General features: G+C 44.0%; 2 protein-coding genes and 1 long non-coding RNA gene across 4 annotated transcripts; 1 reads left to right on the top strand and 2 right to left on the bottom strand.

Moving 5' to 3' along the window:
• Positions 1-6,534: 6,534 nt before the first annotated feature.
• Positions 6,535-21,293, bottom strand: LOC139563690 (sec1 family domain-containing protein 1-like). Its single transcript, XM_071382550.1, has 24 exons — positions 21,130-21,293; positions 20,201-20,360; positions 19,752-19,842; positions 19,417-19,539; positions 19,110-19,197; positions 18,861-18,950; positions 18,393-18,448; positions 17,839-17,924; positions 17,343-17,442; positions 16,464-16,603; positions 13,645-13,735; positions 13,444-13,523; positions 13,252-13,333; positions 12,915-13,011; positions 12,709-12,779; positions 11,431-11,510; positions 11,262-11,324; positions 10,998-11,073; positions 8,090-8,143; positions 7,599-7,651; positions 7,451-7,484; positions 7,166-7,231; positions 6,994-7,062; positions 6,535-6,763 (listed from the first exon to the last, which is right to left on the bottom strand). The coding sequence occupies exons 1-24, from the start codon at positions 21,158-21,160 to the stop codon at positions 6,740-6,742; spliced, it is 1,905 nt and encodes a 634-aa protein (XP_071238651.1). The 5' UTR covers positions 21,161-21,293; the 3' UTR covers positions 6,535-6,739.
• Positions 21,294-22,153: 860 nt separating this feature from the next.
• Positions 22,154-80,793, bottom strand: LOC139563689 (G2/M phase-specific E3 ubiquitin-protein ligase-like). The gene is made up of 15 exons (XM_071382549.1): positions 80,672-80,793; positions 79,479-79,566; positions 79,205-79,302; positions 78,742-78,843; positions 68,977-69,101; positions 67,167-67,335; positions 66,814-66,920; positions 29,193-29,309; positions 28,902-29,026; positions 28,643-28,754; positions 27,524-27,837; positions 25,840-26,021; positions 24,979-25,151; positions 24,582-24,793; positions 22,154-22,955 (listed from the first exon to the last, which is right to left on the bottom strand). Exons 2-15 carry the CDS (start codon positions 79,522-79,524, stop codon positions 22,708-22,710), a joined length of 2,130 nt encoding a protein of 709 aa, XP_071238650.1. The 5' UTR covers positions 79,525-79,566; positions 80,672-80,793; the 3' UTR covers positions 22,154-22,707.
• LOC139563692 (uncharacterized) lies at positions 80,092-99,202 on the top strand. Of its 2 annotated transcripts, none has more exons than XR_011672619.1 (3): positions 80,092-80,286; positions 85,351-85,536; positions 98,997-99,202. It is a non-coding gene; the product is annotated as an uncharacterized lncRNA (long non-coding RNA). The 2 variants fall into 2 exon arrangements; XR_011672620.1 differs by having other exon boundaries at positions 85,351-85,532.
• Positions 99,203-144,179: the final 44,977 nt, after the last annotated feature.

The following is a 144,179-nucleotide window of genomic DNA, read 5'->3' on the forward strand; positions in this document are numbered from 1 at the left end:
GTGAAGAAAACCACAATCTAATCATGGCATGGGGTTGTTCAATGATAGATTTTAAACAAATATATCTATCACTAAATGGTTTCATTTCAGAGAGACAAAACATCTGCCTCACTCAGAGAAATAAGTAATACTGCTTGGTTTTACACAGGCAAACGTTACAAAGAACTACATTTGACATTTTAGTAATTTAGCTGATGCTCCTATCCAGAGAGAATTAGTTAGTACATTCATCTTAAGACCGCTTGTGAGACAACCACATATCACAGTCAAATATACAGGAAACAAACATTCCATTCCAACTAAACAATGGATATTTAGCATTATATACTATTTAGACAACAGATATGATTTCATTCAGACTCTAAATAGATAGTGCCGCCACATACTGTAAATCCTGCAATTCAATATCAGTGATTCCAAACAATTTAGATGAGGCCGAAACCAAGGTCCGCTCTTGATTTAAGTTTTTCTTTGGTCCAGGGGGTTGCTGTACTCTGAGTAAAAAATACATGTGTATGGGCCATCAGAGAGCTGGGGAGGTGAATTGTTAACAGTAAAGCTGAGCTCCACTGTAGCTCAGTAAGTAGGATGAGAGAGAGAGAGAGCAGACAGAGAGAGACACACACACACAGAGGTACACAGAGAGACAGACAGACAAAGATAGAGAGAACAGACACAGAGAGAGAGAGAGAAAGACAGACAGAGACAGAGACACAGAGAGAACAGACACAGAGAGAAAGACAGAGACAGAGAAACAGACACAAAGAGAGAGCGAGACAGACACAAAGAGAGAGAGAGACACAAAGAGAGAGAGAGACACAAAGAGAGAGAGAGACACAAAGAGAGAGAGAGACAGACACAAAGATAGAGAGAGACACAAAGAGAGAGAGAGACAGACACAAAGATAGAGAGAACAGACACAGAGAGCGAGAGAGACACAGAGAGAAAGACAGACAGAGACAGAGAGACAGACACAAAGAGAGAGCGAGACAGACACAAAGAGAGAGCGAGACACAAAGAGAGAGCGAGACACAAAGAGAGAGAGAGACACAAAGAGAGAGAGAGACACAAAGAGAGAGAGACACAAAGAGAGAGAGAGACACAAAGATAGAGAGAACAGACACAGAGAGAGAGAGAGAGAGAGAGAGAGAGAGACAGACACAGAGAGAGAGAGAGAGAGACAGACAAAGAGAGAGAGAGAGAGAGAGAGAGAGAGAGAGAGACAGACAAAGAGAGAGAGAGAGAGAGAGAGAGACAGACAAAGAGAGAAAGATGGGTAAACCACTTCTCCAATCTTAACAAAGAACAAAGAGCAAAAACATATACAGGATCAAATACAAATCTTAGAATCAACTATTAAAGACTACCAGAACCCACTGGATTCTCCAATTACCTTGAATGAGCTACAGGACAAAATAAAAACGCTCCAACCCAAAAAGGCATGTGGTGTTGATTGTATCCTTAATGAAATGATCAAATATACAGACAACAAATTCCAATTGGCTATACTAAAACTCTTTAACATCATCCTTAGCTCTGGCATCTTCCCCAATATTTGGAACCAAGGACTGATCACCCCAATCCACAAAAGTGGAGACAAATTTGACCCCAATAACTACTGTGGGATATGCGTCAACAGCAACCTTGGGAAAATCCTCTGCATTATCATTAACAGCAGACTCGTACATTTCCTCAATTAAAACAATGTACTGAGCAAATGTCAAATTGGCTTATTACCAAATTACCGTTCAACAGACCATGTATTCACCCTGCACACCCTAATTGACAACCAAACAAACCAAAACAAAGGCAAAGTCTTCTCATGCTTTGTTGATTTCAAAAAAGCCTTCGACTCAATTTGGCATGAGGGTCTGCTATACAAATTGATGGAAAGTGGTGTTGGGGGTAAAACATACGACATTATAAAATCCATGTACACAAACAACAAGTGTGCGGTTAAAATAGGCAAAAAACACACACATTTCTTCCCACAGGGCCGTGGGGTGAGACAGGGATGCAGCTTAAGCCCCACCCTCTTCAACATATATATCAACGAATTGGCGCGGGCACTAGAAAAGTCTGCAGCACCCAGCCTCACCCTACTAGAATCTGAAGTCAAATGTCTACTGTTTGCTGATGATCTGGTGCTTCTGTCACCAACCAAGGAGGGCCTACAGCAGCACCTAGATATTCTGCACAGATTCTGCCAGACCTGGGCCCTGACAGTAAATCTCTTTAAGACCAAAATAATGGTGTTCCAAAAAAGGTCCAGTCGCCAGGACCACAAATACAAATTCCATCTAGACACCATTGCCCTAGAGCACACAAAAAACTATACATACTTTGGCCTAAACATCAGTGCCACAGGTAACTTCCACAAAGCTGTGAACGATCTAAGAGGCAAGGAGGGCATTCTATGCCATCAAAAGGAACATAAAATTCAACATACCAATTAGGATCTGGCTAAAAATACTTGAATCAGTCATAGAACCCATTGCCCTTTATGGTTGTGAGGTCTGGGGTCCGCTCACCAACCAAGATTTCACAAAATGGGACAAACACCAAATTGAGACTCTGCATGCAGAATTCTGCAAAAATATCCTCTGTGTACAACATAGAACACCAAATAATGCATGCAGAGCAGAATTAGGCCGATACCCACAAATGATCAAAATCCAGAAAAGAGCCGTTAAATTCTACAACCACCTAAAAGGGAGCGATTCCCAAACCTTCCATAACAAAGCCATCACCTACAGAGAGATTAACCTGGAGAAGAGTCTCCTAAGCAAGCTGGTCCTCTGTTCATAAACACAAACACACCCCACAGAGCCCCAGGACAGCAGCACAATTAGACCCAAGCAAATCATGAGAAAAAGATAATTACTTGACACATTGGAAAGAATTAACAAAAAAACAGAGCAAACTAGAATGCTATTTGGCCCTAAACAGAGAGTACACAGTGGCAGAATACCTGACCACTGTGACTGACCCAAACTTAAGGAAAGCTTTGACTATGTACAGACTCAGTGAGCATAGCCTTGCTATTGAGAAAAGCCACCTATGTGCACACTGCCCACAAAATGAGGTGGAAACTGAGCTGCACTTCCTAACCTCCTTCCCAATGTATGACCATATTAGAGACACATATTTCCCTCAGATTACAGAGATCCACAAAGAATTCGAAAACAAACCCAATTTTGATAAACTCCCATATCTACTGGGTGAAATTCCACAGTGTGCCATCACAGCAGAAAGATTTGTGACCTGTTGCCACAAGAAAAGGGCAACCAGTGAAGAACAAACACCATTGTAAATACAACCCATATTTATGCTTATTTATTTTCCCTTCTGTACTTTAGCCATTTGTACATTGTTACAACACTGTATATATATACATAATGACATTTGTAATGTCTTTATTGTTTTGAAACTTCTGTATGTGTAATGTTTACTGTTAATTTTGATTGTTTATTTCACTTTTGTATATTATCTACCTCACTTGCTTTGGCAATGTTAACACGTTTCCCATGCCAATAAAGCCCCTTGAATTGAATTAAAATAGACAGACAGAGACAGAGAGAGAGAGAGAGACAGAGACAGAGAGAGACACAGAGAGACATACACAAAGAGAGAGAAACAGACACACACAGAGAGAGAGGAGATCAGACACAGAGAGAGAGAACAGACAGAGAGATCAGACAGAGAGATCAGACAGAGAACAGACACAGAGAGAGAGAGCAGACACACAGAGAGAGAGAGAGAGAGAGAGCAGACACAGAGAGAGAGAGAGAGCAGACACAGAGAGAGAGAGAACAGACAGAGAGAGAGAGAACAGACACAGAGAGATAGAGAACAGAGAGAGCAGACAGAGAGAGATAGAGAACAGACACAGAGAGAGAGAGAGAGAGAGCGAGAGAGAGAACAGACAGAGTCCATAAACAACTTCTAGGAAAATTGAAAAAAAAAAAATCTAAACAAGAGGAATTAGCGTGACATATGGACAACCCATTTTAAAACACTCTACAACACCGTTCAAATTGACACAAACGCAGAACAACGCCAAATTCATGAGAAGTTGAATGGATTAGAAAAAGCTATAAAAGGACAATCAAAATCCATTGGACTCCCCAATTACTGACCAGGAGCTCTATAAGAAACTTCAGGCCCTCAATCTTTAAGAACGGAGACAAATTTTACCCTAACAATTACAGAGGCATTTGTGTGAACAGTAACCTGGGGAAGTTGCCAGTTGCCGTACCAGGCGGTGACACAGCCCGATAAGATGCTCTCGATTGTGCATCTGTAAAAGTTTGTGAGTGTTATAGGTGACAAGCCAAATTTCTTCAGCCTCCTGAAGTTGAAGAGGCGCTGTTGCGCCTTCTTCACCATGCTATCTGTGTGGGTGGACCATTTCAGTTTGTCTGATATGTATGCCGAGAAACTTAAAACTTTGCGCCTTCTCCACTACTGTCCCGTCGATGTGGATGGGGGGGTGCTCCCTCTGCTGTTTCCTGAAATCCACGATCATCTCCTTTGTTTTGTTGACGTTGAGTGAGAGGTTATTTTCCTGACGCCACACTCTGAGGGCCCTCACCTCCTCTCTGTAGGCCTGGGGGCGGCCCGTCAGAAAGTCCAGGACCCAGTTGCACAGGGCGGGGTCGAGACTCAGGTTCTCAAGCTTAATGACGAGTTGAGGGAACTACGGTGTTGAATGCTGAGCTGTAGTCAATGAACAGCATTCTTACATTGGTATTCCTCTTGTCCAGATGGGTTAGGGCAGTGTGATGGCGATTGCATTGTCAGTGGACCGGTAAGCAAATTGGAGTGGGTCTAGGGTCTCAGGTAGGGTGGAGGTGATATGCTCCTTGACTAGTGTCTCAAAGCACTTCATGATGACAGAAGTGCTAGGGGGCGACAGTCATTTAGTTGTTACCTTAGCTTTCTTGGGAACAGGAACAATGGTGGCCATCTTGAAGCATGTGGGGACAGCAGACTGGGATAGGGGGAGATTGAATATGTCCATAAACACACCAGCTAGCTGGTCTGCGCATGCTCTGAGGACGCGGCTTGGGATGCCATCTTGGCTGGCAGCCCTGCGAGTGTTAACACGTTTAAATGTTTTACTCACGTTGGCCACAGAGGAGGCCACATGCTTTGGTAGCGGGCCGTGTCAGTGGCACTCAAAGCGAGACACTTTAATAACAAATCACCACTCCATTACCTAGCCAGGAGAGCCACCCTGGAAATGTAAATAAAATACATCCCAATTAAACCATATCCATGAAGACAACTCATAACAATGCCATCAGAATACAAGTACACTCAAGATTTACCATGTATTTATTTTGTGAAAGTTGTCTATTCTATATTATCAACAGTGTAGCTTTATAGCAGTTTGACAAGGTAAACATTAGAATAATTACCTAGTATCAACAAGTAAACACCAATGGCAGTCTCCTCCTTGGCTGACACCCTGTAGAGTTACATTAGGACGGGATATAATGGTGTCCTCCATCAGCACCCTTGTCTTCTGAGTGCCACTAAGCCAAGATCCAAACTTTCACAACGGTCTCATTTCAACCACACACACACACGTCTGAAGAGCCCAGTGTTGTTCTGATTTATAGACAGGTGAAGTGAGTGGTGTCCCAGAGACCGCTCAGGTGGATGGTCGCATTCTCTTGTCTTTATTCCAAGTGAGAGCGTGACAGAGTTGAGAATCAGCCTCTCAGTCTCTCCACAGGATCACCATGTCAATGTGGCCCGCCAGCCAGCAGCAGGCAGGTGTACAGCAATAGACTGAGGCTGAGAGAACAGACATGGCTGTGTCTTTCATACATTATTAGCCTAATCCCTTGATCCTGTTAATGAGAGTGTCTGATGCAATGTTAGCCACTGAAGTCAGGTCAGCTAATAATACACTTAGCTAAATGCTCTGATTGGTGACACACTAAACGATGGTCAAGGAAGTGGGCTATGGTGGGTTATGGTGTGGAAGTGGGCTATGGTGGGCTATGGTGTGGAAGTGGGCTATGGTGTGGAAGTGGGCTATGGTGTGGAAGTGGGCTATGGTGTGGAAGTGGGTTATGGTGGGTTATGGTGTGGAAGTGGGTTATGGTGTGGAAGTGGGTTATGGTGTGGAAGTGGGTTATGGTGTGGAAGTGGGTTATGGTGTGGAAGTGGGTTATGGTGTGGAAGTGGGTTATGGTGTGGAAGTGGGTTATGGTGTGGAAGTGGGTTATGGTGTGAAGCAATAGAGAGATGAAGCAGCAGCACCTTCTATAGTAAATGGTGAGTTCTCCATGCTAGAACTCGGGGTCAACAAAACTGACAACTGCCTGCTTGGTTGATGAGTTCAGCTCCAAAATGGCCTAAGGGGAACGGAAACAGACAAACAGGGCTATATGTAGACTTTAAAAATAAAAAAAATGAATCCTGAAGTCTCTGCTAAAACACCCTGTTCTGATCTAGAATAAGATGAAACAAAGGACAAGTTGGAAAACCCTGGTACAAACACTTGACATCACGGCAGTGCTGAGTAAGACTGTTAATCTTTATTTGTTGAGAGTGTAAAGATAATTAGGTAAACAAACAATGTAAGTACAGTACACATTATAAAATACATGGAATATCAGAGAGAGAACCTAGAGGTATGATTCTACAGTTTGATTCAGGAGGTCTTGAGTATTTAGGAGAAATGGAATCGAAGAAAATAAAATGTTCATATATTTTCTTGTTTTTACTTTTGGTCGAGAGAGGACAGCTGTGGAGATAAGCATGGAGAAATAACCAAAACAAGAAATCTGAGATCAATTAAGCAGAGTAGGTAATTTAACACAAACCCACAATATGTGTCATAATTTCATATTATGTTTAGGGCTGGTTAATGATTACTGTTGATAAATATCATGATATTATCAAATGATAATGATCAATTATATATAATTAGCAATATTATTATTGAATTTTATTAAAGGCTGTTGGTCCTCCTACCTGCTTGATGAACTGTCCTGCATTGAAGAGCTCACTGCATCCGTACAGCACCCTCTTCCCTGGCTTTGCCTAAAAAAGGGTACCACAAAATACACATGGTTCAATAAAAACTCAACTGGATATATAAAGAGGTTCTCGAAAAACAAACAAATTTAGAGTAATAAGAAGCTACCTTTGTGTAGTCCACCAGGTTTTGATATTCTACGTAGTTCCCTCCTCCCACCATGAAGACGATAGCCTAAAATAGAAGGAGAGAAAGTCTCATTTTGAGACCGTAATGCTACATCAGGCTGCTAGATTCAGGTCCAGTACACACAGATTACATTAGTGCTCTCCCCTTCACACAGTCAGGCCAGGCTAAGCGCCAGGACCGTCCGGGGTACTCAGGGCTACAGCAGTTACTGGACTTGGAGGTCCTATTTGTGTGTCTCTTTCTGCCGACCATGGCAGGACTCACCTCTTGAAACGGGTTCTTGTTCCTTGGGATGGAGCTGGTTGGAAGGCAGGATTGTTAGAAACATCTTGCAGACACAGAAAATGCACACAACTATTTATAGGCCTTAACTAAGTAACTGCTATCTTTAAACCTCTTTATGGAGTCTTACCTCTCACTGCCACGCAGCATCTTGGGGTCAAAGTATCTGTAGTTATCTGTCTCCTGCAGATCAGAAATCATCAGTACACCACACTCAATTCTAGAAACCCTCAAATCCTTACATTGCTTAGAGGTCACCCAATTTCTCTTAGTAACCACAGCTCCAGTACAAGCAGGATGGATCCTGTGAGACACATTTAACTCATTCAGATCAGACAATACCCCTCTCTCCCTCCCCCATTTTGCAAAGTAGCTTATCTATCTAAAAAAGTAATTCTTCAAATAGTGATGAATAGTTTTTCCACATATTCAGTCAGAAGTGATCTGAACAGAATAGAGGCATGATTGGAGAGAACTCAGACTGCATACATGAGACTCCAATCAGGTTGTCCATCTTTTTGCTACTGTATCATGAGCATGCTTCCCTCCTGAATGTGACGGTGCAACACAAATACATAGAGGAATGTCCACAATAGAGAGGGAACAGAGGAGGAGACTCACCGGGTTGGACTTCATCTCCATCAGGTTGTCCAGGATACGTGTGACGGGCAAGTTCTGAAAGAGAATCTCGTTCAAACTCTGTTCTGCTCACCGGATGATATCGTTCATTACAGACCGACTCTAACATAGCAGCTAAGTGAGAATTAGCATACATGTCTCCAGGAAAAACCTTCCCATCAAAGCCAATTGAAATCTGGACACTTTAAAAACACACACATACAGACAGTATCATAATGAGACTGCTCCTCAGCCAGCCGGCCAGCCTCTCCCTCAGCCAGCCGGCCGTGTCTCAGTCAGCCAGCCAACCAGTTTCTCAGTCAGCCAGCCAACCAGTTTCTCAGTCAGCCAGCCAACCAGTTTCTCAGCCAGCCAGCCAACCTCTGTCAGCCAGCCAGCCTCTCAGCCAGCCAGCCAGCCTCTCAGCCAGCCAGCCAGCCTCTCAGCCAGCCTCTCAGCCAGCCAGCCAGCCTCTCAGCCAGCCAGCCAGCCACTCAGCTAGGCTGACAGCCAGCCACTCAGCCAGCCACTCAGCTAGGCTGACAGCCAGCTCAGCTCAGCTAGGCTGACAGCCAGCTCAGCTCAGCTAGGCTGACAGCCACTCAGCCAGCTCAGCTAGGCTGACAGCCAGCTCAGCTCAGCTAGGCTGACAGCCACTCAGCCAGCTCAGCTAGGCTGACAGCCAGCCACTCAGCTAGGCTGACAGCCAGCCACTCAGCTAGGCTGACAGCCAGCCACTCAGCCAGCCACTCAGCTAGGCTGACAGCCAGCCACTCAGCTAGGCTGACAGCCAGCCACTCAGCTAGGCTGACAGCCAGCCACTCAGCTAGGCTGACAGCCAGCCACTCAGCTAGGCTGACAGCCAGCCACTCAGCTAGGCTGACAGCCAGCCACTCAGCTAGGCTGACAGCCAGCCACTCAGCTAGGCTGACAGCCAGCCACTCAGCTAGGCTGACAGCCAGCCACTCAGCTAGGCTGACAGCCAGCCACTCAGCCAGCCACTCAGCTAGGCTGACAGCCAGCCACTCAGCCAGGCTGACAGCCAGCCACTCAGCCAGCTAGGCTGACAGCCAGCCACTCAACCAGCCAGCTAGGCTGACAGCCAGCCACTCAGCCAGCCAGCTAGGCTGACAGCCAGCCACTCAGCCAGCCAGCTAGGCTGACAGCCAGCCACTCAGCCAGCCACTCAGCTAGGCTGACAGCCAGCCACTCAGCTAGGCTGACAGCCAGCCACTCAGCCAGCCAGCTAGGCTGACAGCCAGCCACTCAGCTAGGCTGACAGCCAGCCACTCAGCTAGGCTGACAGCCAGCCACTCAGCTAGGCTGACAGCCAGCCACTCAGCCAGCCACTCAGCTAGGCTGACAGCCAGCCACTCAGCCAGCCACTCAGCTAGGCTGACAGCCAGCCACTCAGCTAGGCTGACAGCCAGCCACTCAGCCAGCCAGCTAGGCTGACAGCCACTCATCCAGCTAGGCTGACAGCCACTCATCCAGCTAGGCTGACAGCCACTCATCCAGCTAGGCTGACAGCCACTCAGCCAGCTAGGCTGACAGCCACTCAGCCAGCCAGGCTGACAGCCACTCAGGCTGACAGCCACTCAGCCAGCTAGGCTGACAGCCACTCAGCCAGCTAGGCTGACAGCCACTCAGCCAGCTAGGCTGACAGCCACTCAGCCAGCTAGGCTGACAGCCACTCAGCCAGCCTGAGCGGCTGTCAGCCTGGCAGCCTGGCTGGCTGAGCGGCTGTCAGCCTGAGTGGCTGTCAGCCTGGCTGGCTGAGTGGCTGTCAGCCTGAGTGGCTGTCAGCCTGGCTGGCTGAGTGGCTGTCTGGCTGGCTGAGTGGCTGACAGCCAGTCTCACAGCCAGCCAGTCTCACAGCCAGCCAGCCTCTCAGCCAGCCAGCTTCACAACCAGCCAGCCAGCCAGCCAGCCTCACAACCAGCCAGCCAGCCAGTCTCTCAGCCAGCCGGTCTTTTAGCCAGCCAGTCTCTCAGCCAGCCAGTCTCTCAGCCAGCCAGTCTCTCAGCCAGCCAGTCTCTCAGCCAGCCAGTCTCTCAGCCAGCCAGTCTCTCAGCCAGCCAGTCTCTCAGCCAGCCAGTCTCTCAGCCAGCCAGTCTCTCAGCCAGCCAGTCTCTCAGCCAGCCAGTCTCTCAGCCAGCCAGTCTCTCAGCCAGCCTCACAGGCAGCCAGCCAGCCAGTCTCACAACCAGCCAGCCAGCAACACAACCAGCCAGCCAGCCTCACAGCCAGCCAGTTTCAGCCAGCCAGCTTCACAACCAGCCAGCCAGCCAGCCAGCCTCACAACCAGCCAGCCAGCCAGTCTCTCAGCCAGCCGGTCTTTTAGCCAGCCAGTCTCTCAGCCAGCCAGTCTCTCAGCCAGCCAGTCTCTCAGCCAGCCAGTCTCTCAGCCAGCCAGTCTCTCAGCCAGCCAGTCTCTCAGCCAGCCAGTCTCTCAGCCAGCCAGTCTCTCAGCCAGCCAGTCTCTCAGCCAGCCAGTCTCTCAGCCTGTCTCACAGGCAGCCAGCCAGCCAGTCTCACAACCAGCCAGCCAGCAACACAACCAGCCAGCCAGCCTCACAGCCAGCCAGTTTCAGCCAGCCAGTCTCACAGCCAGCCAGCCAGTCTCACAACCCGCCAGCCAGTCTCACAACCAACCTGCCAGCCAGCCACTCAGTCTCAGCCAGTCTCACAACAAGCCAGCCAGTCTCACAACCAGCCAGCCTCTCAGCCAGCCTCTCAGCCAGCCTCTCAGCCAGCCTCTCAGCCAGCCTCTCAGCCAGCCTCTCAGCCAGCCTCAGGAGATTAGGAGACATTCAGTATCTTCCTACTCATCCTGTGTGTTTCTGTGCATGTGTATATTTCTGTGTGTGTGTGTGTGTGTGTGTCGCTCTCTCTGTGTAGAGCGACTTACATGCTGTTTGAGCACCAGGTGCTTCACCCCCTCCATGACAAACTGGGAGCCAGAGTTCATCACCCTAGAGAAGAGGCTGTGAGACAGAGACAGGAAGACAGTGTCAACACGGGGGTTAGGAGAGTGTCAACACGGGGGTTAGGAATATGGGACTAGCATAGATTATGTTGTTATTGTAAAAGAAAAATGTGTTCTCAATAACTTACCTGGTTAAATAATGATTAAAACTGTGGTCTATGGAAAGGGACACACTCGCTCTCTTACCCCATAGGTTTTACACCGCTGTTCCCATAGTTAGATGGTGTGGCAGCAATCTTAGTGAAAGCCCTAAAAAAAAGACAATATATAAGTAGCTTGTTGTCTAAAACAAAATGTGGTTAACTGTTATGTTTTGTTCTGTATGTATGATACATCATTTGATGGAACAACTTACTTCCACTGCTTGATGTAGTTGACAGGGGCCAGGTCACAGCCTGTGTCTAGCAGAGCCTTCTTGTATTGGTCCAGATCAGTCTACATCACAGAACATAAAGAATGGCTGTTTTCACCAAGGTAAAAACATACAAGTGATCGAGCAGGCATTCGAGGTCTAGTACCCCGAAGGGATCGACACCCATTCTTCATAAACAGAGTGTGAGGCCAAGTGTGATGGCATCATCTTTATAGTATGGAATGACGGCAGAGACTGTTTAATATACCATGTTACACCGCATCGGCCAGGGAAAACAAATAACCTAAAGAGCAGGAGTGGACGGATGGACCGGAGAGGGTAATCCCATGGTGATAATCTGCCCAGGGAGGGTTAAGGTTCATGGGGACAGAGACGAAAGGAGAAATACCATAGACATTAGTGGTAGAAAACGATTTCCTGCTTGACTTCAGCTGTCAGGCCAGGGAACAGCATGGTGTCTCAGAGGAGAAGGGCTGTTAGGAAGACCATTGATCAACATGATGCTCCAGGACAGCCTGATCCTAACACTGATACCAGCCTGCAGTCGCAGCCAGAAACCTGGGCCCGTATTAACAAAGCGCCTCAGAGTAGAAGTGCTGTTCTGGAATCAGTTGTGTCTTTTAGATGATAATGAATAAGGGTATACGGACAGGAGTGGGCAACTGATCCTAGATCAGCCCTAATCTCACGTAGAACCCCCCAGTCATTGTGGAGAGCCGGAAGGTCTCCTATACAGAGGGCCTTGAGATGCTCAGAACAGAACAGGCTAGCATTATTGGATTTCTGGAGTAATGATGTTTGGCCGCGGCTTCAAAGGGTTTCAATGTTCCTAGAATCGGCCTCTACATGAGTCATATCGAACAATAAAGATTTTGAACGTTGTCAGAAGAAAAGCATATGAAAAATGAAAATGTTGGGAATTGGTGTTTTGCTTAATGGTGTTCTACATAATTCAATCTAAGCCCAAGGTTTTTCAAATTGTGTATTGTGTTTTTGTTAAGACTTCTACAGTGAAACCACAAAGTGTCTCCATTCAGGTTGCTATTGTGTTGTTTTTGGTCTATTGGACATGATACTGATATGACTGCAGTGGATCAGCATAGAGTTCCCTAACAGAGGGGCCTGCATCCTGTGGGTCCTCCCCTGACCTGTGATAGTCTAGTTTGGCATGCATTTGATGGGGAGAGAACGTGTGATGGGAGTCTAGTATGTTAGGAGGGATAAGGTTAAGGGTAGGGATAGAAGGGGCCCAGGCCTCACCTCTGAAGTGGGCTGCAGGGCTGTGATGTAGAAAATCAGAAAGAGTCTCATCTTGTCCTCTGGTGTTCCCGCTGTTACAAAGAGAAAAACTGTTGTTTGACAAACCTTCAAAACAGGCATCTCCGGTACTTCCAACCCTTGACAAAGTAGCACACATGCATGATTTATGTCATTTCTGGCCAAGATAAGCACAGTGGAACATCTACCGTCTGGGTCACCGATGATGTCCAGTAAAGACTTATCCAGGGTGGATTTGCTCATCAGCTTCTCCTCGTACTCAAAGTACACGTCTAGTTTACGGCTCTGTGGATACATCCCATAAGGTGTAGATTAGTTCAAGATGATTTTTAGGCAGTCCTTTGACAGATTTAGTAACTTTATATGAGATGGTAGAACTGTGATTGCACAGCACAACAGTCTTCCATATGTGTTCAATATCTGAGAACAGTGTTAATGGGACGATGTGCACTGTGGACAGAGAGAAGCCTCTCTCTCTAGACACAGAGAACACCCTGTCTGGCCAAGACAGTGCTAAACACTGACCTTAATGTGATCCAGAACGGCAGTGGCTACATTAGTGTGGAGGTCAATCAGCCTCTTCTTCTCCAGAAGTTCTGGCAGAGAGCTGTTAGAGGAAACACAGTTTGGTACGGACTGAGAGAACTGTCAATAATGGCGCCGTAATGAATAAATAACAATAAGGATAAATACTGTATATTCTACATTGATGCTCACCTGACAGCTGAGGTAAGTTTTGCTGTGTTGTCTGACATACTAATACTACTAATGGCTCCCTCATCCTCACCCTCCAAACCCTGGAGAAGAAAATAAAAGTTATTTTAGTGGGGAATATGCAAGTGTGAGTGTCGTCTTATTGTTTTCAGTGAGACTACTTCATTGAACAGCTCTATAAAACCACCTGTGTGCCACGCTTACCATGACGCTCTTGAGGCGTTTCACCTCGTCCTCTTGGGCTCGGTATGTGTCTAACTCCTCCTGTACAGACTCAGCCACCTCTGGGAACGGGCTGGAAGAATCAAAACGACCTCTCAGGCAAGAAGAACTTCACTATGGCAAAGCTCCAAATAGATTGATTCTACCGAGTTATAAAGCATCCCCTGCAGACTACCTTCTAAATCAGTAGTTTAATCCAATTTAGCCAACAGAACTGCGTTTCTTTAACCAGCAAAACTTGGAATATACTGTTGCTACCGATTTATAAAGCAACGCCCAAGAGCTACCTTCTAAATCAGTAATTGATCACAAGTGAGTTCCTAAGAAAGCTTCAAACTGAAACTAGGGCCTGCAACCTGGTTCAGGTTATCAATCAACCTACCAGGGTAGTTACAAACAGCACAAGATTGAAATCATCAACATGTATTGATCACATCTTTACTAAAGCTGCAGATATTTGTTTGAAAGCAGTATCTAAATCAATCGGATGTAGTGATCACAATATTGTAGCCATATCTAGAAAGCTGGGCCTAATATAGTGTATAAGAGGTCATACAATAAGCTTTGTAGTGATTACTATGTTGTTGATGTAAAGAATATTTGTTGGTCCGTGGTGTGTAATGATGAGCAACCAGACGCTGAACTTGGCACATTCATGAAATTGCTTTCCCAGTTACTAATAAGCACGCACCCATTAAGAAAATGACTGTAATAACTTAAATCCCCATAGATTGATGAGGAATTGAAAAATTTTATGGTTGAGAAGGATTAGGCAAAATAAGTCTGGCTGTACAAGTAATTGGCAAACGTACTGTAAATTGAGAAATCATGTGACTAAACTGAATAAAACAAACTACACTATGAAACAAAGAATGATACTAAAAAGCATTGGAGCATCTTAAATAAAATTTTGGGCAAAAAGGCAAACTTTGCTCCATCATTCATTGAATCAGATAGCTCATTCATCACTAAACCCACTGATATTGCCAACTACTTTAATGATTTTTTCATTACCAAGATTAACAAATTTAGGCATGACATGCCAGCAACAAACGCTGACACGACACATCCAAGTATATCTGACGAAATTATGAAAGACAAGCGTTGTAATTTTGAATTCCGTAAAGTAAGTGTGGAAGAGGTGAAAAAATTGTCTATCAACAATGACAAACCACCTGGGTCTGACAACTTGGACGGAAAATTACTGAGGATAAAGCGGATGATATTGCCACTCCTATTTGCCATATCTTCAATTTAAACCTACTAGAAAATGTGAGCCCTCAGGCCGGGAAGGAAGCAAAAGTTATTCCCTTACCTAAGCATAGTAAAGCCCCCTTTACTGGCTCAAATAGCCAACCAATCAGCCTTTTACCAACGCTTAGTAAACGTTTGGAAAAAAATTGTTTGACCAGATACAATACAAATTGACAACAAACTTTCAGCATGCTTTTATAGAAGGACATTCAACAAGCACAGCACTTACACAAATGACTGATGATTGGCTGAGAGAAATTGATGATAAAAAGGTTGTGGGGGCTGTTTTGTTAGACTTCAGTGCAGCTTTTGGCATTATCAATCATAGTCTGTTGCTGGGAAAACTTGTATGGCTTTACACCCCCTGCTATATTGTGGATAAAGTGTACCGACCTGTCTAACAGAACACAGAGGGTGTTTTCTAATAGACGCCTCTCCAACATAATCCAGGTAGAATCAGGAATTCCCCAGAGCAGCTGTCTAGGCACCTCACTTTTTTCCATCTTTACTAACGACATGCCACTGGCTTTGAGTAAAGTGTGTCTATCTATGTGGATGACTCAACACTATACACATCAGCAACTGTAATGACTGCAACACTTAGCAAAGAGCTGCAGTTAGTTCCAGAATGGGTGGCAAGGAATAAATTAGTCCTAAATATTTCAAAAAGCATAGTATTTGGGACAAACTAAATCTTATAATGAATGTGGAAATTGAGCAAGTTGAGGACTAAACTGCTTGGAGTAACCCTGGATTGTAAACTGTCATGGTTAAAACATATTGACAACAGTAGCTAGGATGTGGAGAAGTCTGTCCATAATAAAGGGCTACTCTGCATTCTTAACAGCACTTTCAACAAGGAAGGTCCTACAGGCCCTAGTTTTGTCGCACCTGGACTTCTGTTCAGTCGTGTGGTCAGGTGCCACAAAGAGGGACTTAGGAAAATTGCAATTGGCTCAGAACAGGGCAGGACGGCTGGCCCTTGGATGTGCACAGAGAGCTAATATTAATATGTCAATCTCTCCTGGCTCAAAGTGGAGGAGAGATTGACTTCATCACTACTTGTATTTGTGAGAGGTATTGACATGTCGAATGTACCGAGCTGTCGGTTTGAACTACTGGCACACAGCTCGGACACCCATGCATACCCCACAAGACCAGAGGTCTCTTCAGTCCCCAAGTCCAGAACAGACTAGGGGTAGGCGCACAGTACTGCATAGAGCCATGACTACACGGAACTCTATTCCACATCAAGAAACTCATGCAAGCAGTAAAAATCTAGAAAAAAATATTAACTGATAACACACCTTATGGAACAGCAGGGACTGTGATGCAACACAAACATAGGCACAGACATGCATACAAACACACAATAACATACACACACGAACACATGGATTTTGTGTTGTAGATATGTGCTAGTAGAGAAGGGGCCTGAGGGCACACACTTAATATGTTGTGACATCTGTTGTGAATGCATTGTAATGTTTTCAAAAATGTGTAACTGCTTAATTTTGCTGGAAAAATGTTGCATAGCAAATACAAACCTGCCCTTGTGTTTCTGCCAGAACATGTCGGCTGATGTGAGGTCATAACTCTTCTTGTTCTTCTTCTTGGGTCTGGCTCCGGCAGGAGAGGATTCTGACCCCACAGACTCATCCATACTAACCCTGTTCAGGTGGAAGTCCTGGGGGACACACAAATAAACAGACACCGGTAAAGACACTAGTTACTCTGTTTGTTGGCTGGCAGAGATCCTATTGGATGTGAAGTCTGGTCATATTTCTACTCAAAACATTAGAAAACATACTGATCCATAGAACCCTCTGGGAATAAACATTGATATCTACTAACATCATCATAGCCTACCTTCAAAATAACAACCGTTGTCATACATATATCGAGGCTAAAACAAAGGACCTGGAATGCTGAAAACCAATGGTAGGATAGGAGACTGGTTGGTCCACTCTACACCACAAATCATTTTAAGGCACGGATGGTGGAAAATGGTTCCTCACTAATATTTATGACCTCTGACACATGTCAACGCACTGAGAACATACCATAAGATTTACCCTCCTCTTCATCTTACACAAAGTAATTACAGTATCTCAGAAATAACATTCCAAGTTAAATCTGTTTGCTACCTTGAAAAACCACACACACACACACACACACCTTGGTTTACTGTATATACCCTATTCACACTACTGAGCAGACCAGTTCAGACAGTGTAAAATACCATACACCCAACACAATTCACCAGGAATGAGTCCAGACTGTAGAGTGGACGTTTCTCATTAGTAAGCCTTAGTTTTTGTCAAAGTGTATGATGGGTCTGTTAAGTCCATCATAACACTGTGGCGGGAGAACGACAGACAGGTCTGCTCCACTCTTTCTCTCTCCCTGTATCCTGTCAGTCTTACCAGCACGTCGTGGATGAGGGCCTGGTAGGTCCATGTGTGGTGGAGGGGGGTGGCAAGATCCAGGTTGCGGTCAGCAAGTACAAATAAGGGTCTCTGGAAGCTGAGAGAGAGAGACAGACAGAGATGAAAGGAGAGGATGACATATGTACCCAGAGTTCCCCACTGACTAGGCTTCACCACAAAAGAAGACTTGAAATGGATCCAGCTTAGATTTTCCCAGAGGAGGCATGACTGTTTTATCTTCATCCACCACTTAGTGAAGGCCTAGCTAACTGTTCAGTGGGTCTGGAGGAGAAAAGCAGGAGAGCACATTTCCACCTCAGAGTTAAACAAAGACATGGTGAAACAGTGTGTGTGGGAAGCCATTGTATGCGTTTGTCATATGGAATGGAGTAGGCTTTCCATGGTAAAGTACACAATGGGATGAATGTCTTCATCTAGTCTGCTGTCTTTATGGTTCATACCCAGTTTACTAGTCTACAGCACCCTGAACCACCTGAACTGGCTGACCCCCATGTTGTCTCCAGTGAACAGGCTGTTTCTGGCGTCTCGCAGGTTCTCCCGAAGCTTCTTGTCAAGTTTCTGCAACAGAGAAGCTGGGTTAAGATGTTTTAGTCTCTTAACTAGCGAGGCAAGAGGCCTTATATCTTCTGAACCAAATAAAGACTAAGCATACAGTCCTGCAGGGCTGCATTGAGACCACCACACAGCAGTACATGGAACAAAGAGCAGTGTTGTGTGACTAGAGGAGAATCACTCTACCCATCCATTAAGGCCCCTGGAGGATCAGCTTCTACACAGACTGCATCAACATTCCACCTGCAAATACAGTCTGCAAATGCTGAGATTCTGGGGGTGGTTGGATTTGGGGTGGTCCTCAAATGACTAATTTCCCCTTTCACTGTGCCCACGGGGGATGGGTACTACTCTCCCAGGCCTCTCTGCACTGCCAAGACGTAATACAAAGAGTGTTCAGACAGACTGGGCCCCTGACAGCGGCTGAGGCGAGGAAACTTCAGATGGTTTTAAATGAGGGAGGATAATACTTACCACCGCGACCATCTCCGCAGCATTCCCTCTTGGACAGCGGATTATGGGGACAGTACCTAAGAAAACAAAACATCTGTTAACTGCCAATAGAGAGCATTGAAGAGTTTAGCAGAGCTTCTCTATAGAGATGTGCTGGAGTCTAGTGGCGGCTGAATCCCATTAGGATAAAACTGAGAATCTTTTAGACAAGGTGGGTTTGTTTTGTCAAAGTGTCATCTATATGGTCACACTTTCAGACAAAACCCTTTACTTTCAAACAGTTTTCCTCTCCCAGAATAACTATTATCTTGGTACTGCTTCAATTCAGGTGAGTAATAAAATGGTAGTAATGCTGCCATCTAGCAGGTAGAAATGGCATAACCACCTGAGTAAATGCATCTCACAGTATATTTTGAAATACCAAAGCAATGTTCTCTCAGGAGTCTCAATAGTATTGTGACACTGATAACATTGTGTTGAAGGACCCACCCAGAGTGACCAAAAAGCAGAAGAGACTGTCTACTATCGTATCCATGATGGCCTCCATCTCTGTGTCCATGATGTCCGGTTTGTTAATTGCTAATCAAAAGGGAATAGGAAAACAGGAAGTCAAATACAATCATGCCAGCTAATCAAGAAGACGATCTGAAGGTAATATGTGAATAAAAACAGTTATCTTTAGTTTCCTTTTGACAATATCAAATCTTGCCCCGTTTCTGAATCCAATGAACGTATTACCATGGTAGGAGATGAACTCTTTATTTTGATTGCTGAGGATGAACATATCATCTTCAAGTGTGATGAAGTTCAAATACTGATCGAACACCTACAAAAGCAAAAAAAGACCTTACTCTTACAAGGCTGTCAAATACCCTGTGATGTGATTTATAGAAAATGACTGGGCCTGAGTCCCAAATTGCACACTATCCCCCTTTATAGTACACTGCTTTTCACCAGAGCCCTACAGGCACAAAGTAGTGCAGCATATAGGGAATAGGGTACCATTTGAGATGCAGACTGGCAAACTAGTGTGTTGTAGACTCACCTTGGTAACCTGTGTGATAGCGTTGGCTGAGAGAGCTGCACTGGCAATATCCTCTAGTTTACTTCTGGATATGGCTGAGATGAAGTTAAAATAGTAAGACTCATACAGCTGGCTACGAAGGTCCTGAGAAAGAGAGACAAAACAATGGAGTGGAACAATATACCGACTAGTAGGATGTTAGATGTTACGTTTGGACAACAAATCATTTTATCTGGGCAAAGCCACCAAATTCATAGACTCGGTGGCCAAAGACATTTATCCTTATCATCTGGCCTATCCAGCGTTTAAAAATATCTGACGAAGTCATGTTGAAGTTCTGAGTGAGGGATGTTTACTTGGCATATCCGGTCAATGTTCTCCTCTGTCGGCATTACAAAATAGATGGCTGGCACATCCGGGATGGGATCTCTGTCTGAATGAAGCAACCTATAGAGAAAGATAAAATACATTGAAGAGCTTTCTAGATGACTGTATCCTCTATTGATTGACACCAAGTCAACACTGTGCGTGTGTGGACTTATTTGCAATTGCTCAATTCAGTATTGACTCAAATTCCTTTTCTCAAAACTGTTGTTGTCCTTTGAAATATACTACACAGGTAGCGCCTTCATTATCAAAAGATTCATCAGTTGATGGGTTGTTACACAAAAAGGTTCAATGTCTTTACAGCCTTATCAATTATTTGTCTGACGTATCATGATTTTAGCTTTTTCTAAATGTACTTTTTGTGAAGGAGACTAATAGATTATTAACTGATGTCAAATTGTGAGTTAGGCCTACTCACAAGTGCAACGTGATCCCAATGTCCCGTAGCTCCTTGACTGCCAGTAGAGGGGAGATGATGTCCTGGCCACACCTGTCGTAGATCAGCACCTTCCATACCGGCTCAGCAGCAGTGTTTTTCAACAGAGGAGTGTTGAAATTCAGCATGCGCTTCAAGGCAGCTGGGGACACGGAAGAACCCATGGGACAGTTTAAATTTTGTTTAACCTTTATTTAACTAGGCAAGTCAGTTAAGAACACATTCTTATTTACAATGACAGCCTAGGAACAGTGAGTTCCTAGGCAGTGAGTTCCTAGTTCCTTGTTCAGGGTCAGAACGACAGATTTTTACCTTGTCAGCTCGGGGATTCGATCTAGAAACCTTTCAGTCACTGGCCTAACACTCTAACCACTAGACTACCTGCCACCCCAGCCACCACTTTTTACTACAGCCACCACTTTTGCCCCACTAAACATTGCACAGGACTGGGGCTGGGACTTTACTATACCATTTCTGCCACTCAATGTTGAGTGAAATTATGAAATCGTTAGATGAGTGAAATAGTTAACTAGCTACTGTTAGATACCCATTCACATGTTAATGAGTGGAAATGGAACATATAAGTTAAGTCTGTCTAGTTCAGTGTGTCCGGCAGCAACACATTCACTGCGTTGCATTCATGTTTCTTGACATGACAACCACATCAGTGTCTAGTGAATTCAAGAGTAGAGGTACGTTTAGGTTAGCCATCCGACTTCTTGCTGTTTTATAATGCTATTGTAAAGTTAATTAGCCAGCTAGTAAGTTAGCTTAGCATTGCTTTTCTCGTGAACTGGTTGGTCGTCGTGGCAGATCGTTTTTTTCAATAGGTAGCTAGCTAGGGTAAAATAGTCGATTTTATTCGACAGCCTATGCTGATTAAGAATGAATAAACTAAACCATTGACAGACCTGCCTGCTTTTCCCGGACGGAGGCGGCCATCTTTTCTGTTTATGCAGTCACACGGGGCATAGGATGACGGGTCAGGCAAGTCTCGTTCGATGTCTGCTATATCGCTCATTACCGCGATCTCACGTGGTGCTTTCAATGCCGCGTTCAAAACAACTGAGAACTCGAAAATGTGAACTCGGGAAAAAACGAGCTCCGACTGGGAAAACACCCAACTCGGAATTCCAACTCGGTAACTCGGGCCTTGACCTAGTATTTTTCCGAGTTCCCAGTTGTTTTGAACGCGGCAGAAGACAACTGGGAACTGGGTAAAATACAAGGGCAAATCATGACGTCAGTGATCTTCAGTCAATTGAAATTAATTAATTAGGCCCCAATCTATGGATTTCACATGACTGGTTAGGGGCGCAGCCATGGATGGGCCTGATAGGGCATAGGCCCACCCTCTTCGGGGGAGCCAGGCCCAGACAATCAGATTAGTTTTCCCCCACAAAATGGCTTTATTAGACAGAAATCCTCCTCAACTCACTAACAGGTTTTTAAACACATTTGTGCACAACATTTAATTGAGAAATAAGCTTTTTGTGCATATGGAACATTTCTGGAACCTTTTTTTTTCAGTTCATGAAACATGGGACCAGCACTTTACATGTTGCATTTATATTTTTGTTCAGTGTATATTTCCCAGTAGGAGCTTTGTTTCTTTCCCCCCAGTTCCCAGTTGTCTTGGGAAGTCAGAGATTTCCGAGCTCAGAGTTCTTTTGAACGGCATCATGTACATGAGGGTGTACCTGGACTTTGCTATCACACATTTTGAGGGAGTAGCCCCTACTTTACTCTTAGATCCTTGTAAATAGGAAATCAAATCTACATCAATGGTCTGCTTGATTCAATTAGGATTCCTAGATCCTCACTAGGATAGATGATGGCAAAGTGATAGGTTCTACTGAAATGCACTTATCTCATGCATTTTGAATACTGATGGTGGGGGGGGGAAATCGACCATCGCAAGAATATTTCAGAGAGTAAATGCAAATGTTTAATTTGGCATGAGTAAAATGCGTGAGAAGTTAGTAAACATAGAAAATACATACAAAGCCAAAACAAATAAGACATGCAACCTGAACAGTACATAACAAACAACAGAACAATCACAAAAATAGAAAATGTAGCATATAATTGACAGAACTTTACAGAAAACATTGATACACACACTTCAGTATGTACAACATAAAATATATCAAAGAGAATCCCAAAAGAGAAAGAAACAAATATTTCAAACCAAACATATTACCATTCAAACAAAGAAATGACCATTCAAACAATTGTAGCACCTAAAGTAATGCTCTTTCTAACAATTCAATTAGTGTAAAATAGTTTATAAAAGTCAACAGCTAAAGCCTATAATACAAAAAGTATCATCTCTGTCGTGGTGGAAATACCCTACCCAAACCTGAAACTCTATGAGGTGAGTAAATATCAACTGAAGTACAGAATCCAAATGAAATGTGTCCTACAAGTTCATTGACAGTCTATTAAAGTTGTGCTTATATAGATCAATACTGTCTGTGTGTCTGTGATCAAATGCTCTGCAAGACTGTGAGTTGGCACACTGCATACTCCATGTGCTTCTTGAAGGCCTGGTAGGAAGGTACCACCGGCAGCAGGAGGCGGTTGGAGCTGGGCTGGCTCACAGGGAAGGCCCCGGCCGGGTCCAGTGGATGGAGGAAGGATAAGGTAGGGCTGGGGCTGAACCCTACAGCTGGTACCACATCAGCTGAGGTGGCAAAGATGAGCACGTCCTCTAGCGATGTTGCACATCTGCCAACTGAAACCAGAGAACAGAGAGACTGGTGATGATGGGTAATATATGGAGACAGGCGGGGACATTCATGTGATTGTGTTAGTTTTACTGAATATCATTGTAATAGTAGTGTACACTGTCTGAACGGCCTTCAAGTGTCTGTACTGCTTGTTCTTCTTGGCTTGATATGTACACTACCGTTCAAAAAATGTGGGGTCACTTAGAAATGTCTTTGTTGTTGAAAGAAAATAAAAAAAATGTTGTACATTAAAATGACATCAAATTGATCAGAAATACAGTGTAGACATTGTTAATGTTGTAAATGACTATTGTAGCTGGAAACGGCAGATTTTTTTATGGAATATCTACATCGGCGTACAGAGGCCCATTATCAGCAACCATCACTCCTGTGTTCCAATGGCACGTTGTGTTAGCTAATCCAAGTTGATCATTTTAAAAGGCTAATTGATCATTAGAAAAACATTTTGCAATTATGTTACCAACAGCTGAAAACTGTTGTTCTACTTACAGAAACAATACAACTGTCCTTAGTTAGACTAGTTGAGTATCTGGAGCATCAGCATTTGTGGGTTCGATTACAGGCTCAAAATGGCCAGAAACAAAGTCCTTTCTTCTGAAACTTGTCAGTCTATTATTGTTCTGAGAAATGAAGGCTATTCCATGCGAGAAATTGGCAAGAAACTGAAGATCTCATACAACGCTGTGTACTGCTCCCTTCACAGAACAGCGCCAACGGGCTCTAACCAGAATAGAAAGAGGAGTGGGAGGCCCCGGTGCACAACTGAGCAAGAGCACAAGTACATTAGTGTCTAGTTTGAGAAACAGACGCCTCACAAGTCCTCAACTGGCAGTTTCATTAAATAGTACACTTAAAACACCAGTCTCAACGTCAACAGTGAAGAGGCTGGCCTTCTAGGCAGAGTTCCTCTGTCCAGTGTCTGTGTTCTTTTCCCCGTCTTAATCTTTTCTTTTAATTGGCCAGTCTGAGATATGGCTTTTTCTTTGCAACTCTGCCTAGAAGGCCAGCATCGTTGAGACTGGTGTTTTGCGGGTACGAGATCTTCAGTTTCTTGCCAATTTCTCGCATGGAATAGCCTTCATTTCTCAGAACAAGAATAGACTGACGAGTTTCAGAAGAAAGCACTTTGTTTCTGGCCATTTTGAGCCTGTAATCGAACCCACAAATGCTGATGCTCCAGATACTCAAGTAGTCTAAAGAAGGCCAGTTGTATTGCTTCTTTAATCAGCACAACAGTTTTCAGCTGTGCTAACATAATTACACAAGGGTTTTCTAATGATCAATTAACCTTTTAAAATGATAAACTTGGATTAGCTAACACAACGTGCCATTGGAACACAGGAGTGATGTTTGCTGATAATGGGCCGCTGTACACCTATGTAGATATTCAATTAAAAATCTGCCGTTTCCAGCTACAATAGTAATTTACAACATTAACAATGTCTACACTGTATTTCTGATAAATTTGATGTTATTTTAATGGACAAAAAAATGTGCTTTTCTTTATAAAACAAGGACATTTCTAAGTAACCCCAAACTTTTGAACGGTAGTGTATATCTTCAATTATCAAATAAATATTTCAATCATTGAGTCATTAGAGGTCAAATACCTTCACACTCCAATAGGTAGTGTCTCCAGAAGGTGACCACAGCGGTCTCCTTCCCTGCGGTCTCTTCCTGGTCTGAGAACTGAACAGTGAAGAGAGCTGCCATGGTGTCAGCGGTCAGCTTGTCATGAGAGGAACAGAACAGACCAACAAAGGCTCCTGGAAACATCTGGACCTGGTCAAACACACCAAGGGTTTTCAGACCCTCACAGAACCTACAAACACAAAGTTAAACAACATATATTTAACAGAAACCAGGCTTACAATGTCTCAAACATAGTTACAGTAGAATACTAGTGCCAGTTTAAAATATGTTTGAGCAATGATAGAAAATGTTGAATGTGAAACAGAGTCAAAAAGGTACTCTTTTTCTAAAGGAAATACCCATAGACATACAAACCTTTGGACGGGTAACTGCATTCTTGTTATTAGGTGGAAGCTTACAATGTCTTTAACGAGTGTATCTTTGTCTGAAAGGCTCTCAACTGGTCTAGTGCACCCAGCCACTTCCAGGTATTCTGAAGCTGACTCCATTGCCTCTCTCAATTCCTCCAAGGACTTGGATTCCTGAATCTGAACCAAAAGAGATGGCGAATTAGTTAAAGGATTGGTTAACAATTTTTGAACCAAATCTTTCGTTTTTTATGTAAATGGCATGCTATAGGGTCCAGACACTTTTTTAGCAATTTCACTTGGTTTTGAGAAACTATCCACACTTGTAAAAGACTTCCTCGTTGCCCCTTCTGCATTATGGGGTTACGGAAAAACATGAACAAGCCTCCAAAAACACCCAAATATGTCCTTTAGTAACGGCAAAGCTCTCACTATAGTGATACGGGTCTTTAGATGTTGTACACATGAAATTGGGTAATTCAGATCTTATTAGCAACGTTACGTTCCATTTTGTTTGACTCGAGCATTCTCCCCTTACTAGCTGTTCTGCGCGGGCTACACAGAGAACAACCTTTCCAAAAGGAAGTATTTGGGTGTTTTTGGAACCCTTGTTAATTTTTTTCCATAGCCCCCATATTGCAGAACGAGCAATGAGGAAGTATATTGCGTGTGGGGACAGTTTCTCAAAAACAAGTGAAATCGCAAAAAAGTGTCAGGACTCTTCAACAACACGCCATTTCCATCAAAAATAGAGATTTGGTTCATAAATTGTGAACCAATCATTTAAAGCCTTTGTAACATTAGAAGGTCCAACTAAATCAATCTATTCAGCATCTAAAAGAGTAAAGAGACATGTTAAAATGTGTACCTTCTTGACTTTGTCTGTGAACCCAGTGCTGCCCATGTCTTCCACAGTGAGAGGTGTATCCCTGGGGAAGTTGAACAGACACAGGTAGAGAGCCCTGGAGAAGAAGCCCAGAGGAGGTCCCCCGTGGACCAGACTCAGGGACAGAAGACACCCCACGTCAAAGTAGACATCCTCCCTCAGAGCTAGGGAAACAGGACATAGAAATGAGACAACATAGAGAAGCCAGCGCTTGACTTGGGCAAGAGCTCCCCAGAGCTGAGTACCGGCACCTCAAATGTTCTACTGCTTGAGCTCCTGTTCCTCTTAAAGAATATTAGCTCAAAGTATTGTGGAGCTCCTGCACCTAAATATATACAGCACCCAAAATGAGTACCGGCACCTATTTCAGTCCAAGTCAAGCACTGAGAGAAGCTGAGAACAGATCGAAACCACATCCCCAGTATTTGATAACAATATACAGTTGAAGTCGTAAGTTTACATACACTTAGGTTGGAGTCATTAAAACTCGTTTTTCAACCACTCCACAAATTTCTTGATAACAAACTATATTTTTGGCAAGTCGGTTAGGACATCTACTTTGTGCATGACACAAGTCATTTTCCCAACAATTGTTTACAGACAGATTATTTCACTTATAATTCACTGTATCACAATTCCAGTGGGTCAGAAGTTTACATACACTAAGTTGACTGTGCCTTTAAACAGCTTGGAAAATTCCAGAAAATGATGTCATGGCTTTAGCAGCTTCTGATAGGCTAATTGACATCATTTGAGACAGTTGGAGGTGTACCTGTGGATATATTTCAAGGCCTACCTTCAAACTCAGTGCCTCTTTGCTTGACATCATGGGAAAATCAAAAGAAATCAGCCATCATGTTGTGGGGGTGCTTTGCTGCAGGAGGGACTGGTGCACTTCACAAAATAGATAGAATCATGAGGGAGGAAAATGATGTGGATATATTGAAGCAACATCTCAAGACATCAGTCAGGATGTTAAAGCTTGGTCGCAAATGGGTCTTCCAAATGGACATTGACCCCCAAGCATACTTCCAAAGTTGTGGCAAAATTGCTTAAGGACAACAAAGTCAAGGTATTGGAGTGGCCATCACAAAGCCCTGACCTCAATCCTATAGAAAATTTCTGGGCAGAACTGAAAAAGCGCAAGCGAGCAAGGAGGCTTACAAACCTGACTCAGTTACACCAGCTCTGTCAGAAGGAATGGGCCAAAATTCACCCAACTTATTGTGGGAAGCTTGTGGAAGGCTACCCGAAACGTTTGACCCAAGTTAAAAAATGTATAGGCAATGCTACCAAATACTAATTGAGTGTATGTAAACTTCTGACCCACTGGGAATGTGATGAAATAAATAAAAGCTGAAATAAATCATTCTCTCTACTACTATTCTGACATTTCACATTCTTAAAATAAAGTGGTGATCCTAACTGACATAAGACAGGGAATTTTTACTAGGATTAAATGTCAGGAATTGTGAAAAAACGGAATTAAATGTATTTGGCTAAGGTGTATGTAAACTTCCGACTTCAACTGTAACTCCCAAATGTAACTATGAATGTGAGTTTATGACCCAACAATTCTAGCAACAAGCAAGTGATTTGCGCTAGAGTGAGTTTATGATCGAGAGCTGGAGAGTGTTTTGTACGGAGGGGGGTGGTATTGACCTACCTCGTGCATCGAGGGTCAGGGTCTTGGCACCATCCGGACCTTCAAAGACAGTGTTCTGGAGCTGCTGCACCAGGAGCCTGAGGAAGTGCCGGGTGTTGCCAGGGCAGGTGTTTGGGCTGGAACTGTGCTTGCTGCTTGTGAACCTCACCGCAAGGGCATGGGACGGGTTGAAGTCACTCCTCTTCACTAGCTCCATGGCAGCCTCCAGGACCTTGTTTCCATTCACCACCACTGGCATGGATAGTTGGTGCTGTGATGTCTGACTGGCAAGCTCCTGTAGGATCTCTCTAGCAGAGCCTCCCAACAAAAATGGCCTGCCAATCATTAAATAATCTATGTTTATCTCCAATGTGTTCTTAGCACAACATATAAGGTAAGACCAAAAAACAATTCCCCTAGAAAACATTTGGACTTGGTCTATGACGGCAAGTACAAAAAATAAGAAGTATTTTTTTTAAAATGTATTTGATAGTTTTTATTGATAGATACAGTGGATAAGTTATTGAGATGGAGAGAGAGGGGACTTGGAATGGAAAGCGGCGCAGTCAGGGTTTGAAGCCGTGGCAGTCAGGGATTGAAGCCGTGCCAGTCAGGGTTTGAAGCCGTGCCAGTCAGGGCTTGAAGCCGTGCCAGTCAGGGCTTGAAGCCGTGCCAGTCAGGGCTTGAAGCCGTGCCAGTCAGGGTTTGAAGCCGTGCCAGTCAGGGTTTGAAGCCGTGCCAGTCAGGGTTTGAAGCCGTGCCAGTCAGGGTTTGAAGCCGTGCCAGTCAGGGTTTGAAGCCGTGCCAGTCAGGGTTTGAAGCCGTGCCAGTCAGGGTTTGAAGCCGTGCCAGTCAGGTTTTGAAGCCGTGCCAGTCAGGGTTTGAAGCCGTGCCAGTCAGGGTTTGAAGCCGTGCCAGTCAGGGTTTGAAGCCGTGCCAGTCAGGGTTTGAAGCCGTGCCAGTCAGGGTTTGAAGCCGTGCCAGTCAGGGTTTGAAGCCGTGCCAGTCAGGGTTTGAAGCCGTGCCAGTCAGGGTTTGAAGCCGTGCCTCCAGGTGCAATGTGTGGTCACTATCAATAGACCGGCTGAAAGGCGCCAATGATTTTTGTGTGAAAAAATGCTAAACAATAATGTACTGTACCTTTTACAGACTATAGGTGATTGGCGAGGGGTCAGTGTGAGAGTCCTTTTAGAAGACCTGCTTCTTCTCTGCCCACCGGGCTGTGGAGAGTCAGTGTGTCTGGGGAGTGAAGCTAAACAAGAAATAACAATGATTATCAGAGAGAGAATAGACTTCATAAAGACAATAAAAGCAGTTCTTCATTCCAATCATAACTGGTCTGGTCATAACTTCACTGCCCAGTTAGACCAAAACAGACACAGTACGGCAAATAGCCTACCTGTCCCATCCACTGCTCCTGCACAGTCCTCACAAGCCCAGTTAGTCTCGTCAAGTTTGAGGGAACCACATTTTCGATGGGTGCCACTAGAGCCACAGAGGGCACAGCGCAGTATTTGAAACCATCTGAAAACCAAAAAGACATATGAGTGAAACTCAAATTCATTTTAGCGATAAACACATTTTGGTTTGTCAACCATTTCAGCCACACACACACACACACACACACACACACGCACACACACACACACGCACACACACACACACACACACACACTACATTAGAGCTTACCCAGTGCGTGAAGAATACGTCCGACCACTGTGGGAGAGACATTTGTTGGCATCACAGTGCTGGTACACCTGCAGTAACTCTCCAAAGGCATTTTCTTCCAGCTCCCAGGCTGCATCTCTATGGCACACACATACAGAATACTTTAGATAAAACTCATAACGCCACAACACTAATGCAACAGTACTTTGTTTGTCCAACTGTTACATAAAAAATGTGTCTTCTGGTGTGCTGTGACTGCTGTCAACCACGTCCCACAGAACACACAATCAGAGACACTGGACCATACATACAGTAGACCATACATACAGTAGAGCCTGGACCATACATACAGTACAGTAGAACCTGAACCATACATACATACAGTACAGCCTGGACCCTACATATAGTACAGTAGAGTCTGGACCATACATATAGTACAGTAGAACCTGGACCATACATACAGTAGAGAATGGACCATACAGTACAGTAGAACCTGGACCATACATATAGTACAGTAGAACCTGGACCATACATACAGTAGAGAATGGACCATACAGTACAGTAGAACCTGGACCATACATACAGTAGAGCCTGGACCATACAGTACAGTAGAACCTGGACCATACATATAGTACAGTAGAACCTGGACCATACATACAGTAGAGAATGGACCATACAGTACAGTAGAACTTGGACCATACATACAGTAGAGCCTGGACCATACATACAGTAGAGCCTGGACCACACAGTAGAGTCTGGACCATACAGTAGACCATACATACAGTAGAGCCTGGATAATACATACAGTACAGTAGAGCCTGGACCATACATACCGTACAGTAGTCTCGACCATACATACAGTAGAGCCTGGACTACACAGTACAGTAGAGCCTGGACTACACATATAGTACAGTAGAGCCTGGACCATACATACAGTACAGTAGAGCCTGGACCATACATACAGTACAGTACAGCCTGGACCATACATACAGTACAGCCTGGACCATACATACAGTACAGTACAGCCTGGACCACACAGTACAGTAGAGCCTAGACCATAAGTCGCTCTGGATAAGAGCGTCTGCTAAATGACTTAAATGTAAATGTAAATACAGTAGAGCCTGGACCACACAGTACAGTACAGCCTGGACCATACATACTAACAGTAGAGCCTGGACCATAAATACAGTACAGTAGAGCCTGTACCATACACACAGTACAGTAGAGCCTGGATCATAAACACAGTAGAGCCTGGACCATACACACAGTACAGTAGAGCCTGGATCATACACACAGTAGAGCCTGGACCATACACACAGTACAGTACAGCCTGGACCATACATACTAACAGTAGAGCCTGGACCATACATACAGTACAGTAGAGCCTGGATCATAAACACAGTAGAGCCTGGACCATACACACAGTACAGTAGAACCTGGATCATACACACAGTAGAGCCTGTACCATACACACAGTACAGTAGAGCCTGGATCATACACACAGTAGAGCCTGGACCATACACACAGTACAGTAGAGCCTGGACCATAAATACAGTCGAGCCTGGACCATAAATACAGTACAGTAGAGCCTGGACCATACACAGAGTTCAGTAGAGCCTGGATCATACATACAGTACAGTACAGCCTGGACCATACATACAGTACAGCCTGGACCATACATACAGTACAGTACAGCCTGGACCACACAGTACAGTAGAGCCTAGACCATACATACATACAGTAGAGCCTGGACCACACAGTACAGTACAGCCTGGACCATACATACATACAGTAGAGCCTGGACCATAAATACAGTACAGTAGAGCCTGGACCATACACAGAGTACAGTAGAGCCTGGATCATACACACAGTAGAGCCTGGACCATAAATAAAGTCGAGCCTGGACCATAAATACAATACATTAGAGCCTGGACCATACATACAGTAGAGCCTGGACCATAAATACAGTACAGTAGAGCCTCGACCATACACAGAGTACAGTAGAGCCTGGATCATACACACAGTAGAGTCTGGACCATAAATACAGTCGAGCCTGGACCATAAATACAATACATTAGAGCCTGGACCATACATACAGTTGAGCCTGGACCATACATACAGTACAGTGCAGCCTGGACCACACAGTACAATAGATCATGGACCATAAAGTACAGTAGAACCTGGACCATACAGTACAGTAGAACCTGGACCATACATACAGTAGAACCTGGACCATACATACATACAGTAGAGCCTGGACCATACATACAGTACAGTAGAGCCTAGACCATACATACAGTAGAGCCTGGACCATACATACAGTAGAGCCTGGACCATACATATAGTACAGTACAGCCTGGACCATACATATAGTACAGTACAGCCTGGACCATACACACAGTACAGTACAGCCTGGACCATACAAATAGTACAGTAGAGCCCGGTCCATACATATAGTACAGTAGAGCCTGGCCCATACATATAGTACAGTATAGCCTGGCCCATACATATAGTAGAGCCTGGACCATACATATAGTAGAGCCTGGACCATACATACAGTACAGTAGAGCCTGGACCATACATATAGTACAGTAGAGCCTAGCCCATACATACAGTAGAGCCTGGACCATACATACAGTACAGTAGAGCCTGGACCATACATACAGTACAGTAGAGCCTAGCCCATACATATAGTAGAGCCTGGACCATACAAATAGTAGAGCCTGGGCCATAAATACAGTACAGTAGAGCCTGGACATAAATACTGTACATTAGAGCCTGGACCATACATACAGTAGAGCCTGGACCACACAGTACAGTAGAGCCTGGACCATACATACAGTAGAGCCTGGACCATACAGTAGAGCCTGGACCATACATACAGTAGAGCCTGGACCATACATACAGTACAGTAGAGCCTGGACCATACATACAGTACAGTAGAGCCTGGACCATACATACAGTACAGTACAGCCTGGACCATACATACAGTACAGTAGAGCCTGGACCATACATATAGTACAGTAGAGCCTTGACAATACATATATTACAGTAGAGCCTGGCCAATACATATAGTACAGTAGAGTCTGGACCATACATACAATAGAGCCTGGACCATACATACAGTAGAGCCTGGACCATACATACAGTAGAGTCTGGACATACAGTAGAGCCTGGACCATACATACAGTAGAGCCTGGACCATACATACAGTAGAGCCTGGACCATACATACAGTAGAGCATGGACCATACATACAGTAGAGCCTGGACCATACATACAGTAGAGCCTGGACCATACATACAGTAGAGCCTGGACCATACATACAGTAGAGCCTGGACCATACATACAGTAGAGTCTGGACCATACATACAGTACAGTAGAGCCTGGACCATACATACAGTACAGTAGAGCCTGGACCATACATATAGTACAGTAGAGCCTAGCCCATACATATAGTAGAGCCTGGACCATACATATAGTAGAGCCTGGACCATAAATACAGTACAGTAGAGCCTGGACATAAATACTGTACATTAGAGCGTGGACCATACATACAGTAGAGCCTGGACCATAAATACAGTAGAGCCTAGACCATACATACAGTAGAGCCTGGACCATACAGTAGAGCCTGGACCATACATACAGTAGAGCCTGGACCATACATACAGTACAGTAGAGCCTGGACCATACATACAGTACAGTAGAGCCTGGACCATACATACAGTAGAGCCTGGACCATACATACAGTAGAGCCTGGACCATACATACAGTAGAGCCTGGACAATACATATAGTACAGTAGAGCCTGGACCATACATACAGTACAGTAGAGCCTGGCCCATACATATAGTACAGTAGAGCCTAGCCCATACATACAGTAGAGCCTGGACCATACATACAGTAGAGCCTGGACCATACATACAGTAGAGCATGGACCATACATACAGTAGAGCCAACCATACATATAGTACAGTAGAGCCTTGACAATACATATAGTACAGTAGAGCCTAGACCATACATACATACAGTAGAGCCTGGACCACACAGTACAGTACAGCCTGGACCATACATACATACAGTAGAGCCTGGACCATAAATACAGTACAGTAGAGCCTGGACCATACACAGAGTACAGTAGAGCCTGGATCATACACACAGTAGAGCCTGGACCATAAATAAAGTCGAGCCTGGACCATAAATACAATACATTAGAGCCTGGACCATACATACAGTAGAGCCTGGACCATAAATACAGTACAGTAGAGCCTCGACCATACACAGAGTACAGTAGAGCCTGGATCATACACACAGTAGAGTCTGGACCATAAATACAGTCGAGCCTGGACCATAAATACAATACATTAGAGCCTGGACCATACATACAGTTGAGCCTGGACCATACATACAGTACAGTGCAGCCTGGACCACACAGTACAATAGATCATGGACCATAAAGTACAGTAGAACCTGGACCATACAGTACAGTAGAACCTGGACCATACATACAGTAGAACCTGGACCATACATACATACAGTAGAGCCTGGACCATACATACAGTATAGTAGAGCCTAGACCATACATACAGTAGAGCCTGGACCATACATACAGTAGAGCCTGGACCATACATATAGTACAGTACAGCCTGGACCATACATATAGTACAGTACAGCCTGGACCATACACACAGTACAGTACAGCCTGGACCATACAAATAGTACAGTAGAGCCTGGCCCATACATATAGTACAGTAGAGCCTGGCCCATACATATAGTACAGTATAGCCTGGCCCATACATATAGTAGAGCCTGGACCATACATATAGTAGAGCCTGGACCATACATACAGTACAGTAGAGCCTGGACCATACATATAGTACAGTAGAGCCTAGCCCATACATACAGTAGAGCCTGGACCATACATACAGTACAGTAGAGCCTGGACCATACATACAGTACAGTAGAGCCTAGCCCATACATATAGTAGAGCCTGGACCATACAAATAGTAGAGCCTGGGCCATAAATACAGTACAGTAGAGCCTGGACATAAATACTGTACATTAGAGCCTGGACCATACATACAGTAGAGCCTGGACCACACAGTACAGTAGAGCCTGGACCATACATACAGTAGAGCCTGGACCATACAGTAGAGCATGGACCATACATACAGTAGAGCCTGGACCATACATACAGTACAGTAGAGCCTGGACCATACATACAGTACAGTAGAGCCTGGACCATACATACAGTACAGTACAGCCTGGACCATACATACAGTACAGTAGAGCCTGGACCATACATATAGTACAGTAGAGCCTTGACAATACATATATTACAGTAGAGCCTGGCCAATACATATAGTACAGTAGAGTCTGGACCATACATACAATAGAGCCTGGACCATACATACAGTAGAGCCTGGACCATACATACAGTAGAGTCTGGACATACAGTAGAGCCTGGACCATACATACAGTAGAGCCTGGACCATACATACAGTAGAGCCTGGACCATACATACAGTAGAGCATGGACCATACATACAGTAGAGCCTGGACCATACATACAGTAGAGCCTGGACCATACATACAGTAGAGCCTGGACCATACATACAGTAGAGCCTGGACCATACATACAGTAGAGCCTGGACCATACATACAGTAGAGTCTGGACCATACATACAGTAGAGTCTGGACCATACATACAGTACAGTAGAGCCTGGACCATACATACAGTACAGTAGAGCCTGGACCATACATATAGTACAGTAGAGCCTAGCCCATACATATAGTAGAGCCTGGACCATACATATAGTAGAGCCTGGACCATAAATACAGTACAGTAGAGCCTGGACATAAATACTGTACATTAGAGCCTGGACCATACATACAGTAGAGCCTGGACCATAAATACAGTAGAGCCTAGACCATACATACAGTAGAGCCTGGACCATACAGTAGAGCCTGGACCATACATACAGTAGAGCCTGGACCATACATACAGTACAGTAGAGCCTGGACCATACATACAGTAGAGCCTGGACCATACATACAGTACAGTAGAGCCTGGCCCATACATATAGTACAGTAGAGCCTAGCCCATACATACAGTAGAGCCTGGACCATACATACAGTAGAGCCTGGACCATACATACAGTAGAGCCTGGACCATACATACAGTAGAGCCTGGACAATACATATAGTACAGTAGAGCCTGGACCATACATACAGTACAGTAGAGCCTGGCCCATACATATAGTACAGTAGAGCCTAGCCCATACATACAGTAGAGCCTGGACCATACATACAGTAGAGCCTGGACCATACATACAGTAGAGCATGGACCATACATACAGAGGAGCCTGGACCATACATACAGTAGAGCCTGGACCATACATACAGTAGAGCCTGGACCACACAGTACAATAGATCATGGACCATGAAGTACAGTAGAACCTGGACCATACAGTACAGTAGAACCTGGACCATACATACAGTAGAACCTGGACCATACATACATACAGTAGAGCCTGGACCATACATACAGTACAGTAGAGCCTAGACCATACATACAGTAGAGCCTGGACCATACATACAGTAGAGCCTGGACCATACATACAGTAGAGCCTGGACCATACATATAGTACAGTACAGCCTGGACCATACACACAGTACAGTACAGCCTGGACCATACATATAGTACAGTACAGCCTGGCCCATACATATAGTACAGTAGAGCCTGGCCCATACATATAGTACAGTAGAGCCTGGCCCATACATATAGTAGAGCCTGGACCATACATATAGTAGAGCCTGGACCATAAATACAGTACAGTAGAGCCTGGACATAAATACTGTACATTAGAGCCTGGACCATACATACAGTAGAGCCTGGACCATACATACAGTACAGTAGAGCCTGGACCATACATACAGTACAGTAGAGCCTGGACCATACATATAGTACAGTAGAGCCTAGCCCATACATATAGTAGAGCCTGGACCATACATATAGTAGAGCCTGGACCATAAATACAGTACAGTAGAGCCTGGACATAAATACTGTACATTAGAGCCTGGACCATACATACAGTAGAGCCTGGACCATACAGTACAGTAGAGCCTGGACCACACAGTAGAGCCTGGACCATACATACAGTAGAGCCTGGACCATACATACAGTAGAGCCTGGACCATACAGTAGAGCCTGGACCATACATACAGTAGAGCCTGGACCATACATACAGTACAGTAGAGCCTGGACCATACATACAGTACAGTAGAGCCTGGACCATACATACAGTACAGTAGAGCATTGACAATACATATATTACAGTAGAGCCTGGACCATACATACAGTAGAGTCTGGACCATACATACAGTAGAGCCTGGACCATACATACAGTAGAGCCTGGACCATACATACAGTAGAGTCTGGACCATACATACAGTAGAGTCTGGACCATACATACAGTAGAGCCTGGACCATACATACAGTAGAGCCTGGACCATACATACAGTAGAGCCTGGACCATACATACAGTAGAGCCTGGACCATACATACAGTAGAGCATGGACCATACATACAGTAGAGCATGGACCATACATACAGTAGAGCCTGGACCATACAGTAGAGCCTGGACCATACATACAGTAGAGCCTGGACCATACATACAGTAGAACCTGGACCATACATACAGTAGAGTCTGGACCATACATACAGTAGAGTCTGGACCATACTTACAGTAGAGCCTGGACCATACATACAGTAGAGCCTGGACCATACATACAGTAGAGCATGGACCATACATACAGTAGAGCCTGGACCACACATACAGTAGAGCCTGGACCATACATACAGTAGAGCCTGGACCATACATACAGTAGAGCCTGGACCAAACATACAGTAGAGCCTGGACCAAACATACAGTAGAGCCTGGACCATACATACAGTAGAGCCTGGACCATACATACAGTAGAGCCTGGACCAAACATACAGTAGAGCCTGGACCAAACATACAGTAGAGCCTGGACCATACATACAGTAGAGCCTGGACCAAACATACAGTAGAGATTGGACCATACATACAGTAGAGCATGGACCAAACATACAGTAGAGCCTGGACCATACATACAGTAGAGCCTGGACCAAACATACAGTAGAGCCTGGACCATACATACAGTAGAGCCTGGTCCAAACATACAGTAGAGCCTGGACCATACATACAATAGAGCCTGGACCATACATACAGTAGAGCCTGGACCATACATACAGTAGAGCATGGACCATACATACAGTACAGCATGGACCATACATACAGTAGAGCATGGACCATGCATACAGTAGAGCCTGGACCATACATACAGTAGAGCCTGGACCATACATACAATAGAGCCTGGACCATACATACAGTAGAGCCTGGACCATACATACAGTAGAGCCTGGACCATACATACAGTAGAGCCTGGACCATACATACAGTACAGTAGAGCCTGGACCATACATACAGTAGAACCTGGACCATACATACAGTAGAGCCTGGACCATACAGTACAGCCTGGACCAGTAGAGCCTGGACCATACATACAGTAGAGCCTGGACCATACATACAGTAGAGCCTGGACCATACATATAGTAGAGCCTGGACCATACATACAGTAGAGCCTGGACCATAAATACAGTACAGTAGAGCCTGGACCATACATACAGTAGAGCCTGGACCATACATACAGTAGAGCCTGGACCATACATACAGTAGAGCCTGGACCATACATACAGTAGAGCCTGGACCATACATACAGTAGAGCCTGGACCATACATACAGTAGAGCCTGGACCATACATACAGTACAGTAGAGCCTGGACCATACATACAGCAGAGCCTGGACCATACATACAGTAGAGCCTGGACCATACATATAGTACAGTAGAGCCTTGACAATACATATATTACAGTAGAGCCTGGCCAATACATATAGTACAGTAGAGTCTGGACCATACATACAATAGAGCCTGGACCATACATACAGTAGAGCCTGGACCATACATACAGTAGAGTCTGGACATACAGTAGAGCCTGGACCATACATACAGTAGAGCCTGGACCATACATACAGTAGAGCCTGGACCATACATACAGTAGAGCATGGACCATACATACAGTAGAGCCTGGACCATACATACAGTAGAGCCTGGACCATACATACAGTAGAGCCTGGACCATACATACAGTAGAGCCTGGACCATACATACAGTAGAGCCTGGACCATACATACAGTAGAGTCTGGACCATACATACAGTAGAGTCTGGACCATACATACAGTACAGTAGAGCCTGGACCATACATACAGTACAGTAGAGCCTGGACCATACATATAGTACAGTAGAGCCTAGCCCATACATATAGTAGAGCCTGGACCATACATATAGTAGAGCCTGGACCATAAATACAGTACAGTAGAGCCTGGACATAAATACTGTACATTAGAGCCTGGACCATACATACAGTAGAGCCTGGACCATAAATACAGTAGAGCCTAGACCATACATACAGTAGAGCCTGGACCATACAGTAGAGCCTGGACCATACATACAGTAGAGCCTGGACCATACATACAGTACAGTAGAGCCTGGACCATACATACAGTAGAGCCTGGACCATACATACAGTACAGTAGAGCCTGGCCCATACATATAGTACAGTAGAGCCTAGCCCATACATACAGTAGAGCCTGGACCATACATACAGTAGAGCCTGGACCATACATACAGTAGAGCCTGGACCATACATACAGTAGAGCCTGGACAATACATATAGTACAGTAGAGCCTGGACCATACATACAGTACAGTAGAGCCTGGCCCATACATATAGTACAGTAGAGCCTAGCCCATACATACAGTAGAGCCTGGACCATACATACAGTAGAGCCTGGACCATACATACAGTAGAGCATGGACCATACATACAGAGGAGCCTGGACCATACATACAGTAGAGCCTGGACCATACATACAGTAGAGCCTGGACCACACAGTACAATAGATCATGGACCATGACAGTACAGTAGAACCTGGACCATACAGTACAGTAGAACCTGGACCATACATACAGTAGAACCTGGACCATACATACATACAGTAGAGCCTGGACCATACATACAGTACAGTAGAGCCTAGACCATACATACAGTAGAGCCTGGACCATACATACAGTAGAGCCTGGACCATACATACAGTAGAGCCTGGACCATACATATAGTACAGTACAGCCTGGACCATACACACAGTACAGTACAGCCTGGACCATACATATAGTACAGTACAGCCTGGCCCATACATATAGTACAGTAGAGCCTGGCCCATACATATAGTACAGTAGAGCCTGGCCCATACATATAGTAGAGCCTGGACCATACATATAGTAGAGCCTGGACCATAAATACAGTACAGTAGAGCCTGGACATAAATACTGTACATTAGAGCCTGGACCATACATACAGTAGAGCCTGGACCATACATACAGTACAGTAGAGCCTGGACCATACATACAGTACAGTAGAGCCTGGACCATACATATAGTACAGTAGAGCCTAGCCCATACATATAGTAGAGCCTGGACCATACATATAGTAGAGCCTGGACCATAAATACAGTACAGTAGAGCCTGGACATAAATACTGTACATTAGAGCCTGGACCATACATACAGTAGAGCCTGGACCATACAGTACAGTAGAGCCTGGACCACACAGTAGAGCCTGGACCATACATACAGTAGAGCCTGGACCATACATACAGTAGAGCCTGGACCATACAGTAGAGCCTGGACCATACATACAGTAGAGCCTGGACCATACATACAGTACAGTAGAGCCTGGACCATACATACAGTACAGTAGAGCCTGGACCATACATACAGTACAGTAGAGCATTGACAATACATATATTACAGTAGAGCCTGGACCATACATACAGTAGAGTCTGGACCATACATACAGTAGAGCCTGGACCATACATACAGTAGAGCCTGGACCATACATACAGTAGAGCCTGGACCATAGATACAGTAGAGTCTGGACCATACATACAGTAGAGTCTGGACCATACATACAGTAGAGCCTGGACCATACATACAGTAGAGCCTGGACCATACATACAGTAGAGCCTGGACCATACATACAGTAGAGCCTGGACCATACATACAGTAGAGCATGGACCATACATACAGTAGAGCATGGACCATACATACAGTAGAGCCTGGACCATACAGTAGAGCCTGGACCATACATACAGTAGAGCCTGGACCATACATACAGTAGAACCTGGACCATACATACAGTAGAGTCTGGACCATACATACAGTAGAGTCTGGACCATACTTACAGTAGAGCCTGGACCATACATACAGTAGAGCCTGGACCATACATACAGTAGAGCATGGACCATACATACAGTAGAGCCTGGACCACACATACAGTAGAGCCTGGACCATACATACAGTAGAGCCTGGACCATACATACAGTAGAGCCTGGACCAAACATACAGTAGAGCCTGGACCAAACATACAGTAGAGCCTGGACCATACATACAGTAGAGCCTGGACCATACATACAGTAGAGCCTGGACCAAACATACAGTAGAGCCTGGACCAAACATACAGTAGAGCCTGGACCATACATACAGTAGAGCCTGGACCAAACATACAGTAGAGATTGGACCATACATACAGTAGAGCATGGACCAAACATACAGTAGAGCCTGGACCATACATACAGTAGAGCCTGGACCAAACATACAGTAGAGCCTGGACCATACATACAGTAGAGCCTGGTCCAAACATACAGTAGAGCCTGGACCATACATACAATAGAGCCTGGACCATACATACAGTAGAGCCTGGACCATACATACAGTAGAGCATGGACCATACATACAGTACAGCATGGACCATACATACAGTAGAGCATGGACCATGCATACAGTAGAGCCTGGACCATACATACAGTAGAGCCTGGACCATACATACAATAGAGCCTGGACCATACATACAGTAGAGCCTGGACCATACATACAGTAGAGCCTGGACCATACATACAGTAGAGCCTGGACCATACATACAGTAGAGCCTGGACCATACATACAGTAGAACCTGGACCATACATACAGTAGAGCCTGGACCATACAGTAGAGCCTGGACCATACAGTAGAGCCTGGACCATACATACAGTAGAGCCTGGACCATACATACAGTAGAGCCTGGACCATACATACAGTAGAGCCTGGACCATACATACAGTAGAGCCTGGACCATACATACAGTAGAGCCTGGACCATACATACAGTAGAGCCTGGACCATACATACAGTAGAGCCTGGACCATACATACAGTAGAGTCTGGACCATACATACAGTAGAGCCTGGACCATACATACAGTAGAGCCTGGACCATACATACAGTAGAGCCTGGACCATACATACAGTAGAGCCTGGACCATACATACAGTAGAGCCTGGACCATACATACAGCAGAGCCTGGACCATACATACAGCAGAGCCTGGACCATACATACAGTAGAGCCTGGACCATACATACAGTAGAGCCTGGACCATAGATACAGTAGAGTCTGGACCATAGATACAGTAGAGCCTGGACCATACATACAGTAGAGCCTGGACCATACATACAGTAGAGCCTGGACCATACATACAGTAGAGCCTGGACCATACATACAGTAGAGCCTGGACCATACATACAGTAGAGTCTGGACCATACATACAGTAGAGCCTGGACCATACATACAGTAGAGCCTGGACCATACATACAGTAGAGCCTGGACCATACATACAGTAGAGCCTGGACCAAACATACAGTAGAGCCTGGACCATACATACAGTAGAGCCTGGACCATACATACAGTAGAGCCTGGACCAAACATACAGTAGAGCCTGGACCATACATACAGTAGAGTCTGGACCATACATACAGTAGAGTCTGGACCATACATACAGTAGAGTCTGGACCATACATACAGTAGAGCCTGGACCATACATACAGTAGAGCCTGGACCATACATACAGTAGAGCCTGGACCATACATACAGTAGAGCCTGGACCATACATACAGTAGAGCATGGACCATACATACAGTAGAGCATGGACCATACATACAGTAGAGCCTGGACCATACAGTAGAGCCTGGACCATACATACAGTAGAGCCTGGACCATACATACAGTAGAACCTGGACCATACATACAGTAGAGTCTGGACCATACATACAGTAGAGTCTGGACCATACATACAGTAGAGCCTGGACCATACATACAGTAGAGCCTGGACCATACATACAGTAGAGCATGGACCATACATACAGTAGAGCCTGGACCACACATACAGTAGAGCGTGGACCATACATACAGTAGAGCCTGGACCATACATACAGTAGAGCCTGGACCATACATACAGTAGAGCCTGGACCATACATACAGTAGAGCCTGGACCATACATACAGTAGAGCCTGGACCATACATACAGTAGAGCCTGGACCATACATACAGTAGAGTCTGGACCATACATACAGTAGAGTCTGGACCATACATACAGTAGAGCCTGGACCATACATACAGTAGAGCCTGGACCATACATACAGTAGAGCCTGGACCATACATACAGTAGAGCCTGGACCATACATACAGTAGAGCCTGGACCATACATACAGTAGAGCCTGGACCATACATACAGCAGAGCCTGGACCATACATACAGTAGAGCCTGGACCATACATACAGTAGAGCCTGGACCATAGATACAGTAGAGTCTGGACCATAGATACAGTAGAGCCTGGACCATACATACAGTAGAGCCTGGACCATACATACAGTAGAGCCTGCACCATACATACAGTAGAGCCTGGACCATACATACAGTAGAGCCTGGACCATACATACAGTAGAGTCTGGACCATACATACAGTAGAGCCTGAACCATACATACAGTAGAGCCTGGACCATACATACAGTAGAGCATGGACCATACATACAGTAGAGCCTGGACCAAACATACAGTAGAGCCTGGACCATACATACAGTAGAGCCTGGACCATACATACAGTAGAGCCTGGACCAAACATACAGTAGAGCCTGGACCATACATACAGTAGAGTCTGGACCATACATACAGTAGAGTCTGGACCATACATACAGTAGAGTCTGGACCATACATACAGTAGAGCCTGGACCATACATACAGTAGAGCCTGGACCATACATACAGTAGAGCCTGGACCATACATACAGTAGAGCCTGGACCATACATACAGTAGAGCCTGGACCATACATACAGTAGAGCATGGACCATACATACAGTAGAGCATGGACCATACATACAGTAGAGCCTGGACCATACAGTAGAGCCTGGACCATACATACAGTAGAGCCTGGACCATACATACAGTAGAACCTGGACCATACATACAGTAGAGTCTGGACCATACATACAGTAGAGTCTGGACCATACATACAGTAGAGCCTGGACCATACATACAGTAGAGCCTGGACCATACATACAGTAGAGCATGGACCATACATACAGTAGAGCCTGGACCACACATACAGTAGAGCGTGGACCATACATACAGTAGAGCCTGGACCATACATACAGTAGAGCCTGGACCAAACATACAGTAGAGCCTGGACCAAACATACAGTAGAGCCTGGACCATACATACAGTAGAGCCTGGACCATACATACAGTAGAGCCTGGACCATACATACAGTAGAGCCTGGACCATACATACAGTAGAGCCTGGACCATACATACAGTAGAGCCTGGACAATACAGTAGAGCCTGGACCATACATATAGTACAGTAGAGCCGTGACAATACATATAGTACAGTAGAGCCTGGACCATACATACAGTAGAGCCTGGACCATACATACAGTAGAGCCTGGACCATACATACAGTAGAGCCTGGACCATACATACAGTAGAGCCTGGACCATACAGTACAGTAGAGCCTGGACCATACATACAGTAGAGCCTGGACCATACATACAGTAGAGCATGGACCATACATACAGTAGAGCCTGGACCATAGATACAGTAGAGCCTGGACCATAGATACAGTAGAGCCTGGACCATACATACAGTAGAGCCTGGACCATACATACAGTAGAGCCTGGACCATACATACAGTAGAGCCTGGACCATACATACAGTAGAGCCTGGACCATACATACAGTAGAGTCTGGACCATACATACAGTAGAGCCTGGACCATACATACAGTAGAGCCTGGACCATACATACAGTAGAGCCTGGACCATACATACAGTAGAGCCTGGACCATACATACAGTAGAACCTGGACCATACATACAGTAGAGTCTGGACCATACATACAGTAGAGTCTGGACCATACATACAGTAGAGCCTGGACCATACATACAGTAGAGCCTGGACCATACATACAGTAGAGCATGGACCATACATACAGTAGAGCCTGGACCACACATACAGTAGAGCCTGGACCATACATACAGTAGAGCCTGGACCATACATACAGTAGAGCCTGGACCAAACATACAGTAGAGCCTGGACCAAACATACAGTAGAGCCTGGACCATACATACAGTAGAGCCTGGACCATACATACAGTAGAGCCTGGACCAAACATACAGTAGAGCCTGGACCAAACATACAGTAGAGCCTGGACCATACATACAGTAGAGCCTGGACCAAACATACAGTAGAGATTGGACCATACATACAGTAGAGCATGGACCAAACATACAGTAGAGCCTGGACCATACATACAGTAGAGCCTGGACCAAACATACAGTAGAGCCTGGACCATACATACAGTAGAGCCTGGTCCAAACATACAGTAGAGCCTGGACCATACATACAATAGAGCCTGGACCATACATACAGTAGAGCCTGGACCATACATACAGTAGAGCATGGACCATACATACAGTACAGCATGGACCATACATACAGTAGAGCCTGGACCATGCATACAGTAGAGCCTGGACCATACATACAGTAGAGCCTGGACCATACATACAATAGAGCCTGGACCATACATACAGTAGAGCCTGGACCATACATACAGTAGAGCCTGGACCATACATACAGTAGAGCCTGGACCATACATACAGTAGAGCCTGGACCATACATACAGTAGAACCTGGACCATACATACAGTAGAGCCTGGACCATACAGTAGAGCCTGGACCATACAGTAGAGCCTGGACCATACATACAGTAGAGCCTGGACCATACATACAGTAGAGCCTGGACCATACATACAGTAGAGCCTGGACCATACATACAGTAGAGCCTGGACCATACATACAGTAGAGCCTGGACCATACATACAGTAGAGCCTGGACCATACATACAGTAGAGTCTGGACCATACATACAGTAGAGTCTGGACCATACATACAGTAGAGCCTGGACCATACATACAGTAGAGCCTGGACCATACATACAGTAGAGCCTGGACCATACATACAGTAGAGCCTGGACCATACATACAGTAGAGCCTGGACCATACATACAGTAGAGCCTGGACCATACATACAGCAGAGCCTGGACCATACATACAGTAGAGCCTGGACCATACATACAGTAGAGCCTGGACCATAGATACAGTAGAGTCTGGACCATAGATACAGTAGAGCCTGGACCATACATACAGTAGAGCCTGGACCATACATACAGTAGAGCCTGGACCATACATACAGTAGAGCCTGGACCATACATACAGTAGAGCCTGGACCATACATACAGTAGAGTCTGGACCATACATACAGTAGAGCCTGGACCATACATACAGTAGAGCCTGGACCATACATACAGTAGAGCATGGACCATACATACAGTAGAGCCTGGACCAAACATACAGTAGAGCCTGGACCATACATACAGTAGAGCCTGGACCATACATACAGTAGAGCCTGGACCAAACATACAGTAGAGCCTGGACCATACATACAGTAGAGTCTGGACCATACATACAGTAGAGTCTGGACCATACATACAGTAGAGTCTGGACCATACATACAGTAGAGCCTGGACCATACATACAGTAGAGCCTGGACCATACATACAGTAGAGCCTGGACCATACATACAGTAGAGCCTGGACCATACATACAGTAGAGCATGGACCATACATACAGTAGAGCATGGACCATACATACAGTAGAGCCTGGACCATACAGTAGAGCCTGGACCATACATACAGTAGAGCCTGGACCATACATACAGTAGAACCTGGACCATACATACAGTAGAGTCTGGACCATACATACAGTAGAGTCTGGACCATACATACAGTAGAGCCTGGACCATACATACAGTAGAGCCTGGACCATACATACAGTAGAGCATGGACCATACATACAGTAGAGCCTGGACCACACATACAGTAGAGCGTGGACCATACATACAGTAGAGCCTGGACCATACATACAGTAGAGCCTGGACCATACATACAGTAGAGCCTGGACCATACATACAGTAGAGCCTGGACCATACATACAGTAGAGCCTGGACCATACATACAGTAGAGCCTGGACCATACATACAGTAGAGTCTGGACCATACATACAGTAGAGTCTGGACCATACATACAGTAGAGCCTGGACCATACATACAGTAGAGCCTGGACCATACATACAGTAGAGCCTGGACCATACATACAGTAGAGCCTGGACCATACATACAGTAGAGCCTGGACCATACATACAGTAGAGCCTGGACCATACATACAGCAGAGCCTGGACCATACATACAGTAGAGCCTGGACCATACATACAGTAGAGCCTGGACCATAGATACAGTAGAGTCTGGACCATAGATACAGTAGAGCCTGGACCATACATACAGTAGAGCCTGGACCATACATACAGTAGAGCCTGGACCATACATACAGTAGAGCCTGGACCATACATACAGTAGAGCCTGGACCATACATACAGTAGAGTCTGGACCATACATACAGTAGAGCCTGGACCATACATACAGTAGAGCCTGGACCATACATACAGTAGAGCATGGACCATACATACAGTAGAGCCTGGACCAAACATACAGTAGAGCCTGGACCATACATACAGTAGAGCCTGGACCATACATACAGTAGAGCCTGGACCAAACATACAGTAGAGCCTGGACCATACATACAGTAGAGTCTGGACCATACATACAGTAGAGTCTGGACCATACATACAGTAGAGTCTGGACCATACATACAGTAGAGCCTGGACCATACATACAGTAGAGCCTGGACCATACATACAGTAGAGCCTGGACCATACATACAGTAGAGCCTGGACCATACATACAGTAGAGCATGGACCATACATACAGTAGAGCATGGACCATACATACAGTAGAGCCTGGACCATACAGTAGAGCCTGGACCATACATACAGTAGAGCCTGGACCATACATACAGTAGAACCTGGACCATACATACAGTAGAGTCTGGACCATACATACAGTAGAGTCTGGACCATACATACAGTAGAGCCTGGACCATACATACAGTAGAGCCTGGACCATACATACAGTAGAGCATGGACCATACATACAGTAGAGCCTGGACCACACATACAGTAGAGCGTGGACCATACATACAGTAGAGCCTGGACCATACATACAGTAGAGCCTGGACCAAACATACAGTAGAGCCTGGACCAAACATACAGTAGAGCCTGGACCATACATACAGTAGAGCCTGGACCATACATACAGTAGAGCCTGGACCATACATACAGTAGAGCCTGGACCATACATACAGTAGAGCCTGGACCATACATACAGTAGAGCCTGGACAATACAGTAGAGCCTGGACCATACATATAGTACAGTAGAGCCGTGACAATACATATAGTACAGTAGAGCCTGGACCATACATACAGTAGAGCCTGGACCATACATACAGTAGAGCCTGGACCATACATACAGTAGAGCCTGGACCATACATACAGTAGAGCCTGGACCATACAGTACAGTAGAGCCTGGACCATACATACAGTAGAGCCTGGACCATACATACAGTAGAGCATGGACCATACATACAGTAGAGCCTGGACCATAGATACAGTAGAGCCTGGACCATAGATACAGTAGAGCCTGGACCATACATACAGTAGAGCCTGGACCATACATACAGTAGAGCCTGGACCATACATACAGTAGAGCCTGGACCATACATACAGTAGAGCCTGGACCATACATACAGTAGAGTCTGGACCATACATACAGTAGAGCCTGGACCATACATACAGTAGAGCCTGGACCATACATACAGTAGAGCCTGGACCATACATACAGTAGAGCCTGGACCATACATACAGTAGAACCTGGACCATACATACAGTAGAGTCTGGACCATACATACAGTAGAGTCTGGACCATACATACAGTAGAGCCTGGACCATACATACAGTAGAGCCTGGACCATACATACAGTAGAGCATGGACCATACATACAGTAGAGCCTGGACCACACATACAGTAGAGCCTGGACCATACATACAGTAGAGCCTGGACCATACATACAGTAGAGCCTGGACCAAACATACAGTAGAGCCTGGACCAAACATACAGTAGAGCCTGGACCATACATACAGTAGAGCCTGGACCATACATACAGTAGAGCCTGGACCAAACATACAGTAGAGCCTGGACCAAACATACAGTAGAGCCTGGACCATACATACAGTAGAGCCTGGACCAAACATACAGTAGAGATTGGACCATACATACAGTAGAGCATGGACCAAACATACAGTAGAGCCTGGACCATACATACAGTAGAGCCTGGACCAAACATACAGTAGAGCCTGGACCATACATACAGTAGAGCCTGGTCCAAACATACAGTAGAGCCTGGACCATACATACAGTAGAGCCTGGACCATACATACAGTAGAGCCTGGACCATACATACAGTAGAGCATGGACCATACATACAGTACAGCATGGACCATACATACAGTAGAGCCTGGACCATGCAGTAGAGCCTGGACCATACATACAGTAGAGCCTGGACCATACATACAGTAGAGCCTGGACCATACATACAGTAGAGCCTGGACCATACATACAGTAGAGCCTGGACCATACATACAGTAGAGCCTGGACCATACATACAGTAGAGCCTGGACCATACATACAGTAGAACCTGGACCATACATACAGTAGAGCCTGGACCATACAGTAGAGACTGGACCATACAGTAGAGCCTGGACCATACATACAGTAGAGCCTGGACCATACATACAGTAGAGCCTGGACCATACATACAGTAGAGCCTGGACCATACATACAGTAGAGCCTGGACCATACATACAGTAGAGCCTGGACCATACATACAGTAGAGCCTGGACCATACATACAGTAGAGTCTGGACCATACATACAGTAGAGTCTGGACCATACATACAGTAGAGCCTGGACCATACATACAGTAGAGCCTGGACCATACATACAGTAGAGCCTGGACCATACATACAGTAGAGCCTGGACCATACATACAGTAGAGCCTGGACCATACATACAGTAGAGCCTGGACCATACATACAGCAGAGCCTGGACCATACATACAGTAGAGCCTGGACCATACATACAGTAGAGCCTGGACCATAGATACAGTAGAGTCTGGACCATAGATACAGTAGAGCCTGGACCATACATACAGTAGAGCCTGGACCATACATACAGTAGAGCCTGGACCATACATACAGTAGAGCCTGGACCATACATACAGTAGAGCCTGGACCATACATACAGTAGAGTCTGGACCATACATACAGTAGAGCCTGGACCATACATACAGTAGAGCCTGGACCATACATACAGTAGAGCATGGACCATACATACAGTAGAGCCTGGACCAAACATACAGCAGAGCCTGGACCATACATACAGTAGAGCCTGGACCATACATACAGTAGAGCCTGGACCAAACATACAGTAGAGCCTGGACCATACATACAGTAGAGCCTGGACCAAACATACAGTAGAGCCTGGACCAAACATACAGTAGAGCCTGGACCATACATACAGTAGAGCCTGGACCAAACATACAGTAGAGCCTGGACCATACATACAGTAGAGCCTGGACCAAACATACAGTAGAGCCTGGACCATACATACAGTAGAGCCTGGACCATACATACAGTAGAGCCTGGACCATACATACAGTACAGTAGAGCCTGGACCATACATACAGTAGAGTCTGGACCATACATACAGTAGAGCCTGGACCATACATACAGTAGAGCCTGGACCATACATACAGTAGAGTCTGGACCATACATACAGTAGAGTCTGGACCATACATACAGTAGAGCCTGGACCATACATACAGTAGAGCCTGGACCATACATACAGTAGAGCCTGGACCATACATACAGTAGAGCCTGGACCATACATACAGTAGAGCATGGACCATACATACAGTAGAGCATGGACCATACATACAGTAGAGCCTGGACCATACAGTAGAGCCTGGACCATACATACAGTAGAGCCTGGACCATACATACAGTAGAACCTGGACCATACATACAGTAGAGTCTGGACCATACATACAGTAGAGTCTGGACCATACATACAGTAGAGCCTGGACCATACATACAGTAGAGCCTGGACCATACATACAGTAGAGCATGGACCATACATACAGTAGAGCCTGGACCACACATACAGTAGAGCGTGGACCATACATACAGTAGAGCCTGGACCATACATACAGTAGAGCCTGGACCAAACATACAGTAGAGCCTGGACCAAACATACAGTAGAGCCTGGACCATACATACAGTAGAGCCTGGACCATACATACAGTAGAGCCTGGACCATACATACAGTAGAGCCTGGACCATACATACAGTAGAGCCTGGACCATACATACAGTAGAGCCTGGACAATACAGTAGAGCCTGGACCATACATATAGTACAGTAGAGCCGTGACAATACATATAGTACAGTAGAGCCTGGACCATACATACAGTAGAGCCTGGACCATACATACAGTAGAGCCTGGACCATACATACAGTAGAGCCTGGACCATACATACAGTAGAGCCTGGACCATACAGTACAGTAGAGCCTGGACCATACATACAGTAGAGCCTGGACCATACATACAGTAGAGCATGGACCATACATACAGTAGAGCCTGGACCATAGATACAGTAGAGCCTGGACCATAGATACATACAGTAGAGCCTGGACCATACATACAGTAGAGCCTGGACCATACATACAGTAGAGCCTGGACCATACATACAGTAGAGCCTGGACCATACATACAGTAGAGCCTGGACCATACATACAGTAGAGCCTGGACCATACATACAGTAGAGTCTGGACCATACATACAGTAGAGTCTGGACCATACATACAGTAGAGCCTGGACCATACATACAGTAGAGCCTGGACCATACATACAGTAGAGCCTGGACCATACATACAGTAGAGCCTGGACCATACATACAGTAGAGCCTGGACCATACATACAGTAGAGCCTGGACCATACATACAGCAGAGCCTGGACCATACATACAGTAGAGCCTGGACCATACATACAGTAGAGCCTGGACCATAGATACAGTAGAGTCTGGACCATAGATACAGTAGAGCCTGGACCATACATACAGTAGAGCCTGGACCATACATACAGTAGAGCCTGGACCATACATACAGTAGAGCCTGGACCATACATACAGTAGAGCCTGGACCATACATACAGTAGAGTCTGGACCATACATACAGTAGAGCCTGGACCATACATACAGTAGAGCCTGGACCATACATACAGTAGAGCATGGACCATACATACAGTAGAGCCTGGACCAAACATACAGTAGAGCCTGGACCATACATACAGTAGAGCCTGGACCATACATACAGTAGAGCCTGGACCAAACATACAGTAGAGCCTGGACCATACATACAGTAGAGTCTGGACCATACATACAGTAGAGTCTGGACCATACATACAGTAGAGTCTGGACCATACATACAGTAGAGCCTGGACCATACATACAGTAGAGCCTGGACCATACATACAGTAGAGCCTGGACCATACATACAGTAGAGCCTGGACCATACATACAGTAGAGCATGGACCATACATACAGTAGAGCATGGACCATACATACAGTAGAGCCTGGACCATACAGTAGAGCCTGGACCATACATACAGTAGAGCCTGGACCATACATACAGTAGAACCTGGACCATACATACAGTAGAGTCTGGACCATACATACAGTAGAGTCTGGACCATACATACAGTAGAGCCTGGACCATACATACAGTAGAGCCTGGACCATACATACAGTAGAGCATGGACCATACATACAGTAGAGCCTGGACCACACATACAGTAGAGCCTGGACCATACATACAGTAGAGCCTGGACCATACATACAGTAGAGCCTGGACCAAACATACAGTAGAGCCTGGACCAAACATACAGTAGAGCCTGGACCATACATACAGTAGAGCCTGGACCATACATACAGTAGAGCCTGGACCATACATACAGTAGAGCCTGGACCATACATACAGTAGAGCCTGGACCATACATACAGTAGAGCCTGGACCATAAATACAGTACAGTAGAGCCTGGACATAAATACTGTACATTAGAGCCTGGACCATACATACAGTAGAGCCTGGACCATACAGTACAGTAGAGCATGGACATAAATACTGTACATTAGAGCCTGGACCATACATACAGTAGAGCCTGAACCATACATACAGTAGAGCCTGGACCATACAGTACAGTAGAGCCTGGACCATAAATACAGTAGAGCCTGGACCATACAGTAGAGCCTGGACCATACATACAGTAGAGCCTGGACCATACAGTAGAGCCTGGACCATACATACAGTAGAGCCTGGACCATACATACAGTAGAGCCTGGACCATACATACAGTAGAGCCTGGACCATACATACAGTAGAGCCTGGACCATACATACAGTAGAGCCTGGACCATACATACAGTAGAGCCTGGACCATACATACAGTAGAGCCTGGACCATACATACAGTAGAGCCTGGACCATACATACAGTAGAGCCTGGACCATACATACAGTAGAGCCTGGACCATACATACAGTAGAGCCTGGACCATACATACAGTAGAGCCTGGACCATACATACAGTAGAGCCTGGACCATACATACAGTAGAGCCTGGACCATACATACAGTAGAGCCTGGACCATACAGTAGAGCCTGGACCATACATACAGTACAGTAGAGCCTGGACCATACATACAGTACATACAGTAGAGCCTGGACCATACATACAGTAGAGCATGGACCATACATACAGTAGAGCCTGGACCACACATACAGTAGAGCCTGGACCATACATACAGTAGAGCCTGGACCATACATACAGTAGAGCCTGGACCAAACATACAGTAGAGCCTGGACCAAACATACAGTAGAGCCTGGACCATACATACAGTAGAGCCTGGACCATACATACAGTAGAGCCTGGACCAAACATACAGTAGAGCCTGGACCAAACATACAGTAGAGCCTGGACCATACATACAGTAGAGCCTGGACCAAACATACAGTAGAGCCTGGACCATACATACAGTAGAGCCTGGACCAAACATACAGTAGAGCCTGGACCATACATACAGTAGAGCCTGGACCAAACATACAGTAGAGCCTGGACCATACATACAGTAGAGCCTGGTCCAAACATACAGTAGAGCCTGGACCATACATACAGTAGAGCCTGGACCATACATACAGTAGAGCCTGGACCATACATACAGTAGAGCATGGACCATACATACAGTAGAGCATGGACCATACATACAGTAGAGCCTGGACCATACATACAGTAGAGCCTGGACCATACAGTAGAGCCTGGACCATACATACAGTAGAGCCTGGACCATACATACAGTAGAGCCTGGACCATACATACAGTAGAGCCTGGACCATACATACAGTAGAGCCTGGACACATACAGTAGAGCCTGGACCATACATACAGTAGAGCCTGGACCATACATACAGTAGAGCCTGGACCATACATACAGTAGAGCCTGGACCATACAGTAGAGCCTGGACCATACATACAGTAGAGCCTGGACCATACATACAGTAGAGCCTGGACCATACATACAGTAGAGCCTGGACCATACATACAGTAGAGCCTGGACCATACATACAGTAGAGCCTGGACCATACATACAGTAGAGCCTGGACCATACATACAGTAGAGTCTGGACCATACATACAGTAGAGCCTGGACCATACATACAGTAGAGCCTGGACCATACATACAGTAGAGCCTGGACCATACATACAGTAGAGCCTGGACCATACATACAGTAGAGCCTGGACCATACATACAGTAGAGCCTGGACCATACATACAGCAGAGCCTGGACCATACATACAGTAGAGCCTGGACCATACATACAGTAGAGCCTGGACCATACATACAGTAGTCTGGACCATACATACAGTAGAGCCTGGACCATACATACAGTAGAGCCTGGACCATACATACAGTAGAGCCTGGACCATACATACAGTAGAGCCTGGACCATACATACAGTAGAGCCTGGACCATACATACAGTAGAGCATGGACCATACATACAGTAGAGCCTGGACCATAGATACAGTAGAGCCTGGACCATAGATACAGTAGAGCCTGGACCATAGATACAGTAGAGCCTGGACCATACATACAGTAGAGCCTGGACCATACATACAGTAGAGCCTGGACCATACATACAGTAGAGCCTGGACCATACATACAGTAGAGCCTGGACCATACATACAGTAGAGCCTGGACCATACATACAGTAGAGCCTGGACCATACATACAGCAGAGCATGGACCATACATACAGTAGAGCCTGGACCAAACATACAGTAGAGCCTGGACCATACATACAGTAGAGCCTGGACCATACATACAGTAGAGCCTGGACCAAACATACAGTAGAGCCTGGACCATACATACAGTAGAGCCTGGACCAAACATACAGTAGAGCCTGGACCAAACATACAGTAGAGCCTGGACCATACATACAGTAGAGCCTGGACCAAACATACAGTAGAGCCTGGACCACAGTACAGTAGAGCCTGGACCATACATACAGTAGAGCCTGGACCATACATACAGTAGAGCCTGGACCATACATACAGTAGAGCCTGGACCATACATACAGTAGAGCCTGGACCATACATACAGTAGAGTCTGGACCATACATACAGTAGAGCCTGGACCATACATACAGTAGAGCCTGGACCATACATACAGTAGAGCATGGACCATACATACAGTAGAGCCTGGACCAAACATACAGTCAGAGCCTGGACCATACATACAGTAGAGCCTGGACCAATACATACAGTAGAGCCTGGACCAAACATACAGTAGAGCCTGGACCATACATACAGTAGAGCCTGGACCAAACATACAGTAGAGCCTGGACCATACATACAGTAGAGCCTGGACCAAACATACAGTAGAGCCTGGACCATACATACAGTAGAGCCTGGACCATACATACAGTAGAGCCTGGACCATACATACAGTACAGTAGAGCCTGGACCATACATACAGTAGAGTCTGGACCATACATACAGTAGAGCCTGGACCATACATACAGTAGAGCCTGGACCATACATACAGTAGAGTCTGGACCATACATACAGTAGAGTCTGGACCATACATACAGTAGAGCCTGGACCATACATACAGTAGAGCCTGGACCATACATACAGTAGAGCCTGGACCATACATACAGTAGAGCCTGGACCATACATACAGTAGAGCATGGACCATACATACAGTAGAGCATGGACCATACATACAGTAGAGCCTGGACCATACAGTAGAGCCTGGACCATACATACAGTAGAGCCTGGACCATACATACAGTAGAACCTGGACCATACATACAGTAGAGTCTGGACCATACATACAGTAGAGTCTGGACCATACATACAGTAGAGCCTGGACCATACATACAGTAGAGCCTGGACCATACATACAGTAGAGCATGGACCATACATACAGTAGAGCCTGGACCACACATACAGTAGAGCGTGGACCATACATACAGTAGAGCCTGGACCATACATACAGTAGAGCCTGGACCAAACATACAGTAGAGCCTGGACCATACATACAGTAGAGCCTGGACCATACATACAGTAGAGCCTGGACCATACATACAGTAGAGCCTGGACCATAACATACAGTAGAGCCTGGACCATACATACAGTAGAGCCTGGACCAAATACAGTAGAGCCTGGACCATACATACAGTAGAGCCTGGACCATACATACAGTAGAGCCTGGACCATACATACAGTAGAGCCTGGACCATACATACAGTAGAGCCTGGACCATACATACAGTAGAGCCTGGACCATACAGTAGAGCCTGGACCATACATACAGTAGAGCCTGGACCATACATACAGTAGAGCCGTGGACCATACATACAGTAGAGCCTGGACCATACAGTAGAGCCTGGACCATACATACAGTAGAGCCTGGACCATACATACAGTAGAGCCTGGACCATACATACAGTAGAGCCTGGACCATACATACAGTAGAGCCTGGACCATACATACAGTAGAGCCTGGACCATACATATAGTACAGTAGAGCCGTGACAATACATATAGTACAGTAGAGCCTGGACCATACATACAGTAGAGCCTGGACCATACATACAGTAGAGCCTGGACCATACATACAGTAGAGCCTGGACCATACATACAGTAGAGCCTGGACCATACAGTACAGTAGAGCCTGGACCATACATACAGTAGAGCCTGGACCATACATACAGTAGAGCCTGGACCATACATACAGTAGAGCCTGGACCATACATACAGTAGAGTCTGGACCATACATACAGTAGAGCCTGGACCATACATACAGTAGAGCCTGGACCATACATACAGTAGAGCCTGGACCATACATACAGCAGAGCCTGGACCATACATACAGTAGAGCCTGGACCATACATACAGTAGAGCCTGGACCATACATACAGTAGAGTCTGGACCATACATACAGTAGAGCCTGGACCATACATACAGTAGAGCCTGGACCATACATACAGTAGAGCCTGGACCATACATACAGTAGAGCCTGGACCAAACATACAGTAGAGCCTGGACCATACATACAGTAGAGCCTGGACCATACATACAGTAGAGCCTGGACCATACATACAGTAGAGCCTGGACCAAACATACAGTAGAGCCTGGACCATACATACAGTAGAGCCTGGACCAAACATACAGTAGAGCCTGGACCATACATACAGTAGAGCCTGGACCATACATACAGTAGAGCCTGGACCATACATACAGTAGAGCCTGGTCCAAACATACAGTAGAGCCTGGACCATACATACAGTAGAGCCTGGACCATACATACAGTAGAGCCTGGACCATACATACAGTAGAGCCTGGACCATACATACAGTAGAGCCTGGACCATACATACAGTAGAGCCTGGACCATACATACAGTAGAGTCTGGACCATACATACAGTAGAGCCTGGACCATACATACAGTAGAGCCTGGACCATACATACAGTAGAGCCTGGACCATACATACAGTAGAGCCTGGACCATACATACAGTAGAGCCTGGACCATACATACAGTAGAGCATGGACCATACATACAGTAGAGCCTGGACCATACAGTAGAGCCTGGACCATACATACAGTAGAGCCTGGACCATACATACAGTAGAGCCTGGACCATACATACAGTAGAACCTGGACCATACATACAGTAGAGTCTGGACCATACATACAGTAGAGCCTGGACCATACATATAGTAGAGCCTGGACCATAAATACAGTACAGTAGAGCCTGGACATAAATACTGTACATTAGAGCCTGGACCATACATACAGTAGAGCCTGGACCATACAGTACAGTAGAGCCTGGACCATACATACAGTAGAGCCTGGACCATACATACAGTAGAGCCTGGACCAAACATACAGTAGAGCCTGGACCAAACATACAGTAGAGCCTGGACCATACATACAGTAGAGCCTGGACCATACATACAGTAGAGCCTGGACCATACAGTACAGTAGAGCCTGGACCATAAATACAGTAGAGCCTGGACCATACAGTAGAGCCTGGACCATACATACAGTAGAGCCTGGACCATACATACAGTAGAGCCTGGACCATACATACAGTAGAACCTGGACCATACATACAGTAGAGTCTGGACCATACATACAGTAGAGTCTGGACCATACATACAGTAGAGCCTGGACCATACATACAGTAGAGCCTGGACCATACATACAGTAGAGCATGGACCATACATACAGTAGAGCCTGGACCACACATACAGTAGAGCCTGGACCATACATACAGTAGAGCCTGGACCATACATACAGTAGAGCCTGGACCAAACATACAGTAGAGCCTGGACCATACATACAGTAGAGCCTGGACCATACATACAGTAGAGCCTGGACCATACATACAGTACAGTAGAGCCTGGACCATACATACAGTACAGTAGAGCCTGGACCATACATACAGTACAGTAGAGCCTGGCCCATACATATAGTACAGTAGAGCCTAGCCCATACATACAGTAGAGCCTGGACCATACATACAGTAGAGCCTGGACCATACATACAGTAGAGCCTGGACCATACATACAGTAGAGCCTGGACAATACAGTAGAGCCTGGACCATACATATAGTACAGTAGAGCCTTGACAATACATATAGTACAGTAGAGCCTGGACCATACATACAGTAGAGCCTGGACCATACATACAGTAGAGCCTGGACCATACATACAGTAGAGCCTGGACCATACAGTACAGTAGAGCCTGGACCATACATACAGTAGAGCCTGGACCATACATACAGTAGAGCATGGACCATACATACAGTAGAGCCTGGACCATAGTTACAGTAGAGCCTGGACCATAGATACAGTAGAGCCTGGACCATACATACAGTAGAGCCTGGACCATACATACAGTAGAGCCTGGACCATACATACAGTAGAGCCTGGACCATACATACAGTAGAGCCTGGACCATACATACAGTAGAGCCTGGACCAAACATACAGTAGAGCCTGGACCATACATACAGTAGAGCCTGGACCAAACATACAGTAGAGCCTGGACCATACATACAGTAGAGCCTGGACCAAACATACAGTAGAGCCTGGACCATACATACAGTAGAGCCTGGACCAAACATACAGTAGAGCCTGGACCATACATACAGTAGAGCCTGGTCCAAACATACAGTAGAGCCTGGACCATACATACAGTAGAGCCTGGACCATACATACAGTAGAGCCTGGACCATACATACAGTAGAGCATGGACCATACATACAGTAGAGCATGGACCATACATACAGTAGAGCATGGACCATACATACAGTAGAGCCTGGACCATACAGTAGAGCCTGGAACATACATACAGTAGAGCCTGGACCATACATACAGTAGAGCCTGGACCATACATACAGTAGAGCCTGGACCATACAGTAGAGCCTGGACCATACATACAGTAGAGCCTGGACCATACATACAGTAGAGCCTGGACCATACATACAGTAGAGCCTGGACCATACAGTAGAGCCTGGACCATACATACAGTAGAGCCTGGACCATACATACAGTAGAGCCTGGACCATACATACAGTAGAGCCTGGACCATACATACAGTAGAGCCTGGACCATACATACAGTAGAGCCTGGACCATACATACAGTAGAGCCTGGACCATACATACAGTAGAGCCTGGACCATACATACAGTAGAGCCTGGACCATACATACAGTAGAGTCTGGACCATACATACAGTAGAGCCTGGACCATACATACAGTAGAGCCTGGACCATACATACAGTAGAGCCTGGACCATACATACAGTAGAGCCTGGACCATACATACAGTAGAGCCTGGACCATACATACAGTAGAGCCTGGACCATACATACAGCAGAGCCTGGACCATACATACAGTAGAGCCTGGACCATACATACAGTAGAGCCTGGACCATACATACAGTAGTCTGGACCATACATACAGTAGAGCCTGGACCATACATACAGTAGAGCCTGGACCATACATACAGTAGAGCCTGGACCATACATACAGTAGAGCCTGGACCATACATACAGTAGAGCCTGGACCATACATACAGTAGAGCATGGACCATACATACAGTAGAGCATGGACCATACATACAGTAGAGCCTGGACCATACATACAGTAGAGTCTGGACCATACATACAGTAGAGTCTGGACCATACATACAGTAGAGCCTGGACCATACATACAGTAGAGCCTGGACCATACATACAGTAGAGCATGGACCATACATACAGTAGAGCCTGGACCACACATACAGTAGAGCCTGGACCATACATACAGTAGAGCCTGGACCATACATACAGTAGAGCCTGGACCAAACATACAGTAGAGCCTGGACCAAACATACAGTAGAGCCTGGACCATACATACAGTAGAGCCTGGACCATACATACAGTAGAGCCTGGACCAGACATACAGTAGAGCCTGGACCAAACATACAGTAGAGCCTGGACCATACATACAGTAGAGCCTGGACCAAACATACAGTAGAGCCTGGACCATACATACAGTAGAGCCTGGACCAAACATACAGTAGAGCCTGGACCATACATACAGTAGAGCCTGGACCAAACATACAGTAGAGCCTGGACCATACATACAGTAGAGCCTGGTCCAAACATACAGTAGAGCCTGGACCATACATACAGTAGAGCCTGGACCATACATACAGTAGAGCCTGGACCATACATACAGTAGAGCATGGACCATACATACAGTAGAGCCTGGACCATACATACAGTAGAGCCTGGACCATACATACAGTAGAGCCTGGACCATACAGTAGAGCCTGGAACATACATACAGTAGAGCCTGGACCATACATACAGTAGAGCCTGGACCATACATACAGTAGAGCCTGGACCATACATACAGTAGAGCCTGGACCATACAGTAGAGCCTGGACCATACATACAGTAGAGCCTGGACCATACATACAGTAGAGCCTGGACCATACATACAGTAGAGCCTGGACCATACAGTAGAGCCTGGACCATACATACAGTAGAGCCTGGACCATACATACAGTAGAGCCTGGACCATACATACAGTAGAGCCTGGACCATACATACAGTAGAGCCTGGACCATACATACAGTAGAGCCTGGACCATACATACAGTAGAGCCTGGACCATACATACAGTAGAGCCTGGACCATACATACAGTAGAGCCTGGACCATACATACAGTAGAGCCTGGACCATACATACAGTAGAGCCTGGACCATACATACAGTAGAGCCTGGACCATACATACAGTAGAGCCTGGACCATACATACAGTAGAGCCTGGACCATACATACAGTAGAGCCTGGACCATACATACAGCAGAGCCTGGACCATACATACAGTAGAGCCTGGACCATACATACAGTAGAGCCTGGACCATACATACAGTAGTCTGGACCATACATACAGTAGAGCCTGGACCATACATACAGTAGAGCCTGGACCATACATACAGTAGAGCCTGGACCATACATACAGTAGAGCCTGGACCATACATACAGTAGAGCCTGGACCATACATACAGTAGAGCATGGACCATACATACAGTAGAGCCTGGACCATAGATACAGTAGAGCCTGGACCATAGATACAGTAGAGCCTGGACCATAGATACAGTAGAGCCTGGACCATACATACAGTAGAGCCTTGACCATACATACAGTAGAGCCTGGACCATACATACAGTAGAGCCTGGACCATACATACAGTAGAGCCTGGACCATACATACAGTAGAGCCTGGACCATACATACAGTAGAGCCTGGACCATACATACAGCAGAGCATGGACCATACATACAGTAGAGCCTGGACCAAACATACAGTAGAGCCTGGACCATACATACAGTAGAGCCTGGACCATACATACAGTAGAGCCTGGACCAAACATACAGTAGAGCCTGGACCATACATACAGTAGAGCCTGGACCAAACATACAGTAGAGCCTGGACCAAACATACAGTAGAGCCTGGACCATACATACAGTAGAGCCTGGACCAAACATACAGTAGAGCCTGGACCATACATACAGTAGAGCCTGGACCAAACATACAGTAGAGCCTGGACCATACATACAGTAGAGCATGGACCATACATACAGTAGAGCATGGACCATACATACAGTAGAGCCTGGACCATACAGTAGAGCCTGGACCATACATACAGTAGAGCCTGGACCATACATACAGTAGAGCCTGGACCATACATACAGTAGAACCTGGACCATACATACAGTAGAGTCTGGACCATACATACAGTAGAGTCTGGACCATACATACAGTAGAGCCTGGACCATACATACAGTAGAGCCTGGACCATACATACAGTAGAGCATGGACCATACATACAGTAGAGCCTGGACCACACATACAGTAGAGCCTGGACCATACATACAGTAGAGCCTGGACCATACATACAGTAGAGCCTGGACCAAACATACAGTAGAGCCTGGACCAAACATACAGTAGAGCCTGGACCATACATACAGTAGAGCCTGGACCATACATACAGTAGAGCCTGGACCATACATACAGTAGAGCCTGGACCAAACATACAGTAGAGCCTGGACCAAACATACAGTAGAGCCTGGACCATACATACAGTAGAGCCTGGACCAAACATACAGTAGAGCCTGGACCATACATACAGTAGAGCCTGGACCAAACATACAGTAGAGCCTGGACCATACATACAGTAGAGCCTGGTCCAAACATACAGTAGAGCCTGGACCATACATACAGTAGAGCCTGGACCATACATACAGTAGAGCCTGGACCATACATACAGTAGAGCATGGACCATACATACAGTAGAGCATGGACCATACAGTAGAACCTGGACCATACATACAGTAGAGCCTGGAACATACATACAGTAGAGCCTGGACCATACATACAGTAGAGCCTGGACCATACATACAGTAGAGCCTGGACCATACATACAGTAGAGCCTGGACCATACATACAGTAGAGCCTGGACCATACATACAGTAGAGCCTGGACCATACATACAGTAGAGCCTGGACCATACATACAGTAGAGCCTGGACCATACAGTAGAGCCTGGACCATACATACAGTAGAGCCTGGACCATACATACAGTAGAGCCTGGACCATACATACAGTAGAGCCTGGACCATACATACAGTAGAGCCTGGACCATACATACAGTACAGTAGAGCCTGGACCATACATACAGTAGAGTCTGGACCATACATACAGTATAGCCTGGACCATACATACAGTAGAGCCTGGACCATACATACAGTAGAGTCTGGACCATACATACAGTAGAGTCTGGACCATACATACAGTAGAGCCTGGACCATACATACAGTAGAGCCTGGACCATACATACAGTAGAGCCTGGACCATACATACAGTAGAGCCTGGACCATACATACAGTAGAGCATGGACCATACATACAGTAGAGCATGGACCATACATACAGTAGAGCCTGGACCATACAGTAGAGCCTGGACCATACATACAGTAGAGCCTGGACCATACATACAGTAGAACCTGGACCATACATACAGTAGAGTCTGGACCATACATACAGTAGAGTCTGGACCATACATACAGTAGAGCCTGGACCATACATACAGTAGAGCCTGGACCATACATACAGTAGAGCATGGACCATACATACAGTAGAGCCTGGACCACACATACAGTAGAGCGTGGACCATACATACAGTAGAGCCTGGACCATACATACAGTAGAGCCTGGACCAAACATACAGTAGAGCCTGGACCAAACATACAGTAGAGCCTGGACCATACATACAGTAGAGCCTGGACCAAACATACAGTAGAGCCTGGACCAAACATACAGTAGAGCCTGGACCATACATACAGTAGAGCCTGGACCAAACATACAGTAGAGCCTGAACCATACATACAGTAGAGCCTGGACCAAACATACAGTAGAGCCTGGACCATACATACAGTAGAGCCTGGACCAAACATACAGTAGAGCCTGGACCATACATACAGTAGAGCCTGGTCCAAACATACAGTAGAGCCTGGACCAAACATACAGTAGAGCCTGGACCATACATACAGTAGAGCCTGGTCCAAACATACAGTAGAGCCTGGACCATACATACAGTAGAGCCTGGACCATACATACAGTAGAGCCTGGACCATACATACAGTAGAACATGGACCATACATACAGTAGAGCCTGGACCATACAGTAGAGCCTGGACCATACAGTAGAGCCTGGACCATACATACAGTAGAGCCTGGACCATACATACAGTAGAGCCTGGACCATACATACAGTAGAGCCTGGACCATACATACAGTAGAGCCTGGACCATACATACAGTAGAGCCTGGACCATACATACAGTAGAGCCTGGACCATACAGTAGAGCCTGGACCATACATACAGTAGAGCCTGGACCATACATACAGTAGAGCCTGGACCATACATACAGTAGAGCCTGGACCATACAGTAGAGCCTGGACCATACATACAGTAGAGCCTGGACCATACATACAGTAGAGCCTGGACCATACATACAGTAGAGCCTGGACCATACATACAGTAGAGCCTGGACCATACATACAGTAGAGCCTGGACCATACATACAGTAGAGCCTGGACCATACATACAGTAGAGCCTGGACCATACATACAGTAGAGTCTGGACCATACATACAGTAGAGCCTGGACCATACATACAGTAGAGCCTGGACCATACATACAGTAGAGCCTGGACCATACATACAGTAGAGCCTGGACCATACATACAGTAGAGCCTGGACCATACATACAGCAGAGCCTGGACCATACATACAGTAGAGCCTGGACCATACATACAGTAGAGCCTGGACCATACATACAGTAGAGTCTGGACCATACATACAGTAGAGCCTGGACCATACATACAGTAGAGCCTGGACCATACATACAGTAGAGCCTGGACCATACATACAGTAGAGCCTGGACCATATATACAGTAGAGCCTGGACCATACATACAGTAGAGCCTGGACCATACATACAGTAGAGTCTGGACCATACATACAGTAGAGCCTGGACCATACATACAGTAGAGCGTGGACCATACATACAGTAGAGCCTGGACCATACATACAGTAGAGCCTGGACCATACATACAGTAGAGCCTGGACCATACATACAGTAGAGCCTGGACCAAACATACAGTAGAGCCTGGACCATACATACAGTAGAGCCTGGACCAAACATACAGTAGAGCCTGGACCATACATACAGTAGAGCCTGGACCATACATACAGTAGAGCCTGGACCATACATACAGTAGAGCCTGGTCCAAACATACAGTAGAGCCTGGACCATACATACAGTAGAGCCTGGACCATACATACAGTAGAGCGTGGACCATACATACAGTAGAGCCTGGACCATACAGTAGAGCCTGGACCATACATACAGTAGAGCCTGGACCATACATACAGTAGAGCCTGGACCATACATACAGTAGAGCCTGGACCATACATACAGTAGAGCCTGGACCATACATACAGTAGAGCCTGGACCATACATACAGTAGAGTCTGGACCATACATACAGTAGAGCCTCGACCATACATACAGTAGAGCGTGGACCATACATACAGTAGAGCCTGGACCATACAGTAGAGCCTGGACCATACATACAGTAGAGCCTGGACCATACATACAGTAGAGTCTGGACCATACATACAGTAGAGCCTGGACCATACATACAGTAGAGCGTGGACCATACATACAGTAGAGCCTGGACCATACATACAGTAGAGCCTGGACCATACATACAGTAGAGCCTGGACCATACATACAGTAGAGCCTGGACCAAACATACAGTAGAGCCTGGACCATACATACAGTAGAGCCTGGACCAAACATACAGTAGAGCCTGGACCATACATACAGTAGAGCCTGGACCATACATACAGTAGAGCCTGGACCATACATACAGTAGAGCCTGGTCCAAACATACAGTAGAGCCTGGACCATACATACAGTAGAGCCTGGACCATACATACAGTAGAGCGTGGACCATACATACAGTAGAGCCTGGACCATACAGTAGAGCCTGGACCATACATACAGTAGAGCCTGGACCATACATACAGTAGAGCCTGGACCATACATACAGTAGAGCCTGGACCATACATACAGTAGAGCCTGGACCATACATACAGTAGAGCCTGGACCATACATACAGTAGAGTCTGGACCATACATACAGTAGAGCCTGGACCATACATACAGTAGAGCGTGGACCATACATACAGTAGAGCCTGGACCATACAGTAGAGCCTGGACCATACATACAGTAGAGCCTGGACCATACATACAGTAGAGCCTGGACCATACATACAGTAGAGCCTGGACCATACATACAGTAGAGCCTGGACCATACATACAGTAGACAATTAAAATAATAATACCTCTCAGGTATGTGGACTCCCATCCGGAACATCTCCTGCTGGAACATGTCCTTGTTGTTGCACAGAGTGCATCTGAAGAAGAACATGCCAGCACTATGAGCCTGGTTCTGGAGGAATACATAGGAAATAAATAAGAGAATGCATGTAGTCACTTACAAGCCTTCATAAACTCTTTATACGGCCATCATAGATGCTTCACAAAGCCCATATATGCAAATGTAATGCCATATAGAGGGTGAAATAAGGGTTATGCACATTGCAAGGAACTGTTACAACACCTTTTATATAGTATGAAAAATAATTTATTCCCACATTCACCCAAGAGGGCCATTGCTAGTCTGGGATGTAGCTACCTGCACACAGTCTCTGTGAAACCAGCTGCCATGGCAGGCAGGACACTTGAGAACGGAGTAGGAGAGGACAGGCTCTATGGGGTCCAGACACACTGAGCAGGACATCGGCTCACTGACACAAGCCGACACTGGCCAGGACTGGGTGGGACTGTGATCCTTACAGTAGGACCTGGGGGAATACAATCAGAGACACACCACGGTATAAAGCATGGCTTGTTGTTAATGTTTCTGAGAGATAAGAGTACTTCAACCAACTAAAAGTAGAGGCGTAGCCAAAGACTCAATCGTGGACACTCTTAATGACAGATGTGGCTGCTTCGCATGATGTATTGTTGTCTCTATCTTCTTGCCCTTTGTGCTGTTGTCTGTGCCCAATAATGTGTGTACCATGTTTTGTGCTGCTACCATGTTGTGCTGCTGCCATGCTGTGTTGCTACCATGTTGTTGTCAAGTTGTGTTGCTACCATGCTTTGTTGTCATGTGTTGCTGCCATGCTATGTTGTTGTCTTAGGTCTCGCTTTATGCAGTGTCGTGGTGTATCTCTTGTCATGATGTGTGTTTTGTCCTATATTTTTATTAAATTCCCAGCACCCGTTGCCGCAGGAGGCCTTTTGTTAGACCGTCATTGTAAATAATATTTTTTTCTTAACTGACTTACCTAGTTAAAGATTAAATTAAAAACAAAAATAAAGTTCACAAGGAGAAAATAGGCACAGCTGTCATTTCATTCTGATGAAGGCCAATATGACTTTACTGTTTTTGAATGAACGATATATTTCTAATCTCTAAAACAAGAGCTGAGCCTAATTATCTCCTGTTACTACGTTTGCCATGGCTGCTGTCTATGATGTTTAGAATCTCTAGACACAACACATACTAGAGCTGGGCAATATGGATAAAAAGTAATATCGTAATAAATGTAACTATTTTACTAGATAATAATAACTTTCCATTAGTGGCAGGGCTCTATATGTTTTTTTTTTCAGTGCCAAGTTAGACACCTGAGATGGGAGCCTACTATTCAAACAGAAAGCTATTTCATCTAACATATCCAGGGAATGCATGATTGATATTTTGATATGCAGCCTGTCAAAATAGGATCCAGAATTATCACATTTATGTTAGGCTCTTCAGAGAATTTGCCGACATCTCTGTGTATATTGGCCTGTAGACTATATTATTCACCAACTGAGAAAATGGCAACGCAAAGACAGCTAGATTGCTAACTCTAAATATGATATTGTTGCTAGATAGCCATGTAGGCTAATTGATTAATCTATCAGTAAATCAGTACTTTCCAGCACTATTCCTAGGCTATTGATGTAGGCCTATTCACTGCAAATGGCTCGCTCAGCTTCGCGGTCGCATCAAAACCATACTACGGCCTACTCTGGTTGTAAAGTGTCGTCGTCATGAACTCAATATTAAGAGCTGAGAATAGAGTATACAGTCACAGAAAGTTATGACTCTCCTCTCTGTTACTAGAACAACAGTAGTTGCTTTGAAAACTGCATTTCTCCCGCAATTCAATTTTAAGCAGGAGCGCACAGTGCGGAAAGGGAGTGAGAGTCAGCAGTCGACAGCGAAACCGGGATAGGTACACACTTTCATAGCAGGAATCAACATAATGCATAGGCTATTATTGTTGACCAAATAATGTTTTTAGAACAATCTACAATAATGTTGTGTAGCAAAATTACCGACATATGCAGAATTCTTCGGTAAGAGGAAGGCAATGTCGGTGTTGATCATTTTCGGATTATGTCCCAGCTCTAATACATACTGGTGATATATAATCATCGTCACTTACGGAAATAAATCTGTGAATTGAAAGATGAATTGGTGTTGTTTGCCACATGGAAAATGGACCTTTTTCTGGCAGCTTTTGATGTAGCACCCAACTGAAGCACCATTCTTCTTGCAGACTGCACATTTCTAAACACAGGGTACACAGAAAGCAAAAAAGTACATTTAGGACATGATGTTTTTGAACAAGAATCCAAGCAACCAGAAACGATTGAAGGCAACATCTAAAATATGTACTCTATACGTTTTGTGATAAAAGTGCTGCTTAGGCTTAGAGTGGACAAAGACTCTAGGATTAGGGTAATCCTAATACAACCATCATACATCATACTAAATAACTTGTATGGACGGCACTACTGTTGGTGCTGAGTGAGCCTATCAGCCTTAGTCTCTCAGCAGGTGAGAAAAGTTTCTGCTCGGTGAGTGATCAAGCTCCTGACCTCTACCTGGTGTGTCAAGCCACTCTGCATAAACTCTCCTCTACCGAAACAGTTTAGGCCATGTTGGCCATGGCAAGCACAGAATTAAATAGAACATATTGTGCATGTTTTATACTATATCTCCACGGTGACAAGCATCAATCAAAGTGCCTGCTGAGCTGAAGAGGTTGAATGGTACCTAGACCAAGATGTACTCTTAAAGGAGCCTAACGTTACCGTACTACATATTACAAAGGCTCCGCCGTAGGTGGCAGGGGCTACAGTTCATTAAGGATTACAAAGACCTGGCCGTGGTCTGCCCAACGATGCCTCTCTACCACATGAACTCAATAGATTTTATGCACACTTCGACAATAACAACATCGTGCTGGTTGTGAGGGCTGCCACCAACCCAGAGGATTGGGTGATCTCGCTCTCCGAGGCTGACGTGAGTAAGGTCTTTAACCAGGTCAACACCTGCTAGGCTGCGGGGCCCGACAGTATTCCAGGGCATGCGCAGAACAGCTGGCTTAATGCCACAATGACTACCGCCCTGTAGCGCTCACATCTGTAATCATGAAGTGCTTTGAGAGGCTGGTTATGGCACACATCAACTCCATCATCCCAGACACCCTAGACCCACTCCAATTTGTATACCGCCCCAACAGATCCACAGACGACGCAATCTCAATTGCTCCCCCACTGCCCTCACCCACCTACAGAATGCTGTTAATTGACTACACCTCAGCGTTCAACACCATTGTCCCCTCCAAACTCATCACCCACAGGGGTGTGTGCTTAGTCCCCTCTTGTACTCCCCGTTCACCAACAACTGCGTGTCCTGGGCTCCTGAACAGCTTCTATCACTGTCTCTACGCACTCAAAGGGCCATACACACTCAAGCACACTGACACTCCAAAACACACAAAGATTCACTCCATCATTTGCTCACAAACACATAATATGCACATACATTTATACTACCTCTACCCTCACATACAATAATTATATACGCTGCTGCAACTTTGTTTATCATATACAGTGCCTTGTAAAAGTATTCACCCCCCTTGGCGTTTTTCCTATTTTGTTGTATTACAACCTGTAATTTAAATTTTTATTTGGATTTCATGTAATGGACATACACAAACTAGTCCAAATTGGCGAAGTGAAATGAAAAAAATAACTTATTTCAAAAAATGTAAAACTGAAAAGTGCTACGTGCATATGTATTCCCCCTTTGCTATGAAGCCCCTAAATAAGATCTGGTGCAACCAATTACCTTCAGAAGTCACATAATTAGTTAAATAAAGTCCAGCTGTGTGCAATCTAAGTGTCACATGATCTGTCACATGATCTCAGAATATATACACCTGTTCTGAAAGGCTCCAGAGTCTGCAACACCACTAAGCAAGGGGCACCACCACCTTTTCATCGGCAGGGACTGGGAAACTGGTCAGAATTGAAGGAATGATGGATGGCGCTAAATACAGGGAAATTCTTGAGGGAAACCCGTTTCAGTCTTCCAGAGATTTGAGACTGGGACAGAGGTTCACATTCCAGCAGGACAATGACCCTAAGCATACTACTAAAGCAACACTCAAATGGTTTAAGGGGAAACATTTAAATGTCTTTGAATGGCTTAGTCAAAGCCCAGACCTCAATCCAATTGAGAATATGTGGTGTGACTTAAAGATTGCTGTACACCAGCAAAACCCATCTAACTTGAAGGAGCTGGAGCAGTTTTGCCTTGAAGAATGGGCAAAAATCCCAGTGGCTAAACGTGCCAAGCTTATAGAGACATACCACAAGAGACTTGCAGCTGTAATTGCTGCAAAAGGTGGCTCTACAAAGTATTGACTATGGGGGGGAGTTATGCATGCTCAAGTTTTCAGTTTTTTTGTCTTATTTCTTGTTTGTTTCACAATAAAAACATTTTGCATCTTCAAAGTGGTAGGCATGTTGTGTAAATCAAATGATACAAACCCCCAAAAAATCTATTTTACTTCCAGGTTGTAAGGCAACAAAATAGGAAAAATACCAAGGGGGTGAATACTTTCGCAAGCCACTGTATCCTGATGCCTAGTCACCTTACCCCTATGCATACATCATACAGTGCCTTCAGAAAGTATTCATACCCCTTGACTTTTTCCACAGAAATACCTTATTTACATAAGTATTCAGACCCTTTGCTATGCGACGCTAAATTGAGCTCAGGTGCATCATTGATCATCCTTGATGTTTATACAACTTGATATGAGTACACATGTGGTAAATTGAATTGATTTGACATAATTTGTAAAGGCACACACCTGTCTATATAAGGTCCCACAGTTGACAGTGCATGTCAGATCAAAAACCAAGCCATGAGGTCGAAGGAATAGTCCGTAGAGCTCAGAGACAGGATTGTGTCGAGACACAGATCTGGGGAAGGGTACAAAAAAATGTCTGCAGCAAGAAGTTTGGAGCCACCAAGTCTCTTCCTAGAACTGTCCGCCCGGCCAAACTGAGGGCCTTGGTCAGGAAGGTGACCAAGAACCCGATGGTCACTCTGACAGAGCTCCAGAGTTCCTCTGTGGAGATGGGAGAACCTTCCAGAAGGACAAATATCTCTGCAGCATTTCACCAATCAGGCCTTTATGGTAGAGTGGTTGGATGGAAGCCACTCTTCAGTAAAAGGCACATGACAGCCCGCTTGTAGTTTGCCAGAAGGCACCTAAAGACTCTCAGACCATGAGAAATAAGATTCTCTGGTCTGATGAAACCAAGATTGAAGACGAGAAGAAAAACAAACTGTTGGGCGGTTCTCTTCTGCACTGTTCAACCAATCCAGTAAATGTGGAGGAGGAGTTACAGAGTGTCTCCTGGTTAACACAGTGTTTTTCTAAACATACTGTACCGTCTCTGTTAACGTGTAACAGGGCTCGCTTTCCACTTCCCCTGAAAACCGAGAACATCCGGTTGTTTGGGACTCGGAAGCTGCTACAGGCACACAGACTATCCAGTCTAAGTAGTTAAGACTAATTAACGTCATTATACTGTCTATGTCCAATGCCAAACATTACGTCTGGAGGAAACCTTGCACCATCCCTACGGTGAAGCATGGTAGTGGCAGCATCATGCTGTGGGGATGTGTTCCAGTGGCAGGGACTGGGAGACTAGTCAGGATCAAGGCAAAGATGAACAGAGAAAAGTACAGAGAGATCCTTCATGAAACCCTGCTCCAGAGCACTCACGACCTCAGACTGGGGCGAAGGTTCACCTTCCAACAGGACAACGACTCTAAGCACACAGCCAAGACAACAAAGGAGTGGCTTCGGGACAAGTCTCTGAATGTTCTTGATATGCCCAGCCAGAGCCAGGACTGCAACCCAATGGAACATCTCTGGAGAGACCTGGAAATAGCTGTGCAACAATGCTCCCCATCCAACCTGACAGAGCTTGAGAAGATCTGCAGAGAAAAATGGGAGAAACTCCCCAAATGCAGGTGTACCAAGCTCGTAGCATCATACCCAAGAAGACTCGAGGCTGTAATCGCTGCCAAAGGTGCTTCAACAAAGTACTAAATAAAGGGTCTGAACACTTATGCAAATGTGATATTTCAGTTAATAAAAAAATAGCTACAATTTCTAAAAACCTGTTTTTGCTTTGTCATTATCAGCTATTGTGTGTAGATTGATGAGTAAAACAACTATTTAATACATTTTAGAAAAAGGCTGTAAGGTAACAAAATGTGGAAAAAGTCAAGGGGTATGAATACTTTCCGAAGGCACGCCTTCAAATTAGTGGATTCGGTTATTTCAACCACACCCATTGCTGGCAGGTGTATAAAACCTAGCACACAGCCATGCAATCTCTATAGACAAACATTGACAGTAGAAGGACCTTACTGAAGATTTCAGTGACTTTCAACGTGGCACCGTCATAGGATGCCACCTTTCCAAAAGGTCAGTTCGTCAAATTTCTGCCCTGCTAGAGCTGCCCCAGTCAACTGTAAGTGCTGTTATTGTGAAGTTGAAACATCTAGGACAAAAAACAGCTTAACCGCAAAGTCATAGGCCGCACAAGCACACAGAACGGGACTCCTGAGTGCTGAAGCGCGTAAAAATTGTCTGTCCTCGGTTGCAACACTCACTACCGAGTTCCAAACTGCCTCTGGAAGCAAAGTCAGCACATAAACTGTTAGTCGGGAGCTTTATGAAATGGGTTTCCATGGCCAAGCAGCCGCACATGCCAAGATAACGTTACCTGCCCGAATGCATAGTGCTAACTGTAAAGTTTGGTGGAGACAGAAAAATGGTCTGGGGCCGTTTTTCATGGTTCGGGCTAGGCCCCTTAGTTCAGTGAAGGGAAATCTTAACACTACAGCATACAGTCCAATGACATTCTAGACGATTCTGTGCTTCCAACTTTGTGGCAACAGTTTGGGGAAGGCCCTTTCCTGTTTCAGCATGACAATGCCCCAGTGCACAAATCGAGGTCCATACAGGAATGGATTTGGTCAAGATCGGTGTGGAAGAACTTGACTGGGCTGCACAGAGCCCTGACCTCAACTCCATCAAACAGCTTTGGGATGAACTAGAACGCCGACTGTGAGCCAGGCCTAATCGCCCAACATCAGTGCCATACCTCACAAATGCTCGTGGCTAAATGGAAGCAAGTCCCCGCAGCAATGTTCCAACATCTAGTGGAAAGCCTTCACAGAAGAGTGTAGGCTGTTACAGCAGAAAATGGGGGACCAACTCCATATCAATGCCTATGATTTTGGAATGAGATGTGTCCACATACGCTACATGACCAAAAGTATCTACATCAGGGATCATCAATAACCATCATAACTATGAAATAACACATATGGAATCATGTAGTAATCAAAAAAGTGTTAAACAAAACAAAATATATTTTATATTCTTCAAAGTAGCCACCCTTTGATTTTATGACAGCTTTGTACACGCTTGGCATTCTCTCAACCAGCTTCACAAGCTTTTCCAACAGTCTTGAAGGAGTTCCCACATATGCTGAGTACTTGTTGGCTGCTTTTCCTTCACTCTGCGGTCCAACTCATCCCAAGCCATCTCAATTGGATTGAGGTTGGGTGATTGTGGAGGCCAGGTCATCTGATGCAGCACTCCATCACTCTCCTTCTTGGTCAAATAGGCCTTACACAACCTGTAGGTGTGTTGGGTCATTGTCTTGTTAAAAAACAAATGATAGTCCCACCAAGCGCAAACCAGATGGGATGGCGTATCGCTGCAGAATACTGTGGTAGCCATGCTGGTTAAGTGTGCCTTGAATTCTAACTAAATCACTGACAATGTCACCAGCAAAGCACCCCCACACCTCCATGCTTCACGGTGGGAAACACACATGCATCGATAAAAAAAGTAACCTTTATTTAACTAGGCAAGTCAGTTATGAACAAATTCTTATTTACAATGACGGCCTACCGCAGCCAAACCCGGACGACGCTGGGCCAATTATGCACCGCCCTATGGGACTGCCAATCACGGCCAGATGTGATACAGCCTGGAATCAAACCAGGGACTGTAGTGACGCCTCTTGCATTGAGATGCAGTGCCTTAGACCGCTGCGCCACTCGGGATCATCCATTCACCTACTCTGCGTCTCACAAAGACACGGCGGTTGGAACCAAAAATCTCACATTTGGACTCATCAGACCAAAGGACAGATTTCCACCGGTCTAATGTCCATTGCTCGTATTATTTGGCCCAAACAAGTCTCTTCTTCTTATTGGTGTCCTTTAGTAGTGGTTTCTTTGCAGTAATTCAACCATGAAAGCCTGATTCACACAGTCTCCTCTGAACAGTTGATGTTGAGATGTGTCTGTTACTTGAACTCTGTGAAGCTTTTAATTCGGCTGCAATCTGAGGTGCAGTTAACTCTTATGAATGTATCCTCTGCAGCAGAGGTACCTCTGGGTCTTCCTTTCCTGTGGCGGTCCTCATGAGATCCAGTTTCATCATAGCGCTTGATGGTTTTTGCCACTGCACTTCAAATTAAATCAAATTTTATTGGTCACATACACATGGTTAGCAGATGTTAATGCTAGTGTAGTGAAATGCTTGTGCTTCTAGTTCCGACAGTGCAGGAATATCTAACAAGTAATCTAACAATTCCCCAACAAGTACCTAACACACACAAATCTAAAGGAGTGAATGACAATATGTACACATAAATATATGGATGAGCGATGGCCAAGCGGCATAGGCAAGGTGCAGTAGACGGTATAAAATATAGTATATACATATGATATGAGTAATGTAAGATACGTAAACAATATTAAAGTGGCATTATTTAAAGTGGCACTGTTTAAAGTGACTAGTGATCAATTTATTAAAGTGTCCAGTGATTGGGTCTCAATGTAGGCAGCAGCCTCTCTGAGTTAGTGATTGCTGTTTAGCAGTCTGATGGCCTTGCGATAGAAGCTGTTTTTCAATCTCTCGGTCCCAGCTTTGATGCATCTGTACTGACCTCGCCTTCTGGATGATAGCGGTGTGAACAGGCAGTGGCTCGGGTGGTTATTGTCCTTGATGATCTTTTTGGCCTTCCTGTGGCATCGGGTGCTGTAGGTGTCATGGAGGGCAGGTAGTTTGCCCCCAGTGATGTGTTGTGCAGACCGCATCACCCTTTGGGGAGCCTTGCGGTTGAGGGCGGTGCAGTTGTCGTACCAGGCTGTGATATAGCCCGACGGAATGCTCTCGATTGTGGATCTGTAAAAGTTTGTGAGTGTTATAGGTGACAAGCCAAATTTCTTCAGCCTCCTGAGGTTGAAGAGGCGCTGTTGCGCTTTCTTCACCCCACTGTCTGTGTGGGTGGACCATTTCAGTTTGTCTGTAATGTGTACGCCGAGGAACTTTCCACCTTCTCCACTGCTCTGCCTTCAATGTGAATAGGGGGTGCTCCCTCTACTGTTTCCTGAAGTCCACGATCATCTCCTTTGTTTTGTTGACGTTGAGTGAGAGGCTGTTTCCTGACACCACACTACGAGTGCCCTCACCTCCTCCTTGTAGGCTGTCTCATCGTTGTTGGTGATCAGGCCCACTACTGTTGTGTCGTCTGCAAACTTGATTATTGAGTTGGATGCGTGCATGGCGACACAGTCGTGGGTGAACAGGGAGTACAGGAGAGGGCTGAGCACACACCCTTGTGGGGCCCCAGTGTTAAGGGTCAGCGAAGTGGAGACGTTTTTTCCTACCTTCACCACCTGGGGGCGGCCATCAGACAGTCCAGAACCCATTGCACAGGGAGGGGTTGAGACCCAGGAACAGCATTCTTTCATTGGTATTCCTCTTGTCCAGATGGGATAGGGCAGTGTGCAGTGTGATGGCGACTGCGTCATCTGTGGACCTGTTGGTGCAGTATGCAAACTGAAGTGGGTCTAGGGTGGCCGGTAAGGTGGCGGTGATATGATCCTTGACTAGCCTTTCAAAGCATAGGACGCGGCTAGGGATACCGTCCGGGCCAGCAGCCTTGCAAGGGTTAACAAGTTTAAATATTTTACTCACGTCAGCCACTGAGAAGGAGAGGGGGTGCAATCTTTGTTAGCAAGCCGCGACAGTGACACTGTATTATCCTCAAAGTGGGCAAAGAATGTGTTTAGTTTGTCTGGAAGCAAGATGTCGGTGTCAGTGACGTGGCTGTTTTTGTCGTCCGTGATGTCCTGTCGACCCTGCCACATACGTCTCGTGTCTGAGCCGTTGAATTGCGACTCCACCTTGTCCCTGTACCGGCATTTCGCTTGTTTGATTGCCTTGCATAGGGAATAACTACACTGTTTAAATGTAGCCATATTTCCAGACCTCTTTCCATGGTTAAATGCGCTGGATCGCGCTTTCAGTTTGCGCGAATGCCGCCATTCAGCCACGGTTTCTGGTTTGGGTAGGTTTTAATAGTCAACATCTCCAATGCACTTCTTAATAAACACACTCACAGAGTCAGAGTATAAGTCAATGTTGTTCTCTGAGGCTGACCAGAACATATTCCAGTCCGCGTGATCAAAACAATCTTGAAGCGTGGCTTCCGATTGGTCAAACCAGCGTTGAATGGTTCTCGTCACTGGTACATCCTGTTTGAGTTTCTGCCTATAAGACGGAACGAGGAAGATGGATTTGCCGAAGGGAGGGCTTTTTATGCATCGCGGAAGTTAAGAGTAGCAGTGATCGAGAGGATTAGCCCTGCGAGTCGTGCAATCAATATGCTGATAGAATTTAGGTAGCCTTGTTCACAAATTTGCTTTATTAAAACCCCCAGCTACAATAAACGCAGCCTCCGGATATATGGTTTCCAGTTTACATAGAGTCCAGTGAAGTTCCTTGAGGGCCGTCTTGGTGTTCGCTTGAGGGGGAATGTACACAGCTGTGACTATAACTGACAAGATTTCTCTTGGTAGGTAAAATGGCCAGCATTTCATTGTAAGGAATTCTAGGTCGGGTGAGCAGGACTTGAGTTCCTGTATGTTGTTATGATTACACCATGCGTCGTTAATCATAAAGCACACACCCCCGTCCTTCCTCTTCCCAGAGAGGTGTTTATCTCTGTCGGCGCGATGCATGGAGAAGCCCGGTGGCTGAACCGATTCTGACAACATATCCCGAGAGAGCCATGTTTCTGTGAAACAGAGAATGTTATACTTGAAGAAACTTTCAAAGTTCTTGACTTTTTCCAGATTGACTGACCTTCATGTCGTAAAGTAATGATGAGACTGTCATTTCTTTTTGCTTATTTGAGCTGTTCTTGCAATAATATGGACTCTGTCTTTTACGGGTTATCTTCTGTATACCACCCCTACCTTTGTTATTTAATAGTTTTGATGTTTTCACTATGATTCTACAACGTAGAAAATAGTACAAATAAAAATAAAAACCCTTGAATGAGTAGGTGTGTCCAAACTTTTGACTGGTACTGTATATTTGCCTTGCTCAGAAAACTTGTGCCAAATAAAATCAAATGCGGGCCGCCAGTTGGGGAACCCTGATCTACAGCTATCACTCCAGTATCCCTGCACATTGTAGATATGGTACTGGAACTGACTGACCCTATTTATAGTATTCTTACTTACTTTCTCGTATTCTTCTTATTTCTAGTTCTTGTGTTTTTGATCTAACTTATGTTATTTGTTGCATTACATTGTTATTGACTATTGCATTGTTGGGTTTTGAGCTTGCAAGAAAGGCATTTCACTGCACTTGTGCATGTGACATTAAAACTTGAAACTATGTGTTATTTTCAGAGGTAGACTCTTGAGTCATAATCAAGGGCTAAATGGTACCTTGCCTATAATGAAAGTAGGATAAATAAATACGCCCTCAATATGAATGAACACACTGACTTACTAGTCTGGAGGATCTGCGGACCTCCTGTTTAATATCATCCACCAAGAAGCCATAGATCCCTTCGTTTTCCTCTCCACGCTGATACACGCCGCTTGACATCAGCTGGAATATAAAAACATCTGAATAGGATTGCAAAATTCCGGGAACTTTCAATAAATTCCCTGGTTTTCCGGAAATCCCGGTTGGAGGACTGCCGGAATCAGGAGGGAATAAGCAGAAAATCCGGAGTCCTCTAACCAACATTTCTAGAAAACCAGGGAATTTAAGTTGCCACCTTTCATCTGACATTGTAAACATTCTGTACATTTAAGGTGTCTTCAGTCAGCAACTGAATGATAAAACAAATAGATTATTACTGTTTGAGCAAATAGTATTCCGCAATGACAAGATATTTTGGTTTAAGCTAGGCCATAATTCATGAACAATGAGTAATTCTAACACACACACTCTCTCTCTCTCTTACCAGGCAAAAGTAGTGCACAGTGAGTTCCTGTGACTTAAGTGTGATCTTCTCGCCATATTTGTCTGGACAATTCTCACTGCATTTACAAAGTGCACAACCTTAAAATAGAGAGAAGACATTTCAAGTTCAATGTAAATAAACAAGTACCTTAACTTTCGGGTAGGGTGGTTTGATCATGTGTGTTCTCACCATTGTCATCAAAGTCAAAGTGTTGAAAAAAAGTGATAAAATGTTATACTACAACAACATAGTGGCCTTCATACTGATTACTCACAGTCTATTAAGTATTCCTGATCGGATCTCCGAATCCTCCTCTTCATTTTCAATAGTAAGAGGACCTTGATTCTTCACATGAAAATTGCCTGAAAAATAAATGTCATAGCTGTATCAGCAAACTTTCAAGATACCAGACGGTGTCTGATACATGTCAAATACTGGAGCTGTGCTTAACTTATGCTAGTTTGCCTTGTAGAATGGAACCAATGGAATAGTCCCAAAAGTTCAAACTCCAAGTTGAATTGAGCACACCTCAAATACCTTACTGTTGCATGGAATGTCATACATTGGGCACTACAGATAATTATAGCTATTTGCATGTGAAACTGTCTGGGAATACATTGGCTCCATTGTTTACTTTATGCAGGTGGGCCAGGACCCACTCTCCGGGTATGTTAACTCTGGTCCATGCACATGTCGGATGAGCATGCAGCGAGAAGGGTGTAACTGCAACCCGCAATTCTGGGCGTTCAACCCCTCCTTTTATAGGTCCAGTAACCTAGATCCGGTAATGCACCATAACGTTGGATGCCAACCGCCGATAAACCCCACAAGGAGGGGGGGGGGGGTTGTCATGCAGAAACAAAAGGGACGTTCGAGGGGTGTGGTTCATGAAGGAACCAATGGGATACTCGATTTGGGGGGGGGGTGTGTGTTCCTGGAATGCCCACATGTAGGAACGTCCCGAATTGCAGGCTGCAGTTGCGTACATCCAGCCAAACATGGTTCATCAGCTGATAAAATGCCAAAGTCGTTTTAGAGGACAGAGAAAAGTTTTAAATTACTCTAGCAATATCTTCACGTTGGTGAGTTACGAAAGTATACTGAATACAATAACTAAACAACTGGGGGGAAACGTGCCAGAGCACATTGTTGTTGCGCGGTGCACCAGAGCTATGGGTATGCGTGCGCATTTAGAAATAGCTTCAGCTTAGATGCATATTTTTTCCAAAAGTCTTCCTCATAGTCGTTATCTGTATTATATAAGTAGCAACGAGATTTACGCATTCGTGTAATGACCCAATGACATTCTCGATATTTAGATTCTAGTGCTTTCCAAAAATACATGACAATGATATGTTAACACATTAGCTTGCTAAGTAGCTAGCTAATTAATAAGCTATGTTACAGAAGTGCATAGCTAAAATCTAGCTATCTACTATACACATTGAATGCAAACGTGCATCTTACTTTTACTCGATGTATATGGACTTAATCTAGTTTGTTTGTTTTTCCATGATATTAAGTTTCCCTCGTCGCTCTTCGTCTTTGGAGGGTAAATTTCAAACCGAACCAAAACATTCGGAAATGGGAAGAGTCACAACGTTGATTTCCGGTAGAATCGGATAATTATTTTCAGAATAAAAGCCTATCTGAAAATGTAAATAAAAACCGAAACGAATGCATATAGTCCACTGATATTCATGTTTCTACAAGATCTGGGAGGGGAGCCATCAGATTTGATTTAATTATAGTAATGTTAAAATATAGACTAAGTAAGCAATACAGGGCCGGCCCTAGTCCTTGATCGTGACCCTCGGTTCCATTACATTACACATAAGAGTCATTGGACGAAGGCGTCTTATGTAAGGTGGAGTTTTGTTAAGAGCCCTGACGCTCGGTGTGAACTTGAACAAGCATTGCTTGCGGTACGGTTGTGGAAGCATAAGGACCTTATCTTCAGTGCTTGATTTGGGACTGAAATATGGTGCCAGTACTGTTAAAATTTAGGTGCAGAACAGCTAGCTTCTGTTCTCTGGGTACATTGAATTCAATACAAAACCTAGGAGGCTCATGGTTGTCACACGTCCCATAGACTTACACAGTAATTATGACAACTTCCGGAGGATGCCCTCTCACCTATCAGAGCTCTTGCAGCATGAACTGAGATATCCACCCAATCAAAGGATCAGAGAATTAATCTAGTAGTGAAAGTATACACTACAGCTAGCAAGCACTGCAGTGCATAAAATGTGTTGAGTAGTTGACTCAAAGAGCGTGAAAGACGACAATTTGACAGTGGAACTCTTCAAGGTAAGCTTTTGGTTTGATTTATTTATTGCCACCGTGGCCTGCCGGTGTAGCTGCTAAACTTTTTTTCTGACCGTACAAGGTACTGCATGATTGTAGGTGGTTACTAACAGGATATGCCTAGTATGTTGACTATGACGTGACATCGATGGTGTAGTGGTTAGCGGTCATAATATGAAGGTTTGGCTTGGAAAGTTTTTTTTATTTTTTTGCCTGGTCACAGACAGCTGATGTGTTGTGCACTGAAGTCCACAAGCGAAGGGAAAAGGTGAGAGGAGGAGAGCGTGTAGATAGTTGCGCTAAGGAATTTTATATACAGTGGGGAGAACAAGTATTTGATACACTGCCGATTTTGCAGGTTTTCCTACTTACAAAGCATGTAGAGGTCTGTAAGTTTTATCATAGGTACACTTCAACTGTGAGAGACGGAATCTAAAAAAAAATCCAGAAAATCACATTGTATGATTTTTAAGTAATTAATTTGCATTTTATTGCATGACATAAGTATTTGATCACCTACCAACCAGTAAGAATTCCGGCTCTCACAGACCTGTTAGTTTTTCTTTAAGAAGCCCTCCTGTTCTCCACTCATTACCTGTATTAACTGCACCTGTTTGAACTCGTTACCTGTATAAAAGACACCTGTCCACACACTCAATCAAACAGACTCCAACCTCTCCACAATGGCCAAAACCAGAGAGCTGTGTAAGGACATCAGGGATAAAATTGTAGACCTGCACAAGGCTGGGATGGGCTCCAGGACAATAGGCAAGCAGCTTGGTGAGAAGGCAACAACTGTTGGCGCAATTATTAGAAAATGGAAGAAGTTCAAGATGATCGTCAATCACCCTCGGTCTGGGGCTCCATGCAAGATCTCACTTCGTGGGGCATCAATGATCATGAGGAAGGTGAGGGATCAGCCCAGAACTACACGGCAGGACCTGGTCAATGACCTGAAGAGAGCTGGGACCACAGTCTCAAAGAAAACCATTAGTAACACACTACGCCGTCATGGATTAAAATCCTGCAGCGCACGCAAGGTTCCCCTGCTCAAGCCAGCGCATGTCCAGGCCCGTCTGAAGTTTGCCAATGACCATCTGGATGATCCAGAGGAGGAATGGGAGAAGGTCATGTGGTCTGATGAGACAAAAATTGAGCTTTTTGGTCTAAACTCCACTCGCCGTGTTTGGAGGAAGAAGAAGGATGAGTACAACCCCAAGAACACCATCCCAACCGTGAAGCATGGAGGTGGAAACATCATTCTTTGGGGATGCTTTTCTGCAAAGGGGACAGGACGACTGCACCGTATTGAGGGGAGGATGGATGGGGCCATGTATCGCGAGATCTTGGCCAACAACCTCCTTCCCTCAGTAAGAGCATTGAAGATGGGTCGTGGCTGGGTCTTCCAGCATGACAACGACCCGAAACACACAGCCAGGGCAACTAAGGAGTGGCTCCGTAAGAAGCATCTCAAGGTCCTGGAGTGGCCTAGCCAGTCTCCAGACCTGAACCCAATAGAAAATCTTTGGAGGGAGCTGAAAGTCTGTATTGCCCAGCGACAGCCCCGAAACCTGAAGGATCTGGAGAAGGTCTGTATGGAGGAGTGGGCCAAAATCCCTGCTGCAGTGTGTGCGAACCTAGTCAAGAACTACAGGAAACGTATGATCTCTGTAATTGCAAACAAAGGTTTCTGTACCAAATATTAAGTTCTGCTTTTCTGATGTATCAAATACTTATGTCATGCAATAAAATGCAAATTAATTACTTAAAAATCATACAATGTGATTTTCTGGATTTTTGTTTTAGATTCCGTCTCTCACAGTTGAAGTGTACCTATGATAAAAATTACAGACCTCTACATGCTTTGTAAGTAGGAAAACCTGCAAAATCGACAGTGTATCAAATACTTGTTCTCCCCACTGTATACACACAACAAGCAAAGTGATCATACTGTTTTTATGTGGCTGCTATGAAAGTTAACTGTGTTTGCTTGTGATCAGGGGTGTATTCATTCCGCCTATTCTGTTGAAAAATGTTTTTAAACGAAAGAAGGATACATCCCTGAATTTGCCCAATAGAAACTCTCATTTTCAACTGTTGGACTAATGATTACACCCTAGATCAGCTAGATGCAGGCAAGAGTGTGCAAGGCAGTATTACATGTGTTACTGTCTGTCACCTTGACGTTGTAAACTTTCATTCTTAGGCTAGGTTGTAGCAACCTCATGATGGGTACAGAGAAAATGTGAGTATCATGTAGTAGCCTAAACCTATCAATGTTACATTGAGCTGGGTGAATGGAATATAAAAATGACAGTCATCCAATATGCTGTAATAGAAACAAGGCCATGCTCAAAATAAATAAATAATCCTCCCTCATCTTAAACGGCACCGAACACCACTGGTGTACAGTAAGTGTATATTTTGCATTTGTGACATTATTTTGATGTGATATGAAAGTAAAGGGCTTTACTTGAGAATTTATTCATGTTTAGGTGGAGTTTTTGGCTTCCAGAGCCAGTCAACCTCTGAAAATAAGTTCCAAGGACATAACGAGTAATGGCAGGCTCCTTAAGAGCACATCTTGGGCTAGGCCGGTTCTAGTCATTTGGGGCCATAAGCCAGATTTCGCAGGCAAAACATTTTAGTGCCCCCCCCCCCCCCCATTTTGCCATGGGGTGGAGAAATTGTTTTTGTTTTAAAGTGAATTTCCTGCCATTCTAACATTTTGCCATGACTTATGCCATGTTAATGATATCTGAGTGAGAGTGACTAACATTCAATGCGGGTCCCGTGGAGTTCAGGGCCCCTGGTCATGTGCCTGGTTGGTATTTGGCCATGATTTAGATAGTCTAGCCAGCTAACTTACCAATCTAAAAATTGTTAGCTAACATGCCTAATTGAGTGACTGACATAACAGAAAAATTGCTGATGCACAACCAAATTTCAAACTTGCACCTTGTGTATTCTACTTTTACAACTCTCAGCAGTAAGTTGACACCCTGACTGAGTTCCTAAAAATAAATAGGGTCCCTAAGCTGGCCCTGAAGCAAAACAAACGGAGACAAAGGCCCTATGACTTTCTATCTAGCATATACAATGTTCTAAGTATACTTGATTCACAGGCATACTCTGGTCTTTATATATAGGTTTATTCAGGTAAACATTTTTGTCTGAAATACCGATACTGGGAACTCTTGTACTGTGGAAAAATATTGGTGTGGTGTCAAGGTAAATATTTAATTAAATTAGAGCATATGATTAAATAACAAAAATGTATCTGGGTGCATCAGGTTACATAAAACCAAAATTGTCTATGCTTTAAGAATACATTGCTTTATAGAGCTCCATAACTTCTTTATGATTAAATGAATTGTATGTACATAAGGCTATGTTCTGCATCTGGTGGACAGAAATTATTAACTCTGTATCGCCAAAGGTTTTGGTCTCACTGCACCAATAGATGGCGCTAATAGACAATAAATTCCTTTTGATAGTTACTTTTATTTCAGGCTTTTGAAAGTGTCAAGGGCTTAAAAAAACATTTTAAATATTTTTCTGATTAGTTTTTTAAAGGACGTTTGACAAATGTTAAACTGGAATACGGTATCAGAATATCCTCTTTTCGCAATTCTTTGTCACATTCTAAAATGGGGTGGGTTAAGTTTCTGAAAGTGTAATTTTTGTGTGTGCATAATCTGAGACATTTGATCAGAATTAACAAAAATTGATCTTTGGCAAGGTTGATCTTTTGCAAATTCATAAACATCCCTTGAACCATATGTAGCTGAGGAAAGTCAGAGCGATGTCCAAGTTTCCCTTTCATGTCCCATTCCCAGCTGGCCACCAGCAGTCTCGTACTGTGGGTACCCTGATAGGCGAAGACCTCCAGGATGACCACATGAAACGTGGGCAACATCTGCCGAGACACTGGTCTCAGAACAGAGGACCTACCAGCTGTCATGAACAACAGAGAGCTATGGCATGCCATCGTCTGGCACATTGCACCTCCATAAGTAACGTATGTAAGTCCCATTCTAATATAAGATAATACTATAATGATCTCCCTGTCCCTCCTTCAGTTTTTCACCTATTGCATTGACCAGATGATGTACAGTAGCCACCCTACACAGTAACTAGAACCTGCCATGAATCCATGAGAATATTCTACAGGAGGACTATGCATAGTCTGGCTAATTTAATTGGGAAGCGAGGCATGGTATATTGTAATGAGTCTCAGTTTAGGCGTCTCAAACACTGAACTATATAGCCTCTCTCGCTCTGACGTGTAACATGAGCAATACTGTACGGCTAACTGAACTGATTTACCTTGTTTGTCAACACCACTGAGGACACACAAGTGTTCCTTTGCCCCGAGCCTCAAGATTACAGACCATTACTCCCCTCCCCTGAAAAGTTTCCTAAGGGAATCTAAACAACACCCTGGATTTCTAACATTGCACACACCTCCCCCTGAAGTCCACCACTATTCAGAGCTGGCATTATACAAGCTAATTTAGCCAATTATACACAGGTGTGATGCTAATTCCCCTCTCACATACTGTGCTCCTGGCAGTAAAAATAGTATAATTGCACATCTGTCCTCCGTTGGCTTCCTGTGATTTTTCACTAGCTTCTGTCTCACAGCAAAACACCTTTATATGACAAGACCATTTTGTTGTATTGGACTGACAAAATACAATGCTGCCTGCAGAGAGGAGGGGGTTGGTTGTGCACTGGAAATGTTCATGGTTTCTCTTTTGTTTGAAGGATTCAATAGATTTTCTATGATTAGACATATTTATTCACAAGAAAATGTTTACTTGGCATGATCTTACCTGTCCAATCATGGTACGGTAACACTGTTCAGCATTTCGATATAATAACAGGGCTACATTGTTCACATGTGCATGCAACTAATGTGCAGAAGTGTCTATAAGACTTAAGCACAATGACTGTTTACATAACGATGGCCAAATAGTCAACACCACATCACACATCAACACACAGGTAACTGCCAAAATAAAGGAAACACTTGAGTAAATGAGGGATACAAAGTATATTGAAAGCAGGTGTGGTTCTTGAGTTGATTAAGCAGTTAACATCCCATCATGCTTAGGGTCATGTATGAAAATGGCCAGTTGCCCATTATTTTGGCTACCCTGGCTAGGAGAAGGGAGGGACCTCAGTGACTTGAAAGAGGCATCTCAAAGGAGCATAGGGAGTTTAACGGGTGTGTCAGTCACCAGATCTCAACACAATTGAACACTTGTGGGAGATTCTGGAGTGTTAAATGTGTGTAATAAAAAGTAGTCTGACCCCTTGACTTTTTCCACATTTTGTTATGTTACAGCCTTATTCTAAAATTGATTAAATAGTTTTTTCCCCCTCATCAATCTACACACAATAGCCCGTAATGACAAAGCAAAAACAGGTTTTTAGAAATATCACATTTACATAAGTATTCAGATCCTTTACTCAGTACTTTGTTGAAGCACCTTTTGGCAGTGATTACAGCATCGAGTCTTCTTGGAAATGCCGCTACAAGCTTGGCACACCTGCATTTGGGGAGTTTATCCCATTCTTCTCTGCAGATGCTCCAATGCTCTGTCATGTTGAATGGGGAGCGTTGCTGCACAGCTATTTCCAGGTCTCTCCAGAGATGTTTGATCGGGTTCAAGTCCGGGTTCTGGCTGAGCCACTCAAGGACATTCAGAGACTTGTCCCGAAGCCACTCCTGCCTTGTCTTGGCTGTGTGCTTGGGGTCGTTGTCCTGTTGGAAGGTGAACCTTCGCCCCAGTCTGAGGTCCTGAGTGCTCTGGAGCAGGTTTTCATCAAGGATCTCTGTACTTTGCTCCGTTCATCTTTCCCTAAATCCTGACTAGTCTCCCAGTCCCTGCCACTGGAACACATCCCCACAGCATGGTGCTGCCACCACCATGCTTCACCGTAGGCATGGTGGCAGGTTTCCTCCAGTTGTGAGGCTTGGCATTCAAGCCTAAGAGTTCAATCTTGGTTTCATCAGACCAGATAATCTTGTTTCTCATGGTCTGAGAGTCTAGGTGCCTTTTGGAAAACTCCAAGCGTGCTGTCATGTGCTTTTTACTGAAGAGTGGCTTCCGTCTGGCCACTCTAGCATAAAGGCCTGTTTGGTGAAGTGCTGCAGAGATGGTTGTCCTTCTGGAAGGTTCTCTCCCATCTCCGCAGAGGAACTCTAGAGATCTGTGTTCTTGAAGACCTTCAATGTTCTTGAAGACCTTCAATGCTGCAGAAATGTTTCCCAAATCTGTGCCTCGACACAATCCTATCCATTTTAGAATAAGCCACATTAGTTCCATTTTAGAATAACGCTGTAACGTAATAAAATGTGGAAAAAGTCAAGGGGTCTGAATACTTAAAGAAGGCTCTGTATATTTCCTGAGCTTTCTTATCTCCTAGATATATACGACAGACACTTCAAAACCTTATCCGTTATGATTTATTTTTGGGCTGTATTTTTTGCCATTTATGAATGTTTTTCAATGCATTTCTATGGGCTACAGTAGTAAAGGCCACATTTTAATATTTTATAAATGCCTAAAAGGGTCCTAAAATTCAAAATCAAATAGCTACATGATCCATGGTATGACCGTCTTAAAACAAATCCTTGTGTTGACTATGGATTAATAGATTGGGATACCTGTGCGTCCATAATCTATTCAAGTCTGTTTGCGAGTTTGCATGGACACAGGGTTCCACTCATACACATACAGTACAGTAGCCTATATAGGCATAGCTCACTGAAATGCACTTTTTATGGGCCAAGTGGAAGGGCATACACAGGAGACGTCAAACCCTTCATTAACTTCAACCACGTTTGATGAGTGACAGTGACATGACTGTCATATGACCAACCATAACCCGGGATCCAACTTGTCTGAAATAAAGCGAGGAGGAATCAGACATGATTATCATGCTATGTTAGAGCTGTGACCTCAACCAGACCCTGAAATTGAAGGCAATGCTGAGACTGAGGAACAACCCTTCCCTTCGAAAGGAGTCAAATTAAATGATTTAGTCCCTAGTTAGTTGGAGCTTTCAATATTGGGATTTCTGTGGAGAATATAAGCTTGACTTTGAACACTCTCGCATGGATTCCCTGTGCCATTTGTAACAACTTGTAATATCTCATGTGGCTTAAGGAGATTGCTGTCTATACAACCCAAATAATTCTGTCCCTTTGACCCAAAGTCTAAATATCAGTTCTCGGCTCACTAGGGTCACCATGTCATCCCTCCAGCCCTGCCTGCCTCCTGACCCCTCAACGAAAATTGAGTTGTCTTTGGAGTGATACAATTGACTGCTAATCAGACATTTGAAAAGGCTCTGAGCCCTAATACACCAGGTCCCTTACTTTCTTGCTGTCTCTCTCGTTCCACTGAATAAATCCAAATCACACTAGGCTATAGGAAGTCACACTGTTTGACTCTCCTTTCAGAACTCTGCTCTTATTACAACCTGTCTATGGTTTCTGTCAAAAAGCATATGTGTCTATACCTGTGGTTAATCACAAGATGATGAGGTAGCATTGTTTGAATAACAGTAACACATTTTGATAATTGTTCCCAAAACTCTGCATTTGTGTTTTCATATACATATTCGATATGTACCACTTCATGAGATATTAATTTATTGTCACAGTAGCCGAAAAGGAAAATATGAACACTGATCAAAAAAAGTGTTGGCTAAAAGGCTGTAAAATGTTTGGGGTAAAATCCTCTCCACAGATGTACAGTACCAGTCAAAAGTTTGGACACACCTGCTCATTCATGGGTTTTTCTTTATTTTTACTATTTTCTACATTGTAGAGTAATAGTGAAGACATCAAAACTATGAAATAACACATATGGAATCGTGTAGTAACCAAAAAAGTGTTAACCAAACCAAAATATATTTTATATTTGAGATTCTTCAAACTAGGCACCCTTTGCCTTGATGACAGCTTTGCACACTCTTGGGATTCTCTCAACCAGCTTCATGAGGTAGTCACCTGGAATGCATTTCAATTAACAGGTGTGCCTTGTTAAAAGTTCATTTGGGGAATTTATTTCCTCCTTAATGCTTTTGAGTCAATCAGTTGTGTTGTGACAAGGTAGGGGTGGTATACAGAAGATAGCCCTATTTGGTAAAATACCAAGTCCATATTGTTGCAAGAACAGCTCAAATAAGTAAAGAGAAATGCCTGTCCATCATTACTTTAAGACATGAAGGTCAGTAAATCTGGAACATTTCAAGAACTTTGAAAGTTTCAAGTGCAGTCACAACCATCAAGCGCTATGATGAAACTGGCTCTCATGAGGACCGCCGCAGGAAAGGAAGACCCAGAGTTAACTGCACCTCAGATTGCTGCCCAAATAAACTGCGGCCCCAGAGTTCAAGTAACAGACACATCTCAACATCAACTATTCAGAGGAGACTGCGTGAATCAGGCTTCCCTGGTAGAATTTCTGCAAAAAAAAAACACTATTAAAGTGATTAATAAGAAGAAGAGACTTGCTTGGGCCAAGAAACACGAACAATGGACATTAGACCGGTGGAAATCTGTCCTTTTGGTCTGATGAGTCCAAATTTGAGATCTTTGGTTCCAACCGCCATGTCTTTGTAAGACAGAGTAGGTGAACGGATGATCTCCGCATGTGTGGTTCCCACCGTGAAGTATGGAGGAGGAGGTGTGATGGTGTGGGGTTGCTTTGCTGGTGAAACTCTGATTTATTTAGAATTCATGGCACACTTAACCAGTATGGCTACCACAGCATTCTGCAGCGATACGCCATCCCATCTGGTTTGCGCTTTATGGGACTATCCTTTGTTTTTCAACAGGACAATGACCCAAAACACACCTCCAGGTTGTGTAAGGGCTATTTGACCAAGAAGGAGAGTGATGGAGTGCTGCATCAGATGACCTGGCCTCCACAATTGAGATGGTTTGGGATGAGTTGGACCGCAGAGAGAAGGACAAGCAGCCAACAAGTGCTCAGCATATGTTGAACTCTTTCAATACTGTTGGAAATGTATTCCAGGTGACTACCTCATGAAGCTGGTTGAGAGAATGCCAAGAGGGTGCAAAGCTGTCATCAAGGCAGAGGGTGGCTACTTTGAAGAATCTAAAATATATTTTGATTTGTTCAACACTTTTTTGTTGTTGGTTACTACATGATTCCATATGTGTTATTTCATAGTTTTGATGTAATTAACAAGTAATTAGAAACACAACCAGTATTATGTAGATGACTATATTATGCAGGACTCTTATTTAGTTTTTAAAAAATTTAGAAGGAGCACGTGTGCTTTGAAAAATGTAGGTGAGCACACAAAGAAATTTAGGCGCACAATTAAAATATTTGATGTAATAACGCTCGAATCCTTAATTTTTCTAGGTGCACTGATGCTCCCAAATAAAATTCTGGGTCGCACAGCAAAATATTTAGGTGCGTATGTGAGTAAAAGGGTTGCCCTGTTCTGATTGGACGTGAGGGAGTATGCTACACATATGCCGCATTAGGTAGATTACTGTCTTATGATTTGTATGTGAGGGAGTATTCTACATATCCAGTGTTCTGTTCATTACTGGGATGTTATGACTGTTCTGATTGGATGACAGGGTTGGGACTGGGGATGTCCTGATGGCAGTGAGGTTTCAGGGGAGTTGAGCTCTGCTTGCTCTCTCTCCCCTATCCCTCAACCCTAACCCTGCATGTCATCCTCAGGGCACTGAGTTCCAAAGAGGGTGGAGCCTATGTTTGGGCTCCAGTGTCTCTCCACGTGATGGCAGGGGTATCACTGACCACTGTTTCCCCACAAAGGAGTAACACCCTCTTTTTTTTAAACTGCCATATGAAAACAAACAGAGAGGGAGAGGAGCTACACAGACTGCTGAAAGCCCAGGATACTGCACAGAGGTAATAACTTTACCTGAGCTTTAACTAACTACTTATTCATTTTGGGATTTTTTCTTCAACATTTCAGCTATTTTTGATATCTTTTTTTTTTTTTTTTTTTTATCTGTTGGTTTGAGAGAGTGTGAGTGGGATTTATTCAAGTATGTCATCTCAATTGAGAAGACTGGAGAAACACTTGGTTAGTTAATGGTTTGGCAATTAATCAGTTGGTGTTTTTTTCTCCCACACATTGAAGTATAGCAGTTGAATATGTTAGCAGTAGATTTGACATTTTTGAAGCGTTTACCCAGATATGTACTAGTTAATATCATTTTCAGTTCAGGTCCAAATCCCCAGAGTCATACCAGCTGTTTTGTGTATGACAGAAAACTTATAGAAGCCACCATTTACCTTTTCAACCTTTCAAATTTATAATAAAGAGGATATAGCTTTTCCCTCCTTTCGCCAAATTTGAATCGCTCTAGATTTAGTTGTCACTCTGCCCTCATGCCTCTTCTTTATAATAAATGAAAGAGGAACAACTTTGATAATGCGCCTTTGAATTTCACAGCACAGTGTATCAGTGGAAATCTAATTTGAGAGAAAATGGCAACCCAGCTGTTCTTTTGATGGAGCACAACCAAAACATGGGTTCTTTCAGAGCAACACACACAGGCCATCTTCATCTGCACATCAATGGGCCTCTTGGTGCATCATGCAGGGTTGTAATTACAGTAGTGTGGCAGTGCTAGGGCTAATTCAGTCTCTATCTGGCGCGTCTATAACATCAGGTATTGGGGGGAATGATTGCAGAGAGAGGATGGAAATGGGGTGTGTGTTCCGCCTCTCTCACAATGCCGCTGCTTTGTGTTGTTCCTGCCAGCAGCGTGCGTGCAGATGAGCTCCCATTAAATATCTACATTTATTATGCAAACAAAAGGGGTTAATTGTCCACATATTTGCATGCAGCTTGGTAAATGAATTATGCAAGATTGTTTCATAGCAACTGCTCCGGGCCAGGCCGAGGGAGGAGTTGAGCTGGGATTGGTGGGTTTGAGGTTGACAGGTTCAGGCTTGGAGACAGCCAGGACTGTAATGCCCTTTCACCATACTGAGCCAAGCTGAAGAAAGCCAAGCTAAGCTGTACTGTGCTGGCCTAGTTGCGCATCCAGGATAGTTGCTGGAACTATGCTGGAAATGACAATGCAAAAAATAAAATACCTGAGCCAACACAGTACGGTTCTGGTTGGCACAATGGTGTGAAAATATTTATTGAAGTAACAATCACTAAGACTAGGTCCTCCTGGCAGTGAAGAATTATGATAACAGTTGCCGTTGTTATGGCAGATAGAAGTTATTCTAAGTTGGTAAATATACATAAAATCTTATTTAGACAATGAGTAGGTAAATAAATAGTTTTTAAATGCAGATAATTGTTGTGGCTCCATGCACATCCCATATGCAGCTCTGCGGGTATAGCAGAGTTATTAGAATAATGTATTAGGCTACTATTCATTTCTGCCAAGCCTTAATTGGTTCAGCTTGTCAATTAGCCATACATGTTAACACCTGTGCAATCCCCAAAGAGAAAGGAGTGAAACACTTTAAGGACTGTAAATTAATATTCAAAGACATAATTTATCATTGTCAAATAGTAAGAATATAATTAATTTAACAGCATGCATGGTGAAAAAATAAGATAAGCTCTCGTATGGAGCTAGACTGAACGGCAGCGGGTCGGAGCCTCTGGGAAAAGGCATAACTTGCTATACATTTATTGTAACATGTAGGGAAAAGACAATGCTACAAACTTGAATTTAATCAGCATTTTTATACGATCTCAGGGTACTTTTCAACATTAGAATGTATCTGTTACAGTATATGTAACTTCATGCTCACATTGCATTACATTATTAAATAATGCACACAATACACTATTTCCACAGAAAAGGCTGAGGGCTATTGTAAAGTGCTTGTTAAATTGACTCTGCATTTGACATGTATAGCACCTCAAAAGACATAACATGTCCAGTCTTTTCATGCTGGATAGACAGCAGCTGTGGGGCTGTCTGTAGCATCAGGGCTGGATTACCAACCTGGAACGCAGGGCACATGCCCCAGGTTGGGGGCCCCCTGGAGGTCGGGGTGCCCCCAGATAGCATATGAACATGTCATAAGCCATGGAAAAATGTGTAGAAATGTAGGACATTTGCTTTAAAACTGCTACATTTGATCTTAGTCTCATGGAAAAATGCAGAATTGCAGGAAATTAGCTATAAAACTATAAAAAAATGACCTGTGTATTTATTTATTTAACTAGGCAAGTCAGTTAAGAACAAATTATTTTTATTTTCAATGACGGCCTAGGACCAGTGGGTTCAGGGGCAGAAGGACAGATTTTTACCGTGTCAACTCAGGGATTCCATCTTGAAAACTTTCGGTTACTAGTCCAACGCTCTAACCACTAGGCTACCTGCCGCCCCTATATATATATATATATATATCACACACACACACACAGTATATCCCAGTGGTGGTTTGTGTCTGGATTGGCCAATTGGATTAGTAGTTTAGTCTGAGTCATAGGGGTCATTTCTCTATACTATTTCAGCACTTGGTTTGGCATCTGATTGCAAGGAGCTACAGAGGGTAGTGCCTATGGCCCAGTACGTCACTGGGCTGAGCTCCCTGCCATCCAGGACCTCTATAACAGTCGGTGCCAGAGGAAGGCCCTAAAAATGGTCAAAGACTCCAGCCACCCAAGTCATAGACTGTTCTCTCTGCTACTGCATGTCAAGCGGTACCGGAGCGCCAAGTCTGGGACCAAAAGGCTCCTGAACAGCTTCTACCCCCAAGCCATTAGACTGCTGAACAGTTAATCAAATGGCTACCCGGACTATTTGCTTGACCCCCCCCCCACTTAAGTGGGTAGCCCAAATGGCTACCCACTTACACTCTACATACTCACACATGCATATTGATGCCACACACACACCCACATAGGGCTGGGCGATATGGCAAACATATCATATCTCAATTTGTTTTATAACATTTTTGGTGTTTGACATTATTTTATGTTTTTCAATAATACAATAATAATAAAACTTCAACCAAAAAGAATTTCCTACATTTTCATCTATTTCTGAATTTCCTGCACTCATTTCAGATCATTTCCATAATGCCATGTAGGGCTGCATGATGTCGGCAAAAAAACCTATGCCTTATTTTTAACCAAATATGTTGCAATTGCGATTTGACTTGTGATTTAGATCAAAACACTTGGGTGAACTTTTGGAATCGTGGAAATATGTTTATTCTAATTATATATTTCTAATATAAATAATAGTGAGCTTTTTGTTGTTTCACATGCCAGGGAGCTACAGGGTAGGAACCATAGTGTTGGTCAGTGTTTTCTATGGGACCAGATAATCTTTGGCTACATTACATTTTTCTTCATGGCTGCATTCCAAACACATAAAATACACCCTCAGCCCTCAAATTAAGTGGACACTTCTAATGATGTATTATAAGTTGACACTTGCATGGCGAGGGAAGAATTAATTAATTTTGTCACTCGTTCGTCCCATGGTTGGGTTTTCAGTTATCATGGAACCACCGGTAGCTGTTGTGTTTTTTTATGTGCGCTACAGTCAATTATGATTGCATTTCATATCTTGGCTAGAAGACAATGCATCCAAAGACGTCGAATTTTAGTCATCTGACAATATCAGGTAAATCGAGTGATGTCAGGGAAAGTTGTATGCACTAGCTAACGTTTCCAAAAGCTAACCAAACAAAAACATCATTACTTTTACAATACGTGTTTGTGCCGTCATGTGTATTAGTAGCACAATTTCTAACTTATTTACATACATTTTTACTTACACTTGTATGTTGACTTCTCCATATTGATGTTGGTTTTAAGTTTTGGCTGACTTTTCTTAGCGGATGTACAATCATCCCAAATTGAATTATAGGGTGTTTCAGGCCCCGGAGTGAACAGAATTGTACACTCACAAACTCGATCATAAATGAGGGCTGAGGGGCATACTTTGCCAACATCCCTTGCTTGGCTAATAGTGGCTGCAGCAAAGATGGCAACAGGGATTCCCCCAAGGGCATACGGTGTGGGTAAGTGGAGGAGGGTGTGTGTCTTATGTGTTTGAAAGGCAGCCCATGTAGGCAACATATTCATGCTTCGCCTATTCCTCTTTGTTAGAAGATACTGTTACACAAGCAACATGCTGATTTAGGCCTACACCATCACTGGTATCAGGCTGTATTAGCTAGCTACATTTGATCTGACTCAGTACATTTATTAGCTAGCTAATTAGCGGCTAACACGATTTAACTAAAACTTGTTAAGGAAATACAAATTAGCTGTTTGCAGATGTAAGAAACACAAACAAAGTGTAATTATAGAACACTTGTGGATTTATATTAGGAAAAGTGGTAGCTGCATCATTGTCATCAACATTGTTGCATATGCTGCATTGACCATGCAGACTGAACGCAAGTGTCTCGTGGTCGAGGAACAACAACATGCGCTCCTTCAGTGACATGAGTTGTGGCTAGGTCTATGTCGAAAGCGGCGTGGATAGAGAGTGGAGAGGGATGACTCAAGTAGCAGTGTAAACTACCAACATGTACCTTACACATGGCATATCACATTTAACATACCAAATATTAAAATACCGTTCTAGAAGTTAAAGTAAAAACCTGAACCGGTCCGTGCATCAATACCAGTATACCACCCAGCCCTACTCATATACTTTCACATTCTTCACATACGTTGCTTGAAAAATAGGGGTATGGTTGTAGAGAATCGAAGGACCATGCATGTAATAAGAAATTTAAAGTGCTGGCTTAAGACCGGTAGTAACCACTACAGAATGTCCGGTCAGAACAAGGATGAGGCGGATGTCCAGGTAAAGGGGAGTTAAATGGAAGATGTTCACATCACACACAAATCTGACAGTTCATGGTTCAGATAACTGAGAATCATGTCCAGTGAGAACTGGCATTAACGATGTGGTCATTTAGATGCATGCACAAATAAACATCAGACATACAGGGATTCAGTCCACAGGAGGAAAAGTTCAGCAGGAGGGAAAACTGTGGATGTGCTCATCAGGATGGGGAAAGCACGTTTCTGACCACACAGCGTGCTGGTGTCATAGACTAACTGAAGTCCTGGGAATCAAGGCCACTGATAGGCTGAAGGAGATGTGATAAGTATTTGGTGTGACCTTGACCAATGAGACACTAACAAAAGTGGGGGTCCTCAGAATGGGAGACTAAGCTGCCCGACTAGAACTAACCAGAAGGGATTGCTAGAATCACCTGACTGAAGCTGGCCGTTTTAACTCTCCTGCTACTCTTGTTTGTTTACCCTTATTACCTAGTCACTTTTACCCTTACCTACATGCACATATTATGTCAATTACCTCAACTACCTCATATCCCTGCACATTGACTCAGTACAGGTGCTCCTTGTATATATCCTCGTTATTTTATTGTTACTATTTCCTTTATTTTTTTGCAAAAAAATTGTATTAAGCATTTTATATGAATGTCTACACCTGTTGTATTCGGTGCATGTGATAAAATATATTTGATTTGAGATATTACACTGTCGTTAATAATCTATCCGCATGCATGAGAGCTTATCATTCATCAAGTGACAGTCATCCACAGACGGACTACAATCGTCCAGTCGTATTTTTTCTCGTCATCAGTTGTATGGGTGATGTGGGTCGGGTCGCTTGGCTGACGTAGCATTAACCATTGGGTCTGCTTGTGCTAAGCAGACACCCTCTTTTGACAGCCTACACATTAATCATGACCTTGTGACCCCACTGTACTGCAGGCCCCCTGCTTAACCCAACTCTCGGCTGCCATGTGCTCCTGGTTAAACCCCCTTTGGTTCAGTGTAGTGACCCCTGTGAGCATTGAGCCCTTTAATCGAAATCCACAAGGAGATCAGCACATGGCCTGCACTTGAGCTGGCATGGCCAATCCCTATCCCTGTTGATTAAGCTTTATCGGGTTAATACGGTTAAAATCCTGCCTGCCTGCACCACAGCAAATCATGCAGCTAGACAGGACTATCTGGTGGTATAAATATTCTGCCCATTCTAATATCAGAAACAATGTTGATTTTCTGTTTTGAGGTAAATATTTGTATGTTTATACAACAAGCAAACTGTAGCCGTGATGTAAAAAATATAGTTATTGTAGCGCTCATTTTTTTTACCCCTTTTTTACCCCAATTTCGTGGTATCCAATTGGTAGTTACAGTCTTGTTCCATCACTGCAACTCCCGTACGGACTCGGGAGAGGCGAACGTTGAGAGTTGTGCGTCCTCCGAAACACGACCCAGCCAAGCCGCACTGCTTCTTGACGATGAATTGCACTGCTTCTTGACACAATGCCTGCTTAACCCGGAAGCCAGCCACACCAATTTTGTCGGAGGAAACACCGTACACCTGGCCACCGTGTCAGCATGCATACGCCCGGCCCGCCACAGGAGTCGCTAGAGTGCGATGGGACAAGGACATTCCGGCCGGGTACAAACCCTCCACTAACCCGGAAGACGCTGGGCCAATTGTGCGCCGTCCCATGGGTCTCCCGAGCCTAGACATCAATGTTTGATGGAACCGTGGCACAGCCTTTGTTTCAGGAGTCCTCCCTTAGTATTTATCTTGGAGCACAGCGGAATATTTCTTCAAGAACATAGTTTCATATCAAACTGTGGGAAAAACAATGAATTGTCTGTGCCAGAAATAAAGCTGATCTCAAACCCCTGCTGTAGTTGTTAGGCTTATGTTATGTCATAATGACATAAGACTGTTAGAACTGTTGCACTCACTACAGGGCCTTTTTGTAGGGAGATTTTCAGCTTTGCAAATGTGTTTTCATTTTCCCACAGAGTACAGTAGTAACCTTTAGATGTTAACAGACTTTGTGTATGTAGTATGAACAATGACATACAGTATTGATAAGTAATTTCTTGATATGGCAATTTCAACAACGTTGACAAATGGAGCTGTTACACTAATACATTTTTAACTGCTACACTTAGCAATGTTGTTACCATATCAAGACAAAACAATACTTACTAATAGTTATAATCAATAATATTTATACTGTACAATCAATCCAAGAATATTAGGCACATAGTAACTACCGTAATAATATTAATATAGTTTTTGAGAAAGAGGATGTTTATTTGTAGAGTATCAGTGGTACAGTTTGAAGTGCAGCACTATGTTGCCTAGAAACTAATGGAGGGATGAAAACCCAACTTGCCCCTGTTTGAACTGTTGGAGGTAACCATTGGCAACAGCAAAATATTTCCCAGCTATTGTGTTTGACTTTCTGGATGAGGGGTGCTGACAATAATATCGTACTTTTGTGATGAGCAGCATTGTATAAGCCAGAACAAAAGCAATATTGTCCATTTTATTGAATGTATTGTTGTTGCCACAAGCTATTGCTATTATTCTCAATCCTACTAGTATAGAATGCATGTTCTTATATTGTGTTCTTGCTCCTTTTCTCCCTAGGAGCAAGAATCAAGTTGGTTAAACCAAGGAGAGGTACCTTGAACAAAAAAGAAAATCATTTAAGAAGAAAAACATCATCCCTTATTCCACATTGAATGTTTTGTCAAGTTATTGAAATTCAGGTCATTAACATGGGCATCATATTTGTCTTTCATTTCACTGTCATACTTCATCTATAGAATAAAAAGATTGATTGGTTGATTCTAGCAGTACTACTACTAGTTATTATTATAATGACACATTTGCTAGTTCCTAGATTGAGGTCATTCCAAGGTCATTGTTCGAGACAAGCATTTAGAGGAGCACCAATCAGAATGTTATTCATTAACTACGCAGATAGCTACAGCCCCTAATAGCCTAGCCTTCCATCCCTCAGCCATCTAATGAATAGGGCCAAGTAAAATGCGCCCCAGTCAGGGAAATGGCCCTTCTATCTCTTGCTGCTTTCCAATCACATAAATGCTCTATAAATACAGTACCAACATAGCAATGCATAATTAACCAGGGCTCAGTCTTCCAAGCGTGCCTCCTTCTTCCACACAGCGGGGTAAAGCCAGGGGTGCTTAGTGCGGAGGTTAGGTTAAGTTCGCTCCACTTGGGCCTTCGAGTTGGCAGGCAATTCCCTGGATTATCTGGGCTTTCAGAATCAGGCATTATGTTCTTATTGACAACATTGGAAAACTAGCAACACCCACAGCTTAAGCTAGACGCCCGCCGGTTGGAAAACAATGCCACACAATGAAGTTCTGTAAATTGTTTGTTGCCATTGGGGTCATGCTCAACAGGAAGATTAGACACTTGTACAGTGAGTTGATAATACCGTTATTCCTGTGTAATCTCATCCACTGGGATAGAATGGAATACCATGGGAAATCCATACTTGGGATACTGTTTCCAACACCAGTACCATTCCTTTTCAAATACTCTATCTACTAAAATAATGGGTCAAACTTACAGAATTCTGTTGATCTATATACTTTGTCATGTCATTTCTTTTGATATAAATGTTTGATAAAATTATTACATAAAATGGGAATTTATGGTAATGAGGCGTGAGAGCCGGGCGTGGCATGGGACAGGAGCCGGACGAGGCGGCTGAGGCGTGGGAGCCGGGCGAGGCGTGGCATGGTAGCCCCAAGAGCCGGCTGAGGCGTGGGAGCCCGACTAGCTGGCTGAGGCACGATGTGGGGTGGGAGCCTGCCAAGCCAACCGAGGCAAGGAAACCTCTCAAGCCAGCTAAGGCGTGGAAGCCCAACAAGCCAGCTGAGGCACCCCTGGTTCCTATGGCAGCGGCACCCGGACCCGACGCCACCTACAAAAACAAAAAACTCCCTGATTCTTCAAATTGTGGCGTCAGCATTCTATAAGGACCAACGCTGGGAGATAAGAAGCAAGTACAGGGAGTGAACATTTTAATTAATAAACAGACATGAAACAGGACAGGACAGCATCTGGACATGAAAAACATAACATTAATGCTGACACCGGGAACAAACTGGGGAGCGGACCTATATAGAGGGGCAATCAACAAAGTAATGAGTCCAATAACCAGGTGAGTCCAATATTGTGCAGATGCGTGTAATGATGATGACAGGTGTGCGTAATGATGGGAGCGGGAGCAGGTGTGACACCAAAACTGTTCAGAGAAGAGGTACTGAAATCATGAGCGTCATGCGTGTGAGAAATGCCTGGATCACCAGCCATTATAATTGGATTATACAGTATATTCCTCTTCCTTCCTCCTCTCCAGCCCCAGGGCGCAGCCTCCCTTTACCCTGTATTTTAGGACTGGTCTTTTCAGCCTTGTTAAGTTGAATTCCTGAGTATTATTAATCAGCTTTTTGGAGATTAGTGAACCACAGCTTCAGCATGGGTAAATTCACATGCAAAAATAGTTCGACCCGGGCCCCAGAGCGCAATGCTGCGCTCTTAATCCAACTTGACATCAATAGCTCTGAGCTGTGGTTGAGGAGCAGACTTGGTGCAAACAGGGCAATTGTTTTCATGCTCTTTTAATGGGTTGGTTCAGGCAACACATCATAGTGCAGACGTTTCTCAACAGTGAGTGATTCTGTCAACGGGGGAGCATCTGCGCCGGCCCTCTTAATTGCTTTAATGAAATATTGAGGGTTGTGGTGGGACTATCGAGCGTCCGAGGCACTCAAGGTCTCAATCAAAGGCTTCAGAGTGTTCCAGTATAGTGGACAAGCAGTGTCATAATAATTAGGGCACACTGTTGCAAAAATGATCACTTCTTATTGGATAAATCCAGGTAGTCCCTCCCTGTTTCAGTCCTTTTTCACCTGTTTGGTGCCTAAATAACACAACCCCACAACCAATGTGCACAGCTGTGCCGCCTCCTGCACTGAAACTTAACATACTGATGCATAGCCAAATCTGATTTGACACTTGAACAATTTGTTGTACATGCATTATCGTTAGTGTTATGACAAGTGTTGGCGGAATCAGTAAAGTTTCTGCGGGAGCATATGCACAACATGATGGTTAGGATGAGGAGTAGTTCAGTCAGTACAGCATCACTATGTTTTAGTTTGAGCAAAGAAATCCATTTGAATGATGAGAGAGAGTTGAGTGTTGAGCTCATTCTGGATGAAAAGATGTACTCATTAATAAGCCGACCAAGTGGGCCCCAGCCAACCTGACAAGATGGATCCTGGGTCTTAACCTGGCAGGGGGCCTGCAGGTGGACTAATTTGTTCTGCCAGGTCAGGCTCTGCAGGCCTGGATCGGTGCTAATGATGGGAAGAACACGGATCAGAGCTCTGCCAGCTATAGTGTATAAACCCCAACCACTCAGGTCTGATGCCCTGCTGGAATTCTTCTCTGGATTATAAAATGTCCAGGCTCCCTGACTTCCAGACCTTATTAGGCTGGGCTAGCCCGACCCGCTCTCCCCCTGGTTTCTCCTTTCTTTCTTTCCACCTGCTCTCCTCCTGCTTCCCTCGGACTCCCTAGTCTCTCTTGTCTCCCTTGCTTCCCCGTCTCGTCTACCCTGCTTCACTCGGACTCCCTTGATTCCCCGCCTCCCCTCGCCTTCCTCCTGTCTCCCCTCGCCTTCCCCCTGGTCTCTCCTCGCTTTCCCCCCTGGTCTCTCCTCACCTTCCCCCTGCCTTCCTCCCGGGTCTCTCTTGTCGCCCCCTGGTCTCCCCTCGCCTTCCCCCTGGTTTTCACTCGCTTTCCCCCTGGTCTCCCCTCGCCTTCCTCCTGTCTCCCCTCGCCTTCCCCCCTGGTCTCTCCTCACATTCCCCCTGCCTTCCTCCCGGGTCTCTCTTGTCGCCCCCTGCCTTCCCCCTGGTCTCCCCTTGCCTTCCCCCCTGGTCTCCCCTTGCCTTCCCCCTGGTCTCTCCTCGCCTTCCTCCTGGTCTCTCCTCGCCTTCCCCCTGGTCTCTCCTCGCTTTCCCCCCGGGTCTCTCCTCGCCTTCCCCCTGGTCTCTCCTCGCTTTCCCCCCGGGTCTCTCCTCGCCTTCCCCCTGCCTTCCTCCTGGGTCTCTCTTGTCGCCCCCTGCCTTCCCCCTGGTCTCCCCTTGCCTTCCCCCTGGTTTTCACTCGCCTTCCCCCTGGTCTCTCTTCGCCTTCCCCCCTGGTCTCTCTTCGCCTTCCCCCCTGGTCTTTCCTCGCCTTCCCCCCTGGTCTCCTCGCCTTGCTCCTGGTCTCTCCTCGCCTTCCCCCTGGTCTCTCCTCGCCTTCCCCCTGGTCTCTCCTCGCTTTCCCCCCTGGTCTCTCCTCACCTTCCCCCTGCCTTCCTTGCGGGTCTCTCTTGTCGCCCCCTGCCTTCCCCCTGGTCTCCCCTCCCCCTGGTCTCTCCTCGCCTTCCCCCTGGTCTTCCCTCGCCTTCCCCCTGGTCTCTCTTCGCTTTCCTCGCCTTCCTCCCGGGTCTCTCTTGTCGCCCCCTGCCTTCCCCCTGGTCTCCCCTCGCCTTCCCCCTGGTCTCCCCTCGCCTTCCCCCTGGTCTTCCCTCGCCTTCCCCCTGCTTTCCCCCCGGGTCTCTCTTGTCGCCCCCTGCCTTCCCCCTGGTCTCCCCTCGCCTTCCCCCTGGTCTTCCCTCGCCCTGGTCTCCCCTCGCCTTCCCCCTGGTCTCCCCCGCCTTCCCCCTGGTCTCCCCTCGCCTTCCCCCTGCCTTCCTCCCGGGTCTCTCTTGTCGCCCCATGCCTTCCTCCTGTCTCTCCTCGCCTTCCCCCTGGTCTCTCTTGTCGCCCCCTGCCTTCCCCCTGGTCTCTCCTCGCCTTCCCCCTGGTCTCTCCTCGCCTTCCCCCTGGTCTCTCCTCGCCTTCCCCCTCGTCTCCCCTCGCCTTCCCCCTGGTCTCCCCTCGCCTTCCCCCTGCTTTCCCCCCGGGTCTCTCTTGTCGCCCCCTGCCTTCCCCCTGGTCTCTCCTCGCCTTCCCCCTGGTCTCCCCTCGCCTTCCCCCTGGTCTCCCCTTGCCTCCCGCTTCCTGCCAAGGGGCTTTCCTGGGTGAGAAGACCACATACCAGTTTTGGCTGGAGCCTAATGAAGCATGGATAAGAGCAGAGACTCGACTACTCTGAACCCCCTCACACTACAAAATGGACATGTGTTTATAATACAACACGCCTCAGAGAACACACAATAGAGGGAGAGAACAAGGGACATCTCTCTCTCTTTTTCCCCTCCCTTTGATAGTGTCTGTCAAACAATATTTCCATCAGGAAGAGCTTGGTGAGTTGTATGGCTTGCAATGTTGGTATAGGTCCTTCCCTCTTCAAATTGAAACACTGTCTTCGACAGAGTTCTGCAGAAGATTCTCTCCGTCTTTGACAGAACATGTTCCTCGTCTGCTTTTGAAAATCATCTACTGTGTAAAGAGACAGGGACACAACACAAGGGTTCATTTTAAAAAGTCTCAAGTTAAGAGCAACTGCCAATTGAATAGAAACAAGCTGAGTTTTGGCATCTTGGGATTTGTGCACTGATAGACAAGAGAGCAGGATGTCAACCATCCTCCAGCCTCTGTCTAGGATGTTTGCTATCTGAGTCCCCGGGACAGCTGCTGTGTATAAACTGGGCTGCATCTAAAATTCAATATGTGCTGCATATTTTATAAGCGTGCGTGCTGAGGGGTTGTGTTCAGGGCCAGAGGTGGTTGAGGAAGGATTTTCTGCCAGCACTGCCCCCTCATCCTCAACCTCATTATGCATGTTGACATGTTATTCTATCATTTGTATCTACCCATGTAAAACATCTTTGAGTTTAGAAAAACTAAACAAATGACCTTCTATTTTTCTATCCAGGTTTATAATGGCAATAAGCCAGTTAGAGCAGTAAAAATAAATGTTTTGTCATACCTGTGGTATACGGTCTGATATACCACAGATGTCAGCCAATCGGCATTCAGGGCTCGAACCACCTAATTTATAATGTTAATCAATGATGAAAATGTCTGTTTGACTCTGAAATGTGATAAAAAAATGTGTTGGCTGGTGGCAGTATGGCCCAATAAGCTGCCTTCTACCGCCTTTTCCTCAACCCAGATTCCCAGAAAGATCTTTGAACTTGGCAGAGAATAGTTCACTTGATGGGTGGGCTGACACCACCAGCAGAACTAGCAATTAGCGAACAACCAGTCACATGAGCATAGTGGTGCTTGTCTTTTTTTTACTGTTTCTCACAGATTTCCAAAACCTGAAACGGCGAATTTGTGACAATGTTTTTGTAATGTATATTTGTAGTTATCATTTAGCTTTATTCCAATAACGGCTGCATGCGATAATGTTTGAAGTGTACTGAAGCAATAGGAATGTGTAATTGTGTTTTCCCAAATCCCAGATAACCGTTTGTGTGAGCACAGGGGATATCATGTTTGTTTTGGATATGAAGGTGTGTTGATATGGTCAGCGCTGTAACAAGCAGCCTTCCCCACCAATAGACATTATCAGTGTGTATCAGGACTGTGGGGATGTGATGGCTGCCACACACAATATCCTCCACCCCAACAGCTCACAGAGGGGGGAAGAGTGGGGGGGGAAGACTGGAGGAGAGAGGAGGCACTGGGACTCAGGTCACACAGCAAGCCACCCTGCATGCCCCCTGTTTCCATCGCCAGTCCACATAAAGCCACTGGGGTTTAATACAATCTATAAACTCTTCTGTCTGTTTACATAGCAGCTAATGATACGTCTCTCCAATTCACTCTCGTCTTGGGGCATAATGTATACACAGAGCATGGACGTTGTGTACACAAGCCACAGAGATAGCTGGGAGCTGTGTGCTGTCCCTGCTTTCACAGCAGACTGTCACTTTAATAAATAAAGCGCTCGCTCCAGCTAGCCACTCCATGAGAGCAGGCACAGCCACATTGCGTGCAAACCCAGCTCACTGCGTAAGCCTGGCTGCCTCTGAGCCTAATCCAAACTGACATGTTACAGTAAAAGTACTTTATAAAATCAATATTAAATTCACAGCCTTTGACATCCTGGGACATCTAAGATAAAGGGGAAATAAGGCGTAGAGTAAATAGTCCTGCAGCTATGTCAGTTGCTGATGGAGGAAGGTAGGGTAGGACACAGGGGACCACGAGGGGAATTAGTGCAGTGCTAGTCATGTTTTATACCAAGGTCTTGACATCAATGAAAACATTATAAAACGGCACGCAAACTCTGACAGAAAAAAAAAAGCAAAGCACGGCACGGGAAAGACCCAGAGCTGCAGGAGTCTGGATGCATGCTTTATCACTGCTTTACCATTCAGACAGAGACCCAGAGCTGCAGGAGTCTGGCTGCATGCTTTATCACTGCTTTACCATTCAGACAGAGACCCAGAGCTGCAGGAGTCTGGCTGCATGCTTTATCACTGCTTTACCATTCAGACAGAGACCCAGAGCTGCAGGAGTCTGGCTGCATGCTTTATCACTGCTTTACCATTCAGACAGAGACCCAGAGCTGCAGGAGTCTGGCTGCATGCTTTATCACTGCTTTACCATTCAGACAGAGACCCAGAGCTGCAGGAGTCTGGCTGCATGCTTTATCACTGCTTTACCATTCAGACAGAGACCAAGAGCTGCAGGAGCCTGGCTGCACGCTTTATCACTGCTTTACCATTCAGACAGAGACCCAGAGCTGCAGGAGTCTGGATGCATGCTTTATCACTGCTTTACCATTCAGACAGAGACCCAGAGCTGCAGGAGCCTGGCTGCATGCTTTATCACTGCTTTACCATTCAGAAAGCCAGGGAGAGTGAGAGAGGCTGGGAAGGAGGAGAACTCTGAGAGACTGCAGGAGCTGGCTACAGCATAGAAATAGCAGAGTTGTGTCTCGGTATATTTACCATATATACTACAGTAGATATTATCAGTGTATATTTACTATATATACTACAGTAGATATTCTTCTCAGTATATTTACTATATATATATATATATACTACAGTAGATATCAGTATATTTACTACAGTTGAAGTCGGAAGTTTACATACACTTAGGTTGGAGTCATTAAAACTCGTTTTTCAAGCACTCCACAAATTTCTTGTTAAACTATAGTTTTGGCAAGTCGGTTTCTACTTTGTGCATGACACAAGTCATTTTTCCAACAATTGTTTACAGGCAGATTATTTAACTTATAATTCACTGTATCACAATTCCAGTGGGTCAGAAGTTTACATACACTAAGTTGACTGTGCCTTTTTAAACAGCTTGGAAAATTCCAGAAAATGATGTCATGGCCTTAGAAGCTTCTGATAGGCTAATTGACATCATTTTTGGACAATTGGAGGTGTACCTGTGGATGTATTTCAAGGCCTACTTTCAAACTCCGTGCCTCTTTGCTTGACATCATGGGGAAATCAAAAGAAATCAGCCAAGACCTCAGAAAAAAAATAGTAGACCTCCACAAGTCTGGTTCATCCTTGGGAGCAATTTCCAAACACCTGAAGGTACCAGGTTCATCTGTACAAACAATAGTACGCAAGTATAAACACCATGGGACCACGCAGCCGTCATACCGCTCAGGAAGGAGACGCGATCTGTCTCCTAGAGATGAACGTGCTTTGGTGCGAAAGTGCAAATCAATCCCAGAAAGACAGCAAAAGGACCATGTGAAGATGCTGGAGGAAACAGGTACAAAAGTATCTATATCCACAGTAAAACGAGTCCTATATTGACATAACCTGAAAGGCCGCTCAGCAAGGAAGAAGCCACTGCTCCAAAACCGCCATTAAAAAAGCCAGACTACGGTTTGCAACTGCACATGGGGACAAAGATCATACTTTTTGGAGAAATATCCTCTGGTCTGATGAAACAAAAATAGAACTGTTTGGCCATAATGAACATCGTTATGTTAGGAGGAAAAAGGGGGCGGCTTGCAAGCCGAAGAACACTATCCCAACCGTGAAGCAAGGGGGGGGCAGCATCATGTTGTGGGGGTGCTTTACTGCAGTAGGGACTGGTGCACTTCACAAAATAGATGGCATCATGAGGGAGGAAAATGATGTGGATATATTGAAGCAACATCTCAAGACATCAGTCAGGAGTTAAATCTTGGTCGCAAATGGGTCTTCCAAATGGACAATGACCCCAAGCATACTTCCAAAGTCGTGGCAAAATGGCTTAAGGACAACAAAGTCAAGATATTGGAGTGGCCATCACAAAGCCCTGACCTCAATCCCATAGAACATTTGTGGGCAGAACTGAAAAATCGTATGCGAGCAAGGAGGCCTACAAACCTGACTGTTACACCAGCTCTGTCAGGAGGAATGGGCCAAAATTCACTCAACTTATTGTGGGAAGCTTGTGGAAGGCTACCTGAAACGTTTGACCCAATTTAAACAATTGAAAGGCAATGCTACCAAATACTAATTGAGTGTATGTAAACTTCTGACCCACTGGGAATGTAATGAAAGAAATAAAAGCTGAAAGAAATAATTCTCTCTACTATTATTCTGACATTTCACTTTCTTAAAATAAAGTGGTGATCCTAACTGACCTAAGACAGGGAATTTCTACTAGTATTAAATGTCAGGAATTGTGAAAAACTGAGTTTAAATGTATTTGGCTAAGTTGTATGTAAAAATCCGACTTCAACTATATATATACTACAGTAGATATTCTTCTCAGTATATTATTCACCTTGATTTATTTGTTGATCCATTGACTACGGTTGAATGTTTACACATACATTTTGATAAATCATCAGATTGATTTGGTAACTGTGAATATTGCACAAATTGGAATGGCACGTAATCTGGGAGCTGCAGTTAGGTACATATTTCAGTGGTTCTATGAGCGCTAGAATTGTGTGTAATTTTAAGGACACATCTTCAATATCTTTGATCTATAGTGATACCATTTTGGATACATCAAAATGGCAGTATATAATGCTATTTTTGCCATTTTCCCGATCAATGTTTTTGCTTTTTTGGCCAGGTACTGGCTTAGCATATGTCACAGACCAGGCAAACCACAGAATAAGTAAACCACATGACCTCATGTTTGTTCACATTGTATGTGCCAGATCTCATCACACTGTATTAGTAAAACACATGTACTCTGAACATGTTTTTACTGTATACGTGAATAGAGTTACTAATGTACAATGTACATGTAGATAAACCATGAGTGTGTTTTACTTTTCCTAAAGTTACTGTAGACACATTCCTTTCAGTTCATTAAAGCGCTATGGCCTCCTGAATTCACTCCAACACAGATGGTGGTTATGAGAGGAGTTCCAGTCTTGCGTCCCAATTTGCACCCTAATCCCTATGAAGTTCACTACTTTTGAGCAGGGACCATAGAGGTTTGGTCAAAAGTAGTGCACTTTATAGGGAAAAGGGTGCCACGTACTGTCGATTTATGTCCCACAACTGACTGGGGTGCCAGGATGTTGAATAACCATTCTTCAGCAGACTACAACAGTACAGTAAGTCTACCATGAGGAGGATGTGTTAAGGATGTCTGGCAAGTCTAAAAGGAAAACACTTTTAAAGGGAAAGAGAACCCTTATTTGAGTGCAGTACAGTGTTTATTTTTACATGTTTGTTCTATAACAGTCATTTCATATGATAAAGTAGATTTTCTATATACAAATAATAACAAATGAATGTCAGAATAGTGTCCGTTAGGGATTACATGGATGTCACAACCTCGGGTATATACCAAACTACCTGCCCTCCAGGACACCTACAGCACCCGACGTCACAGGAAGGCCAAAAAGATCATCAAGGACTGATGACCAGCTGAGCCACTGCCTGTTCACCCCGCTACCATCCAGAAGGCGAGGTCAGTACAGGTGCATCAATGCTGGGACCGAGAGACTGAAAAACAGCTTCTATCAGACTGTTAAACAGCCATCACTAGCAGAGAGAGGCCGCTGCCTACTTAGACTTGAAATCATTGGCCACTTTAATAAATGGATCACTAGTCACTTTAAAAATTCCACTATAACATTGTTGACATATATTGCATTACTCATCTCATATGTATATACTGTATTTTATACCATCTATTGCATGTTGCCTATGCCGCTCGGTCATTGCTCATCCATATACTTATATGTGTATATATTCTTATTCCATCCCTTTACTTAGATTTGTGTATATTAGGTAGTTGTTGTGGAATTGTTAGATTACTTGTTAGATATTACTGTACTGTTGGAACTTGAAGCACAAGCATTTTGCTACGCTCGCAATAACATCTGCTAACCATGTGTATGTGACCAATAAAAATTTGATTTATACTCAGATCATATTTAAAAATTCCTAGTTCCTCTTTACAGGAAGTAAAGAAATACGACATCAAATACATTTTTAGGTAATCTTTATAATCAGAAACCTGCCATTTGTAATTGAGGATAAAACAGTTCTAACATGGTGGGCCTGGCTCTGTCAGTTAACCCAAACTGGCCCCTCCTCGCTACATGAGCCATACTGAGATACACAGGGAGGATTATCATTGCCCCAAATACACTAGGCGCCTTAATTCCATCCATGCCAAGTGTGTGTGTGTGTGTGCTGGGTATTGTGCTGCCTGGCCTGAGCTGCCTAGAGAGGGAGAGAGAGCGAGCCTGCCTGGGCCAGGGGAGGGTGGACAGAGGAGTAATAGGTCATAGCCCAGAGGAAATGTGTTGTGACAAGGACGGCAGTTCTAAAAGGTCAGGGGAGAGGGAGCATGTCAGGTAACCCAACTACTGCCCCCCCAGAGCCCCTTAATCTGGCATCATGGAGGAGGAGAAGGGGGGAGCATACAGGGTAAACAGCCATGTGTTTGTTCCTGGATTTATTTGTAATTTGAAACTGATCCTCAGTCGTCAAATTGATGATGGACACTACAGACTAGGGTTAGGCCATCAAGGTTCGTCAGTGATTTTACCTGTTGATTCATACAGTGCCAGAGATGTTTCGGTGTGCACAGTAGATTACATGGATCCAAAAGAGGGATCTAATATATAGCAAATATTCCACTAGTTTTTCATATTTTCTCAAAAGTGGTGCATCAAAAATAATTTGGTACAAGTTGCAACCAATTTATTCAAACTGAAAATGTATTTTCATTTAATTCATTCTGAATTGATTTTATATGCTGTGTTTTCTGTGTTAAGGGTTCCTCTTCAACAGTAGCTACAGTTTACTTGGGTCACCCAACTGTGCCAGATTGCCATCACAAGTGTTGCCTCAATGCTGCCTGCCTCAGCACGTGTGGGTGTGTTAGATTGAGTGTTCATGTTTCATGTGACTTAATGTGAGTTGGAAGAGGCTGTTGCCCTACAGAGAGAGAACATAATGGAGGTTAAAAGTAGAACAAACTATGGAGGCATAGTGAGGCGTACTAATTAGTCAGTGTTTGTCACCTGCTCCAAGAGTGTTTTGGGTTAAATGTTTTTGCATACGACTCTACATGCATAATAGTGAGGCGTAGTATTTAGTCAGTGTTTGTCACCTGCTCCAAGAGTGTTTTGGGTTAAATGTTTTTGCATATGACTCTACATGCATAAAATTGTCAGTGTTGTTTTCAAAATTGTATTATTATGATAGTAATTAAGCTCAAGCACAAGGTCAAATGTGTTTTTATTGCTTTAGGGAAATGCAAGTCCACTGGGCATAAACTGGTTGAATTAACATTGTTAATGTAATTTGTCAGAGTATTGTGACGTGGAAAATTGGATTTGAAAAAAATTATGAACGTAAACTGTTGTTTTGAGGGTGAAATGTCATCATGGTAACCAAATGATTAAATATGTTGATTTTGTACCTTTAAAACAACATCAGATCTTCAACATTATCTATCAGAAAAAAAACAATAGGCTGGGCAGCACCTCCTACTGGAGAATGTATCTATTTAGATCTACCCTTTAGTCTCCCATCCAGGGTTTTACCAAGCCCAGCCATGCTATTTGTCACTGACTATTAGCAATGTGCTATCGTGAGAATGATTGTTGAGAAATCTCCACTTAAAAAGGAAATACACGGAACAAAAATATAAATGCAACATGTAACAATTTCAAAGATTTAACTGTTGCAGTTCATAAGGAAATCAGTCAATTTAAATAAATGAATAAGACCCTAATCTATGGATTTCACATGACTGGAATACAGATATGCATCTGTTGGACACGGAAACCTTAAAAAAAAAGGTACAGTGCATTCGGAAAATATTCTGACTCCTTGACTTTTTCCACATTTTGTTATGTTACAGCCTTATTCTAAAATTGATTAAATAGTTTTTCCCCCCCTAATCAATCTACACACTACCGCATATTGACAGAGCAAAAACTGAAATACCACATTTAAATAAGTATTCAGACCCTTTACTCAGTACTTTGTTGAAGCACATTTGGCCACGATTACAGCCTTGTCTTCTTGGGTATGATGCTACAAGCTTGGCACAACTGTATTTGGGGAGTTTCTCCCATTCTTCTCTGCCTCTCAAGCTTTGTCAGATTGGATGGGGAGCTTCGCTGCACAGCTATTTTCAGTTCTCTCCAGAGCTGTTCGATCGGGTTCAAGTCCGGGCTCTGGCTGGGCCACAAGGACGTTCAGAGACTTGTCCCAAAGCCACTCCTGCATTGTCTTGTCTGTGTACTTCGGGTTGTTGTCCTGTTGGAAGGTGAACCTTCACCCCCGTCTGAGGTCCTGAGCACTGTGGAGCAGGTTTCCATCAATAATCTCTCTGTACTTTGCTCTGTTTATTTTTCCCTCAATCCTGACTAGTCTCCAGTCCCTGCTGCTGAAAAATATCCCCACAGCATGATTCTGCCGCAATCATGCTTCACCGTAGGGATGGTGCCAGGTTTCCTCCAGAAGTGACGCTTGGCATTCAGGCCAAAGAGTTCAATCTTGGTTTCATCAGACCAGAAAATCTTGTTTGGCATGGCCTGAGAGTCTTTAGGTGCGCTTTGGCAAACTCCAAGTGTGCTGTCATGTGCCTTTTTACTGAGGCGTGGCTTCCATTTGGCCACACTACCATAAAGACTTGATTGGTGCAGTGCTGCAGAGATGGTTGTCCTTCTGGAAGGTTCTCCCATCTCCACAGAGGAACTATGGAGCTCTTGTCAGAGTGACCATGGGGCCCTTCTCCCCCGATTTCTCAGTTTGGCCAGGCGGCCAGCTCTAGGAAGAGTCTTGGAGGATCCAAACTTCTTCCATTTTAAGAATGATGGAGGTCACTGTGTTCTTGGGGACCTTCAATGCTGCAGACATTTTTGGTACCCTTCCCCAGATCTGTGCCTCGACACAATCCTGTCTCGGAGCTCTACAGACAATAGTAGAGAAATGAACATTAAATTCTCTGGTAGCAACTTTGGTGGACATTCCTGCAGTCGGCATGCTAATTGCATGCTCCCTTCAAAACTTGTGTTGTGTGACAAAACTGCCCATTTTAGAGTGGCCTTTTATTGTCCCCAGAACAAGGTGCACCTGTTTTAATGATAATGCTGTTTAATCAGCTTCTTGTTACGCCACACCTGTCAGCTGGATGGATTATCTTGGCAAAGGAGAAATGCTCACTAACAGGGATGTAAACAAATTTGTGCACAACATTTTAGAGAAATAAGCTTTTTGTGTCTATTGCCCATTTATGGGATCTTTTATTTCAGTTCATGAAACATGGGACCAACACTTTACATGTTGCGTTTATACTTTTGTTCAGTATCGATTCACTGTTGCTATTGAAGTCATTCCAAAGAGTAGGTTTAACAGAGCAAATGAAATGTGACCATACTTTATGACTCATGTCATCGTTGATGCTATTTACAGTAGGCCTATATAGCATTTGCAAAGTCCTCAACAGCTATTGGTTAAATCCAACCCAGAATTTAATTAAGAATAGACAATACAATAGGCCTAGTGTTTCAAGCTCTGGTTTATTTCAAGTGTAATGATATTTGGAGATATGGAATTGTGGTTAGTTGTCAACGCAACCAAATATCAACATTTGAAGGTGATGTTTGGATAGATCCATCACTGCCACTCTAAGTTAAAGAATAGTACTAAATATAATCAAAATAGATTTTAAATTGCATTTTAAAGTTTGATTTGATTTAGTCCTATTCTTTAACTTAGATTTCCGGTTGAGATGGAGATGTGAATTCAACGTACCAATCATTCACTTGTAGACAAACTGTAATTAAAACCAGATTAAGTGGCCCTGATGGAACTATCCAAGCAGAAGATAAATCTCCTTAAAATGTTGATATTTGGTTGCGTTGTAAACTAAACACAATTCAAAATTTAGTTTTGTAATACAGTAAATAGCCTAAAGTTATTTTACAAACTAATGTAGCATTCAACCTTATAAGGAGTAACACATCCATGGTGAGGTTACTGAGTGTACATATCTTCTTATGTAATCATATAAAGCGTGCATGTTCAAGCTAGCATGCATAGGTCGTCGCAGGTCTTTGGAGATTGACAGAATTGCTATAATAATCTGAGCAGAATCTCAAATGGCATTGATCACTTTTACCATGTATTTTTAATGTAATCTCAACTGCAATCCAGGTCATTTGGTTGTGCTATTAGATGAAGCATAAACAAAATATCTGACGTTGTATTCCAATTTGATGTCTGCTGTGCTTTTAAATGGTTGAAAGCGCAGTGATAACATATTGGGAATTCATCAAATTTTGGGGTGAATATGTTGTAATCTCATTGATCAACATCTCAACCAAATATTACACAATTATCCACATTGAAATGATGTGGTGTGCCCATTGGTAGGGTTGAAATACTGTCATAGAAAATGTGCTTGTGAAAACAAATTGTTTAAACTAAAGTTAATCTGACTCCCTTTAAACATTTTACTTTGTAGACATTCTAGACACACTCACAGACCTAACTAAGAACTGTTGACTCGCCCATCAGCAAACAATCAATTTCCCAGTGATGTACAATACAATGAATAGCTTATCCTCAATAAAGTGAAATAGCCTACATCGTCAATGCATCCACCACAGCTATAGGATCCTCACACTGAATGATTTCCTGTTCAAGCCTATTCTGATTTGATAGTTGTGAGAGTGTTGTTTGGTGGTATTGTGGGCTGTCCTGAGGTTTGTGCTCCTTCAGTGCCTCACCCCCCACCCAGTCGGCCAGACTAAGCAGGAGGGAGAGCAGGGAGCACGGGGAGAGCGGCCGCCCGGCTCCCTCTGAATGCATGAATGACCTGACCTGAAAATCAATGCCAGCGTGGCTGCTGCTGGGTCCTCGTACAACAGCAACACCGTGTAGAGCTGTAAGGGGATCCAGACACGCACTACAGTAGCTACTTCTTTTCCCAGGCTTATTTTGGTGTTGTGTAGGGTGGTGGATGAGGGCACTGCGGGGACGGCCTGGATTGTGGCCTGCAAGTGACTCTGAGTGGAGGGGATTTTGAAATACTATGTCCAAAATGTTTAAAAAGATTCAATTTCAGCACTGCCTTAAACAATGTTTATAGTCTATAATTTGCATCATACATTGTTAACCTAAAAGCAGCCAAGCTACATGTCCATTTGGGGACAGAAGAAGGCCAGTGTTGGACAGATGAGAATATCCTTGTTTCCATAATTCATATGGGCAATGCACAAAAACCATTAGCCTCTGAACTATGAGTCTCTTTAATACTACATGGCTGAATCAGTGTTACAAACTCCCTTGGCTTGAACCAGCCCCTTTAAGACACCTGAGAGGAGAGTGGAGAAAATAATATGGACTTCTGGGTGAATTCACCATCTCAGCTAAGAAGGGATCAACCTACCCAATTTTAAAAATACACCACTACACCAAAACACTTTTTAAAATCACGGCATGTTTTTTTTCCATTAAGGATAACTGCTAAATCTGGGTGGTCTATAATATATTCTTCAGGGTCGTCCTGGATATGCAATTGATAGGCATTCAGTTATACATGGTGACACACCATTTTTCATTGACATTTTCTCATTACTACCAGTGCATAATTTGTTCCCAAAATGTCTATGGAATTAAACGTAGATTTAAGCCCTCTATTTCAATTCGTGTCCAAGTGGCAAAATGGTTAATTTATCTGTAAAAAGAAAGTGTCTGAAACCTTGACATGGCAGTGTGTAGTCTATGTAAGACTGTTCGACCACGACATCATTTATCACCACTCCTTCCTGTCACTCCTCTTCTTGGAGAGTCCCACCATGTAACGATGGAGAGGGGGATGTCAATCGTGCTTGTGTCCCTCATTAGCGACAGGCCCTTTCTCTGTGGAGTGACAGACAGCTTGTTACGCTCAACCTGAGGCTGAGGCTCGTTAACACGGCTTGCCTCGAATATACAGACATAATGAAAGAACCTGGCAACACATCTCACTTAGTCTATTAGCCTCTCAGTTTCCTCTCTGGGAAACTGCTCAGGGCCTCCTTTCAGACCAGGGCCAAACAAAGACCCTGGTTCTTAAATGCCAGACAGCCCCATGGATGGACAGCTGGGTAAGAAATGTCACACCGTGTGCGGAATGCCCATTATCAAACAGTAATTTGTGCTCTCTGGCTCTCCACCCCCTGCTCCATCAATGCCTGTACCCCTCCTGCTCCATCAATGCCTGTACCCCTCCTGCTCCCTACCCCCTGCTCCATCAATGCCTGTACCCCTCCTGCTCTCCACTCCCTGCTCCATCAATGCCTGTACCCCTCCTGCTCCCTACCCCCTGCTCCATCAATGCCTGTACCCCTCCTGCTCCCTACCCCCTGCTCCATCAATGCCTGTACCCCTCCTGCTCTCCTACCCCCTGCTCCATCAATGCCTGTACCCCTCCTGCTCTCCACCACCCGCTCCATCAATGCCTGTACCCCTCCTGCTCCATGCTCTCCACCACCCGCTCCATCAATGCCTGTACCCCTCCTGCTCCCTACCCCCTGCTCCATCAATGCCTGTACCCCTCCTGCTCTCCTACCCCCTGCTCCATCAATGCCTGTACCCCTCCTGCTCTCCACCACCAGCTCCATCAATGTCTGTACCCCTCCTTCTCCCTGCTCTCCACCCCCGCTCCATCAATGTCTGTACCCCTCCTTCTCCCTGCTCTCCCCCCCGCTCCATCAATGTCTGTACCCCTCCTTCTCCCTGCTCTCCCCCCCGCTCCATCAATGTCTGTACCCCTCCTTCTCCCTGCTCTCCACCCCCAGAGCTTTACAACCTGTTATGGAATTGATAAATCAAGTTGTGTGTCTGTGACAGAATATAATCAACTAGAAAGTGCATGGGAGCCAAGTCCTCCAGCACCCATTCTGCTCAATCTAATTGGTTTTCGGCATCAAAGATGTCACTCAACAAGAGACTCCCCCTTTTTTAGGCAATCTTCTCCCTAATCATGGCCCTGGGTCTGAGTCCCCTTTCTAGGGGGACCATCAGTTCCCCATACAGAGGGAAATCAAATGGGGAGGTGAACGTAATAATAATCTTTTTCATTTGACGAAGCATTTCTCTCGCCATTTAATCCTTGACATCCCAGGTCACGTTTTCTCACATCTCTGGCTGTCTCGACCACATGGCAGTGACATTACATCATGTCTCCTCCAGAGGGTTGGGTGGATGCTCAGCTCACACAACTGTATGTTCATTCATGGACAACCTCTGGCAGGTGAATGGTATAGATACACCTAAGAGTAGTAATGGTAAAAGCACATCCAAGACATCAAACACGCTAATGTAATGCAATTTCAATGCATAAATATGTCATTTTAGATATATGATCATGTTCTCAGAGGCTCCAGGATTGGAGTTGTCGATTCAGGTCCGTGACACAGAGACAAAAGGTCCTACTCCCACTGAGTGAATCCATAAATGTCATGAATCAAATCAATCTAAACAATTACTTTACCTGAATTCAACTCTTCTCAACATGTGAACTTGGTTGAAGCCCTCCTCAAGCAATGAAAATAAATTCAATTTGTATTTACAACCAACCCACCAGTTGTCAGGTCAAAAATATACCACAATGTACACAGTAGCATTGGATTACATGTTAGTGTGTAACTGAATGAACTAAAACACCATAAGGCTTTTGGAGGATAAGCATTATGACAAGTGTTAGCAAACATGGTTAAAGAATCATTAGCCGTTTTTAAATAAAATGCCACAAGCATTTAGCAATACAACATGTCTAGGTTGTATTTGTAGTGGTATTAAAATCACTATATCTGTATACCATGGTTGTATTGTATCAGTTACTATTACTACCTGATCTTATGCTTTGTGACAGTATAAATGGAAATCATTTACCACTAGCTTCACTATTTCAGCACCATTTACACTTAAACATTTAAACATAATAAAATCAACAAGGCTGTATATTCTTAGTTTAATACACTGAAAACAAACTTAAAGATACCAAAAACGATTTAGTCCAATCAATGTTGCTAAATATCATGTGGCTGTCAATGGTGCATTCATGCGCTCATACTACTTGTAGACTACTGTAGTTGATCGCCAAATAAAATAAAATTTGTCACATGCGCCAAATACAACAGGTGTAGACCTTATAGTGAAATGCTTACTTACAAGCCCTAAAACAACAATGCATTTCAAGAAATAGAGTTAAGAAAAAATGTACTAAATAAACTCAAGTGAAAAGAAAGTAACACAGGAAAATACATAACAATAACGAGGCTATATTCAGGGGGTACCGGTACCGAGTGCGGGGGTACAGGTTAGTCGAGGTAATTTGTAAAGTGACTATGCATAGGTAAAAAACAGTGAGTAGCAGCAGTGTAAAAAGAGAGAGAGGGGGGGTCAATGTAAATAGTCTGAGTTGCCATTTGATTAATTGTTCAGCAGTCTTATGGCTTGGGGGTAGAAGCTGTTAAGGAGCCTTTTGGTCTTAGACTTGGCACTCCAGTACCTGTTCGGCCCTCCTTTTCCTATAGTCCATGATCAACTCCTTTGTCTTGCTCACTTTGAGGGAGAGGTTGTTGTCCTGGCACCACACTTCCAGGTTTCTGACCTCCTCCCTATAGGCTGTCTCATTGTTGTCGGTGATTAGGCCTACCACTGTTGTGTCGTCAGCAAACTTAATGTTGGTGTTGGATTCGTGCTTGGCCACGCAGTCGTGGGTGAACGGAGTACAGGAGGGGACTAAGCACGCAGCCCTGAGGGGCCCCCGTGTTGAGGATCAGAGTGGCAGATGTGTTGTTATCTACCTTTACTACCTGGGGGCGGCCCGTCAGGAAGTCCAGGATCCAGTTGCACAGGGAGGTGTTTAGTCCCAGGGTCTTTAGCTTACTGATGAGCTTTGAGGGCACTATGGTGTTGAACGCTGATCTGTAGTCAATGAACAGCATTCTCACATAGGTGTTCCTTTTGTCCAGGTGGGAAAGGGCAGTGTGGAGTGCGAATGCCATCCTCCTCTTTCATGTTGGAAAAAGGTATATGGCTTTGTCATACATATGGCTTTTAGTTTTTGTTGTCATAGGCTAGCAAGCATTTTAGCTAGGTAGCCTATCTTCCTGTCATTGGCAACAATGAACCAGGTAAGTTAGCTAGTTAACGTGAGCCTGAAAAGGCTACATCTTGGCTACATATTGAACTTCAATCGTCTCAGGCCAGTGGCACAACATATTAATTTATGGTTAGATCAGAATCACTGTCATAATCATACAGAGAATTAAGTCAAAACCACAAGTCCAAATCCCCATCTCCATCCATGGCTTAGGAAAGGGCCAATTTAGCAAGGTAGCTACTGCAGGACATCAACACAAGCAGACTAGAAATGAAAATTACATTTTGCTTAGGATTTGATTGGTGTGAAGCCAAACTGGCCTCCCTTGGGGGGGGGGGGGTTTGCTGCACCAGCACAACCCACAGTTGAGCTCAGGCTAATTATTTTATTTAAAAAATATCAAGAAAGACTAAAGGCTTGCTGGCATCAATCAATCAAATGCTATGGCAGCAACATGTTATACTCTTTTGGTCCAGACAGCATCAGATACATGAGCTACACATACTGAGACAGAGGGGAGCTGTTTCCCTCGGTCGGATGATTTCTCAGGTGAGATTCAGCCACTTGTGAATTGACAGAAATGTATGGAAACAAAGAGAGAGTGTTTTAACTTTTATATTTGGGGAAGCCTGGCTTCTCTTGGCATCCATGAATACAAGCCACTGTTCTTCTCAAGAGCTGACTAACACAGTAAACCGTGTTTTAAATACAGCTTCTCAAGAACTGACTCAGTGTGACATCCAAGGCTATATATCCCTTCCATCAACACTTCTCCTGCTGGCAGATTGAGACAGAATTGACCTGAGTCATTGGGCATGAGAGAAAGGGAAGGGACACACAATAAGTTGCTTCTTCAGGGTAGCCTAATCCTACAGTAGCCAGGGGGAGAAAGGTAGGATTCAGTGATGATTTTTTGGTCTCTGATGAGTTAGCCCTCTGGGCATAAGGATGAGAATACAGTTTTTATTTTGGTACCAAATCGAAGAGCATTTCAGTAGCATAATGGTTAGTGTAATATGTATGTTTGTGTTACATTATAGCACACTATTTTTGTAGTTATTGGCGGACTGGTTTTAGCCCTTAAAACCACGCATCCAATAAGCACAAATTTAGTCATCCCTGATTTGAATAATACTCCATGGTAAGATCGTAGTGGGTGGTATGGCCTACTGGACAGGATTTCTGTGAGTGATGGAGTGGAGAGACATGCACGCTCACACGGAGCTATGTCTTACTATACTTGTGAATACTTTTTGGGGACCAATTATTGATTCCCATTCAAAATCTTATTTTCCCTAACACCTAACCCTATACCTTAACCCTAAGTTTAACTCTGACCCCTAAGCCTAAAATAGCCTTTTCACATTCATAATCCTATTTTCCCTAACCTTAACCCCTAACTCCTAACTCCAAACTCTAATTCTAACCTTAATTGTACCCCTAACCCTAAGCCTAAAATAGCCTTTTTCCTTAAGCGGACCGGCAAATATCCCCACTTGTCCGAATGTTCTTTATTTGACTATCCTTGTGAGGACCACAAGGATGGTAAAACCACACACACACACACACACACCATAACAATCACATGCTACTGTATGAATGGAAACAAAGACCTTTGGAGAGGGATAAGGACTGTAATCCATTATGTGGCTGTAATAACCATAACCATACTGCAGGTAAAGGCATACACTTTAAATGAATCAATCAATAAGCGTACTAAAATATCTCATATCAAAATGTATTTGGCGTGCAACAGAATACAAATTAAAGATATATCTAATAAAAAGATGTGCTATGCCATGTTATCACAGTTTGAAATATTTTGAGAAAAAATAACTTCTCTGAGGTTGAGGAAATTCCCCCGAAAGGAATGTCCTGCTCCCCTGTTGTTGGATGTTTCCACAGGAAGCAACAGGAAGCAGAGTGTATTATGGGACATTAATGTGCCTGTGTGCTCAGTACTGTAGCTCTATCTATCCCAGACACCACCTGCTGTTTCTGGGCCAGTTTTCATTCAGTCTGTCATTCATAGCACAACATATAAAACATAAATAACCAGATAATACATTCATTAAAATAATAATGTTACATACTAGAAAATGTGGCATTGTGTGTGTTATACTGTAGATGTAGTGATTCAAATGGAAATCAGAAATCTTGACACTGACACATTTTCTTTTAGAGATTTTTTCGTTTTCAGCGTTTTCCTCATTCTGTTTCTAAAGCTCACAGCTGGACTTTTGTTAAATGTCTGTTTCATGACATGTTTCGTTTACTTTTCTCATTTCTGGGGGACTTGCGGTACGAGGCAGAATCCTGGAGATGTCAAATCCAATTCAAGGCTTTATTTATTTTACACAATAACTAGTCTGTCCCGAAATGCCACCCTATTCCCTATAATATGAGTGCACAAAAGTAATACACTTTATAGGGAATAGGGTGCAATTTCCGAGTTGTTGACAGATCAGAAGTTCACCAGTTAGGATAACCCTGATTTTGTTAATCTACCATCAGCTAGCAGAGAAAGAGGACATAGTGTTCAGGGTTCAAATCCAGTACCCTGAACCTGGGTCGAAGCCCTTTTGCTCTACTAAGCACATAAGCCATTAAGTGGGTGTGAAATTGTGCTGCTTAGAAATAATGACAAACTCTCACATTATGCCATGATCACAAGTCGGCAAGGACTGAAACCAACCAGTGGTTTTATAAGGCATTTACTGTATATTGTAATTTCAAATACTTGCTCTTTTTATACTGTAACTTTACATAACAACAATAGCAACATAATTTGTTAATAATACCTATTTTATACCTTATATAAGTCAACTTGATGTACTGTAGTTCTGTCCTTGAGTTGTTCTTGTCTATTAATGTCCTGTATTATGTCATGTTTCATGTTTTGTGTGGACCCCAGGAAGAGTAGCTGCTGCTTTCGCAACAGCTAATGGGGATCCTAATAAAATACAAAAAAACCCACATTCTACTTCAACCATTGTAAACTCACATTGCCATGGTGTGTACAGTAAGGTAGTTTCTTACATGTTATATGTGTTGCTGATTCGATATTAGCGTCCGTTTCTATATCAATGGTGTGATGACAGGTCCACCTTTGTCAGAGGGATATCTTCATAAAGTGGATGGGTGGTTGTGGTTGTCTTTCTGTGTGTGCATGCATGTGTGCCTTTGTTCACGCACACGTGAATGTGTGTGTGTGTGCACATGTGTGAGTGTGCGGGCTGCTGATGGCTGCTGTCCACATTCTGAACAGGTACCCACCTGACCTGAGCCACCAATCCTCAGGGCCTGGGCCCTGTTGACATGCTAACATGGTGGGCATGTCAGCTATAGCTCTGACTGTAAGTTAACAGTCATTATTTATTTTAGATAGACATCAGTAGCATGTCAACAGCATGTCTTTAGCCTTTCAGTAGCATCTCAACAGCATGTCTTTAGCCTTTCAGTAACATCTCAACAGCATGTCTTTAGCCTTTCAGTAGCATCTCAACAGCATGTCTTCAGCCTTTCAGTAGCATCTCAACAGCATGTCTTTAGCCTTTCAGTAGCATCTCAACAGCATGTCTTTAGCCTTTCAGTAGCATCTCAACAGCATGTCTTTAGCCTTTCAGTAGCATCTCAACAGCATGTCTTTAGCCTTTCAGTAGCATCTCAACAGCATGTCTTTAGCCTTTCAGTAGCATCTCAACAGCATGTCTTTAGCCTTTCAGTAGCATCTCAACAGCATGTCTTTAGCCTTTCAGTAGCATCTCAACAGCATGTCTTTAGCCTTTCAGTGGCATCTCAACAGCATGTCTCGAGATGTAGAGCATCTACAGATGGACTATCCAAAGTGTGGCCTAATTTGTTTACAAGCATGATAGCCGGACTTTTAGTTTATGGTTTACACAGGTTGTTGGCCATTATCCAATCAGCGTTTCTCAATGAGTTCAAAGCAAGTGAATGCATCCAATTGATATTTACGACGTCACCGCACACTTGGTTAAGATGGCAGCATAACAGGTTCCATGGTTCCTTAAGATATAGGCTGTGAGCTCCGCCCCGGTCGCTCCCTAGCCACACGCATAGTCACTTCCTGGTTTGAGTTGGGTCTGTCAGAGATGGGGGGCCTTTTATCAATTAGATTTCCTCACCTCCTGCTTCCTCTCTCGCTTCCTTTTGGAAAAGGTTACATCGAGGAAAGTCGGCGAGGAGAGTGGACGAAACTCTTTCTCCACTAACAAGTCATTAGGCAAAATAAATGTCTAAATTGCAAGACATTTTATAGATAAAACGATAAGTAGCATGTTGTTTTTAAATGTGTGCATGTTTTTCTCCTCCGACAAAACCAAAACTGATTCAAAGGAGGTGTGTCAGGTTTCAAATCTCTTCCACGAAGGACTCACATGACTATCCTCGATGAAAGGTGGCGATCGAGGAGGGGGTACACTCTTCCAGTTAGCCTACTAACAGCTGACACAATCCTCAACCACTTATTGGTTTCCGGGTCACGAAGGAGAGAGGACGTAGGATGGTCTTTTGCCCAAACGAGAATCTCCCAATGTATGTAATGACAAGATGGTCTTGTCACAGCCCTAACAGTGGGAGTCGTTGTCCCAAAGGCAGGAAGGCAGGTGGTCTGCTTATAAGTCAGCTTATTGGTATGCTTATGTGGACAGATTTTATTGGCGTAAACCCTCTCACTTCGCCTCTTCCTCTCTGGGTCTGTCAGGAGTAATTTTGTTTTGGTCAGAAATGTTTGATTGCTAAAGAAAAACGTATGTCGTGAGAAAACTACGCTTTTGAATTAAACAAGTGAGAACTATCTTAAAGACTTGTATGGGATATTGTTTCTGTTTATCAGAACAAATAATTTATTGTGGCTGGATTAAATCGATTTTTGCTTGTTTTGTTGAATGTTTTATGGATTTTGGGATTGAATTGAATTTGTACCAGGCCCTGATAACAACTATAGACTAATTTTATTTCAAAACCATATACTAATTGATTAATTGTTCAACTGAATGTTAATTATTAACCCTTTGGTGAAACACTAACAAAAATTACACCAACAATGGACTTTCAAGAAAATGCATGACAGGACTTATCAAACTTTGCAAACGAAGACTTGTCAACAAAATAGCTTCCACAGCTGCCTGGCTGGATAACCTTGAAACAAGCAAAGAAAGCCCAGCCAGTGGAGATTTCCATAGAACTGTGTGTGTGTGTGTGTGTGTGTGTGTGTGTATGCATGCATGCTACTGTGTGTCAGCTGGCCAAACATAACACAAGTCTTTAACAGGCCACTGCTCATTGATGTAACATCACTGATCATCTAGGTCACACAAACAAGTAAAAACTCATATGAGGAATTCAAATCCTCCTGAATGCCGTTAAACTCCTGGAAATAGCTCAATGAGAGGGAAAGGGGATACCTAGTCAGTTGCACAACTGAATGCATTCAACTGAAATGTGTTTGAGTAACTCACCTTACTGTAAATCCAATATTACAGTTAGCTCCCTATTCCTGTATATCTTAATCTTAAAATACTCATATTCACATGGAGCCTTTGTACAGTAAATTATTATAACCAGTATTGGTTTCATGCTGTTTTAGACAGTCCATACATTCTAAAGGATATTTAAGAGTCAGTCTGTCATCTTACACACCTTGCATTTGTACTGGAGGCTTGCACCTGTGTCATATGTCTGATCTATTTCCTTTCTGACTTACCTCTTCTTTTACACCTGTCACATTTTGTCACCAGGACCTCACAGGAACTGACAAAAGCGCATTGTGTTTTTCACACGTGGGTTTTCACATGATTCATGTTTTTTTTCTTCACATATGGATTTCTTTATGTTAATTGTTTCCTACATAAAGGGCAGACCTGCAACAGCTGTGTCTAAGGGGTGGTATCTTGAGACATGCAGGATGCGGGTTAAATTCTCAAGTGGTGTGATTCTCAAACCTATAGAAGTCACATAGGTTGAGAGACAATATGGTGTTAGTATATAACCATGTATAGCCACATTATTATAGATGCTATGCGAACCACACAAGTTAAATCATCTCTTGATTCCTCTACAGAGTTTTGGCCAGACAACCAATGTGCCAAACAGGTATGAAGCATAGTATTAATCCCTTGACTATTTTTGTTGTACATACTGATTTAAATTTTTAAAAATCTTTACACCCTTGCACATACAATTTATTGTTCACTGTAGTTTTCTATGGAACTAATTCTGTGTTATGATGCTGTTGATTCTGTCAGGGTCTGGGAGGGTCTGTGAGAGTCTCAGTGGTAAATTAACTATGGAAAACAGTGCCCTCTGTTGGGGAGGATGCCTCAGAGCAGAGACATGGAATACTGTCAGCAATAGGTTTGGGCTTTTCCAATAATCGATATTTAAACAAACCAATTCCTACAGGAGGATACAGTCCAAGTAATATTGATATTTTATTGTGCAATATTCTGAATTAACAAGTATCTAGGCGTCACCAGATGAATTAGAGATATAACCAAACACACAGTACTGTACGTGTTCTCAACAACAGACAGTAGATGGCAGTGCAGAACACAAATTGAGTGACAGCTATGCTTGGCATAACGTTTATATAAATTATTAAAGAATACCAAATCAAACAACATTATTTACAACAACGACATCTTAAAACCCACACGAAATAATGAAATGAATTCCTCATTAATTATATTAATGGCTTTGTATTATCACTGAGTGCAATACGAACTGGAAAATGGAACTAGACTAATTTAAAGGTATCTAATAACATCTGTTTAGCATAGTGTGATGGAGGTACAGATGGTAAAAAAAAAGTTCAGATTAACTCAGTCTAAAATAAATAAATAAAATAAAATTCAGCTAATATATTTCATAAAGTCCTTTTTACATCAATTGTCACAAAGTGCTTATTCAGACACCCCATACAGCAAGCAATACAGATGTAGAAGCACAGTGGCTAGGAAATCTCCCTAGAAAGGCAGGAACCTAGAGAGGAACCAGGCTCTGAGGTGTGGCCAGTCCTCTTCTTGCTGTGCCAGGTGGAGATTATAAGAGTACATGACCATTAAGGGTCGATAAACCCCAAATACCCATCAGTTGGGTGGAGTGAGTCACTAATGGCTAGATGACTGAACCTTCAAATCCTGTCTCCCCTGTAGATGGAGCTTCCATATAAATAAAATACATTCTAATTATATGGACAGAACATTCTTCTTGGCTTGAGCAAAGCTACATTGGCTGTACTACCACTGTATTGTACATGGCTTGCCTAGACATAGCTCTTTATGGTTGAACATGCACAACTATCACTGTGCACGGGGCAAACACTGGAATTAAACTGGAAATGATACACAAGGATCAGTGGTTTTCATTAGCAGTGTGCGGTCAGTCCTACATCTGCCTCACTCAGCCTCTACCAGACATCGACTCTTACATTTTCAGAAATCGTCCCTTAAATTTTGGATGGTGATTAAGTTGCTTTATTTACCCCCATTGTGTCGTCTGAATAAAAAGCCCATGGAGGTGGCTGTCGTGCAAGAAGCGCAGTGTAAAATGCCAAGTAGACAAACGGGGCGAGGGAAGACTGAGGAATAAAAAGGGATGCAGCTTGCCTTGCAGTAGTATGCATTTGGTTAGGTCAAGTCAAATACTGGGTTGAGAGATCCTGGTTACTGAGCAGAAGATATGTGCTTCAATCAACTTTATTGGTTTGAGTCTAATTATACTAGCTAGTAGCTACAGTATGATGAGTCTAACACAATCAGTCCGATATCAGTACTGTATCTTCATATTGCCTGTATGCAAATCAAGGCAGCAGGTGTGGACTTATGTTAGTTCATCTCACACTACCTCATCATACAAGTCCGTGAAAGCATCCATACCCAGGGCCGACTCTAGCCTTTTGGGTGCCCTAAGCAAAACTTGGTTAGTGGTCCCCCCACCTCATGACGAAACATTTTAGTAGCCCCTCTCTTGAAGGTGGAGAGAAATATATGTTTTAAATTGAATTTCCTGCAATTCTACACGTTGCAATGGAGTGGAGAGACATTTTTGCAGTGTAAAGCTAATTTCCTACAATTCACATATTTTGTAAAGACATATACCATGTTAATATGATATGAGTGAGAATGACTAACAAAATCAATGGGGGCCCCTAGCGACCAGGGCCCCTAAGTGACCGCTTATGTCCCTTATGCCTGCAACCGGCCCTGTCCATACCACATACACACTCTTATGTCTTATTTATTTCTATCTAAAATGACAAACAATAATTAAGCAAGCTGTGTTTATGGGGGACACTGATGCGAGACAGAGATCCTAAACATTCAAACATGGGTATTGGCATACATATTGTGAACACACACACAGCCTTTGAAAGGCAGGGAGCCGTTGTCATGGTAATAGAAGGAAAACACACTCCAGTCAGTCCACACTACTCTGTGAGTGAGCCAGGCAGCCTCTGAGACACTGGCAGACTACTGCTGTTTGCCTGCCTGGGTCAGAGTAGAATTTGTGATGATGTTTACATTTCTTTCTGACTCCTTGGTGTCGATCTCGATCTTGCCTGACCTAAGGAACCTTTCTAATCGACCTGGCCCGGGAATCCTGGAGGGATATTGACCTCATCCCGTCAGTAGAGGATGCCTGGTTATTCTTTAAAAATGCCTTCCTCACCATCTTAAATAAGCATGCCCCATTCAAGAAATGTAGAACCAGGAACAGATACAGCCATTGGTTCTCTCCAGACCTGATTGCCCTTAACCAACACAAAAACATCCTATGGCGTTCTGCATTAGCATCGAACAGCCCCTGTCAAATGCAACTTTTCAGGGAAGTTAGAAACCAATATACACAGGCAGTTAGAAAAGCCAAGGCTAGTTTTTTCAAGCAGAAATTTGCTTCCTGCAACACAAACTCAAAAAGGTTCTGGGATATTGTAAGAATAAGTGCACCTCCTCCCAGCTTGCCCACTGCATTGAGGACAGGAAACACTGTCACCACCGATAAATCCACTATAATTGAGAATTTCAATAAGCATTTTTCTACGGCTGGCTACCCTGGCCACCCCTACCCCGGTCAACAGCACTGCACCCCCCACAGCAACTTGCCCAAGCCTTCCCCATTTCTCCTTCTCCCAAATCCAGTCAGTGATGTTCTGAAAGAGCTGCAAAATCTGGACCGCCACAAATCAGCCGGGCTACACAATCTGGACCCTTTCTTTCTAAAATGATCTGCCGAAATTGTTGCAACCCTTATTACTAGCCTGTTCAACCTCTCTTTCGTGTTGTCTGAGATTCCCAAGGATTGGAAAGCAGCTGCGGTCATCCCCCTCTTCAAAGGGGGGACACTCTTGACCCAAACTGCTACAGACCTATATGTATCCTACCCTGCCTTTCTAAGGTCTTCGAAAGCCAAGTTAACAAACAGATCACCGACCATTTCGAATCCCACCGTACCTTCTCCGCTATGCAATCTGATTTCAGCCACGCTCAAGGTCCTAAACGATATCTTAACCGCCATCGATAAGAAACAATACTGTGCAGCCATATTCATTGACCTGGCCAAGGCTTTCAACTCTGTCAATCACCACATCCTCATCGGCAGACTCAACAGCCTTGGTTTCTCAAATGATTGCCTCGCCTGGTTCACCAACTACTTCTCTGACAGAGTTCAGTGTGTCAAATCTGAGGGCCTGTTGTCTGAGCCTCTGGCAGTCTCTATGGGGGTGCCACAGGGTTCAATTCTTGGGCCAACTCTCTTCTCTGTATACATCAATGATGTCGCTCTTACTGCTGGTGAGTCTCGGATCCACCTCTATGCAGACGACACCATTCTGTATACTTCTGGCCCTTCTTTGGACACTGTGTTAACAACCCTCCAGACGAGCTTCAATGCCATACAACTCTCCTTCCGTGGCCTCCAACTGCTCTTAAATACAAGTAAAACTAAATGCATGCTCTTCAACCGATTGCTACCTGCACCTGCCCGCCGGTCCAGCATCACTACTCTGGACGGTTCTGACTTAGAATATGTGGACAACTACAAACACCTAGGTGTGTGGTTAGACTGTAAACTCTCCTTCCAGACTCACATCAAACATCTCCAATCCAAAATTAAATCTAGAATTGGCTTCCAATTTCGCAACAAAGCATCCTTCACCCATGCTGCCAAACATACCCTTGTAAAACTGACCATCTTACCGATCCTCGACTTCGGCGATGTCATTTACAAAATAGCCTCCAACATCCTACTCAACAAATTGGATGCAGTCTATCACAGTGCCATCCATTTTGTCACCAAAGCCCCATATACTACCCACCACTGTGACCTGTACGCTCTCGTTGGCTGGCCCTCGCTTCATACTCGTCGCCAAACCCACTGGCTCCAGGTCATCTACAAGACCCTGCTGGGTAAAGTCCCCCCTTATCTCAGCTCGCTGGTCACCATGGCAGCACTCACCTGTAGCACGCGCTCCAGCAGGTATATCTCTCTGGTCACCCCCAAAGCCAATTCCTCCTTTGGCCGTCTCTCCTTCCAGTTCTCTGCTGCCAATGACTGGAATGAACTACAAAAATCTCTGAAACTGGAAACACTTATCTCCCTTACTAGCTTTAAGCACCAGCTGTCAGAGCAGCTCACAGATCACTGCACCTGTACATAGCCCATCTGTAAATTAGTCCATCCAATCTACCTCTTCCCCTACTGTATTTATTTATTTATTTTGCTCCTTTGCAACCCAGTATTTCTACTCTGCACACTCTGTCAAATCTACCATTCCAGTGTTTTAATTGCTATATTGTATTTACTTTGCCACCATGGCCTATTTATTGCCTTTACCTCCCTTATCTCACCTCATTTGCTCACATTGTATATAGACTTATTTTTCTACTGTATTATTGACTGTATGTTTGTTTTACTCCATGTGTAACTCTGTGTTGTTATATGTGTCGAACTGCTTTGCTTTATCTTGGCCAGGTCGCAGTTGTAAATGAGAACTTGTTCTCAACTTGCCTACCTGGTTAAATAAAGGTTAAATATATATATATTTTTTAAAGGAACATCATCTACTGTCTACACTACAGATGTGTGATGTTCCGCCAATGTGCATTTCACCTAATTATTTCTCTCAGTACCATCCTCATTCAGTTACCAGTTCCCACCAAGAAGACTGGTGTGTCTCTTTGAAACAGGAAAGATGTCTCTACTATATGTTTTATTCACTTGAAATACAATAAAGCTGTCTTTTATCGTAAGGGAGGAGTGTTTAAACAGTGACATGACATTTCAGAGGAGGATTATACAACTATAATACACTTAGAGTAGGCATGTATGAATTCCAGACAGTATCAATCAAGTTTCAATCAAGTTTATTTTATATAGCCCTTCGTACATCAGCTAATATCTCGAAGTGCTGTACAGAAACCCAGCCTGAAACTCGGAACAGCAAGCAAGGCCAGGTGTAGACAGCACGGATGGCTAGGAGTCATCATGCCCGGTAGACCGGCCATATAATCCTAGGACTCAGGTACCTCCGAGAGGAACCAGGCTATGAGGGGTGGCCAGTCCTCTTCTGGCTGTGCCGGGTGGAGATTATAACAGAACTATGCCAAGATGTTCAAAATGTTCATAAGTGACAAGCATGGTCAAATAATAATCATGAATAATTTTCAGTTGGCTTTTCATAGCCGATCATTAAGAGTTGAAAACAGCAGGTCTGGAACAGGTAGGGGTTCCATAACCGCAGGCAGAACAGTTGAAACTGGAATAGCAGCAAGGCCAGGCGGACTGGGGACAGCAAGGAGTCATCATGCCCGGTAGTCCTGACGTATGGTCCTAGGGCTCAGGTCCTCCGAGAGAGAGAAAGAAAGAGAGAAGGAGAGAATTAGAGTGTTCATAAATGACAAGCATGGTCAAATAATAATCAGGAATAAAAGTCAGTTGGCTTTTCATAGCCAATCATTAAGAGTTGAAAGCAGCAGGTCTGGGACAGTAACAAATAATAAGCATAGATATCTGCATCTCAGTAACTTTTAATCTCTATAAACAACTTGATGGTGAAATGTGTTCAACTGTTCTCAAGGGAACAGACCTAGATTTAAATAGTAGGTCCTATTTGTCTTCCTTTAATACTTTAGCCTCACTTGATTGAGTTGAACTAGTGCAATGGAACCAATGGAACTGTGCAAACCCAACCCAGAGCCTTATATTGAGAGAGTTGGGACAACTTTTCGAATTGTGAATATTGTTCTAATTTTGGACATTCAGTTACATAGCATTGCACATGTTATGTTAATGAGGAGCTAACATGGCTGCCATATAATGTTGTAGTGTCATGTAAATGCATCATAATGCAGATCCTGAATGTCCTAACCATAGACATCCCATTCAATTACTGGAGTGGCTATGTCATAAACCATAAAAGTTCCATAATAAGGTGAAAATGGCAGCCATAATAGCCAGGGAGGAATCCAAAACCAGTCTAATGGAATGAATGTCGGTAGAGGAATACAGTAGGTAATGCAGTTCCTGCTTTTACTTATGCAGGAAAATAAAAGTAAGGCATGTTGTGTATCAGAAATTGTGTAATGGAATTATAGTCAACATAAATCAAATTATTACGTTTAGAATTTACAGTTTATACAGGTTTTATACCAATTTTGAAAAAGAAATGTCTCAGATTTTGTTTTATTGGAAAGCTGTGAGTGCTATTATATGATACAATATCAGTACTTGTATTTCCAACTTGTCTAAGTCCTATCATCAACTGATTTCAGCCAGTGTACGGCTGTGGATTGACTGCATTGTTTGAATGGAATGTTGACATATTGGCAGTTAATTTGAAATATTAATGCAATCATTCTACTTAAACTGTCTGGCTAGCTATCTAATACATATACAGTACAGATGCATTCTTCACATTCATTGTTTTACACCATATTTTATCACAGCACTGGCACACTATAGTCCCAGTTGGTATTCACATAATAATAATCAATGTCCCTCGACCATTTCCACAAATTGGGGGAAATAAACATTCCTTCCTATTGACCCTCATTGTAAAATATCCTACTTCGGCGTAGATTTTTTGTTATACAGAAATAACAAAACATGCTGAAAAGCTGCTGTGTTGTTGAATTTACATGTAGCCAGGTCTAAAATCCCTACCTACGGTTCGCAATGCTTCCATGTAGGGAAATAGAGCCTGCGAGAAGAGCCCTGTGGCTTCAGGCTATTCGGTGCAGGAGAGTGGGAAATGTGGGGACGCAGTGTCCAAGTAAGACAGGTAAGACATTTAACTTGTTTAGTACAGTATGTTTGTAACTTCATTCACTACTTGTAGCTGTACAGTCCGTTTGTTTGTGTTGTTGGACTTGGCTAGCTTAATGTTCCGGTTGGTAGCCAGCTAGCACTCACTCACTCAAGTGGCTGCCTGCATCGTCATGAAAAGGGGCATGAGGGAAGCCCTACAGTATTATGTGTTTCTGAGTAGTGAGCACACTTAGGAGAAGGCGTGTTAAAGTCATCTTTAGCCATGTTGTACTTTTCTTAACCCCAGGATGCATAGTAAACATGGCGCCCTAAGAATACATATGCCGGGTCAAAATAATCCTATAATGTAATATATGTGTTTTATTTATAAAACACTAAAATATAAATATAAATATTATCCAATTTGTGGAACATCATTATTTTGAGTGATGATTTGGAACTTTTAATGATTTTATTGTTTGAAATGTTTTTAGTCACTCTTCAATAGTTTGATACACATTTCAGTGATAATGTGTTTGGCGCCGACAGAGATGGACGCCTCGCTCCGCGTTCTTAGGAAACTATGCAGTATTTAGTTTTTTTACGTATTATTTCTTACACTGTTACCCCACGAAATCTTAAGTCTTATTACATACAGCCGGGAGGAACTATTGGATATAAGAGCAACTTCAACTTACCAACATTACGACCAGGAATACGACTTTCCCGAAGCGGATCATCTGTTTGGACCACCACCCAGGACAATGGATCAGATCCCAGTAGGCGACCAAAAACAACGGCGCCACAGAAGGGGCAGACGGAGCGGTCTTCTGGTCAGGCTCCGTAGAAGGGCACATCGCCCACCGCTCCTGAGTATACTACTCGCCAATGTCCAGTCTCTTGACAACAAGGTAGACAAAATTCGAGCAAGGGTTGCCTTCCAGAGAGACATCAGAGATTGTAACGTTCTTTGTTTCATGGAAACATGGCTCACTCGGGATACGTTATCAGAGTCGGTACAGCCACCCGGTTTCTTCACGCGTCGCGCCGACAGAAAGAAACATCTCTCTGGTAAGAAGGGCGGGGGTGTATGCCTTATGATTAACGAGTCGTCGTGTGATCATAACATACAGGAACTCAAGTCCTTTTGTTCACCTGATCTAGAATTCCTTACAATCAAATGCCGACCGCACTATCTACAAAGAGAATTCTCTTCGATTATAATCACAGTCGTGTATAGCCCCCCCAAGCAGACACCTCGACGGCCCTGAAAGAACTTCATTGGACTCTATGTAAACTGGAAACCACATATCCTGAGGCTGCATTTATTGTAGCTGGGGATTTTAACAAGGCTAATCTGAAAACAAGGCTTCCTAAATTTTATCAGCATATCGAATGCGCGACCCGGGCTGGTAAAACTCTGGGCCATTGCTACTCTAATTTCCACGATGCATACAAAGCCAACCCTCGCCCTCCTTTCGGCAAATCTGACCACGACTCCATTTTGTTGCTCCCAGCCTATAGACAGAAACTAAAACAGGAAACGCCCGTGCTCAGGTCTGTTCAGAGGTGGTCCGCTTCAAGATTGCTTCGATCACGTGGACTGGGATATGTTCCGGATAACATCAGACAATAACATTGATGTATACGCTGATTCGGTGAGCGAGTTTATTAGCAAGTGCATCGGTGATGTGGTACCCACGGTGAATATTAAAACCTTCCCCAACCAGAAACCGTGGATTGATGGCAGCATTCGCGTAAAACCACTGCTTTTAATCATGGCAAGGCGACCGGAAACATGACCGAAAACAAACAGTGTAGCTATTCCCTCCGCAAGGCAACCAAACAAGCTAAGAGTCAGTATAGAGACAAAGTAGAGTCACAATTCAACTGCTCAGACACGAGACGTATGTGGCAGGGTCTACAGTCAATCACGGACTTCAAAAAGAAAACCTGCCCCGTCGCGGACACCGATGTCTTGCTCCCAGACAAACTAAACAACTTCTTTGCTTGCTTTTAGGACAATATAGTGCCATTGACACGGCCCACTAACAAAACCTGCGGGCTCTCCTTCACCGCAGCCAACGTGAGTAAAACATTTAAACGTGTTAACCCTCGCAAGGCTGCCGGTCCAGACGGCATCCCTAGCCGTGTACTCAGAGCATGCGCAGAACAGCTGGCTGGTGTGTTTACGGACATATTCAATCAATCCCTATCCCAGTCTGCTGTTCCCACATGCTTCAAGAGGGCCATCATTGTTCCTGTTCCCAAGAAAGCTAAGGTAACTGAGCTAAACGACTTTCGCCCTGTAGCACTCACTTCCATCATCATGAAGTGCTTTGAGAGACTAGTCAAGGATCATATCACCTCCACCCTACCTGACACCCTAGACCCACTCTAATTTGCTTACCGCCCCAATAGGTCAAGAGACGACTCAATCGCAATCACACTGCAAACTGCCCAAACCTGTCTGGACAAGAGGAATACCTATGTAAGAATTCTGTTCATCGATTACAGCTCAGCATTTAACACCATAGTACCCTCCAAACTCGTCATTAAGCTCGAGACCCTGGGTCTCGACCCCGCCCTGTGCAACTGGGTCCTGGACTTTCTGACGGGCCACCCCCAGGTGGTGAGGGTAGGAAACAACATCTCCACCCCGCTGATCCTCAACAGTTTGGCCCCACAAGGGTGTGTTCTCAGCCCTCTCCTGTACTCTCTGTTCACCCATGACTGCTTGGCCATGCACTCCTCCAACTCAATCATCAAGTTTGCAGATGACACTACAGTGCTAGGCTTGATTACTAACAATGACGAGACGGCCTACAGGGAGGAGATGAGGGTCAAGAAAATAACCTCACACTCAACGTCAACAAAACAAAGGAGATGATTGTGGACTTCAGGAAACAGCAGAGGGAACACCCCCCTATCCACATCGACGGGACAGTAGTGGAGAAGGTGTAAAGTTTTTTAAGTTCCTGGGCGTACACATCACGGACAAACTGAAATGGTCCACCCACACAGATAGCGTGGTGAAAAAGGCGCAGCACCGCCTCTTCAACCTCAGGAGGCTGAAGAAATTCGGCTTGTCACCAAAAACACTCACAACTTTTACAGATGCACAATCGAGAGCATCCTGTCTGGCTGTATCACCGCCTGGTACGGCAACTGCTCCGCCCACAACCGTAAGGCTCTCCAGAGGGTGGTGCGGTCTGCACGACGCATCACCTGGGGCAAACTACCTGCCCTCCATGACACCTACAGCACCCGACTTCACAGGAAGGCCAAAAAGATCATCAAGGACAACAACCAGCCGAGCCACTGCCTGTTCACCCCGCTGTCATCCAGAAGGCGAGGTCAGTACAGGTGCATCAAAGCTGGGACAGAGAGACTGAAAAACAGCTTCTATCTCAAGGCCATCAGACTGTTAAACAGCCATCACTAACATTGAGTGGCTGCTGCCAACATACAGACTCAATCTCTAGCCACTTTAATCATTTAGAATTGGATTTAATAAATGTATCACTAGTCACTTAAACAATGCCACTTTACATATTACATACATGTTTACATACCCTTCATTACTCATCTCATATGTATATACTGTACTCTATACCATCTACTGCATCTTGCCTATGCTGTTCGGCCATCGCTCATCCATATATTTATATGTACATATTCTTAACCATTCCTTTACACTTGTGTGTGTAAGGTAGTTGTTGTGCAATTGTTAGATATTACTGCACGGTCGGAACTAGAAGCACAAGCATTTCGCTACACTCGCATTAACATCTGCTAACCATGTGTATGTGACCAATAAAATTTGATTTGATTTGACATATTATGAAATTTCGTAACGGCTATAGAAACATTAGCATATTTTTCTTACAATCAAAGTTTCACATTCAACCTTATAGTCTGAAGAACAAAATAAAACCACCTTAAGCATGTTTTATAATATTTCAAAACATTTATTTGAAAATCCAAAGTTCATCATCAAAATAAACGACAACACTAACAATTGTGAATTTAGAAAACATGAACATTAAAAGGAACAAAGTGTGCATGTGTGTGATGCGTACTTATGCTGTTTTAATCCATGCATTTGTTACAAACCACAAGCATGTGACTGTGCTATTTGCAGACTGGTGTGTTGCGCTGAGAACACGTTAAGAGAAGGACTTTAGTTCCTCTTTGTTGACCTTTCTCCACGGTCTCTTTTGCTGTCGCTATTCTCCGTCCTTATAAATTTGTACACTTTAGGACCTCCTCAATGATGTTGTCACTAATGAACAGCTCCCAGGCAACTTTTGGTGACACAACTCTCCTCCTCAGAGGAGTCCTCCCCATCTGTAGAATCATCTAGGACAGCTGGACTGCCAGGTGCATCCACAACTCCAACTTGACCCACAGGCACATAGTCTGTGTCATCTGAATTGGATACCTCAGATTCTGAGTCAGAGGCACCAATGGCTTCCTCATCCAGCATCTGTAAAACCATTTTGGTTGTATATCTGGCAACATTCTTATGAGCCTCCTTATGAAACTCCTTTTACTCAATTAGTTAAAAAGGAGAAATTAAAATGGTGATTAATCAACATTAAAAACAAGATATTTAATAAATATGCTATTAATTACTTTGATTTTATTGTTGTAGCAAAAAGAAAGGGCAGTGTAACGAGTGCAATGCAGTGAATTCCATAGGAAATACATACGGGCCATATTTGACCCACATATGAAAACTTGGGGTAGTGATACAAAAACAATTTTTACTTAAAAAAGAAAAAAAAAAAAAAAAACTAGGGGGCCTCCCGGGTGGCGCAGTGGTCTAAGGCAGTGCTAGCTGTGCCACCAGAGACTCTGGGTTCGAGCCCAGGCTCTGTCGCAGCCGGCCGCGACTGGGAGCTCCATGCGGTGACGCACAATTGGCCTAGCGTCGTCCGGGTTAGGGAGGGTTTGGCCGGTAGGGATATCCTTGTCTCATCTCGCACTAGCGACTCCTGTGGCGGGCCGGGCGCAGTGGAGTCCAATATAGGAGTCGTTTTACTGTGGATATAGATACTTTTGTACCTGTTTCCTCCAGCATCTTCACAAGGTCCTTTGCTGTTGTTCTGGAATTGATTTGCACTTTTCGCACCAAAGTACGTTCATTTCTAGGAGACAGAACGCGTCTCCTTCCTGAGCGGTATAATGGATGCCTGGTCCCATGGTGTTTATACTTACGTACTATTGTTTGTACAGATTAACGTGGTACCTTCAGGCATTTGGAAATTGCTCCCAAGGATGAACCAGACTTGTGGAGGTCTACAATTTTTTTTTCTGAGGTCTTGTCTGATTTCTTTAGATTTTCCCATGATGTCAAGCAAAGAGGCACTGAGTTTGAAGGTAGGCCTTGAAATACATAAACAGGTACACCTCTAATTGACTCAAATGATGTCAATTAGCCGATCAGAATCTTCTAAAACCATTACATAATTTTCTGGAATTTTCCAAGCTGTTTAAAGGCACAGTCAACTTAGTATATGTAAACCTCTGACCCACTGGAATTGTGATTCAGTGAAAGAATCTGTCTGTAAACAATTGTTGGAGAATTTACTTGTGTCATGCACAAAGTAGATGTCCTAACTGACTTGCCAAAACTATAGTTTGTTAACAAGAAATTTGTGGAGTATTTTTATTGACTCCAACCTAAGTGCATGTAATCTTCTGACTTCAACTGTAGGTAACCACAGGTTATTTTCCCCACAGGCGGGCAGGGTCTGGACATTCTATTTAATACCGACTGGGACTATGGTTGACCAACTCCTTGACCAACATGGCTGACCTTTGGACAATCATAAAAAGATTCATGTCCATTCTAGTTTTCTAATTCCTAATTCTATGGTCCCAACCCTCTAAATACATGGCTCTGCCCCAACCCATCTGGCACTCCAGGCAGACTCAATTAGACACAAAGTATTTTGAAAGAAAATCAATACTATTTGAACCCAGATCTGATTCATGGATGTCAACGTGGTTGCAGAGTTTCAGAGGAGCAGTCTGTTTGTTAGAGCCCACTGTGCCAAATGACCCTAGCACTGAGCACTGCTATGACGTCCCTGTGTCACTGAGTCACATTGACGTCACTGCTAACATACAACCACCTACGACAGTATGTTGCGAAATGTTTTTTCCAGCAATTGTGGAATATTTCTGCAATCAGGAAGAAATAATCAGGAAATCCTCCAACCAACATTTCTAGAAAACCTGTGAATTTGGGGAAAGTTAATAAAATTTGCAACCCTTTCACCATCACATGCACCACCATTTTACAAACACTGAGGATGCACTTAGCAGAAATAGACCATTCAAACACTGTGGCTGCAAAGTACTGAGGCTGCACTGAGCAGATATAGACCAAACACTGAGGCTGCACTGAGCAGATATAGACCATTCAAGAAACACGACTGCTGGACAATACAAAGGGCTGAATTCAATTTAACCTGGCCTGCATTACTTTTTTTTATTCCCCCAGATAATCACATGTAGATGTAGTGTGTATGTATGGTGGTAGAAGTTTGTAAACAAAGACATTGACTGTGTAAATGTGCTATGGTGGGTTGTGTTGAATTCCAGCCAAAGTAGTCCAGAATGAGAAACCTACGCCTCTATGGATAGTGTGGTGGTAATAATGGCAGAAAATACAAGCACCCAGAGTCATACGTTAAATATAATGATCAGGAGATGATGCTGTAACAAGGTTCTCAAAGTGTCTATACTTCACTGACTTGTTTCTGGATATAACTTGTTGGATTCAACAGAAACTGCAGAAAGTGTCTAGAGACCTCTCATCCCCGCTCGTTACCCTCTCTTCTGATGTCAAACACATTACTGTTGCCAAAACCTGATTTACCAGCTATTCACCACATTAACTTCAACATTTATATATTTGTAAAAAAGTATTTTACTTCATCTAGTTTCACATTTTCCCATGCCATCTGTTGAAATCACCAGGGTGAAATGAAAAAAGTTGTAAATTAACAAGTTTCCACATGTTGAAGGTGAAAGTGGCACCATTTTTAATTATACTTGGACGGGTGCTAATTCTAAATACTTAATATAACAAATGGCAAATGGGCTCTTGCCAGTTCCCCTGGTAATTGGGACTTTGTGTTCTTAGTGTCTGCTACATTCATTAACGCTGCAATGAGCCCAGTTACAATATGTTCTTTATTTGTTTAAATTGATTCCCCTGAGTTTTGGGGGGAGGTGTGAAAACTGCTGCTGGTGGTGGTGATGACAAACCAACCTGGTGCCTGGAGCACTTCATTAGGGGCTTAGTCAGCTTAGCTCCTCCCCGACTGGCCAATGGCTATGGTACCAGCACCACAGATAGCCTTTTCTATGTACTGCACCAACATCACATCACAACATCAAAAGCTATTTGAAATCTTTAAAATACGTTGGGTTTTTGCTCTAGCATGCCTGGAGTGCCAGATGGGTGGGGTTTGTACTTTGGGACTATTCTATTGATCCATTATACCAGACAAGGTCAATCCAAAGACATTGACTGTCAATCCAAAGACATTATAGGGAGTTTTTCCTAGCCACTGTACTTCTACACCTGGTGTTTTAGGCTGGGTTTCTGTACAGCACTTTGTGACATCAGCTGATGTAAGAAGGGCTTTATAAATAAATTTGATTGAATCCAGCATATACATGATTTGAAACATTCAAATAATATTTGAACCCAGGTCTGGACTCCAGAACAGGACCAACAGGATTGGATTCAACCAACACTCCCCATTCTGATACTTTTACCTCATGCTCTCTGGGCAATGATATTAAATGTTCTCTAATTACTAAAGGTGAGGACATGTGGATAGTCACATGTGAATATATCTAATAACAAACCTTTCCAAAGAGGGAAACGGTCAAGAGAGAGGCAGTCTACATTTTTATTTCATGCTCAGAGGCACACACACGCATACACAAAGCATAGATGACACCTGGGATAATTGCCCTGGTCTTTGGTACAGAGTGTCCTTGTATCTGCCAATCCTATCCCCACTTATGGCCTCCACCACTCCCATTCTCGAGTCTGTGCATTTCTTTCAAATAAATGTCAGCTTACCTGTTCTTTCTCATCCCTTTTTAAAACAGTATTTTCTCCCATCACTATTAACAAGGCTATTTACAATTTACAATGGCTCAAAGGTAGGATTTTGAAATGAATGGGTTTACATTTGATAAACACATTACAGTGGGTCCATACTAGCGAACATAAGCAATCATTTAAATTTAAACAGGTACTCTGGCACAAAATGCGAATCAGCCAATTCAAATCGGTGATTTACTTGCACATGACATAATGCTAAATTGTAGCTGGTCCCATCAGATAACATGGCACACGTGCTAACCTATGCTAACCTCAACAGGTGGCACTAATTATATTCTGGCACGAATTCTTCATCAACCTATCAAATATCTTAGACTTTATATCCACCAACCAATGGCATTTCTTATAATAGGTCAACTCTGGCCACTAGAGGGATATTTTAAACCTACCAATTGTTCCGTTGGTCTGTAACAAAATGTTGTGTGCCGTTATTTCATTGATGCATCCTTGACTAGGATACTAGCTACTACTAACATTAGTTGACATTTTCACGTTTTTGCATATATGACAAAATACAATGTTTTTGTTTCTGATTTATACACAACCATGTGCTTTTATGGAACAAAAATATAAATGATGTACTTACATGTATGTTTATCGTACATCGTTAAAAAAATGAAGAGCCTTATGGATTTGTCAAATAGCAGTCATGTAGGCTATTATTGTCATAACTTTTAGGTGGCACACACTGCTAAAGTGGTTGACTCTAAATTGATAGTACACTTAAATGTGTGTGTTCGAGCCACCCTCGCATCAAGCTTTTTTGATGAGTAAAAAACTGTTCACTGCCGGTCCTTGGTGCTCGATTCAAAACACGCGACGAAGTGGATATTTATAATAATGCATAGCCTATAAAACCTTGTAGGCATGCATGTACAGTATGTGTAGCCTACTTAAGCAATAAATCCAGAGGAGATGTGGTATATGGCCAATATACCACGGCTAAGGGCTGTTCTTAGGCACCACGCAATGTGGACACAGCCCTTAGCCATGGTATATTGGCCATATATCACAAACTCCAGAAGAGCCTTATTGCTATTATGAACTGGTTACCAATGTAATTAGAGCACTAAAACTAAATGTTTTGTCAAACCCTTGGTATACGGTCTGATATAACATGGCCTTCAGCCAATCAGATTTCAGGGCTCAAACCACCCAGTTTATAAATAAGAATATACTAATGACAGCCAAGTGTCTTCCTAGAGTAAGACTGTCGATTTCGGACTCGTGATTAACTTATTTTAAATGAACTGCAGTACTGCCATCTGTAGAACGATATCGAGAGTGCAAACTACAGTCCTACTGTACATTTTGTAATACTCATCCTCCTCGAGTCAAATAACCCATCTGTGACAAAGCAAATGATTATAAAAATGCATACAAACATTGTAGGCCTACACGTCCATGTAATATAGCCTATGCACTAACACAATACACATAAATCAACATTTTAAGGGGGGGGGAAGGGAACTCATGTGAAATTCGAACGCCAGGCACAATCTGAGATAATTACGTGGACTAGGCACTTTACACAGAGAGCAATCTGAGCAGTCAGTAAAATACACGCTATAGTTGCTTTGATGATCAGAACGTGCTGTTGGACTGAGGTACAGTATGTTAAAGACACTTCCATGAACAAGTGTTGGAACATGTCCAACCACGTCAATGATTTTAATTGGCTGATGCAGAACTCGTGCCAGGATATAATCAGTGACACCTGGTGAGGTTGGCATAGGGCTAACATGTGCCATGTTATCTGATGGGGCCAGCTACAATTTAGCGTTCTGTCAGGTGTAAGTAAATCGACACTTTTAATTGGCTGATAAGGATTTTGTGCCGGAGAACCTGCTTAAATAAAAAATGATTGCTTATGTTCGCTAGTATGGACCCACTGTAATGTGTTTATCAAATGTAAAGCAATTCATTTCAAAATCCTACCTTTGAGCCATTATTTCCCATTGTAAAGAGTGATGGGGGGAAAATAGATTTTGTGTGGGCGGACAGCTGGCTTTTCTGTAAAATCCTGTTTTAAAAGGAACAAGAAAGAATAGGTAAGCTAAAATTCAAAATAAAATAAAGGCACAGATTCTTGAGTATGGACCCTATGAGTTCCCTCTTTGTTTGTGTACATGTGTATGCGAGGGAAAGAACAAACACCATTGTAAATACAACCCATATTTATGTTGATTTATTTTCCCTTTTGTACTTGAACTATTTGCACATTGTTACAACACTGTATACAGACATAATATGACATTTGAAATGTCTTTATTCTTTGGAACTTTTGTGAGTGTAATGTTTACTGTACATTTTTATTGTTTATTTCACTTTTGTTTATTATCTATTTCACTTGCTTTGGCAATGTAAATACAGTGGGGAGAACAAGTATTTGATACACTGCCGATTTTGCAGGTTTTCCTACTTACAAAGCATGTAGAGGTCTGTAATTTTTATCATAGGTACACTTCAACTGTGAGAGACGGAATCTAAAACAAAAATCCAGAAAATCACATTGTATGATTTTTAAGTAATTAATTTGCATTTTATTGCATGACATAAGTATTTGATCACCTACCAACCAGTAAGAATTCCGTCTCTCACAGACCTGTTAGTTTTTCTTTAAGAAGCCCTCCTGTTCTCCACTCATTACCTGTATTAACTGCACCTGTTTGAACTCGTTACCTGTATAAAAGACACCTGTCCACACACTCAATCAAACAGACTTCAACCTCTCCACAATGGCCAAGACCAGAGAGCTGTGTAAGGACATCAGGGATAAAATTGTAGACCTGCACAAGGCTGGGATGGGCTACAGGACAATAGGCAAGCAGCTTGGTGAGAAGGCAACAACTGTTGGCGCAATTATTTGAAAATGGAAGACGTTCAAGATGACGGTCAATCACCTTCGGTCTGGGGCTCCATGCAAGATCTCACCTCGTGGGGCATCAATGATCAATGAGGAAGGTGAGGGATCAGCCCAGAACTACACGGCAGGACCTGGTCAATGACCTGAAGAGAGCTGAGACCACAGTCTCAAAGAAAACCATTAGTAACACACTACGCCGTCATGGATTAAAATCCTGCAGCGCACGCAAGGTCCCCCTGCTCAAGCCAGCGCATGTCCAGGCCCATCTGAAGTTTGCCAATGACCATCTGGATGATCCAGAGGAGGAATGGGAGAAGGTCATGTGGTCTGATGAGACAAAAATTGAGCTTTTTGGTCTAAACTCCACTCGCCGTGTTTGGAGGAAGAAGAAGGATGAGTACAACCCCAAGAACACCATCCCAACCGTGAAGCATGGAGGTGGAAACATCATTCTTTGGGGATGCTTTTCTGCAAAAGCATCCCCAAAGAATGACTGCGCCGTATTGAGGGGAGGATGGATGGGGCCATGTATCGCGAGAACAACCTCCTTCCCTCAGTAACAGCATTGAAGATGCGTCGTGGCTGGGTCTTCCAGCATGACAACGACCCGAAACACACAGCCAGGGCTACTAAGGAGTGGCTCCGTAAGAAGCATCTCAAGGTCCTGGAGTGGCCTAGCCAGTCTCCAGACCTGAACCCAATAGAAAATCTTTGGAGGGAGCTGAAAGTGCGTATTGCCCAGCGACATCCCCGAAACCTGAAGGATCTGGAGAAGGTCTGTATGGAGGAGTGGGCCAAAACTGTTGTGGGCCACTGTTGCAGTGTGTGCAAACCTGGTCAAGAACTACAGGAAACATATGATCTCTGTAATTGCAAACAAAGGTTTCTGTACCAAATATTAAGTTCTGCTTTTCTGATGTATCAAATACTTATGTCATGCATTAATTACTTAAAAATCATACAATGTGATTTTCTGGATTCCGTCTCTC

The sequence above is a fragment of the Salvelinus alpinus genome, chromosome 34, assembly GCF_045679555.1.
Source record: "Salvelinus alpinus chromosome 34, SLU_Salpinus.1, whole genome shotgun sequence".
NCBI classification, from domain to species: Eukaryota; Metazoa; Chordata; class Actinopteri; order Salmoniformes; family Salmonidae; genus Salvelinus; species Salvelinus alpinus.

What these genes read in the sequence shown, in the direction of transcription:
- LOC139563690 (XM_071382550.1), bottom strand. Translation starts at nt 21,160, where the DNA reads ATGGCCGCCTCCGTCCGGGAAAAGCAGGCAG. An exon ending in ACATTGACCGGATATGCCAA is followed by an intron (nt 19,540 to 19,751) that starts GTAAACATCCCT and finishes TCTCTTTCTCAG; the next exon opens with GACCTTCGTAGCCAGCTGTA. An exon ending in CAGGACAGTTCATCAAGCAG is followed by an intron (nt 6,764 to 6,993) that starts GTAGGAGGACCA and finishes TTATCTCCACAG; the next exon opens with CTGTCCTCTCTCGACCAAAA.
- LOC139563689 (XM_071382549.1), bottom strand. Translation starts at nt 79,524, where the DNA reads ATGAAGAGGAGGATTCGGAGATCCGATCAGGAATACTTAATAGACT. An exon ending in ATGCAGTTACCCGTCCAAAG is followed by an intron (nt 24,794 to 24,978) that starts GTTTGTATGTCT and finishes TTGTGTTTGTAG; the next exon opens with GTTCTGTGAGGGTCTGAAAA. An exon ending in CTACCTATTGGAGTGTGAAG is followed by an intron (nt 22,956 to 24,581) that starts GTATTTGACCTC and finishes CTCTGGTTTCAG; the next exon opens with TTGGCAGATGTGCAACATCG.